General features: G+C 39.5%; 10 protein-coding genes and 1 long non-coding RNA gene across 13 annotated transcripts; 6 read left to right on the plus strand and 5 right to left on the minus strand.

The window, feature by feature from the left end:
- Window positions 1–8,908: 8,908 nt before the first annotated feature.
- LOC122641827 (protein NRT1/ PTR FAMILY 7.1-like) lies at window positions 8,909–14,119 on the plus strand. Its single transcript, XM_043835134.1, has 6 exons — window positions 8,909–9,028; window positions 11,378–11,428; window positions 11,801–11,954; window positions 12,056–12,273; window positions 12,367–12,914; window positions 13,153–14,119. Exons 2-6 carry the CDS (start codon window positions 11,390–11,392, stop codon window positions 14,015–14,017), a joined length of 1,824 nt encoding a protein of 607 aa, XP_043691069.1. The 5' UTR covers window positions 8,909–9,028; window positions 11,378–11,389; the 3' UTR covers window positions 14,018–14,119.
- A 3,321-nt stretch (window positions 14,120–17,440) lies between these two features.
- On the plus strand, window positions 17,441–27,329 carry LOC122642709 (zinc finger CCCH domain-containing protein 14-like). Its single transcript, XM_043836266.1, has 3 exons — window positions 17,441–17,714; window positions 18,843–18,897; window positions 26,380–27,329. Exons 1-3 carry the CDS (start codon window positions 17,633–17,635, stop codon window positions 27,146–27,148), a joined length of 906 nt encoding a protein of 301 aa, XP_043692201.1. The 5' UTR covers window positions 17,441–17,632; the 3' UTR covers window positions 27,149–27,329.
- A 7,847-nt stretch (window positions 27,330–35,176) lies between these two features.
- On the minus strand, window positions 35,177–37,429 carry LOC122642265 (GATA zinc finger domain-containing protein 16-like). Its single transcript, XM_043835707.1, has 3 exons — window positions 37,151–37,429; window positions 35,438–35,659; window positions 35,177–35,272 (listed from the first exon to the last, which is right to left on the minus strand). The coding sequence occupies exons 1-3, from the start codon at window positions 37,427–37,429 to the stop codon at window positions 35,177–35,179; spliced, it is 597 nt and encodes a 198-aa protein (XP_043691642.1).
- Window positions 37,430–40,730: 3,301 nt separating this feature from the next.
- On the minus strand, window positions 40,731–49,307 carry LOC122642266 (GATA zinc finger domain-containing protein 9-like). Its single transcript, XM_043835708.1, has 3 exons — window positions 49,233–49,307; window positions 40,913–41,278; window positions 40,731–40,826 (listed from the first exon to the last, which is right to left on the minus strand). The coding sequence occupies exons 1-3, from the start codon at window positions 49,305–49,307 to the stop codon at window positions 40,731–40,733; spliced, it is 537 nt and encodes a 178-aa protein (XP_043691643.1).
- A 4,436-nt stretch (window positions 49,308–53,743) lies between these two features.
- Window positions 53,744–57,612, minus strand: LOC122642267 (GATA transcription factor 15-like). The gene is made up of 3 exons (XM_043835709.1): window positions 57,424–57,612; window positions 53,930–54,295; window positions 53,744–53,839 (listed from the first exon to the last, which is right to left on the minus strand). Exons 1-3 carry the CDS (start codon window positions 57,610–57,612, stop codon window positions 53,744–53,746), a joined length of 651 nt encoding a protein of 216 aa, XP_043691644.1.
- Window positions 57,613–62,526: 4,914 nt separating this feature from the next.
- On the minus strand, window positions 62,527–70,453 carry LOC122642013 (protein N-terminal asparagine amidohydrolase). 2 transcript variants are annotated; one of them, XM_043835391.1, is made up of 9 exons: window positions 70,320–70,453; window positions 68,625–68,795; window positions 66,167–66,231; window positions 65,960–66,059; window positions 65,817–65,855; window positions 65,523–65,714; window positions 63,952–64,130; window positions 63,634–63,753; window positions 62,527–62,752 (listed from the first exon to the last, which is right to left on the minus strand). In XM_043835391.1, the coding sequence occupies exons 1-9, from the start codon at window positions 70,377–70,379 to the stop codon at window positions 62,647–62,649; spliced, it is 1,032 nt and encodes a 343-aa protein (XP_043691326.1). In that variant the 5' UTR covers window positions 70,380–70,453; the 3' UTR covers window positions 62,527–62,646. The 2 variants fall into 2 exon arrangements, with proteins under 2 accessions (XP_043691326.1, XP_043691327.1); XM_043835392.1 differs by lacking the exon at window positions 68,625–68,795 and having other exon boundaries at window positions 70,320–70,444.
- A 4,092-nt stretch (window positions 70,454–74,545) lies between these two features.
- On the plus strand, window positions 74,546–98,658 carry LOC122642012. 2 transcript variants are annotated; one of them, XM_043835390.1, is made up of 13 exons: window positions 74,546–75,024; window positions 78,770–78,847; window positions 82,503–82,657; window positions 85,954–86,029; window positions 88,970–89,037; window positions 89,250–89,508; window positions 89,810–89,938; window positions 90,053–90,159; window positions 90,253–90,306; window positions 90,446–90,529; window positions 91,195–91,358; window positions 97,643–97,792; window positions 98,337–98,654. In XM_043835390.1, exons 1-12 carry the CDS (start codon window positions 74,682–74,684, stop codon window positions 97,788–97,790), a joined length of 1,665 nt encoding a protein of 554 aa, XP_043691325.1. In that variant the 5' UTR covers window positions 74,546–74,681; the 3' UTR covers window positions 97,791–97,792; window positions 98,337–98,654. The 2 variants fall into 2 exon arrangements, with proteins under 2 accessions (XP_043691325.1, XP_043691324.1); XM_043835389.1 differs by having other exon boundaries at window positions 74,547–75,024; window positions 98,381–98,658.
- A 5,334-nt stretch (window positions 98,659–103,992) lies between these two features.
- Window positions 103,993–104,448, plus strand: LOC122642268 (11 kDa late embryogenesis abundant protein-like). The gene has a single exon (XM_043835710.1). The coding sequence runs from the start codon at window positions 103,993–103,995 to the stop codon at window positions 104,446–104,448; it is 456 nt and encodes a 151-aa protein (XP_043691645.1).
- A 2,999-nt stretch (window positions 104,449–107,447) lies between these two features.
- LOC122642269 (late embryogenesis abundant protein 46-like) lies at window positions 107,448–108,044 on the plus strand. The gene has a single exon (XM_043835711.1). It carries the CDS (start codon window positions 107,448–107,450, stop codon window positions 108,042–108,044), a length of 597 nt encoding a protein of 198 aa, XP_043691646.1.
- Window positions 108,045–109,895: 1,851 nt separating this feature from the next.
- Window positions 109,896–119,199, minus strand: LOC122642894. Its single transcript, XR_006330124.1, has 3 exons — window positions 119,187–119,199; window positions 110,474–110,476; window positions 109,896–110,019 (listed from the first exon to the last, which is right to left on the minus strand). It is a non-coding gene; the product is annotated as an uncharacterized LOC122642894 (long non-coding RNA).
- A 16,627-nt stretch (window positions 119,200–135,826) lies between these two features.
- LOC122642270 (18 kDa seed maturation protein-like) lies at window positions 135,827–136,186 on the plus strand. Its single transcript, XM_043835712.1, has one exon. The coding sequence runs from the start codon at window positions 135,827–135,829 to the stop codon at window positions 136,184–136,186; it is 360 nt and encodes a 119-aa protein (XP_043691647.1).
- Window positions 136,187–144,179: the final 7,993 nt, after the last annotated feature.

The raw sequence follows: 144,179 nt of genomic DNA on the forward strand, positions 1-144,179 counted from the left end.
ACAAGGCTTGTTGGACGAAGACACATCCAACCATCCATTTGAAATCAAAGGATGAAACTAGTTTTTTACTTATTCTATGGGCGCTGCTAAAGTAATTGAAGAGAAAAATGTTAACACTGAGAACACTAAACACCGAACATCAAATTTGAAAGAAAAACAAAAGAAAGAATGAGAAAGCATAACAAGGAAAGAGATAGCCAATATAATACCTCTTTATTCCTCACTTTATATGAGGATGTCACAGGTGAATTGTCTTTTGTGGACAACATCTTTTTGTATATAGCCCTCCAATCATATCAGTCCGATCCATCAATAAGCTATGGTGGAATTCACATACATTTTCTGGACTGGTGATCTCTATCTTAGGTTGGATTACTTAGATTATGTTGATGATGACACCTATAGGGCTGTTGTGTGTTGGATTTTAAACATTTCTTTAGGCATATTATGACATGATTGTTTTTGGAGGAATGACTCCGTGGTTGGCAAGAATATTCTAATAGTTTTTGAGCATCCCCAAAATTTGATGTGGTACTAACGTAGGCATAGGGGTCTCATGTAATTTAAAACTTGTAGTATTAAGTGTCAAACTTTCTTTTTTTTTACATTGATGTTTTTTTTTTTTGTGGTTGAAAATGAATTTAGTCAAAAAGACGTGAAAATCTCATGGATAAAGGATTACAGTGATCTGAATTCATGGATTGAAAACGGGCAAAACGGGCCAAACTGTCACAGACAAAGTCCTCATTGCCAGAGAGTCAGCTAGGCTATTAAACTCTCTTGGAACGAACAAGAAATTACATGATTCAAAGAAAGACTTTAAACATAAAATATCCTCAAGAATAGGTTTGCGGATAAGAGATGTTGTTGAAACCTCATGTTGCAAATAATTTATCACCTCCTTATTAATTATCTTCTTCCACCTCGAGTTGAACAAAGTCCTCTGATATAGCCTCCAACATCATCGAACGTATCGCCAATGCTTCTCCGACCACTGGTAAAGAGAAAGATGCTGGCTCAGAGATAATGAAACGTGGCTAACCATGAGGGTCCTGGCAAATAAAATCGATCCCTCTTTTTGACATTGATGTACTGTTAATTGTGAAATGGTTCTTCTTCTTCATTCTTAATATATATTTCAATTGTTTTTATGGAATGTTATGTATTTTAGTACTAAAATGTATGTAGAATACTTGTACCAAAAAAAAAAAATGTGTGTAGAATATGTTATAAGAGAATATACAATAGGTTATAATATACGATAACAATCATTGAAACCAAACTACTGATTTTTATGGGTTTTTTCTTAATATAATGGTTTAAATATAAATGTGTTTGCCCTAAAGTTTCAAGATATAATTCAAATGTTTGATCATCGAAATGGTCGTTTCAATTTTTGATCCAAATGGACCATATTTCAATCAAAACTTCAGAATTTCACAGTATATTTTGATTCAACCAGGATTGAAATAGTTGTCAAAGTTGGAAAATTGAATATTTCTTGTAAATATGTGCTAAATAGACAATATCTCTAGAAGCAAAATTTAAAAAACAATTGTGAGTCATCAAGGCATCCAAAAATCCTAAGGGTTCTCTGCTAGTGTAAACCCATTTTCACAACACATGAAAAATGAAAAAGAGAAAGCAAAAAATGGGACCACTGCATAGGTTGAGGTCCTTTGATTCTAATTAAGAAAGAGTTATTGAATTGAAAGTTCATGAGATTTCATGCTATTGTGGGTTCACAATGTCAGTTCTCAACAGCATTTTTTCTTTCTAACAAGAGTAATCTTCACTTCTTGAAATACGTTATTCATGCATCAAAATTCTATTATAAAGATTACTCTTGTTAGAAAGAAAAAAATGCGAGAGAGAGAGAGAGAGAGAGAGAGAGAGAGAGAGAGAGAGAGAGAGAGAGAGAGAGAGAGAGAGAGAGAGAGAGAGAGAGAGAGTAAAATTCTATTATAAAGAGTGATCTTTTTTTTTTTTTAAATAATTATATTAAATCCCAAAGAAAATGAGAACAAAAAATTTAAGCAAACATGCGACCAAGAGACATTAGGCTCCAGATAAACAAAGAGAAAAACTATAGAAACAAAACATCAAATTTTCAAAAGTGGATCAACCAAAAAAAAAAAAAAAAAAAAGAGCAATAATGAGCTCACACTACAACCTTTCAAAAGGTATCAGAATTTCCAAAGAGTGATCATTTACTTATTGTGATTGAAATGCATTATTCACATCTTAGTCGTGAAATGTTAACAATGATCATTTACTTGTTGAAATGCATTATTCACAGTCTTAGGCATGAACTGTTTCTTAAATAGAGAGAGAGAGAGAGAGAGAGAGAGAGAGCCCACGAAAATCAAATTCTGTTCTAAAGAGTGATCATTTTCTTCTTGAAATGCATTATTCACGTCTTAGGCATGAAATGTTTCTTAAATAGAGTGTGAGAGAGAGATCCCATGAGAATCAAATTATGTTCTAAAGAGTGATCATTTACTTCTTGAAATGCACTATTCACATCTTTTTTTTTTTGGTAGAACATTATTCATGTCTTAGGTATTAAATATTTCTTAGAGAGAGAGAAATCTCCTATGGAAAATTAAATTATGTCTAAAGAGTGATCTTATACTTCTCCTATGAAAAATTAAATTATGTCTAAAGAGTGATCTTTTACCTCCTGAACTACATCATTCGTGTCTTGGTGTGAAATGTTTCTTATATTGAGAGAGAGAGAGAGAGAGCTGTCTGTAACCCTCCCTTTAACCTCCATCAATACTATGAATTAAAACTCCAAACCCTAGTACTGTTGAAATGGAAAGGCAAGCCACTAGGGTAGGTGTCCCCATGATCAAGAGCAGTTCTTCTTTAGGGAGGCACCAACTGGTGGAAACCACTTCCATAAAAAGCTTCCCAAGCTAAGAATGATAAGACTCTACTTGGGTACAGTATAGCCCACCTTCAAGCCCAGCCCACTAGTTGGTGTTCCTCATCATTAGTTTAAACCACAAGAACTCTCAACCACTACTTTATTAGTAAACTGTACATGGCCCTACCATTTCATAAGTCATGTAGGAGATCATATTTGTCATTTCTTTGCTCGCAAAATCAAACAGAATGGATAAGTGGATCTGCAGGTCACTTTGATTCACTATTGTTCGGGTCAAAATCCTCCACTCATCTAGAACCATCTAAGACAATTCACCTGTGGTGGTCTATGTGTGAAATTTAATTGCTTGTCTTAATCATATGCTCAGCCGATGGTTGATTTTTATTCTCTTACATTTTCATTTTCAGCAATTACATGGATACATATAAGGCTGAGGAGATGTGGAGAATGGTATCATTCATTGTTGTGGGTACGATGGCTTGAATCTTGGGATGTAAATGGATCAGATTCGGCTCAGATAGTGCTATATCCGCATTCGCATTCGATTAGTTTTCGGACGGATTCAGATAATGCTAAACGGATACGGACATGGATACAGATCGGATATTTTATCCGTTTACATGTAATATAGCTTTTCGGATAGCTATAGCCTATCCGTATCCACATTCATTTAGCTTTCAGTCGGTTTCGGATAGTGCTAAACGGATACGGACACGGATTTCAACTATTCATTTACGTCCCTACTTGAATCCCATCGCTTGCATTAGTGGGTTGATTTTGAAGTGTCATTAAGAGGCCTGTTGGAATCGGCTCACTTGGCACGTCTATCTTAGTTACTGGGGTCTCGATGAGCTAGTAGGTCCATGGCAGGGGTTTAGGGGGTAGTTCTCGAGAAAATTTTTTAGGCTATATGGGTATTTCTGTAATTTAACTGTATAAGGTTTCGTTATATATTTTTAGCGAAGCTTCTTTCCCTATAGTCAATCTGAGAGAGGTATGAGGATGAGCCACTGTAACCTTACTATCCATTAATGGTAAAACAGATCTCATCTTACCGTGGATGTAAACAATCTTGTCAAACCACGTAAATCTTCTTGTGTGCATTGTGTGATTGTTTGTTCGTAATTTTGATTCATTTCTACATCATTATAGGTTCTATGTTTACCAAAGATTATGTGGATTGAACATCATATCTATTGGATTTTAAAGGCAAAACTAAATTATGTCCATTTTGAATTTGCCATGTACATTTTTCTCCTACACCTTATGGGGAATCTTCACATTTAAAAAATGTTCTATTTTTTTATACATAAAAATATTATGTGATAATTTCTATCATTGGATATATAAGATAAGGTGGAGCTAGGATTTTCCTTGAGTTGGCAAATAAAATTAAAGGATTTAATTTTTCTTCACCAATGGTAATTTGATATTATGATTGTTCTGGGAAAATTGAATGTCATCATTAACTCTCATTCTCTATCGTTGAAGATCTGAAATAACTTTTTTTTAGTCTAGTCAGAGGGTCAGATCGTGTGGTTGAAGAAATTCTCTTTTCAACATGTGTTAAGAGAAAATATGTCCAAACGTAAACATCTCACTTAATTGATGTTAGAGATGATAACAAATGGACTTTTACCCATAAAATTTGAGCCTCATTTGACATGTTACATGGCTAAAAATATGATAAGTTGTGCAACAATGCATGGCTCTCTCTATAAACACATAAAAATTAATCTATTCCGAATTAATTAAATTGGATATGCTTGTAAGTGTATGTCTGTTCCAATTAACGATATAAGGGAAAAGTATCTTTGAACCACCACGATACCTTACACCCCTCCCAGAGATTTTATATTTAATTTTGAAAAAAAGAACCCTTAAAGGTATCGTAGTCCTACGCCTAAATAAAGAGGGACACAAAATGATCACCACACCCCCATAGAAAGCAAAAATCCCACCCCTATTGATGTTTTCTCGCACACTCTCATTGACCTCGCACTAACACAAGAGTCACACTACTGTCAAGGAACCCTCTCCCTTATTCTTCTCTTTCCTATAAGGGAGTAGGGTTCATTAGGTGGGATATTGATGCATCTTAATCAAGTTGATCAATATTGGATCAACTGTTACTACAATTGGGACACTATATATATCTGACCCGTTGACTGTCTATCACCTCAAAGGCTCAATCCATAAAACATAAAAAACAAAAGTGAAAGAGATCAATGAGATATGCCTATGATCGGTCACACTTCGCGATGGAAGAGAGTGGATGACAGGTTATCTCCCACGATAAGGACACCATTCACGTTTGATAAGTTGCTAAAACAGTGTAATATGGACCTGTCCTTATTACTCTCTTCTTATTACTTTGATATTCACCATTGACCTGTTCGTAATTATCACCTTCATCTTAATGGTTGGCTACGTAAATATATAGTAACTAAGGAAAACAAATTTTTTTTCCATTATTTTCCTACAGTTCTCTCTGCCATAGCGTAGCCTACGCCCAAGCAGGTGGGGGTTTATTTATTTATTTATTTATAAATAAATAATAATAGAAAAAAAGAATGCCATCTGATTGTGCAACATATGCCACTCCTGCACCCAAATATAGGGGCACGTGAAATGACCGTTGCATGCACTAAAAAATGGAAATGATCAGGGGTGCAACGGTCATTTCATGTGCCCTTGTGTCTAGGTGCAAGGACGATGTGCATTGCAGGACTAGATGACGTTCTCTTTCCCATAATTATAATACGGAGGATCAAGTTTTCCTTCAGCTAAAGTCAAAAAGAGAATTCCTTGACAGAGGCCTTGAAATGGTGTTGTTAAGAGGATATCATGTAAAGGATTGAGGTATTATCAATCATTCACAGATACCTGAATAGAAAAGTACATTGATGGTTGTATGTTTCCTTCACCACATGATAAAGAAAACTTTTCCATTTCCTAACAAATATCTGTTTGATAAGGTGTAGGAAACGCCTCATCCTCTTAAATACTTTTCCCATGACCGAATAAGGAAACCTATGTCCCATTTAACAATTCCTCTCTCTCTCTCTCTCTCTCTCTCTCTCATGAAAAAAGCAAACAGAAAAGTGAAACTCTACTAAATGTAAGAAAACTTTGTGAACTTTATTTGGGTTTCAAGATGATGATGCTCTTTTTCAAATCTTACGTTAATAATTTTAGGGTAAATTACACACTACCCCTTGGTTTTCAAACAAAACTTAAATCATTCTCTGATTTTTAAAAACTCAAATCATCCCCTCAACAGTAATGGTGTTAGTGTGCTGTTAGTTATTGGTATAAAAAGATTATTTTACCCTTATACTAAAATATTATCACTTAACAGCATAAAACTAACGATAGTGACTAATTTATCATATTAGGGTCTAAACCAGGGGGTGATCTGAATTACGTTTGAAAACTAGGGGTGACATGTAATTGACCCTTTTTTTTTTTTATTGAAGGTAAAACATGTCATTTCATATTGTGTACCCGAAAAGATTGTGAAATAGTGAGAACTCTTGAAAATGACTTGTATATCATTTTATAAAAAATTGAAAATTCTCTTTTATCCCTAACTTAAAGAAGGTAACATGTTCTAACTTCACATATAGAGTTGTCATTTGATTCAAAACAGAGAAAAACTTCGTATGTTTAAACCAAGTCACTTGAAAATGAAACAACTTCTTGTAAAAAAACTTAAAAGGACATATATTTTGTAAAATTGGATAATAATTCAAGGCAAAAAAAGCCAAAGAGGATAGAGAGGCATTTGATGGTCATATATTGATCGATCCACAAAGGATTGGTCAAGTCTCAATCCAACCGCACCAATATTAAATTTGGTGACTTTTGCTTGTTGGACCAAGTAAAAGAAAGGCCTATAAATTTGGTATCAACACCAAAGTTGTCCACTAACCCTGAAGAGTTGTCATTAAGGATTTGGTCACATGTAGGCTGTAGGCTATATCTAAGGAGATTTTCCATTTCACAAATGATGAGAGTGACCTAATACATGTTCACGTGTCATAGATTTTACAATTGAAAAAATAATTTTTATTGAATCAAGTTGTTTATGATGAATATTTTTGCGAGTGTTATATGTTTTTAGGGAAGCAGTTTTCTATCCGGGAGTGTGGCCTACGCCAGCATTCCCATATGTCTCTCTCTCCCCTCCTTAAAACAAGGGGGAAGAGGTGTCTTTTCACATAGGGAGGAAAGAGATAGATTCATGGGAGTGTTGGCGTAGGCCACACTCCCGGATAGAGATCTTTTACCCATGTTTTTATAAAGAATTTTTTTTTCAATGATTAAAATATATTCGATGATATCGAATTCTTCCCTAAAATAAATAGGGGAAAGAATAAGAAAAAAAAATACATGAAGAAAATTCCACTACAAAAATCGAAGAGAATACAAAGCAGAACCAATCCAAAACAACCAGACACCTGAATCTACACAAGTGTACCTAAACAACTGAGAGGACTGGTCAAAGTACCTTACCCCTACCAAAACTTTATCATTTCTACTTCTTATTCTTTAACAAAAGAATTAGTCAGTCACTTGGTTGTATTCCTAGTAATTAACTCTGGTTGTTGGAGGAATGCAAGAGTTTGACTGGATCATTATCGTTTTTCTCACTTTGATTTTTGAAAGAAAATATCGAAAATACCCAAATTTAACGATGATTCTTTAAAACAATGGAAAGACTCACTCAATCCTCCAATTCCCTCCAATTCCTTCCAATTCCTCACATAGGAGTAGAAATGATCACCCTACCCCACCTTGGGCAGTGTGTTCGGGCAGGAGGTAGGGTGGTCATTTCTGCTCCCATGTGAGGAATTGGAGTGGGCAACGAATTGGAGGTGATAACGATTCTCAATCCACATGCACTATAAAGAGACCGTTAACTAGGGGAGAGAGAGAGAGAGGAGCTGCCCAAAATACAAAGAAAACCATGCATATAAATGTTGGGTCATGGGATAAAGTGGCTTTGGTTGGTCACATATAGCCTATCTAAGGGGGGATCTTTATCTTCTCCAGCTTCTTACCCGGTTAAGTTCCTCAATTCCTCTAACAAGGGGGGCTGAAATAACCACCGTACCCCTGCCCAAACACTTTGTCCGGGTGGAATCCACCACCCCCTATAAGAGGAACTGGGACTTGGACCGGGCAAGAAACTAGAAGAGATAATTTTCCATCTAAGGGATGTGATTGATTGATTCAAAATTTTTTTGATGAATCCTGCGAGTTGGGTTTTTTTTTTTTTAAATCTTTATAAAAAATAAAAATCCTGCAAGTTTTTTTTTTTTTTCAATAAAAATATAATCATATAAACCACACACCAATCCCAAAAGATTAACCGACTTTTAATCTAGAAAAGAGATCTTTACTTTACTGAGTTGGTAACGTTTACTTAAAACACTAATTAGATCCAGGTTTTTTTTTTTGATAAAAATTAGATCCAGGTGCCTTATGGAGTTATGGTGCTGACCCCATTTTTTCACATTTGGCACACAACACATTACACTTGTCAAGAAAAAAAATGGTTTTTCGGTTTTTCCCCTTGACGTGCAGCGATATTATATGATTTATATCCTTATATCTAACAGACCATCTTTCTCATCTTTTTTTCTGTTAAAGAGATCCCATTAAAACGGAGTTTCCAAAGGGTTTATTGCATGAAACCACAAACTGAAACCGTAAAAAATGGCAAAACACAATCCCATTAAAACGGAGATTTCAAAGACCTAGTTTCATGACTCAAGTGCAAGGCCACTCACTGTTTATAATAAATCTCTCTCTCCGGCAACACTCTCTGTAACTCATCTCACTCATTTCTCTTTCTCTCTCTGAATTGAAACAGTTTCCGCCAAAACAAAAAAGCTTTCATTCCTTGGTGGTTAGAGTTCATGCACTGTAGAAGAAGAAAAAACAGTGACATCTGCTGCTGTGAAATTCAAACCCAGTTTTAACCCTAAATGACAAAAAATTCCTCTGGTTCCTTTAGTTTTCCGGTGATTTCTTGGCCAAATCTTATACCTGATATCCGATCTTCACTAGTTTCCGGCATCAACTGGGAATACATCACCTTATCAGTCACCAAATCACGTAAAAAGGGTAAGTGGGTCACATACTTAATCTTTATAGCTCATCTTAGGTAGTAATGGATTTTAATTTCTTGGAGCAATATATAGGTTTTTTTTTTTAATTTTTTTTTTCTTTTGATTGATTTCTTGCATTAATGAAGTGAACTATTCCTTAATTAATTGTCCAATCAAGGGGACCCATTGGATCTAATTTTCAAATTTCAACTTCTCCTGCCATTGTATCTTCCCTCCTTTTTAATATGGGGAAAAGGGTTCCCTATGACCTAGGTTTAGGGGAATCTCCCACACCGCACCAATCAATCCATATGGAAACCGTATAGATAGTCAAGGTAAGAGAGAAAACAATAAATAGAACCCATGTGAGAGAATGATAGTAATTTGGGGTGGAATTTTTTTTTTCCTCATAAAATATTAATTTAAAAATTTAAATAACCAACCAAATTATTTTGTTAATTTGATTTATAAAGATACCCAATAATCAATTATGTGTAGTATTTGAATTAATTAATCTTGGTTTGATTTTAAGTTTCAATATATCTGTTCATCATTTCATGCATGGACAATTGAAGATGAGACAATTAGCTTAACGCAGTTATAGACAACTACCTTTGTATTTACTCTTGTTACACAAACTTGTAAGAACCAAGAAGGGCCAACAAAAAAAACAGAAAAAGTGAAAGAGCCTTCCGAGATAGAAACCAATTTCAAGTTTGATTTCAACTTTCAAAGTTCTTTGTTTTCCATTAACTTGAACTCTTTCTTGTTTGTTGGGGTTTTGGGTTATTTCACTTGACAAGTTAGGAGAAGTGATTGTTAGAAAAACAACGCCCAGAAATGAGGATTTGCAGAAGAAAATGAAAAGAGAAGAGAAGAATCAAACAAACAAACACACAACATAGAAATTTTACGTGGTTCACCCTCAAATATCACCTTAACCCGCTCAACGAGATAAGAACATTTTATAGAAAAGCCCTAACCCATAAAATGATAGAAATGCCCCTAGAAACCCAAAAATGACCACCTGATCAGGGTCGGACCAGAATTGAACATATGTCGAAATACATATCGATTCGAAGCTCTTGACGAGCTCTATTGGACACACTGCCTATGGTAGTGATGTATACACCTTTTTGGCCATCCGGACACGTTTTGAGGCCGAAACAGCCCTCCAAAGATCCCCACTGCACTTTCTGGACTGAGATTAGGCTTCACCAATAACAGTGATTACCCTTTGGTGTCCTCACTTTTTTCATATCTCAATCACATAAGCCCTCTTACAAAATAATCTCTCCCCCCCCCCCCCCCCCAAAACCAATCACTATCTCACTCATCTCACTCATCTCTTTCTAGTTTGATTGGGTTTTGGTTTTTTTTTTCCCACTAAACAGGTTAGAAGAAGAAATGGCACCCTTTTGAAGAATGGGTAAGGGGGCTACTTAGCAAGTCAATATGTTATATGTGTGATATACTATATAATCTATTAGAACTGTATTTGTTATCTCAAGAACAATTTTGATTGTTACACAACTAATCAAACATTATGTATTAACTCTGTAAATTTAAGTATACATTTTGTTAGATAGAATTGATTATAAGTTAGACAAAGCCATTAACCCAGCTAAGTTCCATAGTAGTTTAGAGAATTGGTGATATTGGACAAGTGGGTGCATGGGTCAGTTATCACATCTTAATAAATTAGACTTTTTGCAGTTTAGGTTCATTCAAATGATCACTGTTTTGTGTGTGCTCCTTATGGATAGTGATGTAATTACTAGTAGACCTTAGAAGAAGACAATATTAGAAGACAAGAGAAAGTTCAAAAGGAAAAAGAAACCCAAAAAGAATTTGGGAAAAGGGTCGAGAAACAGATATCATTTTCAAGGTGTAATGAAACAATTAATCCTCCTCCATTGATGAGAGAGAATTCATGGAAGACGAGACCCAGTTCTTGGCAGAGATTCTTCCAACAATCCAAACCACAGTTGTCCTCCTTTGCTATCCACCAATATTTTCTTCATTTCTTTTGAAACAAACAAATATAAGTATCTGAAAATGACACACACTCTGTCTCTCAGTTTTCTCTATATATTCTCATCCCTCCCTCACTTCTCTAAGTAACTCTCTTGATCATCACCACCAACTCTCTCTCCATTATTCAGTTTTCCTTAGGCCTCTCCTTCTCTTATCGCGTGAACAGTTCAGCTGTATTAGTAATGTTTTCCTTAGTGCTTTCTAAAGTTTTAATCTGATGGTGGCTTTGGAGCTCATAAAATTTCCTTTATATGGTTTTTTTTTGCTTCAAACCTGGAATCATTTCATTGCTAGATGCTAACCCAACATTTCCTATTGTGATGTGCAGAAGAAGAAATCAATGGCTGCTTCAGAGTGTAACAATGATATTCGTCTCAAGGTTTGAACTTTGCGAAAACTACCTATCAGAGATGTTTCCATTTGGATTGGGGATCAAAGCCCTGTCTATAGTTTGGTCTGAAGAGAGATTCCAAAGTAGTTTATAATTGAGCTTTAGGGCTTGGACTCATTGAGGAGAATTCCTCTGCACGTATGTTCACCTGCATGTACATGTTAGGTGCCAACATCTGTCCCACATCTTGTCATTTAAAAGGTGAAGAGGTATGTATATATGGAAGCAAAAGGGACAAATGTATGTGTAGGTGAAAGTACGAGCAGAGGATCCATTCTCGGACGCATAAGCCTGGTCCATTCAATATATCAAGACTTGTACCATTTTTTTTTATTAAGTAGTAATATTGAAAATGTACAGGTGATTGAGGAAGAATCCAGTGGAGATGCAGAAGTGATGAACAGAGACTCAATTGAGAGTGAACAAAGGGGATGTACTATTGATGAAGGGATTGAGAAAAAGAGACATCAGGAAAACCAAAAAGGAGGCTGGAAGATAGCATTTCTCTTATTGGGTAATAATAATTAATCAAATACCACCATAGACAGTATTTTCTCTCTTCATTGGTTCTAAGTTTTAGTCATTACTGAGTCTCTTTCAATTTTCATGTTACAGTGAATCAAGGTCTAGCAACTCTTGCCTTTTTCGGTGTGGGGGTGAACTTGGTTTTGTTTTTAACAAGGGTTCTTGGGCAAAAAAATGCAGACGCAGCAAATAATGTTAGCAAGTGGACTGGTACTGTGTACATTTTCTCTTTGGTGGGTGCATTTCTAAGCGATTCGTACTGGGGTAGATACTTGACCTGTGGAATATTCCAGATCATATATGTAGTGGTAATAACCTCAAACAATTTCAATATCTCATTATATACATTGTGAGAGTTTTGGATATCTGCCATTGCTAATCAAATTTTAACGTTTTTATAGGGTTTGGTGCTGTTATCACTTGCATCTTGGTTATTCCTTATCAAACCAGATGGATGTGGAGATGGAATATTACCCTGTACACCTAAATCTTCAGTTGGTGTCCCAATCTTTTACTTATCAATTTACCTAATTGCTTTTGGATATGGTGGACATCAACCTACTGTAGCCACTTTTGGATCTGATCAGCTAATTGGAGAGGAAGCAAAGGCAACATTCTTCTGCTATTTTTATTTTGCATTAAATGTTGGTTCTTTATTCTCCAACTCTATACTAGTCTATTTTGAAGATAAAGGCCAATGGACAATAGGGTTCTTTGCATCCACAGCATCAGCAATTTTAGGCCTTATCATCTATGGATTAGGGACACCTAAATACAAGTATTTTAAGCCATGTGGCAACCCATTGCCACGTGTTGCTCAGGTATTTGTCGCGACATTTAAGAAATGGAAGGTGATTGCCCCTGAAGATGGAGACAAACTCTATGAGGTGGAAGGTTCTGAATCAGCCATTAAAGGGAGTAGGAAGATTTTGCACAGTAATGAGATTCGGTAAGAAGCCTCAAAGATTGATGAGGTTAATCAAACTAGATTCAACTTTAGGTTGGTTTGGGGTATTTTTTGTAACCCACTCTGCACTTGGCCAGGTTCAATTCCTTAAAAATTTCAAGTTGGGTCAATCCCAAGTAGGGCTATTTTTTAGCCCTAAGTTCATGTGGTTTACATGTCTAGTGTTGGTTCCTAGCTAATTGAAACTGATTGTTTTGTATTCCTTGATTGTGATCACCAGGTTCTTAGATAAGGCAGCAACAGTGACAGAGAAAGATTTAAGTACTACAGAGAAAGACCCATGGAGGCTTTGCACAGTAACTCAAGTAGAAGAGGCAAAATGTGTATTAAAGATGTTACCCATCTGGGTATGCACCATCATCTACTCAGTTGTCTTCACTCAAATGGCATCTCTCTTTGTTGAGCAAGGAGCAGTTATGAACACCAACACCACTGGTGACTTTCACCTTCCAGCTGCAAGTATGTCTGTTTTTGATATATGTAGTGTCCTCATCTTCACTTGCATCTACCGCCAAATCCTCGTTCCTATCACCGGAAGATTAACAGGAAATCCAAAGGGACTCACCGAGCTTCAACGAATGGGAGTAGGACTCATTATTGGAATGTTATCAATGATAGCTGCTGGTATCACTGAGATTGAAAGACTTAAAAGGGTAAGCCCTGGACAAGAGATTAGCTCCTTGAGTATATTTTGGCAAACACCACAATACATGCTTGTGGGAGCATCTGAAGTGTTTATGTATGTGGGTCAGTTAGAGTTCTTTAATGGTCAGGCGCCGGACGGTATTAAAAGCTTCGGAAGCTCTCTTTGCATGGCTTCAATCTCTTTTGGGAACTATACTAGCAGCATACTTGTTAACATGGTTATGGTGATTACAACCAAGAACAAGAAGCCTGGTTGGATCCCTGGTGACCTTAACAATGGTCATATGGATCGCTTCTACTTTCTCCTTGCTGGGTTAACTGCTATTGATTTCTTTGTTTACTTGTTTTGTGCCAATTGGTATAAGTGTATCAACCTTGAAGACAATACCCAAGGGATTGAGATGGAAACACAAAGAAGTGATGTACTTAGAAGAGTCTAATTCTCAACTCAAAGTCATTTGGGTTGTCCATGACTGGTTTCATCGCCACTTGTTGATCTCTTGGTTGAAGAATCAAATAAAACTATTTTCGGATTTATGATCTCTATGTTGTATTCAAAGTTTCAGACTTTTGATAATAAAATGGTTTAATGGCTTTGAGAATTCATTTTAAAAGTCGAACTTTTGATAATAAAATGGTTTAATGGCTGAAAATAGTCAAAGGAAGAAATGAGATTTCATCAGTGGGACATACCAAGAGGATATTCACCAACGGATCCAGATCTTCTACGGCGGGGGCTGCCCATCCTGCCGTGCTGCGCAGACACAAGGTGGTGCGCATTGGCTGCCTTACCCCTGCCCGAGCGGGGTAAGGTGGTCATTGCGCATGACCCTGTGTCTACGCAGCACAGGCAGGATAGGGCAGCGCGTCATAGAAGATCTGTATTGATTCACCAACCCATTACATGAGCTAAATCAGGTTGTACGACAAGGTAAATTAGTGGAAATTATTGACTCTGTTTAATCTCTCTAGTTGGCATTGTCAATCTATCAGCCACTCTCACCCGTTTAGGAATTGTTTGATATTTGAATTGGGCAATTACTATCACTACCCTACACTTAGCCTATATTTATTAAAACTGTCCTATCTTAAACTTCTTTTCTAATACTCTTCTACTTTTAAACTTTTACATCTGCTTCTACCTTCATTTTTTAAATGCCCAGATTGCCCTTCCTTTTCACCTAGTAACCTACTAATCTATTTAACTTACCATTCTTCTTTTATGTTCTACTATTCTTGTCATTAAAATGGTAAAAAATCAAAGCACCCATCTGCTTCTTCTCCCTCCCATTTTTTACTCCATTCGTATTTTTTTTCTTCAATTTTATTATTTAATAATTTTTTTATTCAACATTTCATCCTCATCGTTCTTCTTCGAACAAATCGACCTGCTTCAGTTCTTCTTCTTCTTTTGCAGGATGTAACCCAACGAAGGACGCTGTGAAGAGGTTACTAGTGAATGGTTTGCCACGTGTGTCTTAACCATTGTATCAGGACAGTAGTTGATGATATTGGGGCACAAGGAATAGAAATTGTACAATGAATCTCAATGTCAACACAAATACAAGGGTGTACCCAGTGCACAAAACTACTGCCATTGCGAGGTCTGATCGAGGAGGGTCATAATGTATGCAATGCTTTGAGGAGAGATTGTTTCTCAATTAAACTAAAAAGTAAGGTCTTGGTGGTTCTCCTACGTGTCATGGTCCTACCATCTCCATGATATTATCTATTGGTCTATCGGTTTCAAAAGAAATAGTTTATAATTGCAAAGCAATACTGTGAACACCGAATCAAACTGAGAGGGGGGGTGAATCAGCTTCCCTTTTTCTTGTTTTCTGTAAACAACAAGATCGCTTACAGTCCCACCTCGCACCACCAGAATGTGGCCAGGTCTACCAAGACTGTAAACCCACTCGGCAAAACAGAGATTAGTCTTAAAAAATAAACAGCGAGACAAGATATACGTGGTTCACCTCACAGTATGTGAAGGCTACGTCCACGGAGTAATATCCCTTGGGGTTTCGTATATGCCCAATACTCAACTCAAATACAATAAGCTGCCCCTACGGCCTGGATACCCCTTACCCTGCTTCAACCTCTCACCTCAGTGAGGGCAAGGACCTCAATCCCAATACAATAATGGCCTCAGCCTTACAATCAATCAACCCAATAAACAGATTCAATTACAAACCCAACCCAAAACAAAGAAGTAATGGTTTATGATCACGTTTACCTCCTCAAAGGCAAACCTCCAACTCCAAACGAATGCTGTGAGATCTTCAATAGAATGAATCAAGCACTCAAATCCATCGCCAACACCAAATCGAGGTTTTCAGATGACTTCCTTCGCGCCTCTACTCTCGAACCATGCCAGAATGGTCGAAGACGAGTTCTCCACGATTTCCTTCTTCTCTAGGGCTCAGAAAAGTGCGTTTTCGGTCATACTAAGCGAATATATATACTTTCTAATAAATACCCTTTAGACCGATAATAAGAACCACGCAAGCCCAAAAATTAGACACACCTTGCTGACCAACAAAATACTGTACCCACAACCATTTGCTAATGACCACCACTGCCACGAGCACTAACAAATACTTAAAAATGGGCAAGAGATCGTTGCTTGGTTGCGTAGCCCTTGCACTAGCATGGGGGCCAATAAGAACGGGCACAAAGGTATCAACATGGTTGGGATTTTTTATTTCATGGGGGATGGGTTGGTTCGTGAGCTGGGAATGGAGCAAGAAGGCATGGTATTGCATTGTGATAGCCAAAGTGCAATTCATCTTTCCAATAACCAAGTGGTTCATGCAAGGACAAAACACATTGATGTGGGGTTTCATAAGATTAGGGAGCTTGTGATAGAATGATACATCCATTTTGAAGAAAATTCATACTGATTACAATCCAGCGGAGATGTTTACAAAAGCAGTCACAACAGAGAAGTTCGAGCACTGCTTTGACTTGATCAACATCATTTATTGCTAATAGAGTGAGGGGTACACCTCGGATATATGTGGGGTGTGGTGCCCACAATCAATTTTTGAGGGCTTTAGATTTAGTTTGTTCTAAACTACTAGATGCTCTACAACATCATTTTATTTATGTTGCTAATTCTCTCAAGTCTCGATTAATTTCTGTAGTTGTAGAAGAATGTGATTTTGTAGTTGCAGCGGTGGTGGGGTAGTGAGGTGCACATGGAGGGTTTGATGGGGTGTAATAGTGGTTGAAGAAGAAAAGAAGAAGAAGAAGTTGTCGTCCCACCTTATATATTAAACCAAACTATATCTAACAGACTAACAATAGACAAGAGTAAAATAGTCTCTTCCATACAATAACTAACAACAAATTAAAATTGTCAACCATAGAGGTCTAGGTGTAATTGAAAAAAAGTAAAGGAAAGAAATGTGTAATTAAGGCCAAGTACAAGGGAGGAGATGTAATTTATCATTATTATTATTATTCTTGTGGAACACCCTTAAATTATTGATAGTGTTTGGTAACATTGACTACGTAAAAACTTTTTCCCAAAGTTCAGTAACCAAACATTGAAACTGTATAGATTTAATTACAGCAATCATATTAGGTCAGCATAGTACCACGTGGAAATGTGAAGTGATAGTATGAGAGCCTCAGCCCACTCCACTGGATCCAGTGACTAGCGAGTGGAGTAGGTTGTAAGTTGTAACCTTGCAATCATCCGTCCTTGCGCGCGGGATCCAAACTCAAACATCAAATCCAATTTAAACCCTAATTTTGAAATCCTTTTTTCGCCAATAATTTCTTTACTTGTCTCGTTACAAATAGTATATCTTCACCCCCTCTTGTATCTGGTTTCCTCACCCCCTATCGTATCTGGTTTCCTCTTCTTTCGAGTTGAGCGCCCCCCCCCCCCGCCCTATCGTTTCCTCTCCTGCAAACCCTAGGGTTTTTCCTTTACGGCACAGGGTTCTTACTCTCTAGGGTTTAGCTTTCTTTTTTCCTTTTAGTGGTTTAAGTTCTTTTGCACTCCTCCTATTATTTCTTTGGATCTCTATCTGTGCTGGTAGATAATGGATTTTGGACATGCTCGTAAGAGGGGGAGGCCGGACTTTGCATTGAATGGCAATGGAGGACCTAAAAGATCCAAGCAAGGTTCGTGTTTCTTTCGTCTTGTATTGCTTGCTTGATTTGGTTGTAAGTTTATTGCTATATCTGTCTGCGGCTCCGATCTAGGTTGTGGTAGCATTTGTTTTTGAAGTTACTGTAGTTTGGTCTGAAAGTCTCTTCACTTCTGAAGAGTGCTCTATTAGCCATGGCGGAAGTAATTATGGTGTTTCGCAGGTCCATTAGGTGATTTTAGGTTTTTTTTTTAATACTAATTTTCTTAAGTAGGTTTAGATTTTTTTGGTGAGTGTAGCGTAGGTGTATTCAAGTTTTTAAAGTTATTATGGTTCTAGCGTTGATCTCTTCCTCCCTCTCTGTTGTTCTTTTTTTTTTTTAATTCTCTTCTACCGTGGATCTGTGTTTGCGGGTTCCAGAGTGTTGGCATTCTCTATTGTAATAGCTCCCTTCCCATGTTTTTTGTTTTCCCGTCTTCATTATTACTTTCGTTTAGTTAAATTTTGTGCATCTGTTGCAGATTTAATGTTTTGTCAGTTTCCCGTTGATACGTTTATTTTAACAATACGGAGACCTCTCCCGTTTTGTGTTTTTTTAGTTCTTTTCTCACCGCTTGTATGTTCAACACTCTAATTTGGTAAACGGAGAATAGAAGTGTTTGTTGTTGTGATTAGGCCTTGTCTTCGTGTTTGAAGCCGTAGCTTAAACCCTTGAAGGGCTTAAAACCCTGTTTATTCCACAAACCACGCATTAATTGAACTGTCCCCACTTTGAATAAGCTTCCAATCTTCAGGCCTGGAATTTGAAAATAATAATGTTAGATTTTCCATCCAACATGGGAAGAAAAAAAATGAACAAGGAATTCTTAAACTTCTAAATGATATGTCATCCGGGTATTTAATATGCACCTTTCCTTTCTATAACCGCATGCCACAATTTTTGGGGTCCTATATTCTGTGTCAATTTCATTATACGTACACAGTTCAATGGAAATTATATTTAGTGGGTAACTTGGTTAAAACATGATGGCCTTATGCATTCTAGAATAGTTGGTTACTGATGTTTTTCCTTTAAATTATGCGTCTTGGATATTGTTGAAGTTCACAGATTAAAAATTCACTGAAATTTAACTGAGAAAAAGTAGTTAATGTTCTGGAACAGAAATGGAGTCAACTGGTATAGGAAGCAAATCGAAGCCATGCACCAAGTTTTTCAGGTTATAATCTTAACTTGTCTAAAATAAATATTGTAAACGCAATTTTATCTCCCTTTAATGCATATTATATAATTCTAGTAATAATTCTGTTTTACCTTTCTCATAAGCAATTACAGTCATCTCAAGTCTAATGAATTGGGAATCTAAAGTTGTTACACAGGTTAATATTCATGCTCTCTAATCAGCTAAGAAGATGGTTGAACTCAGATAACATGTTGCTCAACACTTGCAGTTGTCGGATATAATTACAAGACACTGTCTGTAGCACAAGATGAATTCAATTGGGATGGAAGGATGTCTCTTTATATTGGTTATATTTTGTCGCATATGGCTTAAATAATTACTACATGCATTTAAGTGACATTGCATTTGGCTTTTGGCTTTTGGCTTTTGGCTTTTGGCTTTCAGATATAGTGGATTGGCACAAAATTTTTCTGTTTGTTTAAATTGATCCTCTGGTTATACAGATCTTGCTTGGTTTAGATAGGGGCGTTGATAAGTTCTGATCTTCAGATAACAAATGCCAATGAAGGTTAAAACACTTGATTTTATGCCATATTGGCTATTTGCACTTGTATTTCATTTTATGAAGGGTGACACTTGTTCAATGTAGTATCTGGTTTTCTTTTTGAAGCTCCATTCTTTATGCATTTAGTAAAGGAAGAGGGCGGACCTTGGTGAAATGGTAAAGGTTGCTCCATTGTGACCTAATGGTTGTGGGTTTGAGTCGGGAAAAAGCCTCTCTGCGAAACAGGGTGTAAGATTCCTTACATTATGATCCTCCCCAGACCCAGCAGTGGCGGGATCCTTGTGCACTGGGTACGTCCTAGAGGGTTTCATAGTTGTCCAGGCGTTGGAGGTGCCTAGAGTTGCAGAAGCCTAGGTGTCCAGGTGCCCTTTGCTGGGAGGGCGCCTTGGTCACCTAGGTGCCTTATTGGTGTGGTCTTGGACATAATTGTTACATCCATAATCTAGGGACCATCTGGGCTAGCTTCTTTGTTAGATCTTGAATCTAGACTTTTTCATATTTCCGTCATGTGTTAAGCCTTGTCCAAAGCATGGTTCAAAATTTTGACTGAAATGTTGAAATTTCAGCAAAATAACTGTTTTGATGTGAGTTGAAACTAAATCCTTTGTGAACCATAGAGAAGTCAAAATTTTGATTTGTTTTCTAGATTTTCCCCCTTTCTTGTAAGAGCTCCAGAATTGCTAGAAATCCTTCTTTTTTTCCCGTAAAATCTTTCATTTTGCTTTTGAATTGGCTTGGTGATCAATTTTGGAGTATCCATTTCAACATTCTGGTGGATTTGAAGTATCGTTTGTCCAAAATTTTTTCAAATTCTGTGATGGATTTTGGGAGAGTATTTAGGCAGAGTATGTCATGGCTGTCATATGTCATAGGATCTGAAGCTAAACTACCTCTTTGGTTTTTCCCCCCTTTCATCTAATGATTCAAACATGTGTAATCATGCTTAAATAGGCATTCTCTGAAGTTCTAGGGCAAAAATTCCATGGTTTGGCCACCAAAAATACCATTTCTCATTTTTCAACGAAATGGACCAAATTTTGACACCGAAAAATACCGAAATACTGAAATATTTCAGTTGGGGGTCAAAATCGCACCTAAATCTGAAATTCTTAACCTTGATCCGAATCATTGACAGTATTCACCAAGATGCCATGTGGTAGGTAAAATGTATGTTGTAGCGCATTGCTGAGATTTCTAGTTGATAGAATAGGGACAATTCTGTTAAGAGGAAACTGAAAAGATGTGGTCTTCCCACCTCCCTTCTTCTTAGTCAACCACAACATTACATTTGGTTGTGTCAGTTGTATTCTTTGAAATGTGGAGATTATACATGTTGCTGAACTCTTTTAGTCTATTTTTGGTGGACAATAACAAGGTTTTCTTTGACATAAGATGTGTACCAGAAAACAATGTGTGAACACAGTCCTTCACCATGGAGTGTAAGATGCGTAGAAAATATCTGATACTAGTTGTTTGGACAGTGCTTTAGTTGAGTACCATCTTCTGAAATTTATTTGACCTTTTGTGATTACATTTTCAATATTTTAAAATGTTGAGACATTGTTATCAATATATACATTAAATGATGGGATTTGCTTGCTGAACATTGGGAGGTGTCAGAATTGTTTTAACCTTACTCTCCTCCGCTCTCCATATTCAATATCCACTCTCTTGTACGTAAGGGGTAATAAAGTAATTTAAATCTCATCCTTTCAAATGTCTTCTTCTATGACTTGATCAGCAATTCTTGTGTCCACTCTCTTCTTCCTCATCTCTTTTCGTCTCAATTGCCACTCTCTCTCTGGCAATACTCTTTAGTGTCCTCCGATGTAATCCTGCAGCCCTCCCCTTTTTTTGATGACTCAATCAGCAACTCTTATGTCGCTCTCCTCTTTTGTTACGTGTTCAATAGCCATGCTCTGCACGCACGTAGCTGCTAGGGTTGGTTGCATGCTAAGTGATGGTTATTCTATGTTGTAGGAAGTTAGTAGTTATTGTATGCATCATTAGTGTTTGTGGTACTGGTAGAAGTTATTATAACTAATAGGGATGTGGAGTTGTGTAAGTAGTGGAGTCAAGTAAGGTGGTGGTAACCTATGCAAATGTAATTATTTAGCTTGCGTTGAAGAGGAATGAAATGACCTTGGAAAGTTCGTATATTTTCTATATTTGAGAAGGGAGCACGAATATCTCCATATAATTGATTGTTGCTTATTTCTCTCTCTTTCTTTTATCACTTAACAAGATAGGGAAGTTCCTGTATTTTCTCTAATTGGGGAGGAACGACTACCTCCATAAGGCCAATTGTTCATAGTTTCTCACTCTTTTCCTTATCACTTAAGAAGATAGGGAAGCATGGTTCAAAGTAAAACCAGCTTGGTATCCGAGCCAGATATGGATGGAAGGGCGGAGCAGCTTGAGGGTGATGTTGAATCTCTCTCAGAAGGGCAACGTCTCATCGTGAGCAAGTTGTGCTCGGGAGACTTGACTCACGGACAACTCATACGGCGGGAGGGAGATAATTCCATGACACCGCCACCAATCCATGATGAACAACTTGAGTACACATTGGAAGCTGATAGCTTGGTTCCCAACAGTTTTTCACCTCCAAATTACTCATACTCGACTTTTCGCACTTTAATGGCAACGAAGAACCACAAGTTAGGTTTGTCTAGTGGAGCTGCCTTTTCATTTCCACCAAACCCCGAGGAGGAAGTAGTGATGCTCGTCCATTCACTTGGAGGGGTATGCACAATTATGGTATCAACTGTTTCAAAAATAAGGGTGGGAGAGATGATTAGGCTACACTGCTGTGATGGGTTACATTTGAGGTATAGACCATCACAATTCCAAATTTTTTTTTGTAGAATTGACAAAACTACTAGTAGGATCTGTTTGAAGTTATCAAATGCAATTCGAGAAGTTGCTACAAAAGGTTGTCTCTCTACCACCTCATCAACAAGTCAGCTGCTTGCTTAGTGGCCTCAAGTACAGCATAAGGGCAGATGTAGTGGCTGGACGACCCATGTCCATATCTGCTGCCATTGTATTCGCTTGTCTATTTGAAGATTGTAATTTGATGCAATGACAGGTTGTTTCCATACCTAAAGCAAAAGGGAAAGTGGTTTCCCTGAAGGAAACCAGCCCTAGACGGCTCTTCTCTTCTGGTGAGGAGAATGACTTCTGCTGAATTGCAAGAAAGAGGTCGAAGGGGTTGTTAATTGTTATAACTATAGTGAACGGTTTGTGGCAGGACATCGCTCAAGAGGTTGTTTGTGATTGAGGGTCTTAATAACGAAGATGTTGATGGCATTGCAAAACTGTAGGAAGCTGCAACCGTCGAGGTGCAGGAGAAGCCAAAGATCTCCCTTCATGCTATGAGTTTCTTGAGTTAGGTCTTGAGGACAAAGTCCATTCTTTAGGGGGAAGGGTTGTTACGTGATCAAGAGCCATGGTCTTCACACACGTAGACTGCTAGGGTCGGTTGCATGTTAAGTGATGGTTATTCCATGTTGTTGGAAGTTGGTAGTTATTGTATGCGTCATTAATGTACGTGGTAATGGTAGAAGTTATTATAACTAATAGTGAAGTGGAGTTGTGTAAGTAGTGGAGTCAAGTATGGTGGTGGTTAGTTGTCAAATGTAACTATTTAGCTTGCGTTGAAGAGGAATGAAATGACCTTGGAAAGTTCCTACATTTTCTCTATTTGAGCAGGCACATCTACCTCCATATGACTGATTGTTCCTAATTTCTCTCTCCCTCTTTCCTTTATCACTTAACAAGATAGGGAAGCACAGTTCAAAGTACAGTATCTTCTTTCGTTTTTCCTTTCATCTCAATCACTGCTCTCTCTTTTTCTCTCTTTAGTTGCACTCTCAAGTGTCTTACGATGTAATCTGTGGCCGCTCTCCTCTTCCCGAAGGTGTGCCAATCCATATGTTGTCCGGAGCTTAGCATCTTCCATTTGCTGGGTTAATTCTTTTCCACTGCAGGGGCCTTGTGCAGTCAACCCTCTCTGTCATTTTAAAATAGTCCGGTGAATATTTTTGGAAGAAGGCTCGTTTCTTCTCTCTCTCTCTCTCTCTCTCCAATGTCCTCCAAAATATATTGGCGTTCACATTGTCGTTCAAAGGGATTTTAGAATCTAGATCTCCTACACATGATTTTGAATTTCCAGCCAGGTCTCCATAGTTTTAATGGTTCATAGTTTAAGGTTTCATGAAGATTCCAATGACATCTATTTATGCACAAGATTTGATGTTTCATGGCTCATATTCTAAGGTTTTATGTCCTTGCTGTTTCAAGTGGTTGGAAAAAATGACTGGAGACGACGGAGAGGAAGGAAGATCGAATTAATCCATTAAAGTTTCACTATGGAACGTAGAGATTGAGGAGTGAGAAGATTGTTTAGAGTTTTGGCCAAATGAGTATTTTGCCCTTAATTGAAAGTGTTGCTTTGAATAGATGATGGGCAAATAAAATCAGGTTACAATAACCAAAGTTAACCTATAAAGTCGTTTTTTTTTTGATAACCTATAGAGTTGTCATTCGGACAGACCCTTAGTAAATCGTTGATATCCAAAACAGTGTGAGGGTGTTGGGTAGTACATCTACTGCCTAGTTATTTGGATGCTTGTCACAAAGAAGTTTTATGTATACATATTGGTACTTTGAGATTGCTGGTCATTCCTGCTTATGTGAAAGTCCAGCATGGCTTGGTGTTGATGAGAAATCTGGTTGCTTTAAAACTTTGCTGTGAGTGCATTTATTTTTTAACTTGGAGATAACAATCTTATTCCATGGGAATGGAATACATCATTGTGACTATGGTAAAACATTGGCACAAAAATGTAGAAGAAATTGTTGAAGTAATTCAGAAGCTATGTTCTTTGTGAAAGATTTGTCCATTGCAACCTATGGGGTTGGATTTCTTCGTATGAGGGCACCTTGAGGACCTATAGGTTTTACAAAGTGTCTTTAGTTGGGTTGCTTCGTGTGAGGGCAACTTAAGGACCTATAGGTATTACGAAATGTCCTCCATATTTATCTGGATGCTTTTTACCCATTTAAAGTTATTTGGAAGTTGCTGCTTTATTTGGGAGTGGAATTTTGGAAGTTATGATTTGAAATCTTTCAGAGTAAATTTCATTCATAAGTCTCTTTTAAATTGGATAGAATGCTTTGTGGCTAGATTCATTAGTCTCTGTGGCTCAATGTGGATATCTGTGGACTAATCTTTAGAATCCTCTTAGAGGGAAATTGGTGCCTGCAATCTACTTTATATATCCTTATTGATTAAAGTCTGTCAAACTAATGTTTGTAATTATGGAAGGAAAGGGCAGTGATTCACTACATGTTGTAGTTTGGGGATTGATCTCTGTGATTTTGAAATTTATACATGGATACCATGGAACTCAAGTTTCTTTTGTTCATTATGAATTTATATGGTTCCTGAATCCTAGTCGGTAAAAGGGGTTGATGTTTTTTGGGTTCGTGAAAGACTCATTATGAATTTATATGGTTCCGGTTCTAAGTCGATAGACCTTTGGTGTTGTGCTGAGAGAATTTCTGAATGCATAAAGCTGAAATACACTGTGTTGGTCCTCTGAAGTATTCTAGAGCGAATAATATCACTGGATGCTTGTCTCAATATTAAGTGTTATGAAAATACGGTGGAGAGGTATGTTCAGTTGAGTTCATCAATAAATTGATTTGTATGAGTCTTTCATGGAGCCGCCAAATGTCTGTTGACTGCCAATGAATGGTTGACTACATTTTCTATTCTTTCCCCAATGATGCAATGATTGCAATCTGATGTTTTGAAAATGTTATGCAAATAACAATTGTGGAGTTTGAAGGGTGTTATGATAGATTCGCTTTTGGAGGAGAGCTGAACTCTAACCTTTAGCATAGATGGGCTGTACGAATTTTTATCCTATGCGGTTCCCTAGTGTCTCTCACAAGAGTAAGGTGGACCCCACCCGGGCAGAGTGTTTGGTCAGGTGCCCCTGGTGGGTCCCACCCCCCTCTTGTGAGAGGCACTAGGGAACCGCACCGGTCAGGAACCGTAGACGATAACAATTGTAGGCTGTACATTTTATTTTGTGAATCATTGATATAGGAGAGAAGTAAAGGATTGTATATAGATTATGATATCCATATATAGCATTCCTATACATGACAATGGTTAACAAGATTCAATTCAATGGACCTTCTCGTTCAATTAGACAGTGCACACGCTTACACAATTGCGATTTTTCCCCCTTTGGCAATCAACAACTTGATATGTATATTTTCTGTTGGTTTGATTTGAAATTTTAATCAATATTTTTTTATTTTATTCCATATAATCAAATTATTATGATGGTATAGTTTCTATGTTTTTTGATTTTCATGTGTTGAGCATTCATCTTGTTTTGAATAAGACGGGCAGTGTGGATTATGGGAGCTTGTCTTTTTAATGAATATAGAGGTGGTTTCATTGAACCAACTTCTATTTGGACCAATTGCATGGGCCCCAGTCAATGTTGTATCTTAGATATCTGAAGTGAAGCATTTTGCCTTACCTCTGTTTGTATGGACTTAAATTGGCTAGAAGTAAAATAAAAAATGTGTTATGCTTTTTCATATGAGATTTTTTTTTACTGCAAAAAACTTCTGCTCTTAAACTCTTTAGGTTGTGAAAATACTAACTTATGGTAACCTCTAAATTATAGCTTTTACCCTTTATGTGATTTGCTTCCTGCTGTGTCTTAAAAGTTGTTTCATAGGTTCTCCATTCATATTATTTTCCCCCACCTGTGTTTTTTTATAGTTTCTCCTTTTAGTATATCTGCTTTAAATAGTTTGTTTTATTTTTGTGTTAGCACGTTATTTTGCCAAGATTGACTACACCCCTAATTGTGTTTGGCTTTCGCAATGGTCTCTGAAATTGGATCATGGTTTGGATGCAGTACTGCTGGATGCCCGTTTGGCGAAGGCTGCCACTTCTTGCACTATGTTCCAGGTGGGATCAATGCTGTTGCTCAGATGACCAACTTGGGTGGCAACCCAACTCTACCTCCTACCTCTAGAAACCCAGTGGGCCCACCGCCAATGCCTGATGGTAATTCACCATCTACGAAGTCTCGTATGTGCAACAAGTTCAACACTGCAGAAGGTTGCAAGTTTGGTGACAAATGTCATTTTGCCCATGGTGAGAGGGAGCTCGGAAAACCAATTGCACATTCACATGAAGACCCCCGAATGATGGGAGGACCGATGGGAGGCCGGATGGGGGGACGGATGGAGCCGCCCCCACCTGGTCTTTCTGCTGCAGCAAGCTTTGGTGCATCTGCAACTGCCAAGATCAGCGTTGATGCATCCCTAGCAGGAGCAATAATTGGGAAGGGTGGTGTGAACTCGAAGCAGATCTGTCGCCTTACTGGTGCCAAGCTCTCTATTAGGGAGCATGAATCAGACCCTAACTTGAGAAATATTGAGCTTGAGGGAACCTTTGATCAGATCAAGCAAGCCAGTGCTATGGTAAGGGAGTTGATTGTGAACATCGGTTCAACAGGAGGTGGTGGTCCCATGAAGCCCACTGGAGCTGCGGCACTTACCCCTGCAGCAAACAATTTCAAAACAAAGATGTGTGAGAACTTTGCAAAGGGATCATGCACATTTGGTGACCGTTGTCACTTTGCTCATGGAGCAAATGAGCTTCGTAAACCAGCGGTGTGAGTGCTGTCCTTGTTGTTCACTCTTTTCTATTTCCCTACAAAGACAATTTCTTCAGATCTGTCTTGTAGATCTGAGAGGCCGGTTTTCGTACTGGTGGTGATGGTGGACCAACTTTTGAGGGAAGGAAAATTTGACAACATTAACGGTAGTTTTCTAGCCTTTTAGGTTTTGTTTCTTTTCAGTGAGAATTTAGCTTTATATTATTAGTAGTGTTCTTAAGTATCTCATGGTGCGTACTTCTAGAAACTAAATGCCCTATTAAACTGAGCCTTTGGGTATTCCAACCTTGGCCTGTTGTTGCAACTTCAAAATCAACCTACCTTGACCAGGTCTAATAGTGTGTCTATTTGACTTGGGGAAAATTTGTTTTCACGGCCTATTTTTTTTCAATTAAGGTACAGTCTATTTTGAGACATGGGATGGGATTCTTGGGCGGTTTTGATTGTTGAATAGGTTTAGATTTTATACTAATCAAATTTTGAAACCTAAGTCAATAAACTATCCTCCCATGTTGGTCATACATCTTGGTTTTTTATTGGGCCTGAAGCTTAACATGTAAGTAGAGGGCGGAATTGGATCCTCTGCGTCCGTCCTGGGGTTGAGTGGCCATCATTCAATGCTCAACTTATAGGTCGTACGTGGGTTTTATGCCAATTCAATGGTTGGTAGATGGTGGCTTGGTATTTTTGAATTTTGAGTGGTAACTGATATGCCGTCATCTACCAACCATTGGATTGGCATAAAATGCACGTGGCGGCCTTTGAGTTGAGCATAGCACGATGACTGCTCAACCCCAAACTGCTGAGGATCCAAATCTCGGACGAAATGATTGTACCTGCCCCCATTGAAATAAAAAATTCCACCATGTTTGATCTCCCTGCACATTTTTATTGGCTTTGGCGTGCATTTGTGTATGCATATAGGTCTAGACCATTTATCCATATAGGTATTTTTTTTCAGAGTAATTTGGAAGTGATTTATCGAGATGTTATTTCAAGAGTTATCATTGTCCATGTAAAATTATAGGATTTATTTTTTGGGTGAATAAGAATTCATTACCAAGAAGAAAGGACAATTATAGGGCCCCCTCAAAGGGGAGCAACCAAACAAAAAATAAGAAACCCCAGCATCAGCTTTGCTGGCTAGGGGAAGAAAAGGAAATAGAGGAGAGATCTCAGGAGATAACAATAAGTCTGTTCCTTGGTGTGTCAGTACAAAAAGAGGGAGGAGCAGTCGAAAGCTTCGCTCTAATATCAAAGGAGATGGAATCTCAAATATGTTGGTAAGATCTAGAATTGGAGGTCCATTTCTTGATATTGCGTTCCATCCAAATGTGGTTCAGGGTAGCATAAAAAGCAAGCTTTCCAGTAGTGTCACACAGCGATCGACCCCCAAAAGTCATATCAATCCAAATCCATTCCTGAGAGAAAGGGAGAATTCTTCTAATGGCAAGGCAACATTTTTGTAAGATGCCTTTCCAGATTGTTGTCGCAGTTGGGCAATTGAAGAATAGGTGGTCCGTGTCTTCCACATTGTTCCAGTAAAGGCAGCAAGAAGAGGAGACAGGAATGTGGCGATGTTGCAGGAAAGCCAGAGTAGGGAGACAGTTGTTGAAGATCCTCCAGGCCGTGAAGCAGTTCTTAGGGATGTGATGCTTGAACCAAAGCAGCTATCTCCAAGATTTACTTTCATTAAAAAAAGAATATTAAAGGGTTGAAAAATTAAGGTTACAAATTATTTTTTTTTAACCAATCTTAATTAGAACAAAGTTCTTCTATATTTAATTACTTGATTTTTAATTTGGTTATGTGCATTGAAAGGAAGTATAAATTCACTCTAAATGTAGATAACCCTCAGGAGGAAACTGGCAAAGACCTTTTACCAACGCTTGTTTGTTGCTTATGTTTAATTTACCTTCCCTTTTAGTCATTCGCTATCCTAATAAAGGAAGATGGAAATGGAAGCTTATCCAACCCTAATTGTTTGGGGTTTCAGATATCTCTAGGTTTTAGTATTTTCCAACATACCCTTTTTGGATTTCAACTATCCAGCTCCGATTGAGGGCATTAAGAACATTGATGCAACCCGGGCTGTAGCAATTTTCCCCCCTCAAATGGAAAATGAATACGTTTGTGATATCGGGTGTTTCTAACCTTCCCATAATGACCATCTTGGTTGTTGCTCATGGCCTATTTGAAAGGTCACTTTGGGTCCTCAACATGGAGTTCCTTAAAATTGGAAATTTTGAAATGTAATTATATTTTTTTGGTGCAAGGGCCCCCCAAACCCCCAAAAGGAGGGGGTATGGGGGAATTTTTGAAGTCTCAAAGGGCAAAACTGCATTACAATACTCAAAAGGTCATCCAGAATGGAAGACGACCAAAAAGCCCTGTCTAGGGTAATTTATAACCTACTTGGAAATAGAATGGGCAATCACGTTGACCGATCTACTAACATGTCGAAAGGTACAAAAAACTAATTCAATTTGCAATAATAAAATATCTTTGATTATAGTGGCAATCCCACGGAAGCAGCACGGAGTCAAATAAGAGGCACCCAACAAGGACTTGGCAATCTGAGCAAATAAAAATCTGAGACATTCCTATACCCTTTGCTGAACAAAGAGCCAAACGAACAGCCAATGCTTCCCTACCACAGCTGGCATCACCACATGATGGTTAGTAGCAATCAACTGAAGTTTAGAGAGAGAGATATTATAACCCAAAGTTGGGTTCGGTTGGATTAGGTTTAGGTTTTTGTAAAGAAAAATCAAAACCCAAGTTTGGGTTTGGGTTTGGGTTTTATGTGTTACTTCAGGAGATCAAAACCATCCAAGCATGAGCTTACAAAAGTCCTAAGAAAATCGGAGCCTTTCATTTATGTATATGTGTGTTTATGCAATTATATTAGCTCTTATACATGCCAAAAGATGGCGGAACTATTAGTTTGGATTTATTGTTTAGAGGGAAATTATGAAATTCCTCATTCAGGAAGAATAAGGAGAAAAGAAGAGGAAAATTTTACTAGTATCAATATTTAGTATTTATTAAATTAATCTTCTCATCTTGATGCTACAAAAAGGATCATCTCAAAGAAAAATAGGCGTAGTTTTTAAGTGTACTTAATACAAGGGTAAAGATCCGCATGGCGCCCTTCTGCGGATGCTTTCGTACGTTTCCATAAATCCACTATTTAGGATTTGTAACCTAGGGTTTCCATTCGAACAAATTAGTATTTGGGCATTGTGGGAAACCCTCTCCCTTAAAACAAAAGGACAGTTTCAAAAATTTTAGAAAGGTTTTGATTGTTGTCTCTCCCATAAGGTTTGAACTCGTATTCACTTCGAAATTGTTTTTAAGTAAAACACTTGTATGAGAAACTTTAATCCCACATTGAAAATGGAACGGAATGAAACGAGGATTATATATTGAAATGAGAACTATAACGGCAGAGTTTCATGAAAGGTAGACTTACTATGCTCTCGTCTCATTGAATTTCTATCCTGTAATTGGACTATTTCTCACATAATCTTTAAGGTTATAAAATAATAAAAGATAGAAAGTTTCCTTAAATAAAGGCAGCATGGCCCCTGTGCCAGCGTGGTGGCTCTACCATGCATGGAAGGATTGGAAGCATCAACAAAGGTGAGATTTTCGCCTTTCATGAGGCGGGGCGATCATTTCATGCTTCTTTGAATCTAGCACAAGAACCCCGCTGCCTTTTAGGGTTCTTTTTTCCATAATAAATTAAAATAGATGAGAATATTAAAGGTCCACGTGGTAATAGTGACACTCGGATTTGTTGTGGAAGATGTTTAAACGAATTTGGGGCCCTATACTAGTTACTAGAAGAGTTGGCCACTGGGGAGGGTTTTACTACAACTAGCCTGAGCCCATTCTGGAAAGGCCCCAAGGTTGAGCTAAATTCTTTGGGCCTTTAATTTGAGCTGGTGCTTAAAATCAAACCCAATTTTGGTTCATGTGTTCCCTCAGTAAATCAAAACCGTCCAAGGATGAGCTTGGAAAGGTCCTAAGAAACCAAAGCTTTTCATGTAGGTGTCATGTGTATTCGTGTATGTCGTTGTTGGAGGTATGATGTCTTGTATTCAGTCACTTGTATTAGTGAGTTGATCTAAGTTTCGTTTGAAAACCAGGGGGTGACGTGTAATTTACCCATGATTCTATTATGTTAGGGTTTAGGGTTTGAGCACAAGGTTATTTAAAACATTACACCCTGAGTATTGAGTTTGGAATACCCAGGTTGCTGCCTCTAGCTAGTATTTATAGGGAAACTAGGGTTTAGGTCAGATGGACTAATTACTAGATTGCCCCTCACAGCTTGAGCTTTAATACAAGTAGAATTATATTAGAACATATGAAGGGATATTACATAAATACCCTTACATATTATTATCCTTCCCACCACCTCTAAAAAAATTAGAAAAAAGAAAAAGAAGAAATGGAGAAAACTCTACAACAAAACCAACGGCCTATCTCAAAGTTGAATCATATTACAAGGGAAATATATTCAAAGAGGATACAAAATGATAGAGAGACCCATAACCTGTGAGCTCCTTGAATCAACTCCGAGTTGGGCTGTACGTGAGTGTACGAGAGAACAGCTCCCAGTTGTTCAGAAGGGATCCATTCATGTGGATCCCACAAAGTGGATTCCATCTTAACAGCTGAGAGCTGTTCTTGTACTCTCACATATGTGAACGTGAGCTGGACTCACCAGGGTCAACTCCAAGAAGATCAAAATTACTTATTAGACCTCGGTAATGATGGCTATATGGCAAGACTCCTGCGCCCTTGTCTATCCTTAGAAACAATGCAAATTGGAGAGCCACCCTGACTGGCAGCACCCATCTCTTAGAACTTCGGTTTGGGACTCAAGTAGGGCTCTGAGATCCTCAGAGCTTTCTTCTCTTGCTTCCTAAAACGAATAGCGCAGGCATTACAAAGGCTCTACAAAGTTAATTACAAGAAACAGAATATTATTACAAGTTATTGGATCTAAATCAGTCAATAAATTATCGTAACTGAAGGGATTCTTCCTCTCCTATGGAAGGAAGGGTAACTTTTGCCTAGAATTTATTAATTAGAAGTAAAAAATGAGGTTATAGAAGAGAGAGAGAGAGAGAGAGAGAGAGAGAGATATGTAACTGAAAAAACATCGATTACATAAAAAAGAAATAAACAGACCTTAGAATACTTTGGTAAATCGTTGATTCGATTTGTGCACACATCCTCTATAAGGTTGATTACCTAAGATGGAAAGATTATAATCACTTCCTTGCATGACACTATTTTACGACTAGATTGAGAAAGGATTTAAGATGGGTTATATTAGAGAAGCCAACACCTTGTAATAATAAAAGAGATGTGATCCTTCTATGGGAAACTCTGCATCAACGATAATAACAATGCACCAATTAATAGAATGGTCAGCCCCATAGCTATTTGGCTTTAAATTATCTGCAAGACAATAATTATAGGGTAACTCATTCTAGAAAATAAGATCTGAATCTTCCATTATATACATTTTTTGCCACAATTCCCTTCCTTCCAAGGAGGATGCCAACACACAATTGTTGTTTCCGATTCAGTGGACACTCTAATTTGGATTAAATGAAAATGGCCACGATGGTTTCCTCCTTCGCAGCTTCAATTATAGGATAGAGGGAGAAATGGATGCAAATACATGAAACTCAAATCAGTTTCTCAAGATCAACTGTTGAGCTTAAGTATGCATTTCACCTTAATGTAGATTTTGCCCCCTTCAATGGACTTCTTCCTCCAAGAACTGACAGCAACAACAATCTTTGTTTGGTACAAGGAGAAAATCAAATTTTAACATTCATACCTTGATGTTGCTAAAGCTTGATAATGAAGAAAGACTGAAGAAGAAAAACCAGACTAAAAACCCCAAAGTAATGAAGGAGTAGCAAGAAAGCTTCCTCTAGATAAAGCAAAGATGGTAGGGGCCGCCATAGGAGATGTAGATTGGAAACCCTCCCTCACTCCAAACCACTTTATATAGGCTAGGGTAGATGGAGGCATTCCCTTGCTTCAAAACAACATGGGAAAATTATTTGATTAGCCACTATTAGGTTTATATTTACAAAACTAGCTACACTATCTTTACTTCAACAAAATTGTTCAGTAGAAATTTGTGTAATACAAATCCACCGAGAACAGTGGTTGCCATATATCAACCAAGTATCCTCTTGCACGCTGGCCTTGGCTGGCATATCACATTCTTCAGATGTGATATGGCTGGCCTCACTCAATTCTCTCATTCCATTATTGTTTCTCAATCATCTCTTTCCATTATTATTTCAATCAATTTATCTTCTTTCCTTGTATAAAGATTGAGTGCCTCACTAAATCAGCTTTGTCACTTTTCCTTTTTGAAAGATGGAGTATCCATTCTCTAGGAGCTCAATCCCTCTCCATATATTGTAATCAGTTGAAGTGAATATCATGGAATCATAATTTTTAGTCTTAACATTGTATTAAGAGCCACCACATTAAGAACCCTCTTCTAAGTTTTTTTTCTTCTTCTTTCTTTCTCATTGTCGATCCCTCCTTGGCCGATGCTTCCCTCCTCTCTTAACCAACAACCTCCACCATGCCTATGTTAACTTGGAATCAACCCATGCTCTCCATATATAGAGCTCATTGTATTTATAGAGAATGATGAGGATTACAAGAGTTTGCTGACCTTTAACAAAAAAAAATGAGGATTACATGCGATCTCTCTGGTTTAGGAAACATTAGAGTTGATATGGAAATACAATGTACACAATGTAGAATAGGAAAGACAATATATATTGTCAATATTGGTAATTCCAAAATAGGAAGGTGCTGAGAAAGGAAAATGTGATCGTCGAGAATGCAGAGATTGCACACTAGTGACCTATACGATATCTTTTGTTGATACATCCCCTCAATTGGAAGATTTGAAACTTCGAATCTTCGACTTGTCCCTAATAAGCCGAACCCGATAGAGGAGAGGCTTTTTGTAAAATTGTCAGCAAGCTAGTCCTTTGTAGAAATAAACTGAACTACGATTTTTTTCTTGGCAACTTTATTGCAAACAAAGTATAAATCGATTTCCACGTGTTTGGTCCTTGCATGAAGACTGGGATAGATGATACATATATAGCACTGATGTTATCACACCCTAGGATGGGCAGCCTAGGAGTACCAATATCGAGTTCATTGAGTAGGGAAACTAGCCATGTGAGTTCAGAACACGCATCGGCAAGGGCCTTGTTTACATCCTCAAAGTGGCCCATTGAAGCTCTACGGCAGCATCGGTCTAAGGCCACTGGGTGGCCCACTGCCTTGGCAATCGACAACAAAAATATTCATGCTAACCAATACTCAAAAGGGAGATCAGGGAACAGCTTCTCCTCCAAATCAAGGCCAAATCGTTCTCCAAGCCAAACTGGTACCCCACGAAGCCCTCCCCCGAAGGTGTCATGGTCACCCAGCCAACATAAATAGATAAATAAGCCCACCATCACCATCTCTCGGAACTTTTTTTTTTTCTTCTTAGAATGAATAATATATTCAGTGAAATCCAAGAATTCTTTCCCTCCGACGCCGGATCATATTCTCTTATGAGAATGTGATCTCGTACACCCCATCCCAGCCAAATGGAATCCACTTCTCCTTGGGCTGAGAAGTGGATTCCATTTGACTGGGTTGAAGCGTATGAGAACCATTCTCCTACAAGAATGTGATCCTCGATCTTTCCCTCCCACCACCTCCAAAAAAAAATTAAAGAAAAGAATAATTAATAAAGATGAAAAAAGAAGAATAAATACAAAATAGATGAAGAAAACTCCACAACGAAATCAACGACTTATCTCAAAGCTGAATCATATTACAAGGGAAATTCGAAGAGGATACAAAAGGATAGAGAGAACCCATAACTGGAAGGCTCAAGGGTCAACTCCGAAAAGATCGAAATTACTTATTAGACCTCGGTGATGATGACCTGCAGAACACCCATCTCTTAGAACTTCGGTTTGGGACTCGGGTGGGGCTCTGAAATCCTCAAAGCTTTCTTCTCTTGCTTCTTAAAACGAATACCACAGGCATTACAAAGGGTCTACAAAGTTACAATAAACAAAATATTATTATTACAAGGTTTTTTTTTTTTTTATTTTTATTTTTATTTTTATTTTTATTAATCCGAACATTCTCTGGGACCCAAGCCGGCCCGTAGAATTTTATTAAAATAAAAAAAAGAGCAGAATACAATTAGGAGTTTTACCTTGCGACCATTTGGGCCATTACGCCACAATGGTGTATCAGTCTTCCCACAGTATGCACATCTCTTTACAATCTCAGAGCTGTCACCGGAGTACGTTTTGTTACCGTTGCCGTTGCCGTAGTCGGCGACATCTGCTGAGCATAGAAGGCCGTTCAAGCGATTGAGATTCCAAGAATGGAATGCACTTCTACCCGTCATGATCAAGCCATGGTTGTTACTGACCTATTTCAACATAAAAATTAAACTCTCAACTTGTTAGATTGCATTTGAATATTTAAAAATGAAAATAGAAAGTGTACAAACAAACTAGGATAACCTAAATCCTCCTCCACCTTCAACATGGCCATCAACAAGGAAAACAACTAGCGAACAAGCAAAAAGAAAGAAGCACTAAACATATTTGGTACACCCGGAACCTGGGTCTTCCTTGAGCATCAACCCTGACATCCTCTTGATCATGGTTTTTTTATTTTTTTATTTTTTTGGGCTAATGAAGAAACCCTTGAACCTGTCCTGGTTTCTGGTTTAGGGCCAAAAGGAAAACCCTAATTACACAAATCCTCCCTCCGCACCGTATAACAGTATACTTGTGGGGAGTTGAATATAGGACCCGTGTCCGAAGCATATCGTCTTAGACCACAACCCTTGATTACATGAGGGGGGTGAATGTTCACATACGTGAACAACTCACAGCCGTTCAGATGAAACATTCTCATAGAATAGATTCCATCTGAACGACAATGAGTTGTTCATGTACACTCATGTGTTGATTAGTTAGAGATGCTATAAACTCAATTCGGCAAATTTAGATGGGTTTTTAGATAATTAAGTGGCTATTAGTTAGATATACTTTAGTACCAAAGATGTTAAAATTTATTATTAATTAGAGGGTCTGCAGAGAAATTAAAAAAAAAATTTAAAAACTACGTAAAGCCTGAAGACTAGAATATTTGAATAGAAGTCAAAGCCACCTACGTGAGTTTATGAATCAAAGCAAATTCCGTGAATGACAAACATGTATATAAATTAAAGCTCCAGTGAAGACCGAAGCTATTATGATTTTCAAGATCTATGATTACGATCCTTATTCCTTTCGTGCATTATACATGGTTGTGTACGAAATCTTTTATCAAGAAATATTAAGTTAAAAAAACTTAAGTTTCTAAAACATGTAAGGCAACACTATCATAGTTGATGCGGATGACACCTTGGTCCGGCTCGATATCCGGGTATGTGGATTCCGTTTCTGGATCAGCTGGAAATGGCCGGGAATCTGTCAGATTCTGCCTGAACCCTAGAAAACCTTGTATGTATAGACCGCCTGCTCCAAAACGGCACGAATGGGGATCGAACTCTGCCAATTTATTGTATCCGATTCGATTGGACCATTTTACCCTCAAATTTGAAAAATAAATAAAAGTTGATTTTTTTGTTTAACCAATATCGACAATATCCCCAAATTTAATACCTATCACCGATTCACCTGATCCAATAATTCCGATTCATATTGGCCAATCCACTCCATCCATCCGCAATTGTGGGCCCCAAAACAAACTCATTAAATGTCATTTCACTCCTTTAGAGTAATTGTATCGGGAATACTCGAGAATATTAATCGATGGGTTCTCTCTCTGGAGAGTGGAGACCCCAAATGACATTTTCTGTTAGTGAAGCAGATTAATAGCTAGCTAGGGTTTGCTGCTTATACATTACCTGTTGATGAGGCGAAGAATGGACGAAGGTAATGGAGGAGCTGGGATGAGTTGTAGTGTTTTCATCATTGGGGAGACCGAGACCGAGACCGAGACCGAGACCGAGCTTAAGAGAACAATCTACGTGGAGGTCACCGTCATCACCACTTGGGTTTCCAAGCCTACTGAGGAGATCATATTCCCTCAACTCCTCCTCCTCCTCCTCCTCCTCCCTTAGCCTACTTAGATTCCTCCTCCTGATGATCGTCTCGTTCAGACTATCTGCTGTGTTGAACTCCATCTCTCTGGCTCTTTGCTTCCTTCAAAGTTCAAAGTACTACTACTCGTACTAGCTAGCTTGCTAGCTCAAATGTTTGACCCAAATAATTAAAAAAAAAATTAAGAGAGACGGAGAGGTTAACTGAGGTTTAAGGGATTTGAATTAAAAAGAGAGAGAGAGAGAGAGAGAGAGAGAGCTCTATGGACACAAATTAAGACAACCAAAAGAAGTAGCAATGAAAAATCGGATCCAGAAAGTAGACACTTCATGCATGGAAATCGATCGATATATAGCTTGGAAGATGAACCGACACAGAGAGAGAGAGAGAGAAGGGGAGATGGTGGTGAGGAAGAAATGAAACAACTCTAAATATATGCCCTTATTTATAGAGTGGTTTTAGAGAGAAGATTGGATGGATGGGAGCCATAGATTTTATGTAGATCGACCATCTTTGTACATTGATCATGTAAGACATACAAAATGCAATGGAGGAGGGGGCAAAAAAAAATTGGAAAAAAATAATAATAATAATAATAGCTTTGCAATAAGGGTTTTTTTTTTTTAATTTTTTATATGAAGAAGAGATTTATTAAAACATGGAATAACTCAAGGCATTGAGAGTAAACATAACTTTCGCAACCAAGGAATGGAAACTGGTCAAAATGGATCGGAATGAACATCCAATAGCTGGGTTGGCTGGGCACACGCTGAGATGTGTGCCAGCCAATCCAATGCCTTAATGGACACTCATTGGGCGATCTCCTCATTATGATCTTACCCCTCACCTCGGCTCCTTAGTATTAGCCAATAGCAGCTTACATACAAAGACTCGCCCAATCCACACCTCTCACCTGTCTTACCTCGGCTCCTCCATATTAGCCAATAGCAACAATACCAATCCGCACCTCCCACCTGTCCTCCCTTGGTCCCAATTCATCATCAATGGGAAATTCTTATTTTTCTTACTTATTAGAGAATCCGATCGATCATAAATCAATTACCAATTTTCCATCGAAAACCTATATTTATGACATGTAAAAATATAATAGATGAAAAAAATTTCAAAAACTGAGATCGCATGAGCTTAACTATCTAACTTTTATTTTTCTCGGAAATTTAAATTTCATTATTAAATTTAATCTACTCCCAAGTGATGCATCCCTCCCCTTGGTTATTAAGCTTTTTTATTTATTTATTGGGAGTAGGGTACTAAATATCGGTAAGATCAGTATTGGTATCGCCATGCCCGATATCAATAAATGACCAATTCGGTATCAGTGAAACGGTTCTTATTGGGGGTAAAATTGTCCAGAAAATGATTTGGTTATCGATTGAGAGATTTGAGGAATACCATCATCATCAATGGATTTTTCTTGTGTTACCATCAAATGGTGTCGAGCTCGAGAAGGGAAAAAAAAAAAAAAAAAGAAGTGTAATCGAGCTGACACCGTTTGATTGCACATCATTCACGTGTCGAGCTCCCAAAGCTGCACCGCCAAATTGGTGACTGCAGAGGATTTTAATCCACCAGTTTCCATTAGAAACCGACATCTCATAAAGGAATGAAACCAAAATGATGTCTGTTCTAATCAAAACCTGGATTGAATGAATATGCTCACTACAAGCAATGAGGGGTTAGAAAATGGTGTCATCCCTAGAGAGCCCACATGATCAAAATACTAGAGAGAAATGTCAATATGAACCACACTTTTTTTTTATGTGAGGAGGGTATAAAGGAATCTGTAAGAGTACCCAAGTGTTAAACATACATAATGTCCCAAGTGTTAAACATACTTAATGTAAGCAAAAGTACTAGGAGTCAAAGACTGTATGACATTGTAGGAAATTTGGCTCTCCTCTAGCCGTGGCGGGAGTTGGAGGATCTAGCACCCCTTCAGATTATGACATGTGGCATCAATAATATCCAACTGTCTAAAAGATATGGGCAATTTTAAGCCAAAAAACCTAATGATAGCCTTCCCTTCCACCCGACCCGATTTTATTTCTGAATATATTTTCCCCCTTTCGATCGACTGTACTCCTGCCCATGGAAATCAAACAAAAACCCAAAAGAGAATAAACCCAGAAGCATATGTTACTGCCAGTTGATGACGAACAAGATTCTTGTTAGTAGAATTTGATTGGTCCCTTGACCTGAGAGGTCCTTGTCATTGCAGTAATGCATCATAGATATTGGCGTACTAATTATAATGGGTGATGTTTCTCCATGACTATATATCGTTTTACTGGATTCATGGTGTTTGATCACAAAAGAGATAGTTGCTCAACATGAAATCCATTATCCTACTAGAGAATATCGAGGAGAGAGAATGTTTGTGTATGATTAGGCAGAAATCCAAATCCGTTAATGATTTTGTGAGTTCAAAAATTGTTTTTGAAAACTTTATTTATTAATAATTTTATTTTACTAAACATTTTGAAAATTATTTTCGTTCAATCACTCACACTAAATCTCTACACAAGTATGTTCGATGAACTAGAGTTTGGCAGTAATGAATTCACATACCTTATAGTCCATTATGTGATAATGGAGGGACCATATGAAAATAATTGGATTATTCTTTGTTTGTTTTGAGAAAGCAATTGGGCGGCTGATTACTTGGCTAATTTTGCTTCTATCTTTTTTACTTTCTCTACCTTCTTTGCAGATAAGGACATTCCTTGGGATCTTTGTCGTATTATTCAAGAGGACAAAGCTGGACTTCCAGTTTTTCGTATGTAATTTTGTTTTTTTAGTTTTGTGATGAGAAAGGGTGAGGTAATTTGGTTTGAGTTGAGAGTGATTATTTCTTCATGGGTTGGGGTAAGGTGGGTTATGTGACTTATGTCCCCCCCCCCCTCCTGCCTTATCATTATTGGCTTTATATTTTGATAAAATTCAGGGGCTTCCCCGGGTCCCAGATAATATTTGGACTAAAAAAAATTGGATTATACTATGAATATCTACTACTTTGGGGGAGTTAATAGTATTAAGTTATCTTGTATATATATATCATAATAATATATTAAATAGAATGAATTAGAGAAAAGAATAATAAAGAGGAAAGAAGAATAAAAAAAAATATTAAGAAATAGATGAAGCAAACTCCACAAAAAAACCAACGGCCTATCTCAAAGCTGAATCATGTTACAAGGGAAATTCAAACAGGATTCAAAATGATAGAGAGAACCCCATAAATGGTAGGCTCCAGGACCAACTCCGAGAAAAATCAAAATTACTTATTAGACCTCAGTGATGACGCGAATGTTCATTAGAAACAATGCAAGTTGGAGAGTCACCCTGAGTGGCAGAACCCATCTCTCAGAATTTCGGTTTGGGACTCAAGTAGGGCTCTGAGATCCTCTGAGCTTTCTTCTCTTGCTTCTTAAAACGAATGCCGCAAGCATTACAAAGGGTCTACAAAGTTACAAGAAACAGAATATTATTACAACTTAATTAATAGGATCTTAACATAATAATTAAAATGTAATTAGGAGTTTTACCTTGCGACCATTTGGGCCATTACGCCACAACGGTGTTTCAGTCTTCCCACAGAATGCACATCTCTTTACAATCTCAGAGCTATCACCGGAGTGCGGTTCAGTGAAGTTGGGTTGCTGGGAGGCTCTCATTGGGCTCACATTGACAATTGGTTTGGAGGGGGCAAGACATAATTTATTTCCATTATAGTACTGAGCTGACAAGATAGGAATGTTAGGAGGACGAAGATGAGGAGGTGCCAAAGAAGGTGATCCACCAAAGCAATCGATGAATCCATTAATAGTGTTGTTGTTGCCGTTGCCGTTGCCGTCGCCGGAGACATCTGCTGAGCACAAATGGCCATCGGAGCCATGGTTGTTACCGACCACCTGTTTCAACATAGAAATTAAACTCTCAATTTGTGAACTTGCATTTGAATATTTTATAAGAAAAAGTTGTGAGCCAGGTCGACTAGGATCACCACTAAGCCCCTAGCCCAGCCTTGAGGGTAAGTTAGTTTAGTACAATATGGAAACTACAAAACCCTAAACAATAGCCAGACAAAACTGATCTTGAGTCAGGTTTATCAACCCTAAACTTGAAATCACCTAGGGTTATTAAGTTGGGTCATGCTAGAACATAGCACCCACCACCCAAGTTACAATTTAGGGTTCTTTCATGTTTTATGAAAGAAATAGGGGAAAGATTTCATACACGGTCGTGTAAACCGTGTATGTGAGAGGGTGGGAATTTCAAGGTATTAATTAATGGGTGGGGATTTATGACTTTTTCAATTCTTTGTGAGAGACCCTCTCACATACACGGCTGTGTTACACAGCCGTGTATGAAAACTTTCCCCTATTTCAGTGAAACCATCTCTCAAATCCATCTCTATTTATAGCTCACTGGGAACATAGTACGACCGAGCACATTATACTATCACTCTTGCATTGGGTTGTGGATTGGCTTTACTAGATCGATAAGCCTTAGGAGTAAAGGTGGATCCGTCAAAGTGTATTCGTTAGGGCCTCACTATGCCCGGGATAAGAAGCTGGAAAAACAACGATATTGATATGGCGGATCAATCATTACTCGAGGTGGACAAGCTCTAAAGAAAGCATTTAGAAACAACCATAAAAAAACTATTCTTCGCCAATCCAAATAAATATAGTAGAGGGTTTCTCACGAAACCAGTATGAGAGGAATCGGTACACCATACTAATGGTGGAACGGAAAATAGTATCATTCATATGGGGTCCACATGATTAAAGTAAAAGATAGTGTAACAGTATGGGTATCAATCTCATTATGTGAGAGGACAAAAGATAGAATCTTCACTACGGCATCACATGATATTTTTCATATAAAATATAGGAGCAGAGGTTGGGCACGCCAGCTGCTCCACGAATACAAGCAACCTTGACCAATGGGTGGGGCGAGATGGGAGGGGCAGGGTGGTCCTTTCCATTGGGGAGGGGAGAGAGTTAGACATAGGGCGGGCACCCGGCAGCATTCCTACCCTTTTCCCAACAAATAGATACATTGTTTAAAAAGGCTGTTTTGTCGTCAACACTCTAGCCATTCCATAGGAACAAGAGAATCGAGTATTCTTGTTCAACGACTGATGTTTTAAAAATATATTAAATCTATCGCCTTATTTAAAAGAAAAATGTATAAAAATCTCCTTGATGATAAATTGGAGATTCCTTCCCACACCTTCTCACATAATGAGTCATGGGATCCACACTGATACTCTCCTTACAAAAATATAGGCCCTATTGAATAAAAAAACTATCTGCCATCCTCTCAATGGTGCAGTTGCCTATACTCTTGTGTTATGGAAACCTCAATACATAAGAAATAATCCACATTCGTAGTTTGGATCAAGCCAAAGTTGATAAAGCTAGTGTCAACAAGCCAAACAAAAGGGAGACACTTAAGTGCATGATACATCCAATATTCACCGGATCAATCAGCGGCCGCCACGTGTCACAGGGCGACCCGCTCCAGAACCAAGGGGAACGAACCGGGGTCCCAGCACCCAGGCGTGGCATCGTGGGCACAGACATGAGGTGGGGGCTACTCACCTATGACCCTATCGTATCGCTACAGACTCATGTCACCACCAGGACTCTAGGCCACCGCTTAGAAGTCACGTCACCCAGACGGATTCAAGCACCAATGACATTATCACCACACGCGGGTATCTATCCACCAAGGATCTTGATACCACTAGGACACTCCCTCCCGCGAGGAGATGGTCAATCAGGATAGAGCCCCGTTACCCAGGGCCTCTATCCACTCAACGGCACAATCGCCATCAAACTGGGACTCTCCACACCGCCATACACTATTATAAAAGGCAAGGTACACAACCCCATCAGGGGACATCTAAACTCATATTGAATAATCACTATTCATCTATTTGCGCCAGGAGATCTAACTTTGGCATCAGAGAGCCCTAGGCCGGAACCACACCGGTTCTCTCTGTTGACCCCTTGGTCCACTTGCAGGTGACGGCACTCGCAGGACCGCTCGACGATTTCTTGACGCAACAGTGCACATCTCAGTAATTCTAATATACCATATCCCCAAACCCTAGTTAAGCACATTAGCTTCTTGATTTTCTTCTTATATTAATTATATTCAAGAACAAAAATAAATTAGTTTTAATAAGAAAACTAATATCTTTATCCATGCTCTTTTTTTTTTAAAGCTTATCCGTGCTCTTAAAACTATAAGAATTTGTACATATTATTGATACTTAAATATTAAATTTGTTGATTAGTTCTACTATAAACTCACTTTGGAAATTTTAGATGTATACTTACCTAATTATTTAACTGGCTATTAGTATTAGTTAGAGAGTGATTATATGTATTACCAAGGAAAATTTATTAATTAGAGGATCTTAAAACAAAAAGAAAGGTAGGAAAAAACCCTAGACTCTACAAGAAGACTAGAATATTTGAATAGAAGTCAAAGCCAGCTCTGCAAGTTTATGAATGACAACAAGTAGATAAGCATAAGTGGAGATATGCTATGGTCCAGCAGATATATCCGTAACTCTATACATACGCGTGAGGACTAAGCTTTTATGATTTACGAGATCATGATTACTCCCTTCGTACACATTCACGAGGCGAATCCCTACGTCACCAACCCTGTCAATTAAAATTCTCTTAAAAAATTCTAAATTAGGAAATCAGTTTCTATGACATGCAAAGCAACACTATCATTGATGATGTGAATGACACCCTGGTCTAGCTCAAGGAATCGGTATCCAAATCCGGTCCAGCCGATTCCGACCATGGTTCTAAGTGTCGGTATCGTATCGCCTGTATTGGTTTTGCTAGTCATCGATACTGATATCGTATCAGTTGCACGGTACAGACAAGGGATAACATGGTCAGAAAACTCACTTATTAAGGAAATTCAGGGGTACTTTTGTATGATCCAAGCTGATACTGTATCGGTATCGTATCAATTTTGTCGGTTGTCGATACCAGTTCCTATACCGTGCACTAAACCCATGATTCCAACCTGTCGGGCTCTGTTGATTCTAGCTTAGGTTGGTTCAAGTTAGCTGATTTGATCTGATGTTTAAATCCCTAGGTAGAATCTGATCGATTCCGACCAAACCTGCCTAGAAATTTAAAATCAGATTGGATCGACCTATTTGGGTCGATCTAAATCAAAATCAGAAAAGGGTGGATCCGACCGATCGTTTTACCAAAATTAGATTTACAGTTCTAATCGAACTAGATGAATTTTGATCTAATCCAAATCCCGATTCCCTGATTCCCTCTAAAGTCTAAACCCTAGAAACCTTATATGGATCACCTACTCTGGAAGAACATGAATCAAGATCAAGCTTGATTGATTCCATTCAAATAAGTCTGGTATTCTTAGAAAATTATGACCATACCCTAGAGTTATATATCCTTAACTTTGATAGTGAACGGAGGTAGAAACTGGATAATTTTAATGATAAACCTCTCAACGACACTCTTTGAAAGGTTGATTTTCAGTTCTTATCATATCTAGTGAGAAAAAAACAAAAGAAGATAGACATCCTCGTCTGTACCATCGAGCATATCTAAGACTCAACAATTTCTTTCAAGATTAGAAATAAAATTCTTCATAATTATGTTTGCTTCATTTTTTTCTCCCAACTCCTTAATTTTGTTGTATCAGCATTTTGAAGGATATATGGATGTTTTGTCTCTTCCACTCCCCTCTTTCTTGGGCCTATTAAGTTGTAAGGTCATCTTCAACTTCCACTCGAAACGGTCAATCCGCTCTAGCACATTTGTGGGCCCCAAAACAGACTAGGTTAAACATCACCTCTTTAGTGTGGGTTATGCTAAATTAGATAAAAGTTTTCTATAGAGAGGTTGTAGGCTTTCATCAAAAAAAACAAAAAAGATAGCGTAGGCGAAGATCTATAAGATTAGATCTCACTGACGACTCTTCTTCCCAAAGAAGAACGATAGATCTTCCATCATGTGCAGCAAAAGCCATGCTTATGAGGAGTACAATATCAGTAGGTTAGACTGTTGTACGGGCGGGCAACATATTTCAGATTATGTTTTGGTCTCATGATTGGGATTGGGAATCGATCACCATCGACCGTTGCATCCAAGGCTTTCCAAAAATCTGGTCACCTTTTCGCCCTTTAAATTAAGTTTTTAAAGTATAATAATTCCCTGAAAAAACCCAGTCAAAATTCCTTCTCTGAACCCTAAAAAAATACTCCACAAAAGGAAACAGACTAATAAGGGTTGAATTCTTATACCTGTGGAGGAGGGTAAGGATGGCCTTGGGAGGTGATGGAGGGAAGACTAAGCCTAAGAGAACAATCTACGTCACTGTCATCACCATCAATTGGGTTTCCGAGCCTACTGAGGAGATCCAATTCCCTCAACTCTTCCTTCTCCCTTGGCCTCTTTAGATTCATCAGCACCTCCCTTGATTTCAGATTCCTTTTCCTGATCAGACTCTTATCTGCTGTGTTGAAGTTCATCTCTCTGGCTCTCTGCTTCCTTCAAATTTCAAAATACAAGCTTGGCTTCTTTGGTGAAGACAAACCCTACTGCTAGCTCAAATCTTTGTCCAATGCACCACACAAAAAATGGGGTGGGGGAATCTCATCAGATATTCTGTAAAAACTGCAATCAACCCACCAAAAAAAAAAAAAAAAGATAGAGAGAAGGAGAGGTTAACTGAGGTCTCAAGGACATTAATCGAGTGCGAAATCAGAAGTAGCAGGGAAATCTGAGGCAAATCTTGAGAGGGCTTAAAGCATCCATTTCCATTATCATGGAGTAGTACTATGGAATGGACCTTGTTCCATTACCTTCTTTGGAAAATGATCAACTCCCTTGTTTGAAACTTTCTCATGTAAAAATACCCATCTAGGTATGTCAAATAACACACAAAGAGAGAGAGAGAGAGAGAGAGAGAGCTCTAAGGATTCAAAAGAGTGTACTCAGTGTACAAGGTTCCCATCACTGTGGGCTGGGGAGGGTCATAATGTATGCAGTTTTACCCCTACTTTCGTAGAGAGGTTGTTTCCAGACTCGAACCCGTGATCACTTGATCACAATGGAGCAAACTTTACCATTTACACAAAGACAACCAAAAGAAGCACCAATAACAAATTGGATGAAATCACAGATATATAGATCAATCAACCTAGAAGAAAAGGAGGGTCTTGAGCTACACAGAAAAGTAGAGTGTGTGTGTGAGAGAGAGAGAGAGAGAGAGAGAGAGAGAGAGAGAGAGAGAGAGAGAGAGACTTACTACCTCTCTATAGAAGAACCAAATGTATAGGGAAAACTGACGTCCCCGGACTTGAGAGAGAAAGAGAGAGTTGAGGAAGAAATGAGACAGTTGCCTTTATAAGAGTGGTTTTAGAGAGAAGAAAGGAGAAGGGGTAAAAAAAAAAAGAAAAAAAGAAAGAAACCTTTGCTTCTCAGTATTAGCCAATAACAAACCTACATATAAAGACACGACCAATCCACACCTCCCACCTGTCCTTCTATGTCCCAATTGAAATCTGGTTTGATCATATGGTCCAAGCTAGCAACAAAATTTTGCTGCTACACTTGTAGCAGGGATGTTCCTACTACAAGTCTGGCAGCACGGAAATGGAATAATTCACTTCCCCTTTCCTTTGGGTTCATAAATATCCTCTTAGGTTTTAGTATTTTCTAAATACCATTTCAAGATCACAAGAAATTCCAAGTACAAGTGTAGCAAAAAAAATAATTCCGTGTAATGTACTGATTGAAGTGCATGTCTCTTGTTGGTTGAGACCTACAAGTTTAATAGAGGTAGAACATAAGGTCACCAGTTGTTAGCTTATGGTATTAGTTTTATTTAGTGATTTTACATTGTTATTAGACTCTTAGACTAGTTTACCATGAGAGGAAACTCTCTTTCTCTTCTTTTCTTTTTTCTTTTGTGATATAGAGCAGTGAATGTCATATGGTTTTATCATTGTAATTCTTTAAGAATTATTGGACAAATAGAAGACCTTTTCTCTACCCAAAAAATAATGAATATTGTGTATTTTTAATCCTTAAAGAATAGTTATTTATTATTTTATTAGGTAAATTATTTATGTTTGATTTCAATTCGAAAAAAGAAATATTCTATATAGAAGGATGACACAGCAATAGGGAAATGTAATAAATCATTACATATATGGATACAGTCTGGTATGCCTAATTTAGGAATTAAAGTCGAAATTAGTACAAAAGGTAATCATTTAAGATTTTTTACTCAAAAACATTGCACTTATAAAGATTCCTCTCATAGTATTGTTTTTCAATTTTATCGATTTTTTTTTTTATGTTGATACCAAAAATACTAAAGAGGTTATTTGTTTTTTAGTATACAAACCTTTACTGATAAAAACATGTAGTAAACATGGATTCTGAATTACCAGTTTAAAGAAACCATGGAATGAAAGTGGGTCAAACAACTTCAAACATCAAGAAACAGACCCTCCTGACAAAAGAGTCATCCACACTGTTTTCCTCCTTTGAAACAAAATCGAAAATACACGATTCCAAACTAGATGTCAAATGAGCTGTAACAGCCATATTCGTTTGGGCAATACTCATAAAGAGTCCTTGTAACATTGTAGCATTTAACATACCACTGGTCAGCTGTGCCATTACGGTTACTGCTACTTGATTGTTGAGAGAGGGCTATTATGATTCATGGTCGACTGAAGAAGCTCATTGCCACTAGGAAACTGCATGCTGCCTGTAACAAAAGTGTAACCAATCCTTACTTGTAAGGATTGATGAGCCCCATAATGATCCTTAAGTGCATGAAATTTTGTGGTGACTTATTCCTGCTAGGAGATGCTGAAACTGAAGGCATGTAACTATTGGTCAATTGTGAAGATTGATGAGCAATAACCATTGTAGCAAGCAATATGATGGTGTAATTGCTGGCTGCACCTTGAGCATTTAAATGTGTAACCGTTTTAAATATAGTTATGATCATTTAATGCAAAGGCTGGTTAAAGGGAGCAGCTGGTTAAAGAAAACAACCATGAGGAATCACTGTAACGGCATCGACGGCTAAGCCACCCTGCTGGCAACCAATATTCAAGGCATTGGCGGTTAAGATCGGTGGTGGAGTTGCAGCGGCTTTGGTGGCCCAAGCTCACGAATTCTCATACCATAGTGTAGCAACACTCTCTAAATTGAAAGATAGTAACTCACCTAGAATGTCATGAAATTGTATCCATATAACAATGCATTTGAAAACCCAAGCTCCATCATAACCCGCCTCCATCTTAGAAAACTCCATCTCTCCTTGAGCATGCCAAGACAAAACTGCTGAGGGGGGAAGCGTATTTTTTTTTATAAAGGAATATACTAGATAATGTGCTAATAGTGGACACATGTATATGGACATAGGTATTTGAGGATTGTTGTATCTTGATCGTTAACGAAAACGATATTGGAGCAACATCTAGGTGAGTGAGACTACATGATTCCCTTATATATTATTTTTATAAATCATCATGATTTACTATTTTATGTTGAGTTTATGTTTGAAAGGCATGTAAAATGTTTTAAATTGAAATTGCGAATGTGACTTTGTTTTATGATTTGATTTACAGTCATTAAAGTATATGATTATTTGAAAGCAGGATTTAGTTTGAAAACATGTTTTTAAATATAATGAGACCTTTGGTTTATGTGTTGTGGAAGGACTATCATTGTTGGACTGCGACCCATACTCCTAGGGTGGGTTTTGGGGCGTTACAGCTTTATTCTAGGCTACTACAACGCTGTCCTCCAATTCGTCCCCTACCACAAACTTTTCTTCGTCTTCATCGTCATCTTCATCTTTGTCTTCACCTTTGTTTGGACGACTTCCAACAGTCATTGTGATTCACTCACTAGGAGGAAAGAAAAAAAAGACGAATGAATTGACTTCCAAATTATAATTTGCCTTGAGGTTAAAAACAAAGATTTAAACAATTATAGTAAGTTGTACGAATCGTGCATATGCGCATATGCACTGTTGTCTATATGTGTTTATTTGTGTTATTTTTGGAGGGGGTAGATTTAAGGGTTTTAAAACAGCTAAATGCTTTCTTAAATCCACTAGTGTTTCTTGTTGCCGGTCCTTATTGTTGAATGTTTATTTATTGTGTCTGATTATTAACGAGTTATGGTTGTGCTTAGATATTCACTAAAATTGTTCTCGACTATGGAAAGGATTGGACATCCTATTCATATAGTCATCATACTATGTATTCTTAGGAATGGTGATTCCAAGACACAAGTGTGAGTGCGCATACTGTGTGTGCATTGAAATGGATCACATGAGAGTATTGCATATGTGAATGCCAGTTGATGAGGAACAAATCTCGTTAGTAGAATTTGATTGGTCCCTTGATCAGAGAGGTCCTTATCATTGCGGTAACGGATCATGGATTTTGGCACATTAATGGTTGATGTTTCCATGGCTATATATTGGTGTATTGGATTCAAGGTGTTTGATCATGAATGAAATATTACATGTAGAACAGGATTTATGAAAACCCCAAAATTAGGACACATTCCTTGTCTGAACTTTGTCTTGTTTTCTATCAATCTCTCACCTAACTGTGATTGATTATTCTCTAATTGGTTTCACTAATGGCCCAAATGAAATACACTCAAGCTGGTTTTTCCTAAAAAGACTCAGAGAAAAAGATATATCATGGGCTCATTTTCTTATATTATTCTACTTAGGTTAAAGACTTAGAGAAAAAGATAAATCAAAGACGGTCCATAATAACCGTTGCCAAATAGTGCCAAACAAAGACGGTTATATATTACTGCGCACTTATACTCAAATAAAAAGCAGTGATAATGTAGTATCACCATTAACTGTAATATATAGTGCGGTTAAAACATTACCGCTTTTAATTAGGATCAAACAAAGGCGATAATTTAATGTTGCTACTAACCCCTTACAAAATAACGGCGATAAAATATTACTGCAATTAAATATATAATAACACATTCTCTTCCATTGTGGTTAATGCTATTCCACTTTTAATTAGGATCAATCATAGGTGGTATATAATAACCACTGCCAGATAGTGATAAATGGAAGCGGTAATATATTACCACTACAAAATACTTATATATAGTGGCGGTAATATATTACTGCTCCTAAAATTTTCTATATAGTTATGCTATTTTTTAACTTCTGTTGAATGATGTGTATGGCAATAGTAAAAATTTATCGCCACTGTATACTCCACCTAAGTGCAAAGGCTGCCCCCTTTTCTTTTAGTGGATGTATCCTAAAAAAGTAATTGAAGGGATTCTCCCTCTCCTATGGAAGGAAGGGTAACTTTTGCCTAGAATTTATTAGAAGTAATAAATGAACTTATAGAATGTCATCTCAATGTTCCAACGCACGAGAGTACACACACACACACACACACACACACACACACACACACACACACACACACACACACACACACACACATATATATATATATATATATATATATATATATATATATATATATATAGAGAGAGAGAGAGAGAGAGAGAGAGAGAGAGAGTAAGTTGTAATTGAAAAAACATCGATTACATCAAATAGAAATAAACAAACCTTCTAATCCTTTGGTAAATCGTTGATCCGATTTGTGCACACATCTTCCATCGTTGATTAACTGAGATGGAAAAATTATAATCACTTCCATGCATGACACTATTTTATGACTAGATTGAGAAAGGATTTAGGATGGGTTAAATTAGAGAAGCCAATACCTTGTAATAATACAAGAGATGTGATCCTTTTATGGGAAACTCCGCATCAACGATAACAACAATGCACCAATTAATAGAATGGTTTGTCCCCATAGCTATTTGGCTTTAAATTATCTACAAGACAACAATTATAGGTAACTCATTCTAGAAAATAATATCTGAATCTTCCATGTACCATATACATTTTTTGCTACAATTCCCATCCTTCCGAGGAGGATGCCAACTCACAATCATTGTTTTCGATTCAATGGAAACTCTAATTTGGCTTAAATGAAAATGGCCCCACGATGGTTTCCTCCTTCGCAGCCTCAATTGTAGGATAAAGTTAGAAATGGATGCAAATACATGAAACTCAAACCAGTTTCTCAGGATGAACTGTTGAGCTTAAGCATGCATTTCACCTTAAGGTAGATTCTGCCCCCTTTAATGGACTTCTTCCTCCAAGAACGACAGCAGCAACAACCTTTCTTTGGTACAGTAACTCATTTTTATTGGGCAATGGAATAGTTTAGAATCAATCCCACCTTGTAATCTCCATGGTAAAAGGAGAAACATGGGAAAGACAAAATGCAAAAAGGGAAAACCAATACCCAAAAATGATTCAATATTTCCATCTCAATTCCATTTTCTTTTAGAAAACCAATAGGCACACTCAATTTTAACTGTTAAGGACAACAAGCTTTACTAAATAAACCCAGTTAGCTAACAATTGTAGAAAACTAAATGGCCTAGATGGATAACTCCAACACTTGGATTAAAGGAAATAGTAGAAGAGGTTATTTTGGTCCTTAGCAAATGAGGACATGTCTATTCCTTTTGCCTTGATTTATATGCATATAATAACTCCATCAAGCCAAATAATTTAATAGATTAGACTAACATGCTTTTTGTTATTTTGTTTTTTTTTTACTCCAAACACCTAAAAATTTAACATGCTTTTCCAAATAAAACTAATTAGCAGAAGAGAAAAAGGTTGCTCCAAAGTCACATGGATCAAAGTAAGACAGTAACGGGGGCAAAATTAAACCAAGGAGATGGATTCCCAATGATCAAGATCAATATATCGATTTATAATCCCAACCAAATTCCTTTCAATTTTCTTATGTTAATAAGAATCATGAAGCAAGGAGAGAGATAGAGGATTTAAAGAAACAACAAATTAAATTTAAAAATCATACCTTGGTGTTGCTACGGCTTGAAGATGAAGAGAGATTGAAGAAGAAAAACCAAACTAAAAGCCCCAAAATAATGGAAGAGTGGCAAGAGAGCTTCCTCCAGATAAAGTAAGGACGATAGGGGCCGTCATAGCAGATGTAGATTGGAGACTCTCCCTCACTCCGAACCACTTTATATAGGCTAGGGTAGACGGAGGCATTCCCTCGCCTCAAACAACATGGGAAAATTATTTGATTAGCCACCATTAGGTTTGTAATTACAAAACTAGCCACACTATCTTTATTTCAACAAAATTACACAAAAGAAGTTTGCGTACTACAAATCTAGCAAGAACAGTGGTTGCCATACATCAACCGAGTATCCTCTTCCAGGCGTTGGCCTTAGCTGGCATGTCATATTCTTCACATGTGATATGGCTGGCCTCACTCAATCATCTCTTTCCATTATTGTTTCAATCAGTTTTATCTTCTTTCCTTGTATAAAGATTGAGTCAATCACTAAATCAGCTTTGCCACCTTTCCTTGTATAAAGATGGAGTTTCTATTCTCTAGGATCTCAATCCCTCTTTATATAATATAATCAGTTGAAGTGAATATCATTGAATCATAATTTTTAGTCTCAACCTGGTATCAAGAGCCACCACGTTAACAACCCTCTTCTAAGTTTCCCTCTATTTTTTTCTCAATTATTGATCCCTCCTTGGCCGATGCTTCTCTCCTTTCTCAACTGGAGACCTCCACCATGCCTATGTTAACTTGGAATCAACCCATGCTCTCCATATAGATAGCTCATTGTATTTATAGAGAATGATGACTTGAACTAAGAAATAGACCCTATACGCTAAAAAAGGGTATCCTGAGCAATTGCAATAATTGGGGTCATTGATATTCTTGATATAGTAGATGCTATCACACATACAATCATACTCAATTCGATGGAATTGTTTGATCTTTAAGGAGATTACGCACTGGTGACCTGGACGATATCTTCTGTTGATACAGCCACTCAAGTGGAAGATTTGAAACTTCGAATCTTCAACTTGTCCCTAATAAAGCCAAACCAGGTAGAAAAGAGGCCTTTTGTAAAAATGTTAGCAAGCTGGTCCTTTGTAGAAATAAACTGAACTGCGATTTCCTTAGTTGAATTATGTTACAAGGGAAATTCAAAGAGGATACAAAATGATAGTGAGAACCCATAACCGGTAGGCTCCGGGACCAACTCCGAGAAGATCAAAATTACTTATTAGACCTCGGTGAAGATGACGCATCTTTATTAGTCAGTTCAAACTCAGCCCGTTCATCCTGGCCCCTGTCTATCCTTATAAACAATGCAAGTTGGAGAGCCACCCTGACTGGCAGAACCCATCTCTTAGAACTTCGGTTTGGGACTCAGGTAGGGCTCTGAGATCCTCAGAGCTTTCTTCTCTTGCTTCTTAAAACGAATACCGCAGGCATTACAAAGGGTCTACAAAGTTAATTACAAGAAACAGAATATTATTACAAGTTAATTAATAGGATCTTAACATAATAATTAAAATGTAATTAGGAGTTTTACCTTGCGACCATTTGGGCCATTACGCCACAACGGTGTTTCAGTCTTCCCACAGAATGCACATCTCTTTACAATCTCAGAGCTATCACCGGAATGCGGTTCAGTGAAGTTGGGTTGCTGGGAGGCTCTCATTGGGCTCACATTGACAATTGGTTTGGAGGGGGCAAGACATAATTTATTTCCATTATAGTACTGAGCTGACAAGATAGGAATGGTAGGAGGATGAAGATGAGGAGGTGCCAAAAACGGTGATCCACCAAAGCAATCGATGAATCCATTAATGGTGTTGTTGTTGCCGTTGCCGTTGCCGTCGCCGGAGATATCTGCTGAGCACAAAAGGCCATCGGAGCCATGGTTGTTACCGACCACCTGTTTCAACATAGAAATTAAACTCTCAATTTGTGAACTTGCATTTGAATATTTTATAAGAAAAAGTAATCTTGAGTCAGGTTAGAATAGTACAACACAGAAACTACAAACCCTAAATGATAAAAGTGATCTTGAAGACAGGTTTATTTAACCCTAAACTTGAAAACATATAGGGTTATTAAGTTGGTCATGCTAGCATGTGGCACCACCCAAGTTGCACTTTTAGGGTTTTTTCCAGGGTTTTATGAAAGAACTATAATAAAAATAAATATGTCTCAAGATTATAACAACATCGATTATCTACATGGGGTCCACATGATTAAGTAAACGTAGAGAGTGTAACACTGATGGCCTCAATCTCATTGTGTGAAAGAATGTCGGATAGAATCTTCACTATGGCATCACATGATATTTTTTCTTATAAAAAAAAATAGGGGCAGAGGTGGGTACGCCACCTGCTCCAGGTATACAGGCGGCCTTGACCAATGGGCAGGGTGAGATGGCAGGGGTAGAGTCATTCTTTCCATAGGGGGAGGGGAGAGAGAGACATAGGGTGGGCACCCGGCAGCATGTCTATCCTTTTCCCAACAAACAAATACTTTGTTTAAAAAGACCGTTTTATGATCAACACTCTAGCCAATCCATAGGAATAAAACAATCGAGTATTCCTTTTCAACGGCTGATGTCTTAACCGTATATTAAACCTATCACCTTATTTAAAATAAAAATGGATAAAAATCTCCTTGATGATAGAGTGGAGATTCCTTCCCACGTCTTCTCACATAATGAGTCATGGAACCCACACTGATACTTCCCTTAAAAAATATGAACCCCACTGGATGAAACCGTCTTCCATCCTCTCAATGATAGCAGTTTCTTACTCCCGTGTTATGGACACCTTAGTATATAAGAAATAATCCATATTTATAGTTTTTTTTTTTTTTTTTTGTAAATAGAATAGAAGTCAAAGCCACCTCAGCAAGTTTATGAAGAAATCGTATGCTCCAGCAGATATAAACCCTAACTCGATAAGCATGAGGACTAAGCTATTATGATTTACGATATCATGATTACTCCTTTCGTACAAATTCACGTTCACGAGACGAACCCCTACGTCACCGAAACATTGTCAATTTAAAATTCTCTGAAAAAACAAAAAATGGGAAATCAGTTTCTCTAACGCGCAAGCAACACTATCATTGATGATGCGGATGACACCCTGGTCTAGCTCAAAGAATCTGTACAAATCCGGTCCAGACAATTCCGATCTATCCGGTTTTGTTGATTCTGATTCAGGTTGGTTCAAATTGGCTGATTAGAGGCCGATTCCGATCAAGCCTGCCTAGAAATTTTAAATCAGATTCGATCGACCTATTTGGGTTGATCTAAATCAGAATCATCAAAGGGTGGATCAGGCCGATCCTTTTAACTGAAACTAGATTTACAGATCTAAATCGATCTAGACCAATTTTGATCTGATCCAAATCCTGATTCCATGATTCTCTCTGAAGTCTAAACCCTATATGGATCAACCACTCTGGAACATCATGAGTCAAGATCAAGCTTGATTGATTCCATTCAAATAAGTTGGTATTCTTAGAAAATTATGTCCCTGCCTAGAGTTATCTGTAATTTTGATTGTAAATGTAGGTGGATATTGGATAATTTTAATGGTAAATTTTCCTGTGACACTCTTAGAAAGTTGGTCTTTAGTGCGGTGATTTATTATTCTGATGAAAAAGAAACAAAAGAAGATGGACATTCTCCTTTATACCATTGAGCAAATCTTGGACCCAATCTCTTGCAAGATTAGAAATAAAATTCTTCATAATTGTGGCCTAATAAGTTGTAACTTCATCTTCAATTTCAACTCGAAATGGTCAATCTGCTCTAGCACATTTGTGGGCCCCAAAACAGACTAGGTTAAATATCACCTCTATACATGGTTCTAGTGCACGGTATCGGATCGGGTATCGGTTATTTATAAAACTGATACAATACTAATATGGAATTGGAACGGATCAATCGTATCGAACAAAATTACCCCTAAATCTTTTTTAAAATGGGTTTTCTAGACCATTTTACCCCTTGTCTGTACCATGGCATCGATACAGGATCGACACAGTATCAAGATCGGTTACATGCAAAATCGGTACATATCACCCAATACGAACGAAACGATATCGATCCTTAGAACCATGCCTCTATAGTGTGGGTTATTGCTAAATACCTAAAGGGAGAAAGTTCTCTGTCCAGGAGTGTGGCCTATGCCAACACTCCCATGAGTCTATCTCTCTCCTCTCCATTTGAAAAGACACCTCTGCCCCTTTATTTTGAGGAGGAGAGAGATGACACATGAGAGTGCTGGTGTAGGCCACACTCCCGAACAGAAAACTATTTCTCATACCTAAATTAGGTAAAGGTTTCTCTTTAGGGAGGGTGTAGGCTTTGACCAAAAAAGGTCAAAAAATGATAGCGTAGACGAAAATCCATAAGATTAGATCTCACTGGCGACCCTAGATTTCTCTCAGTCTCTCTCTACCCGAGGAAGAACGACAGAACTTCCATCATGTGCAGCAAATGCCATGCTTAACAGGAGTACAATATCAGTAGGTTAGACTGTTGTACGGGCAGCATATTTCAGTTCGTAGATTGAATGATTGAGTCCATTAACTAAAATGAGCAAAGCGAAGGAACCAAACAGGTTTTTGGGCTATCAATCAAGAGATCAGATTATGTTTTGCTCTCATGATTGGGATTGGAATTGGATCGGTCACCATCGGCCGTTGCATATATCCAAGGCTTTCCAAATTCTGGTCACCTTTTCCTCCTCTAAATCAAGTTAAAACTATAATATTTCCCAGACAAAATTCCTTTTCTAAACATTAAAAAAAATTGGGAAGCAGTTTTCTGTATGGAAGTGTGGCTTACGTCAGCACTTTCATGTGTCTATCTTTCTCTTCTTTAAAATAAAGGGGCAACGATGTTTTTTCACATGCAAAGAGAGAGATAGACTCATGGGAGTGCCAGCGTAAACCGCACTCCCGGACAGAATTTTTTCCCAAAAAAAATACTCCAAAAAGAGTCAAAGTGAAACAGGTTAATTAATAGGGTTTTGCTGCTTATACCTGTGGAGGGTAAGGATGGCCTTGCGAGGTGATGGGAAGACCAAGCCTAAGAGAACAATCTACGTCACTGTCATCACCATCACTTGGGTTTCCGAGCCTACTGAGGAGATCCACTTCCCTCAACTCATCCTTCTCCCTTGACATCAGATTCCTTTTCCTGATCAGACTACCTGCTGTGTTGAAGTCCATCTCGATCTTTTTGGTTCTCTGCTTCCTTCAAAGTTCAAAGTACAAGCTTGGCTTCTTTGCTGAAGACAAACCCTACTGCTACCTCAAATCTTTGTCCAATGCAACCAAAAAAAAAAAGGTGGGGGTGAGGGAATCTCATCATATATACTGTAAAAACTGCAATCAACCCAATAATAAAAAAGATAGAGAGACGAGAGCCCACATGAGCACTGTTTTTAGAAGAGAGGACTACTAGAAATGAAGGAGACAAATCTTGAGAGGGCTCAAAGCATCCATTTCCATTTACAAGTAACCCCATTGTTTCATGGATCCAGATCTTCTACGGCGCGGGCTGCCCATCCTATCGTGCTGCGCAGACACGACAAGGCGGCACACATTGACGGCCTTACCCGTGCCCGAGTGCTTTACCCAAGCGGAGGTAAGGTGGTCATTGCATGCGGCCCTGTGTCTGCGCAGCACAGGCAAGACAAGGCAACGCACCGTAGAAGATCTGTGTTGTTGTTTCCTTACCGTCTCTGGAAAATGATCAACTCCCTCGTTTAAAACTTTCTCATGTAAAAATACTCATCTGGGTCTGTCAAGTAACACACACACACACACACACACACACATAGCTCTAAGGACACAAAAGAGCGTATCCAATGCACAAGGCTCCCGCCACTTTGGGTTCTGCGGAGGGTCATAAAGTACGCAGCTTTACCTATGTTTTCGTAGAGAGACTGTTTTTACACTCGAACCCGTGACCACTTGGTCACAATGGAGCAACCTTGAAATTGGACGCTTCATGCATGGATATCGATATATAGCTTGGAAGATGAACTCACAAATAGATCAATCAATCCAGAAGAAAAGGAGGGTCTTGAGCTACACAGAAAAGTACAGTGTGTGTGTGTGAGAGAGACAGATAGAGAGAGAGACTTACTACCTCTCTATATATAGCAGAATCAAATGCATAGGGAAACCTGACGTCCCTGGACTTGAGAGAGAAAGAGAGAGGTGAGGAAGAAATGAGACAGTTGCCTTATTTATATAAGTGATTTGAGAGAGTACAATGGAGAAGGGGTAAAAAAAAGAAAGAAAATATCAATAAGGCTTATAAAAACCAGACAACTCTATATACAGCCTTGCCCCTTACCTCGACTTCTCAGTATTAGCTAGCCAATAGCAAGCCTATACACGAAGACACAACCAATCCACACCTTCCACCTGTCATCCGCTGGTCCCAATTCAAATCTGGTTTGATCATATGGTCCAAGCTGGTAATGAAATTTTGCTGCTACACTTGTAGCTACAAGGCTTGCAGCAAGGAAATGGAATAATTCATTTCTCCATTGGTTTCATAAATATCCTCCTAGGTTTTAGTATTTTCTAAAATACCCTTTAAGATTGTATTTCTTTGACTGCCAGCCTTGTAGCAGGAACATTCCAAGTACAAGTGTAGCAGCAAATTTTTTTCCGTGCAATGTAGTGATTGAAGTGTCTCTTGTTCATTGAAACCAACAAGTTTAATAGAGGTAGAACATAAGGTCATGACCAGTTGTTAGTTTATGGTGTTAGTTTTATTTAGCCATTTTACATTGTTATTAGACTGTTATACTACTCCACCTTGAGAGGAAACTCTCTTTCTCTTCTTTTCTTGTTTCCTTTTTGTGATATAGAGCAGTGAATGTGATATGGTTTTATAATTGCAACTCTTTAAGAATTATTGGACAAATAAAAGACCTTTTCTTTACCCGAAAAATAATGGATATTATAACTAGTTTTAATCCTTAAAGAATATTTATTTATTATTTTATTAGGTAAATTTTGTGTTTGATTTCCATTCGAAAAAAATAAATGTTCAAAATAGAATGATGACACAGCAATAGTCGCAAATTGTATTTTGGAAATATAATAAATCATTACATATATGGATACAGTCTGGTATGATTTAGGAATTAAAGTCGACATTATTATAAAAGATAATCATTCAAGAATTTTTACTTAAAACCATTGCATTTATAAAGATTCCTCTCATAAAAATAGTTTTTCAATTTTATCGATTTTTTTACGTTGTTACAAAAAATACTAAAGAGATTATTGTTATTTTTTTAGTATACCAAGCTTTACTGATAAAAACGTGTAGTATGCATGGAATTTGAATTACAAGTTTCTTGAAACCATGGAATGGAAGTAGGTCAAATAGTTCCACACATCAAGAACCTGGCCCTCTTGACAAGGGAGTCATCCACACTGTTTTCCTCACTTAAAATAAAAACGAAAATACATGATTCCAAACTAGATGCCAAATGCTATAACGGCCATATTCGTTGGAGAATTACTTGTAGAGAGTCCTTATAACGTTACAACATTTAACATAGCATTGGCCAGTTGTGCCATTATGATTACTGCTACTTGATTGTTGAGAAATTGAAGGTTATTATGATTCATAGTCAACTAAAGAAGCTCATTGCCACTAGGAAACTACATGCCGCCTGTAACGAAAGTGCAACCAATCCTTACTTGTAGGGATTGATGAGTCCCATAATGATCCTTAAGTGCATGAAACGAATGAAATTCTGTGGTAAGTTATTCCTGCGAGGAGATGCTGAAACTGATGAAATTGAAGATTGGTCAACTGTAGAGATTGATGAGCATTAACCATTGTAGCAGAGAATGTGGTGGTGTAATCGCTGGCTGCATCTTGATCATTTAAATGTGTATCCTTTTAAATAGAGTCATGATCATTTAATGCGAAGGCTGGTTAAAGGGAACACCTGGTTAAAGGGAACAACCATGAGGAATCACTGTAACGACAAAGGCCGCTAAGCCACCCTGTGGTCAACCAATATGCAGTGACATTTGGAGGCCCAAGCTCGCGAATTCTCATACCATAGTTTAGCAACGCTCTCTAAATTGAGAGATAGTAACTCACCAGGAACGCCATGAAACTGTATCCATATAGAAATGTATTTGAAAACCCAAGCTCCATCATAACCCGCCTCCATCTTAGAAACCTCCATCTCTCCTTGAGCATGCCAAGCTAAAACCGCTAGAGGGAGGAAGCGTATTTGTTTATATAGGAATATACTAAATAATGTGCTAATAGTGGATACATGTATATGGCCATCACACTATATATTCTTAGGGGTGTCAATGGGTCGGGTTGGGCCAGGTCTCCCCTAAACCCTGACCTGACCCTGCCTGGGTCGGGCCGGGTCGGGTTGGCCCTAATTTATGGCACCATCCACATGTCTCATTAGACTATGTTTTTGTAACATAGGATCTCAACCTGTGGGACAGCTAATAAATATGTTGAAAAAAAGGGCGTGTGTATATACTCTCTCTCTACAATTGTAACGATGTCCCCTCAATAGGCCTAAAAGCTTATAGGGGCTACAACTAAATAACAATCATGTCAGTGACTCTTTTTATGGCCCTGATCAAAATAGTAGATGATCTACTCTTTTTATAGGTTCCCACTTCATGATGATGACAAAGCTAGTAGTTATCTTTCTACAATTCTCTTCTGTTTTTTTTTTCCTGTTTTTTTTTTTTGTTAAGAAAATACTTATAATAAATATATATATATATATATAATATTATATACTTATAATTAATACAGGGTTGGGTCAGGCCGGGCCGGGCTAAGCCCAGGATCTAAACCCTGACCCGACCTGACCTGCCAGGGTCAGACTATAACTAAACCCAAACCTACCCTCAGGGTTGAAAAATCAAGGTCTGGCCCAGGCCGGGCTCAGGGCGGGTTCGGGCCAGCCGGGTTTTATTGACACCCCTATATATTCTTAGGAATGGTGATTCCAAGACACAAGTGTGAGTGCACATAGTGTGTGTGCATTGAACTGGATCACATGAGAGTATTGCATATGTGATTGCCAGTTGATGAGGAACAAGAATCTCGTTAGTAGAATTTGATTGGTCCCTTGACTTGAGAGGTCCTTATCATTGCAATAATGAATCGTGGATTTGGCACATTAATAGTTGATGTTTCCATAACTATATATTGGTGTACTAGATTCAAGGTGTTTGATCAAGAATGAGATAGTTGTTCAACATGAAATTCAACTACCCTACTAGAGACTATCAAGGAGAGAGAATGTATGTGTATTATCACACATAATTCAAATCCGGTAACGATTTTGTGAAGAGTTTACAAATTGTTTTCTATAATTAATATTATTTATTAATAATATTATTTTATTAAATATTTTGAAATAAAATATTTAATAAATTGGTGTATTAGCCACTACCCATGTCTCCAAACATAGTACAACCCCTCCACTTCCCAACTTTGGTTCGCCAACCACATCACCCCCTTCCTCCCTGCCACCTCCGTCGTTGGCATCATCATCTGCGGGGATGGGGAATAAGGAGGAGAAGAAGAAGAAGAAATAAAAAAAGGCAAGGAGGAAAAATTTGGGCAGGATTTTTTGTTTTTATTTGAATTGCACCTTTCGTGGCAATAATAAATAAACTGCTGCTAAATATAAAACATACGTGTCGAAAAAGATTCTGTTTTCGAGGGCAATCATTGGTGGAGAGACATTATTTTTAATAAAAAACAATAAAATATACAAGGCATAAAAACATGCTATCCAATACAAAACTTATTTCTTGGACTATGATAATAAGGTACCTTGAATCATGTCCTCTTGCCTCCTTCCCACCTACCAGTAAGAATGATTTGCCTAATCATCCTACATCCATAGTAGTCAATTTGCAAAGAGAAAATTAAAGAGAAGGCCACAGATCTTCCTATATACTATAAGATACAACATGTTGGGGGGGGGGGGGGGAGGGAGGGGAGGAGAACATAAACATCAGAAAAAGTAAAGCAATTTTATACATTATAAATGTTTTCACAGGAATACAACCATAATATTCTAAATAGGGCAATGCTCCAATTGAACTATATAACTTGCTTCTAATTGCAATTTCTACTTTTAGGCTCCATCCATTAATACAGAAAGAAAATTACTGTCAACATGGATCTTAGATATCCTAGAAGATGTGGGAGGATCTTCTTAATGCTATTCAGCATCTTAACCACTGTCCATCAGTAGTTCTCTCAAACACACGTGGTTTTGCCGTAGGAAATGTTTCTCTCCAATTTGGGTGCTGAATCAAATAGTCAAATAACCTGTAAGAACAAATAATTTATTAAACACTCTTCATATAATCACTTTAATTAGATTTCTGCCAAAACAAGGTCTGTATGGTCTGTATCAGGTTATCCCTTCAGAAATGCACATGCAATACAAGTAATTCAACATTTAGTGTATACTTGGTTAGAAGTGGAGCAGCATAACCAAAAGTGAAATAAAATCCATGATATTTACATCAGAACTTAAAATTCCACATTTCTAAAAATACAAATTTTCTTGTTTTCTTTGTATAATCAAGTGCAATTTCCTTCTGGGCCTCTGAAAATTTCTTCTATTTTTTCCCCATTCACCGCGCTTTCCCAAGAGGAAAATTCTTTCACTTCACATAACTTCTAACCAAATGGTGCTTAGGAACAGAAGCTTTCTACATCTTTTAGTAGACAAAACATTTCCTCTAATTCTTATTCTCAGATGATTTTTCCTATACCTAAAACATAAGAAGATGCAAAATACTATTATTTTACATTTTATACGTTTCGTCACTAAGTTCACTGTCTTCCTAAAGAGTGAGAAACTCAACTCATCGAAGATATGTCTTCATTGTTTTCAAGTAATTGCCCAATTTAGTTGGACCGCTGAATGGTACCTCAAGTTTGAACTGCCAATGAGCCATCAACTGTATTTAACCCAGTTGACATGAGCAATCAAAAGGCTATTTTTAACTGCTTAGGTTGCATCCTTAATTGATATTCTTTGATCCTTTCTAGAAACTTTCTTAGAGCTTCCACATGCCCCTGCCTAGTCTTTGACTTGACAATCATATCATCAACTTAGACTTCCACTTCCTTATGTATAAGGTCCTGGAGTACATGTTTTAGTGGCAAACTAATTTCAGCCTCTTGTTGGCAGCACTTACCTTCTTTCATTATCAACAAAATCTGGACCTTCAGCATAAGGTGAAGTTGAACATCTGAGGAGGATTTCTGGATCAGAAAGTTGCTGCAGTGAGAGGGCAAAATATTTCCAGCGTGGTGTCCTACAAATGAGGATATAAGAGAACATATCACCAAACCAGGTAAACACATGGGAATCCATCATCCTAAAAAAGACGAAGAAAAAGAAGAAACATATGACAAGCCGAGTCAAGTTTCCAGACCACATAATTATCATGATCTTCAGGAAGGTTTCTCAGGAGAAATGTGCATATCTAGAAATTTGGACATAATTACTTTACCAGGAGCATGGGGCAATTTGAAATTGATCAGTGTGTGTATCATATGTTTCAAGCAACTTGCCCCTCCAAGTAGGGTCTGCTGAGGATACAGTCACTCGGATTCTCCTGACAATTTCATCTGGACATCTCAAGCTTGTATCAAAGATGGCTGGCCTGACCAATCCAGTGGATGTCTCTACCTAAGAAAAGCAAAACGTCTAGAATGTATATTAATGCTAAGAACAGGAATACCTCATACTTGAAACTTGAAAGTACCATATAATGTTATATTTGTGAATGAACATCAGTGTCTATTGTTGGTGGCAATTAAAGCATTCACAAAGGTTGGTAAATTTCAAAAGTTTACTAATTGCCGTGTGGTAAGTAATTATAGACATGAATGGGTCCAGTTATAGAGGATCTCACACCCAATTTATTGATCAATTATGGGTATATAAAAGGGATCAAAACGTGGTTCAAAATTTCACCAAATTACAAACTGCCACTAATCTCTGACATATAATAATGGAGGTCAGTGACATCTTCATTGCTTTCCACAACTTTGGATGCACTTTTAACACACATAAAATGCCCATTTTGGGTTGCAATTTGACCGATTAAATTGGTGGTATGTACAAATGAGTTACAACCAGGTGAACTTTACAAAGTTCCCAAACCTTTGAGAACATTATCAAGATCCATTAGAATTTTGAATGCCAGAGTCAGATGGGAACAAAAGATTGCCGATGTAATCAAAACAACGAAAGAAATCATATATAGTTCATACAAGGCTACAACATTCCATTCATATTTTACATGACTTTTATTGTTTAAATAAGGGTTGATCATCTAAGTACCAACTTGGCAACCATTGTGAAACAATACCTACTCTGTCAACAAATTATTGGTCCACAACTTAAAGGTTGATGGAGGAATGATGTACACAGCCATTCCAACACCACTCTTAACTAACAGAATGCAAAACTTGCATAAACAGAAGAGCCTGCAGAACCAAATGGTGCATTATACAGAAAACCTATCTTATCCTATCCTAACGCTGTATAACAAAAAATCCACAAAACTAGCATCCAAATGTTTTATTTTATTGTTCTGCCCAATTTTACAATACACATTCAAATCAGAATAGAGAAGCTATACTGATGAAAACACTCATCATGTCAGAGTACGAAAGAAAAAGCAAGATAAGTGCAGTCAGTTTCACAGTTTAAGCTCAGTGAGGTCATCATCAAGGTAAATTAGTATATTCTCATTCTGGATTGTACTTAATAGGATCAAGTTTTCCTTCATCCATGGTGAATGAGGAATCCCCTCACCATTTCCTGATTTCCATCAGTCCTGTTTGATTGGACTAGGGAGGGGCATTTTCGACCTTGTGCAACAGGGGTGGGAGTTTACGATGACACAAGAGTCCAATCTCAAGGTCAAGTCACTAGTGGTGAGGGAATTTTTCCTTCTCCATTGGTGAAGGAAAACTTTCGCCATACTTAAATAACAACACAAACCCAGCCAAATTAACTCTTCATTTACATTATTAAGGTAGAGAAATCCGAAATTTTAAACAGTTAACTTACCACAAACCCAGTGAAAATGGGGTATGTATTTGCATCAGAATCTCTTCTAGTATTATGCTTAAGAACACAGACAGTTTGAATATGGAAATTTTCTTTGCTCCGCTGCAAAGCTTCAACTATTTTTGAACATAAAGGAAACGAATAACCATCTGATTCTGTACGGAACTCTGATTCAACTATTCCATGTGGACGCTGCATTCAAAGTTAATCAATCTATTTTAGTCATTCTACCTCTTAAAAAGGGAAATTACATCTCCAAAGAAGCAAAAACAAACATAAGACCTTGGGACAAACCTCATGTGAGGCATCTTCATAGCCACCAATTAGATGCACCTGCATTATATTTGCAGAAAGATTTCAATCCACGAAAAAATTACAAAAAAGGAAAGCAAAAACAACCATGATTACAGTAACAAATGTCCAAAGAAGAAACAGACATCCAGCTCGGCAGCTGAAACATGATCATTGACCAATGACAACATCTGTGTGAGACCCAAATCGACAACAGCAGGAGAATCCATATGTGCAACAGAAGTCCTGCAATAAAAAGGCATATACAACAGGAAGTCGGTTACCCCATAACTTGACAATAACTATGCTACAACTCTAGCAAGTTCATTTTTGGTTACTCAATTGATTCTTACATTCCAGTCTTCCTGTTGCAAATTACAAGGCCCACACATGTAGTTGCTTCATCAGTGCCAACTATCTTCAAATGAGAAGGGAAAAATGTAAAAAGGCTTGTCAGTATTAGATTATGGGAAGAATTTAAGAACTCGGTTAATTCAATACAGAGTATAGATTAGTAAGAGAGTATCATGAGATTTCACAGTAGAACATAAACTTCAAATGATGGTATGATGTCTTCATGAATTACCAACACATTTCAAAACTTTATCCTCCGGGAATATATTTATATAGTTACTTTGTGCTGCTTATTCAAGATTTTTCTGCTTCTGACTTGCCATTTTCTAAGCACAATTTCTGTGCAAAAGGAAAGAGGAGGGCAGACTCGAAAAGGATAAATCAATAAAGAAGAAGATATAAATTTCAGCACAGAAAGGTTCTTTGGTCAAAACAGAAACCAGTAAGTGAAGTCAATAACAAGAAAGGAAGTAGGAGGCATGAATTGACAACATTTATAGTGGAACAAACCACAGCTTTAGGGCTTGCAGCCACAGGTTCCACAGCCCATTCCAGACCCTTAAGTGGGCACCATTTAATGCATTTAGGATCCAATATGGTGTGGCGAGGCAATACCCCAGGAATGAAATCTCTAAGGTAAGGCAGCTCTAAAACCTTCTTTATTGGGTTTGTTTTGGGCTTCATTGTATAAAAGGACTATCCAGCAAACAAGTCCGACCACAGTCTCCACAAGCTATCTTAATTGTACATCGTTATTCAGGTAGTTGTACTATCCTTTAATTCTTGGAAGTGTCATCAAAGATGAAATAAAAGTGGCAAAGGTTTTGATATGTCTAGGTCAAAATAAAGTCCTGTACAGGGGTGGAGCCAGGATTTTACTTTCCTCAAGGGGGGGGGGGGGGATTTACCAAGTATATAACAGCATAGGTTTAGCAAAATAGACAGTACGCTGAGGCTTGGTGGACTAGTTACATCAATTCCACACGTTAGGTAGGGTGGGAACCCAAAAAAATACAGAAACAGTAGTGATGGAATCACCCAGAATCTAGAGGAAATGATAAGTCCACCCTTATTTATCTGTCTTTTTTTTTTAACTTCGAAGTTTTTAAAAAAAAATGATAGTAAATTCTTGGTCATGAATTCCTCTTTCTTTTTGTTTTTTTGTTGGGGGGCGGTTGTTAATTTCCATACAGAGGCAATGTTAATTTCAATCTCCAGGACACCACTTCTCCTCCTTGTTTCTTTTACCTACAGATATCCAGGTCAAAGATAACACGGTTACTGGGTGAGTATGAATTTTCTGCCAGACAGCTAAGCTATAGACATCTGATCAAGTTGGTTGCCCTACATAAAAAAAACGAATTGTATGCTGGGTTGTAGTAATCACTCCTCTCTGATATACAAAGGTCAAAACTGTGTTTGGAAAACTTGTTTGCAGTATCCAGACATCTCAAACCTTGCGATGGCTTGTAACAACAGATGCTAAGAATGATGGGATGAGATCAAGCATTCTTCTTTATATTTTCTGTGTCTTCTCATTTTCTTCATTCAAGGCTTATTTTTAAACATCATCATGCTGTATCTGAAGATCATGTATTATCTCGAGTAGCCTTAATGTTCTCTTTGGCCAAAGTTCGGAGACTGAAACCTCTTACCTTTCTTGTTCATGGCGTTGGTGTAATACATCCTCGTAGGATCTGTATTCATTACTTCAATCAATTCCTTTTGGAAGGGTGGGTGAAATTAAGACAGACCAGGGAAAACAAGTCCTAAACCTCAAAAGGAGGTTTGTAGAATTCATCCAAAATCTATTGTAATAACAGATGGATTTTAGTGAGTGGCTGTAGTTTAGTGGTTAGGGTTCTCCGTTATTCGCATGTGAATAAAAAAATAATAGATATGGTTTTTTTGTCTAATAGTTAATAGAACAAAATCTAAGAATCCAACAAGGCTATAGCAAAAACGTTCATAAAATAATGTGGTGAATGTCTAGTAAGTGCTACATAATAAACATTTGCATTAAAGATAAAAAAATAAAAAAAGTGAAAGAAACAGGACAGTAGTAAATAGAAATAAAAAGATCAAAGTAAAAGATCATGGAAATGGAGTGATCAACAGGTTCCATCAGCCATGATGCATGAGCTCTCACAGGAAAAACAGACACATTGATGCAGGTCACAAGTATACTGATTAAGTGGTGAAAAACTGAATCAAGTGATAAAAGCAAATGGAATAAAGCTTCAAGAACTCAGGATTAGTCACTTCCAAATCATATGTTCACATTTGTTGGGTTTCATGTAGACAAATTATGTTTTTCACCAAAAAAAAATGTAGACAAATTATGCTTCAGACTCTACAGGCCAAATATCCTGAACCCATCTATTGTATAAACTACACCCCAACAACTGCATCACATAGAGCTATAAGCACGAAAAATATTGCAAGAGATCAGCATACCTCAACAAGTGCAGGATCGACAGTTGCGTATTCTCTTTGGAACACATAAACATATTTAACTGGACCAGATTCTTCAGGGACTGAAATCTTCCTAGCTGGGATAGATTTGAACAAATTTGAAGCAGATACCAGTACAGGGTGTTCTAACAAGGCCTCCAGGATTTCACTTCCCTGATTACAGAGGTAAGGTTTGAGGGTTATCTTCTGCAAGATGAATAATAGGATAAACAGATCCATTATAAAAGACATCACAAGCCAAAAGAAGCCCATTACTATTTCCCTCATGAGATTACACATCCATCAGCCAGCTGGCCCAGCTCTCCTAAGATGCTCATCCACCCAACACTTGACCACTATTTGCGTCTCTCTCATAGTTCTCCCCTCCCCCCCATCCAAAAAAAAAGAACTCTGGACAAAGCATCTCCTGTAATCAACTTATTATATATTTCAAAATTTCAAGTCTAATGCTACACTTTGTTGTTTCCTTCAGACTCCGTTTGTTTCGACATAAAATGAGTGGAAGTAAGAAAACGAATGTAAAATTTCTAATGACAGTTTATTTCCTTGAACATAAAAACGAAGGACGCAAAATTTTACAGGGGCCATGCTAGTCTTCTGATTGACATTCTTATTTATTGGATGCAACATTGAATGCAGGCTTATTGTTTGCAAACCTAAACATGAACAGAGATAAATGAGAAGGCATTATAATAGCCATTACAAATGCTCAAGGGAGGCCTGAGGATGCTCTAGTACAGAGGAGTGATCTGATCCTGATTGAAGGAGCTAAAAGAGCTAGGGGCAGGCCTAAAATGACCATAGGAGAGGTTGTGAGGAATGACATGTATAGTTGGAGGGCAAAGATCCATGTTGCCGATCCCATATAGCTGAGATTCCTCTGAGTTCCTAGGCTGGGCCTCTTTCCTCTTACTTTCATTTCTCTTTCCGCACTACTCATCTCTTATGTCGTCATTTCTTCTTTTCTCTTACTTTGAGTTGCAATGATTCATGTAGCCAACCCCATTTAGATGGGATAAGGCTTAGTTTGTTGTTGTTGTTCTAGGCACAGTTACTGCAGTCCAGCTAAAGTATTGAATTATAAGAAGAAAATAAAGGGGCAAAGGTCATTGAGTACATTAACCAAACAAATAGTGGGACTGCTTGGTGATAACCAGTGGGGATCACATGTGATGGACGAGTTGTTAACAATGGCCTGTTTTCATTTCTTTGAATCAGCTCTGATGCAACTGGGTTATGTAGAAGATATGCCCAAATGTAAGAGGAATAAAGTAGCTGTTTAAAGTTCTTATATGGAAGATCTAAGGTAGGACTCATCAAAACTGCTCATGCAGCATACCAACCATGGAAATACCGGAGTTTGACAAGGAAAATAAGGAATCAAACAAAGAAAATTAGAAGAAGAAAAAAAATCAAATTCAATAAAAAAGATTGTACTGCTAGTAAGCTTCTGATGATTCTTTTAGCTGTTCAGTGTGAACTGAACAGTCATTTCAGAGTATTAATTTCAGGATCAAGAAAGAAATTGGTTGAATCAATGCCCCTGTGTTACATAAGCATGAAGTACTTTTGTGTCTTTAATATAAATTATCTGTTTGATCAGTGAAATAAAGAAGAACACAATAGTCACAGAAAGAACGTTTGGAGAAATAAAGGAAGAGTAAGGGTCTTAGCTACCTGAGATGCAGATGGAGATGGAGATGGGTTAGGAAAAGGAACTCCGTCAACCAATATCATGACTCCGTTGTTTCAATGATTTTGAGGCTGTCTGTGTATGTGTACGAGAGAGGGAAGTAAAGACTGATGAGAGCACTTAAATCTTAATTGACCAATCAAAGCCTACAGGAGAAAGGTATGCAAGCATGTTCTTTAAAAAAAGGGGAAAGTGGCAGCATGGACCAGTCGTATTAGATTCAAACCACCCCAGCACGGTAGCACCCCACCTACCAATGAGAAGAGTTTGTATCCTCTCCCCCATGTGGAGACCTCCCCACATGGTATCTCACCGTTCATGTGGGATCCTCTCTCCCTTTGAAATGACCTCCTTGCCCCTTTTGACACACATACTTTCCCATGGATGGTGAAATTCTATGTGGTAAGAGGATCCGGACTGCCAACCCCAACACGGCAACACCTCAACGGTCCTCTCCCTTGGGAAATATGAGCCTTTGAAATGACCTCCTTGCCCCTTTTGACACACATCCTTCTCCATTGATGGTGAGATTTTCATGTGGGGAGAGGATCCGGACTGCCAACCCCAACACGGCAACACCTCACTGGTCGTCTCCCTTGGGAAACATGGGCATATGTTAAAAGTTTTGACTAAACATATGCCCAAATATAAGCCTATAAGGGAGTATTCAAATTTTTTCCTATGCTATTACATAATTTTAAAAAAAAAAAAAACATGATATTACAAGATTACCTACAATTAGATTTAAGTTTGGCCAAATGTTCTCTAGGGGTTCAGGCTGCACCCGGACACATGGGGGTGGGCGAAATAACCACCCTGCCCCTTTGAATGGCAGGCCCATGTGTCTGGGCACGAGCTACGCTGCGACACAGAGAACATCAGCCCTTTAAGTTTACAAAATTAACACCCAAACTTAACTTGAACATATTTATTCAAAAATAAATATGCATATTACAAGAATACCCAAAACAATGTTCACTCCCTTACCATGTAACATTTTTTTTTGACAATTTTAACCGTTGACTTCCTCCTTTCTCCTCTCTCAACAGCATTCTACCGCTTCCACCTGCAACAGTGATGGCGGCGGTCGTAGAAACTCCGGTCATAGAAACTCCGATTAATGTCATATCCCCCTTTCGATCTTCCCATCGGAAAACAACTCTAGATGTGGAGGGGGGCTCTAGTTCAAGTGTCCAGGGATAGGGCCAAGATGATGGGAATGTATCAATATTGCTAGCAATCAATCTGATCCCCCATGCCATGATTTAAATCTAAATCATTGCCAATTAGGCAACGATAAAAAAAAAAAACGACTACAAAGGGCCCATGATTGAACACCACCCCCTCCCCTAATTAATGGGATGGGCATGACATTTTATACCATGCAATATACTGAATTTCTAGAATTTGGATCAACGCCAAAACACTCTTCCTTGAGTCACAATTCTCAACATAACCAAGTTTCTTTTTATGGCGGATATTCGAAAATTCGTATTCGATTCGTGTTTGTATATGTTTAGGAGAATCTAAATCCGTCTGAAACTAATCAGATACAAATATGATAATCCCCCTATCTGATCGATTATTACCCGATTCGTTTAGCAATCCGATGATAATAAAATATTTGAAACATATCTCTATGTCCGTCTATCCTTTTAAGTTACCTTATTGGATTTCGTTATCTTATTTTTTATAATTTTATAAATTAAGATATGTGATTCTTTTTCTATATTTTCTATTGATTTATATATATTGGTTTATGCAATGTGATACATGGAATCACATATCTATGTGAGAAAATCAAAGACTAAGAAGAGTAGAAGAAAGGGTAATTGTTGAATTCTCAAGTCTCAACCCTAACCCTTATTATAAAAATGATAAAGATGTCAACGGATAGTCAAAAATTCTTATTCGAACCGCGTTCATATCCATTTAGGAGAATCCGTATTCAAAAAATCAGTATTCATAAATTTTTCGAATTTGTCCGAAAACATATAGGATATTATTCAAATCCGTTCAAATATAAACGGATACGCATATGATAATGCCACTATCCAACCAAATTCGATCCATTTACATCTGGTGGTGATCAAAAGGGTTTGCGTTTCAAAAGACCCCTATAGTTGTCTCTCTGCCTCCCTTTTCTCCCCCCTCAATTAAAGATGTCATATTCGAAAATTCATATTCGATCCGTGTTCGTATATGTTTAGGAGAATTTGAATCCATTAAAAAAATAATCGGATACGAATATGATAATCCCTCATATCTGACTGATTAGTATGTGATTCGTTTAGCAATCCAATAGTAATACAAATGTTTAAAATATATCTTTGTATCCATCTATCTGATTAAGTTACCCTGTTGGATTTTGTTTTATAATTTTATACGTTAAGATAATGTGATTTTTTTTTAGATTTTTTATTAATTTATATATATATATTATTTATTTTATACATTGTGATATGATTTCATTTATTAAAATAAATACAATATAAGATCAAAAGTTAAAAAATATAAGAAAATCAAAAGCTAAGAAGAGTAGAAGAAATGGTAGTTAGTGAACTCTCAAGTCTCAACCTTAACTTCCATCAACAAAATGGTAAAGATGTCAACGGGTAGTCGAAGGTTCGTATTTGATCCGCGTTCATATTCATTTAGGAGAATCCATATTAAAAAATCACTATTTGAAAAACTATCCAAATCCGTTTGAAAACTAATAGAATATTATCCAAATCCGTCATCCGATGCGATCCGTTTACATCCTTACCTTCAATTTATTTATTTCTTTTTTTTATTTTTATTTTTGAATTTTAATCAGTTATTTGAGTAGGCAATCTTATAATTTTTACAAAAAACATAAATTATGAAAAGGTAAAGGGCAATACCGTAATCAAGAACCAACATCGGCACATGATCCAGACTCGCAGTTGATATCATGTCACGTTTGTTTCCGTGTGTATCGCGTGAGAGAGAGAGAGAGAGAGAGAGAGAGAGAGAGAGAGAGAGAGCGAGAGGGAAACCGCAGAACAACGAAGGAAGGTATAAGATGTTCCGCTCGCTTCAACGGTATTTTAATTTTCTCTCACATTGGGTCTCTATAATCTATATCATCATCCTTCTACAATTAGGGCAATACTCTCTGAATTCTCAATTGGTTCGCGCCTTTTTTTTCTCCCCTCATTTTCATCTCTCCGCAGAACGAATCTGGCTCAATTTTGAGTCTGATTTGATTCCCAATTGGTCTGGCTAACTTTATTAATTTGATTCTCAAATCGAATCATTGACTTCGGTTGGCGGGAGCTGGTTCTGATGCATTTCGTTCTTGTTATCATCTAAAGAATCGATCTCACCCAAGTTTGCAAAAACTTTTCATTTGGTGCGTGATTAATTGCTTACCTACATTTTGCAATCTTATTGTTTGCATTAGATTTAATTTTCTTCTTCATTTATATTTATAAATTGATAGTCTGAGACATGAACACGGAATGGCCCTCTCTGTCTCCAAGATATTCAGATCAATTAGTTAAGTGTTGCTACTTCTTTTACATATTTCTCCCCCATTGTTTTCTTTTATAATTTCCCACAACTGCTGTTTTGGTGCAACTCTTCTTAATTAGCTCGAAGTTGAAGTTGATTTGACTGTGTGGCTACTGTTGTCTTTGCTGTCGTTCTTGTTATTAGTATTTTTAGTTTTTTGATTTGATCCACTCAACATTATGCCATTGCTGTCAGGTTCTGTTGATTCACAACCAGTTCTTGAATGTTAGCCTTCTTTTCAAGCTCATGTACTACAGTTGGGGTGGTAGGACATTAACTTGAATGTAATTTGGAGCTATGGCAGTTATTTACTTTTGTGAGGTTTTTAGTGAATGTTTTAATGGCTCTTGTTTATACAGAAATTTCTGTAGAATGGTCTTGTGTTTTTTTTTGGTGTTAAAAATGTTACCATTTTCTAATTTATTGCTTGGTATCTTTGGTACTGTGCTGATATTATTGCATTACATGTTTTTGATGACAGGTATAAGAGTGTAATGTTCTAAATGCTACCTGCTTTGCTATGCAGTCTGCTTCTTATATCTGCATAGATTGTACCAATACTAAGGTCCCTGATGTTTTAGGCCATTAAAATATGGTGAGATCATGTTCAATGAGATGTTGATATTATTTGATGTCCTTTTACTTGTCACATTTATAGAAAATCAACACATATATCTCATTACGTGACTGGTGCAGGAAATACATATTGGGTCAATTCATCCAACCATTCATGCATTATGAAGGCTGATTATAGTTCTTCTTTTTCATACATATTTTAGTCATTTGGTTGAAAATTCTGTACTGAGGAAATGCTACCAAAGGTTTCTCGGGGATTCTCCTTCTTTGGGACTGGGGGTCCCTTCATGTTTGATGAGAAGAAGGTTGATGGATCTGCCCCTAGTTCCAAAAGTTCTCCATCTCTTAAACTACAAACAGATAGAGATGTGTATAGACCTGGTGAATCAGTTCTTGTGACTATTGAGATTTGTAACCCTGAGCCCACTTGTGAGAGAGCTGAAAGGGAGAACATGGCTAACAGCATATGTTCACTTCTGGTTGGAAGAATAGCTTTTGAACTGAAGGGAATCGAGAAGTTGGATACTCAGTGGTTTGCCACACAGAAACCATTTCCTGGGTCAAAGCAGAGGAGAGGTTTGTCTTGCTTTTCACTCTAAATTAACGGAGTATTTAAACTAAAATCCATTTGCATGCTTATTGCTATATGATGTTCTCCCTTTTCCTTCTTATGTAATTGCTATCAACATGTTCCAACAGTCCCATATGCGACACAGTGGTCAGTTGGACTGGAGGTTATTCTTTGCCTTTCTGAATCCTCCACTCTACAGGATGTATTTTTAGGGAGATGTCTCAATCATCATATTTGTAATCTTCACCAAGGAATTACTCTATGTTTTTGTCAATGCTATACATTGTATTGCTCTATTATGGGATGGATAAGTAATGGATATTGAATCATACCAGATTGTTGGTATTCTCAACTTGAGTTATATATTTATTTATTTGTTGTTGGTTTAACTCAATATATATTTTTCTAAATGGCAACTGAAAAGTGAATTTGCATGTCAGAACAACAAAGACAGACACTGGATTAGGCCCCTACTTGAGAACCAGGTTGAGCTGATCAATTGAACGTTGAACTGTTCAATTTTAGTTTGTGGAATGTGGACAACAGTTGAAAGTTGAGTGCAGCTTGACTGATGGAATACATGTCAGTTATGAACTAAGAGTTGACAATGAGTTTAGCCCAGAATTTTCTGTAACTGTATTAAGTACTAATTGATTCCTGTGTTGACTTATGAAATTCCATGAAGGATACGACCCTGAATAGAGTGGAATAGTGGATGCTTATTTGTTTGGTTGACCCTAATTATTAAGTTAAAGATTTGTTGAGTTATTTTGTGGCTAACAGATAAATTGATTAAATATATCAATCCATAAGAACCTTCTCTTCCTCCCTTTCCATCTTTTCTCTGACAAATAATGAAAAATTCATTAGGGCCCCATTTGTTTAGAGGGGAAGGTGGGGTGGGATTTTGAAGTGCCACATTAGCATTTTCTCACCCCAATTCTCCCACCTCACCTAAGTCCCCTCTAAACAAATGGAGCCTAGAGGAATACACAGTGAAGAGTTTCAAAAAAAACAACAGGCCCCAGAACCATTAAAGCAATTGTAGGTCTGCCAACTAAATAGGGTCAGCTACATGGATCCTTGCTCTCCAATCAGCTCTATTTGAGGTCATACTTGATACAAGGCCTAAGCTATGCTTGTCTTTCCTCACCACTTCTCCTAGGGTCATTTTAGGACTGCCACTGGCTCTTTTAGTTCCTTCAATCTTAATCAAATCACTTCTCCGTACTGGAGCATCCAAAGGCCTTTGTTGAACACCTCAAACGAATCTCTTAGCTTATAATGTATTAGAGCTACTCCCAAATCAGATGATCATTCCTTACTTTATCCTTCCTAGTTTTGCCACACATTCATCTCAACATCTCCGCTACACTGAGTTTATCTATATGATGCTTCTTAACTGCTCAACATTCCACTCCATACATCATAGCCGGTCGTATGACTGTCGTATAAAATTTTCTTGTAAGTTTTAAAGGAATACGTTGATCACACAACACTTCGGATGCGCTTCTCTACTTCATCCATCCTATTTTATTTCTCTTTTAAACACCATCCTCTATATCACCTTCTTTATTTATGATTGAGCCTAGATACCTAAGTAATCACTTTGTGGAATCTCGGTCTCATCAATTTTCACCACCTCATTATCTGACCTGGTGTAACTAAAGTTACACACCATATAATTTCTCTTCATTTTACTTATCTTAAAATCTTATGATTCCAAGGTTGATCTCCGTAACTCCAATTTGGCGTTAATCCCTGCTTTTCTCTCATCCACCAAAACAATATCATCAGCAAAAAACATACACCAAGGAACTTGATCTTGATTGTCTGTGGTTAAATCATCCATGATAAGTGCAAACAAATAAGGGCTTAAAGCTGATCCTTGATGTAAACCAACTGTACAAAGCAAATATAACAAACATAAAATCTACTCTACACAACTTGTGTTTACAAAGGATAGAAGGCACCAAAACAAACCCTAGGCCTCACCACTCTCTATGAAGAGAGACATAAGCTTAATTCTCTAGTAGTTTCCATTCCTAAACGGCCCCAAGTAAACATTCATGAGTCATGATCTCCCTATTTGTATCCTAAAGGAAACAACCTGTCCTTGACAGTCCATGTCATGCCCTGTTTGTTGGGGAATAGGTCAGAAACCACATTGTTAACTCTGGTAAACATTTTTTTTAGGGGAGCCGGGGTTGGGAGGGGGGGGGGGGGCCCTCCCCATTGTAAGATAATATTGATTTGGGGTCTTAGCGAATCAATTTCTTTAATGATAACATGGGCATCTGCCCCAATGCTAAGTATTTGGAAGACAATTTCATTTGTCGATGTATATTTGAAAGAATCATTCCTGCACAGTGCATACAATGCTTCAAGTTTGGAAAAAACATGCTTATGAACATGAGTATCAACTTTGTGCATCTTGATGTCACATTACTGTGCTTTTTAGTTCTAGACTGTAGGGGCACAAACTTGGTAATGAATTTGTAATGTTCCACAGTTATGTGGTATTTTGTTATGGGCTTTGATTTCCTACACAGTGCACATAGGAAGCCCTTCCTATATGGCCCCTATTATCTGCCATCTGGATTTCTAGGGGGTCCAAATTTTGGGGGTCCTGAGTGCCCTACTCACGTATCCAAGTTTCAGCCCTAATGGAAAAATAAAGCTTTTTGAAAAATAAGCAAAGTAGCTGTCCATGTGGCATAATAAGGCTTTAAAAGTTCGTTGAAAATCAAGCTTGTGCTTAAATAGTTGAAAATAAATGGACACTTGAAAATAGATGGGAAAGTGCTGATACAATGGGTAGTATGTGATTGAATTTGGATATGAAATTTGAAAAATGGCAAAATCTGGAACTTATCCTATCTATCCAACGGTTGGAATTGCCAAATTTCCTTTCCACATGTCAAAAAACAAGGTGGGCCAAGTAGAAAACCCTTCCTATGTGGGCCATGCAAAGAGCCTTTTGCCTTTAATTACCTATTACAGAGATGGTGTGTTTTGATTCTTTTTTTTTTTTTAGTTATTTACTGCTTTTCAGTTTTACGAAAAAGACAAATGATTACTTGTTGTATATTTGCAAATTATTTTGCCTTTTATATTAAAATATATAGTCTGTACAACCACTATAGGTGATAAAGTCACATGGTTGATTATTCATACTACCCTGCAGCCATCATTTTTGTATAGCCATATGTATGAGCTGCCAACTCACCTCTGGGATTTGCCATGCATAGTCTGGGTCTTGTGCCAAATATGACCTCAGATAGAGCCTATTGGAGGGCAAGGATCCATGTTGTCGACACCATGTAGCTGAGATTTTCCTAAAATCCTGGGCTATCCTCTTTCCTCTTATTTTCATTTTTCATTTTCCATTTCTCACTTTTCTTATCTCATTTCTTCATTCCTCTTACTTTACTTTCACTTTGTGAGGACCTCAGTTTTCCCTACTTTGTTTTAAAAGGTTCAATGTATTGTTGGGATAAGGCTGAGTTGTTGTTGTAGGTGGTCAGATTTCACAGTGTTTTTTAAACATTAGAATCCCTAGTTTGTTCTTTAAGACAAAATTTTCAGAGAAGACAAAGGCAAACAATATGCACCCAAACATTCATGAGCAATAAATTATCATTTTTGAGTAAGACATTCATCATTGCTTTTTTGGCCAAATACGTGCTAACATGGAGATCTTTCTTGTTATTAATTGATATGGCTTAATTTTGTTATTGATTTGTGCAGGTGAACAGGTTTTTCTAGACTGTTCTACACCTTCCATCATTTCAAATCAGATCATTTCCTCAGGCGGCACTAAAACATGTAAGCCACTCTGCACTCCTATAACTGAACTAAATTTAGTGCTAAAATCAGGACAAAATATTTTAGAATGTAGACTATTGTGCGGCCACCTTGTTCTGCCTTTGTAATAGTAGTATTTCACTTAAGGGGAGAAATTGAGAATCTTTACGTGGTGTAGGGAATATGTGTGATTTTGAAAAAACTAAAAGGGGTAATGCATGGGCATATGAGTAACAATAATGGAGACTTGGAGAGATAAAAAGGAGCATTGCTATTAATAATATTGTGCCAAATAAAAGGGGAAGAATAGGGATCTTGCTAGGGGTAGTATTACCCCTTCTTATTTTCCTTACAAGTTAAAAAAGGGAACTAACCCCACTATGCAGCCAGCTTCAGAAAGATCACACAGCTACAATGGTTTCTCTGCTCACTTAAACTCAAATTTTCTTCCTTTTTCATTTATTCGATGGGTACGTCCTGATTCTTGAATAGAGTTGAAATTGGGTCCTTTTAACTCCAGTAGCATGAGCTATCTGGAACAACACTTTGATAGACCCTATGCTCCTCATAATGGTAACTGGGTTTGTGCCCTTATTATCCTCTTAATGGTAACTGAGTTTGTCCTATTTTCTTTATTTCTAGTCTTCTATGAGTAAGCATGAGTAGTAATCCTCCATGACTGCATTGCAGTAAATCCATGGGCTATGGAAGTTCCTAATGCTAATCCAAGAAACATCTCAACTAGGTTTTGTAGTCTGCAACAAATGTTAAATCAGTGCTCAATATATTGCTATACATTGCTTGAGAATTGGCAAATGGGGAAGTAACCTACTGATTCCTGATTGGATTCACGAAGGCTGTGATAGTTGGCATAATTTCTTGTACTGGATGATTTATTGTTGAACGGAGTTTTACAAGCATGAGACTGTATTGTAGTCCTTTGAGGCAAGTGTTCAGTGAAATATCTCTGGGGCTTAAGGCTCATGATCAAGTGCAAGACTTTTTTTGTTTGGTTGTGAATCGATTAATTGTAATTATATTGAATCAACTCAAGAAAGCTGGCTGTATGTTTAGGAGGCTGTGCAATTGGCACGGGCCCAAACAGGGCCCACTACAAAAAGCGACTGAAACCCCTTTACTTATCAATTAACAAAATTATCTGATGCAGATCTGTTGAGAACCGTGGGATGGGAATATTCCCTCTTTGTTATTAGGGTTTTATTTATTTTTTCTTATTTTACCTTTTTGCCCTTGGGGTTGTAATTCTTATTATAAATAAAGAGGACCTCTGTCATTTATGACAAGTCACATCATTCCCAAAACCTCTGATTCTGTAATACTCCTCCATCGGATTTGGTCGATCTATCTAGTTGGGTCGAACCGTACCGAGGGGGCTTCGCCCTGCATCTCAGAAAAAAGTTCCATTCAGGTTGCCACAAAAAATGTCGGAGCGGGTTATTCTTCGAAACGGGTACAAGAATTCGAGACATACATAACAAAATGTAGAACCCTTAATGTAACATTGCCTATTCTATACATTGTTTGAATGCTATGAGACATAATTGGCAAGTAAAACAAGTAAATTATGCAATAATAGATGAAGACACGTAATATGAATAATTATTTAAGAAATAATTAAAGACTTAAAGTTTCTACTACAAAGTACAGTGAACAATGCGTATTTTTTTTGTCATATAAAACATCTACCCCCTTACAACAAGTATGGCATATTATTTTTTTCAAAAAATAGTTTTTGGGGATAGTAACTTTACCTGTAATGGTTGAATGTAGCCAAATCTTCCACAGTAAGTAGCAATTGATCTCTTCATAGTGATGTATCAACCCCCGGTAGTGTATCCCAATAGTATTGATTGATGATGTGGCAAAAAATATGATCCAAGCCTTTTCCCCCTTTTCTAGGTTTAAATCCATGAAATTGATGAGTTTTGTTCGAAATTTTGAACTAAGGGTCGAGACCCTGCCTATTTATAATGGGTTTCGTACCATTTCGGCGAGACGGTGCGAAGTGTACAGACATCTCGCCGAAATTTCAGTTGAGGTTTACCTAAATTGTGTAGAATAGAGATCTCATATGAGATCTTGTCTTGACCAGGTTGAGATCCTCGAGTTTCCCGAGATCTCGTCGAGTTTTAGAACTATGCATGAGATCAAAGGCTCAATACATATATAACCCAACTCAAGGCTTATTCCCAATAAGATAAGCCCCATAGATGACTTATCTGCATCAAAGCCAGTGGATATCCATATTCCGATCATTATGTCACTCTCTAATTGCTTCATGAAAGATTGTGTACACTTGGTTTATGGCTATGTGTGGTACAACTAATGCTATTATTACTACATCCATCAGAGAAGCTTCTCTAAGAGGGTCAGGAATCTGCCATATGGTAGACTAGTTGCCACTCTATTCATCATAGGTGTGAATCGTGTGATGCATCATGCATGTAGTATGTTTCAGCTGGAATGGAGTTCTCCATGTGCCAAAATAAACAGGAGGCTGTCTAGAGGGGAAAGAAATTCTTTTCTATTATACCAGCTACTGTGACTTGGAGTTTGTGGCGTGAAATGAATTAGATGGCATCCCAAAATCATGCTGAATCAGCATATAGAGTTTCTGCACTGGCTAAAGAGAAAATTATCCCTTGGGATTCTATCTGCAAATAGTTTTCTGAGATGTCCCCATCTAACACAAGAAGAGACAGGTGGTTTTTTATTCTTTTTTGTGTAATTTCCAGTCTGTTGAATTCTGTAAAGCTTCTGACTTTGGGGCTTTGTGAAGCGTAGTAGATCTTTATAAAATGTTAAACATGGTTGAAAAGTAAACTATTTGAAAAATGTTTTGATGGAAAATAGAAGGGAAAAGTGCTATACAGTATGGCCCTATGGGTTGGGGCGCGGCTATTCCAGAGGAACCCTATCTATCCAATGGTGAGAATAACCAGAGAATCCCTCAACGTGGCTCAATTAGGTAAATCCTGTAGAGAAGCTCTCTAAGTGACCCTTATCTTGTAGTAGTAGTTGTTGTTACTCAACTTGAAAAAGCTTTATCCCAACCGGTTGGAATCATTTTTTCGCTATTCTACTCTGTTTAAAGTCATATTTGCCCTATTTTGTTACTATTGTTATTTACCTTTTTTTTTTTTTTTTTTTTTGAAAACTCTTTATGAGTTATGTTTCTCCTTAATGTTAATAATAATCACCATCATTAGTGGTATTATTATTATTATTATTTGAATGAGTAGATTCCTGCCTCTAATGGATTTTGTGCTTGTATTGGACCTTAGATCAATCATGTGTGTGTGAGCTTGAGATGATGGCCTTAACGTGTAGATTCCTTCAGGTGACTGAGCCTTAGTCTTGAGTTCGAGCTCGAGTCAAGCTAACATACTATTGGCTCCACTCAGCTAATTAATGGCCTTATTCTGTGCATTTTTTTTAGCAAAAATGTTATTATCATTATTATTTTTGATAAATAGCAATTTATTAATATTTAGGTTAGTTGCTTTCATATATCAAATAATTCTTCTGTTATGTGCATGGTAGTTTTGATCTTTAATATTTCCATACTAATCAAAATTTTCTAGATTTGTAACAGTATTTTGATCAAATTTATTTGATTCTTACTTGTTGCTTGTTGAAAATTTTTCATCTGCAGACATAGTACGAACAGAGCTACCAAAGATCATACCTCCATCATACAGGGGTGCCACTATTCGTTATCTCTATTATGTTAGAACTACACTTTCTGGACAGTGGTTGATATTGGAGAATGGCCATTCCAGTATGGAGCGCAAGGATCTGATTCAGCTGGTTGGTATTTTAGCTTCTGTAGTAGATTTAAACAGTTTCTGAAATAAACTTCAGTTCTGTTGTTTTAGCTCTGTGCATTGCTTCATGGTGCACTCTTATTGACAGAGTTATCATTGTTCTTTTCTTCCCACTTTTCTATTTTCCTTTTCCATTTCCTTGAATGAATTTTGTGTTACAGAGCAAATTTTCTTATTAGAAGGTTATCTCCAGTTTGGTCCTCCTGAGTCCTGACCATTAGATTGGGTTGTTATCATCTAGATGGTCCTGTTGTCAAACTTAGTGATCTATTTAAACCGTATGGCTATCATCAATTGGATTCTCTGCTTCGTATTTTCAGCAGTCCATTCCACAACCCCCTCCCCCCCCCCCAAAAAAAATAACTTTTCAACCACTTTTCAAAACCTGTTGTGATGCATTGATCTCTGATTACCATAGTTGTCACGGCGTTTAGAGGCGGTGGAGAGGGTCAAAAGTAAGGCGACACCAAGTAGGTGGTCAAGGTGTCCAAGGTGCCTGGACGCCTTGACAACTATGCTGATTACACCATTTTTTTTTCCTTTCTTGAGCCTTCCTCCTTGAGGCTTCCTGCGTATTTGAAGGTTATCTCCAGTTTGGTCATCAATCTAGGGAAAAGTACCATTGTCAGAGTAAGGAAATGTGATGATAAGCTGGTATGAATGGGTGTCTGATATTTTCATTGCTTTGTAGTCTCTCTCTCCTTCCTCTGGGAAGTGAATTGATTGTTGAGATGCTCCAAGGAGAGCATGCCCTATGGAAACGAAACATCTTTGGATGTTACCCTTGTCCAAACTGCCCTTGCAAATCTTCAACTCACTATATTTCCCTTAGAATGTTGGCTGTGGTCGCTGAAAGGATTAAAAGACTACAAATGGATTTTTTTAATGGAAAGGAAAGGGAGAGAAACAAGGTTTAGAACTTTGGTGGATTAAGAATTCTAAAGGTCATAAATGAATCATGCTGTACTTAGGAAATGGGTATGAAGCTTTGATAGTGAGCAGGGGAACCTTTGGGGGATGATTATTGGTGTAGAATATGATGGTTCCAGTTGGAGACGGAAACCAAAGAAGATCAACTCTTGTTATGGGACTTCCTTGTACAAAGGAGTTATGAAAGCACATGAAGTTATCTTCCTGAGATCTATTATACTAGGACAGATTTGGGAGAAGGTGGGGATCTTTGGGGGGGGGGGGGGGGGCTGATTGATATGGTACAATTATATGACCTTTGCCCAAGGCTATATCACTTCTTCCATTAATAATTACTCCAGATCCATTCTTGCTTCAAAATTGTCGATGAAAGAATTATTTGCAACCCTCTCCCAATAAGGAAATTAAATAAAATAGAGTTGGAGGGATGCAACTTTTCTTCTAACATAGTGGCAGAGGCCCCTTGTGAAGGGGTGGGCTGAGTAGTGTGAAATGAAGGAATTAGGAAGATTCTTGAGGAAGGCACTTTATGAGTCCATTTTGTCAAGATGGGAGATTAGTTCACCTATTCATCAGATTTGCTGGAAGTCAGTTCTTAGTTCCTCCAATATTGGAAGCCTTCTTGTAGGTTCTTGCTCTTGACAAGGAGCTCAGTATTGATAAGCTCCAAGATGCCCACTGGAGATGGGGTGGGGGCATTCACTGTGGAGAACAAATTTTGGGTAATATATTTTTGATAGGGAGAGTAGACAGAGGATTATGGTTCAGCCCCTTGCCCTCTCCCTCCTACTATTCATGGGACCAAGTGATTAAGAGGTTGGAAGCATTGGCAGGAGACCAAAACTTCCCATGTCCTTCTCTTTCTCCTTTATCCATTTTTTTGTGGGATCTCTTTGCGCATCCTTGCACTCTCCTGGAAAGTCCCCTTCCTCATTCCTTTTATTCCCTCCATTTTCTACCATCCAAGAAATTAGAAGAATTCCTATGCTTTGTCTGTATAGTGGGAGTGTGTGTGGCTGAGCCAAAACCATAGTTGTCTAGGCAATGCCTAGGCATCCAGGCACCTTTTGCTGGAAGGGTGCCATGGTCTCCTAGGCGACACCTATTCAACGCCTTGACATCTTGTTGGTGTTGCCTTGATTTTTCCCTCCTCCAAAGCCTAGGATCACCTAGATGCCATGACAACTGTGGCCAAAACTGGGCTGAACTCACAGTCTTGGCCAGACTGATAATGGTATGTTGTGTGTTGGAGTATTGTCTCCACCACACTTATATTACTTCACTAATAATAAGAAAGAAATTACATACACCTCCCTAGGGAGGTAAAAGGTAAAAAAGGAAAATTACAACATAAGGTAACTTGGCAACAAACTAGTTCCTGAACTGCCCTTATTACATAAACTCTAACAGTGTGGACGACAACTTTTTCCTGGATTTAGTTGCTCAACCACCTGCCACATTCACTTTTGTAAGATAGGTTTCCTCTATTATCAAATTGGCAAATACATAATTTGCTAGTTAGAAGTGTTTTTCGATCAATCATGTTATGCCTTAACTTTTGTAGAGTCGGTTCTGTTTATTGATTTAATGTATGTGTATGGAGTTTCAATTCTCATTATTATTTTTTTTTGGGATAGAAAGCTCTCATTATTTTATCATTTTTTGTATCTGCTGCTGGGTTTCCATATTTCTGATACTATTTTTTTAAAGGAATTTACATGTAGTTTCTTGTGAATTTTCTCAATCAGACTGCCCTGTCAAGAGTTTGGTGATTATACGTATGGTTAGGGACTCTGTTATCATGCTAGGTTGGTCAAACTAGTGGATCTCTCTTGCTAGTCTCCATAAATATCTTCTTTCGTCCATTGTGTCTAGATATCTAGGAATAATTCCTAATGTTTTCTGTGATGATGAAGTTGATTCTGATATATCACTATATGAAACATGTGTTCTTTGTGGTAATTGTTTTTTCGGCTTGTATGCTTGGTGAATAGATTCAATTTCATATGCAATTGCTTAAGTTTCTGTTAGGTTTGATATTTTTCGCCTCTGCTAGTCTACGCTGCCACCCTTGGAAAAATTGTATGCATAGTTAACAGTTGTCACAGACTCACAGCGTCTAGGCGACCTAATGCATTGGAGGGGGCCTGGACGTAAGGCTATACCAATAAGGCGACCAATTTGACCAAGGCGACCAATTTGACCAAGGCGCCTGGACGCTTAGGTGTCTCCTAGGATGCACCTTGACAACTATGATTGTACGGCTGTATAGGGTTTTTTTTAAAAAAAAAAATAAAAATAAATGTATCCTTCATGTTTAGTTGTGTTAATAATCAGCAAACTCTGCAGGAAGCTCGTGCTCCATTGCAAATATGGATCACACAGAAGACCAGTAGCTTGCTAAATGAAGAAGGTCAATATGATGGTATACTCCTCATTTATATAAGCTGTGAAGATGTAATTTATGTTCTTGAAATTGCCTTGTGCTATTAACAGTTAAAAGAATTTTGGGTGTTTGTTTTGTCATTAGTCATGATTTCAAATGTCTATGCATCTCAATTTGCAGAATCAGCTGGACATGGTTGAAGTTTCCTCCAACAGTAACATGCTAAACTTTATTTGCCACTAGTTACTTGCTATAACTAAAGCTTTTGGGTAGCACAATTCAACACTCTTACAGTGCTTCAAATAGAGGATAACTTGCAGGAGCAGAACAAAACTTGATGCCAAACAAGTTCAAGTGTTTATCCCATTCTTCAAAACCCTACCAAATGATCCAAGGGCTGTTTGATTCTTTGATCGTCTGATTACTACATTTCCCATGGAGCTTATGCAACGATCATTGCCAAGACAGTCTCCCCTTGGTGCCACGTATGGTGTTTCCACGTGAGTGCGTGTCACGTGCAGGGCGGTGTGTGTACAGACATGATGTGAGGGAGGGTTGATACACATTGTTGTTTCCCTTACAGTTCAAGCTTTTAAGATAAGTGGTTGTAACACAAAATAGGCTGCAATATATGAAAAATTGATAGAGGAAGACTATTCTGTTGATTAGTTCGATACGACGATACATCCTTTTATTGACTCAAACCCTACAGAACAGTGATGAGAAATAACTGTATTAACTACTACCAATCATTGACAAATAGGATTTTAGTAAAAGAAACAAAGTAACACTTAAAATTGGAAAATTGATAGCTGAAACTCAAAATAGAAACTTCCAGCTAGACTTCCTTGCAGCAGTAGAACTCTTTCTTCCAATGATATGTTGGTATCGATATTGTGGGCCCTATAAGGCTACAACTACTCCCATAGGGCTCCAATTAGTTAACTAAGTATGAAAGCAAAAGAGATAGAGAAGTGAGGGAAATATTAGCATCGAAAGATGCTGCTGGCAGAACCTCCTGTTCTGGTGTTTCTCTTGCTCTGTGACACCCAGTCTGAAATAATCATCTACTGTTGGACCTCCTACATGATATCATCAGTGGATCTCAACTCTTGGAAGTATGGGAACATGGAAATCAGCCACTGTATACAAGGATTTAAGTATCGGAATCAGGTATCGTATCAAAGGGGTGATTTTAAGAGACGTATTGTATGGAGAGACTCAAGATGCGCTAAAGGTATGCATGGAACTGGTCAGGAAATCCATGGATGTGCATATGTACATATAAAATACAATTTTGAAGCATACAACACCTTATTATGCAATATGTAAGTCTATATCAGCTTGATGCACGGATTTGAGTAATTTTTACTTAATCTAGTGAAGGGAAGGAGGGTGAAAGCTTTCTGTTTGGGTACAGAAAAATGAAAAGCAAATGTAGAAATAGTTTGAAATGAAATTAGGGTGAAGGATGGAATGGTATTGTATGATTGGGATTGGCTAGCGATAAAAGGAATTAGGGTTCTGTGTAGTTGGATGAGAGTTTTAAGGATGAATGGGTTGGACATTGATGGACAGAAAATAGAAAGGGAGAAAACTCTCTTACGCTCAGATTTGATGGTAATTGATGGTACTGGTTCACAGTTTGAATGAAGTAGGTTATGAGGATGGTATGTTGGTGACTTTCGAATTAAGATAATGGTGAAAGAGGACTGACATTTTGGTTGGACTAGGCTGCCAAATCAGTAAACATTGAGGCGAATTTTTTTCTCGGACAGGCTAGGATGCGAGTAGAGGCTATCAATATAATTTCGTAACTATTTGGTGGTTCTCAATAATTAAAAGAAGTTCTGTTTATGTACCTGTATTCTGCCAATTAAATACAAACAAGTGATTCTGCACCCAAAAAAAAAAAAGAAAAAAGAATTAAACGGAATACGAGTCCAAAAATAAAAGTAGAAGGTAGAATAAGAGGATAGATATAATAACGAGGAATTCACCCTGGGTTTGAGGAAATCCACCTTCAAAAGTGTGTGTAGATCCGCAAAGAAATAGCATAAAGCTTGAGAGAAAATCATTTCATTGATTGTAAAATTCTTGCCAAGGGTATATATACTTAAGTAAGCCTAAGGCCTAAAAGCCCACAAACAATTTATTATGATATGGTCACTGCAAAACAAAACTATCTTTGACCGGACATGTTGCCTAACCTATCCAACCTATTAAAAACTGTACATACTACGGACAAACCTTAATTATACAAGAACCAGGCCTAAGAGTACCTTACATGGATGCAACAAGCAAATAACCCTTATCTGGCCTGCAACATTATTCATCTTAAGATGGTCCCAGCCCCCTTCTTTCTTTCTTCTTGCCTTTCTTAAACTTTCAATCATCCCTGTGACTCCAAATTGTTATCCTTGTGTATGTGTTTGAACAGTCAAGGAGCCCTCTATCATGATGAGAGAAATTTGAGATGTTTCTGTGGCTTATATTCTATGGATGTTGTTGCCACGCCGCTCACATTATATTGAAGTTGTTAATCAAACTATAGTTTATTTTTGGGGGTTATAGTCTGGGACCGAGGGTACCATCCCCTGACTGGAACCCGTTAGGACTCGAACTGAACTATATAGAAGCATCCTGAATCTGGTCTATTGACACACACAATCATAGTTGAAAAAAAAAATAAAGGTGATCTGATTTTGTAAATTGTTTGGCGAACCCAGAGGAAGCCTTAAATGGTTGCTTAGAGTAGCAAGATCTCATATGATTTTCTGCTTATACTTGGCCCTTTGTTCCTGTGCTTTAAGATGAACACAATTGTCAAGCTCCAACTTGTGTGCTTCATTTCAATATTCATCCATTTGAACCACTACATTTTGATAGATAGTATCCATCTGCATTTTGATGCTTTTCAGTATTCATATTGAAAGAATAGCATGTGAGGAACTTAACTGTGCTGGTCAATGTTTGCAGGGATTTTGCCTGCTATGACCATCCAAACAGATATTTATTGGAAAGAGAAGGATGCAGATTCTGAATGGGTAGGCATTTGACCATATTGGGTGGCACTTATTTATTCTATTCCATGTGGCTTGTTGGAAATCCTTTCAGTGTTCTGTTTATGCTTTTGAACGTACGGACAACCACATTAAGAATATTTTGAAGTTTCAATGATGCATGTACAAGTTGTAATTGAATATTTGTCACAACTAACCAGTTCTTTGAATTAAAAGCATTTATACTGTATTTACAGGCTAGAGCCAATGAAACATTTGATGGAGTTGAAGAAGGCTATGAAAGCTCAAGGGATGAGATCTCATCTGTTTCTTCTTACAATCCTGCAAAGGGAAATCTAGAGCGGGCTTTTGGAAGTTCTTTATCCTTGCAATCATCTGCAGCAAGGTCTTCAAACAAAGATCTGTCATATCCCCAAGGAGAACATTCCAGTTTGTCTTCATATGTGGCACTTCCCCAGCTCTCTGTAACTGAGGTCTTATATGATCCTGTTGGGGGTAAGCTTCTTTCCCCCCCCCCCTATTCTGGAATCTAGAACTATTTTCTCCTTAGCTTCTCTATAGAAAAGAGTTTTTTTTTTTTCTGGTGAAGTTTACTACGTCTTTAACATATTGTTCAGTTCTGTAATAGTTATCTTGTCAGTTTGTGGTTGCGTTTGTCTCACTTTGAGTTCATAATGCACAAGTTCTTATGCATTGTATTTTGCATGGTTTCTTAGCTATTGAGAAAGCCATATTAATTTCGTACAGTTTTACTTTGAAGTTTGATTCCAGAATGATGGTTTATTCTTGCAAACAGATGTACCCTCTCCTACGAAGCCTTCAGCTATTATCTCTCCTAGTCAGCAGAGAAAGCTTACAAATCCCTTTTCCCCTGACGATGATGTTGGAACACCCTCTGTACTTGGATCTATTGAGCCTGTAGCATGTAAATAATCGTACTTTCTTCACCATATAGCATCTGTTTTTCTCTAATTGCTGGGATCTCAAGATTTTCTGTATTAATATCGGTAAGCTTATTTGTGGCAAACATTTTCTGCAGCAGAAGGCTTTATTCGTGGACGATCTTACAATATCCGGTTGGATGATCAAGTTTTGCTCCGATACACCCCCAAGAACTCCGACTCAACCTATTACTTCAGTGATATGGTAAAGATACGGCAATAACTTTGTATTCACTTTCTGCATTTCTCCAATGACTGCAGCAGCTTTGCATTTATTTCTTTAATATCTTGGCAACAGATTGGTGGCACTCTCACTTTCTTTCATGAAGAAGGAGCAAGGAGATGCCTTGAGGTAATTGTATACTTGATTAAGTAGGACAGTCTGAAGAATCTGATATGTGCACACACACATGCACACACATACATTACATTGAAGGTCAACTGATGCTCGTTCTTTAGTCATAATGACTAGAACTATTAATGTCTCCCAGGTTTCAGTAACCCTAGAGACTTCAGAAACTATAGCTCAGCGTTTTGTCCATCCTTCACGAAGGAATTCCCCAACAAATACAAAGGTACATTGCTTTTCTTCTTCATGTATTCATAGGTACCAGACTCATTTTGATATGAGTTCATACTAAATCATTCTTTTGAGGGAGATCAATCTCTTTCCCCTTCTCCTCTCCCTATGGATGGTACCAGTACTGTGGATGGGTTGCCCTGTATCCACCACATTGCAGCTCAGTTTGTACTTGGTACCCAAAGATGGCCCAGATGTTGCTTGCGCCCTCCCTTACTCATGGTAAATTTCAGTCTAAAAGCAGTCTGTTTTGTCATGATAATGAAACCTTCCTTTTTTGGCTGGTGTTGGGACCTAAAAGGTCAATATTTTGACAGCTGAAACTATAAGGCCCTTTTACAATGTTGGCTTAGGGTCTTTAGCTCATGTAATCAGACCTAGGTGATCATTCTCCTTTCATACTTTTTTGTCATCAATTCTTAAAATTTAAAATAAATTTGTATCGGACCCACATGTGTACCTTGCTCTATGCTCTTTTGGGGTACCGTATAACATGCCTTATATTTACTTAAGAGACCGATATGCATATGGTCAGAACCACACAGATTATTTCTTTTTTATTTTCTGTTATGTTAGTTGTTTTCTCTTCTTATGTTTTGCTGCTTGGACTTATGATTCAGTTTCATTGAGTTTGTCAGACCAATTTGTGTCCCCTTGTAGGTACAGAGCGATTACCATGAAGTTGTATCTGATTTGGTTCAGACAAGCTTTCTTTTCTCCATTCCCATGGATGGACCTATGTCTTTTTCCACGCCTCATGTTTCAGTGCAGTGGGCTCTCCGCTTTGAGTTTTTTACAACACCCAAAAATGTGGATTGGACCAGGTACATCTGCGACATGTATATTGTTTAAGTAGTTGTCATTTTAGTGTCTAGTATTTCTTATTAGTTTTTTGTTATAGTTTCTCACTGCAAGGGTGCAGCCACAGCGGAAAATGCTGAATAGCTTCTCTAAAGCACATATTTACAGATTGGGAATGGCTGGGTTCTGGTGACACAGGCCCTGTGCTGCACAATGAGTTTGCTGCACTAATAATTTGCCATCCCCCACCATTTAGTAGTTCCTATTTTAAAGAATGGATGGGTAAAAATTCAACACAATCAATTTATTATCCATCATATGTTATGCAGTTTAATTTATATAATTATCTTCCTGACGTGTAAACAACATAGATTAGTAGTGCTGGCCTACTGGGATGAGTATGTTGAGAACTTGAGATGGATGAATGCTAAAACTCGAAAAGATAAAATAAGAATGAACACCTCAGAGGTAATTTACAAATACTTCTGTTACATCAAAAGTTGAGAGTAAGTTGTTTAAGGTGGCATTGACACGTGAAAGAAGACATGTGAATGCATTGTAGGGAGGATCGGTATGATTCAGATTGGAGTGGTTAAAAACGCAAGGGGCAAGCCTGATATGACTTTGGGAGAAGTGGTGAGAAACGAGTTGAATGGTGAAACAGGATACATGGAGCCAACTCTATTAGTTGGGTTGAGTACTAAATTTTTTTCCCTTCTAAAAAAATAAAGTTAAATAAATGATTCTAATCACTTGTTTCAGGTTGATTTTCCTCATAGAAAAGGTTTTCTATCTGTGATGCATAAAATGGTGAGTCTTGATTTCTTTTTATCAAGATACAAGGAAAATTATTAGTGCCTAAAACCACTCCATGGGTCTTGTGACTTGATATTGTAGTATTTTTGTATTTGTTTAAGATGGAGATGATTGTGTGATCCTTTGTGTTAATTTTGTTGACGTTTACATGCTGTAAAAGATTAAGATATCTGAATCCAAGGAGGATTTTAATTCAGGTCCTAGAGCATCCGTTATTCAATCTCTTTGTAAACAATAAAGAAGAGAAAGAAATACAGGAGAAGAGGGAGGAAGAAGAGAAAGAGAGGCTGCTGTAACTCTGGGAGTCACAATCATGAGGTTTAGACTCCCTAATCTATTCAATGTATCATAACCCCTAACAAGGGCATAATGGGTACCAAATAAGAAAAGAAAAAGAAAATAAAAGAGAGGCAGCAAAGAGGAGTCGGTGATTTGCCACCAACCGAGCAAGAGAACCATCAGGGTTGACTTAACAACATACACCCAGCAATAACCAATAGTAGACTTACTTCTAGGTAAGGGGAACAAGATCCCATGTGTGATTTTCTTCCAAGGCTAACAGTTCCTCCTCCATAGCGGTGCTCCAACCAGGACTTGACAACGCCTCTGCAATAGACTTAGGAATAGGATGATGAACAATAGTAGAAAACAAGAATAAAAAGAAGAAGATAAACCAGAATAAGATACAAAATTTGAGAGGGGATGTTGGGTACAACTCCAAACACCCTTACGCTGAGCAATAGGAAGGTCAAGATCAGGAAGGGGAATACTTAGCTCCGGATCTGTAGACAAAGATGATGAGGCGGGTGAGGTAGAGATTGAGGGTGCAGGATCAACCCAAGGATGACGAGTAAACACCTGTCGTACGATTGGTGGAGGAGGCGGCGGTGGTGCTGGAACTGACGGAATTTGTGAAATAGAGTGCTGAACAATATGTATGGGAAGATCATCATCCAACTCAGACAAAACAAATGACCCATCTGGATAAGATGTGGACTCGAAGAAAGAAACATCGGCCGTGACAAAATATTTTGCAACTCATGGGAATAACATCTATAGCCTTTTTGGGTATGAGAATAACGAAGAAAAGACATTTGAGAGCTTTGGGATCCAACTTTGACAAACCAGGACGATGATTACGAATAAAACGAACTCACCCAAAGACTCATGGAGGTAGAACAAATAAAGGTTCAGAAGGATACAACAATGAATGACAAATACCACCACATAGAATGGAAGAAGGCATGATTATTAAAATAGCACTATAGCATGCTACCAACACAGCATTAGCCCAAAAAGACTTAGCCACCTTCATCTAAAAAAGAAGGGACCGAGTAACTTCCATTAAATGGCTATTTCTTTAGTTAAAAAACACCAAACAGTAAGGTGTGTCGAAACAAGAAGACTAATGAAACATACCACGTTCAACCATAAATTAAGAAAATGGGCCAGAAAAATATTCTTTGGCATTGTCACCGCATAGAATATGAATAGATGTATGCAATTGAGTCTGAATTTCAGCAATAAATACACAAAAAATAGAAAATAATTTAGAATGATTTTTCATTAAATAAAGCCAAGTGGCTCCAGAATAGTCGTCAACAAAAGTAACAAAATTTTTGAACCCCAACTTAGACACAATTGGACAAGGACCCCACACATCCGAATGAACTAAAGCAAAAGGGGGCACAGACCGTTTATTGACTTGAGGGGAATAACTTACACGATGGAGCTTCCCAAATTGACACGACTCACATTCTAAACTAGAAAGGGAATTAAAGCGAGAATCAATTTTCTTTAAACTTTGCAAAGTTGGATGACCCAGGCGGCAGTGAACTTGATGAGGAGACAGAAAACTCAAGCATGCAACTAAAGGAGAATCTTCAATTAGATACATCCCCCCCCCTTCATGGATTCATGGCCCCTACCAATCATCTTCTTCGTTGTAAGATCTTGAAAAACACACGAATTGGGATAAAAGGTTACTAAACTGTTGTATGCATTAGTAAGGTTACTGACAGACAAAAGATTAAAAGGAAAACCTGAAAGAAGAATTGGGATGAACAGTCCCAGTGCCATTGATCTTTGCCAAAGAACCATCAACCAAAGTGACACTGGAAGAGGAATTGTGGAAGGAGGAAAAGAATACCTGAAACACCAGACATGTGATTGGATGCACTTGAATTAATGATCCAGGGACGAGAAGAAGATGAGAGACATGCAGTGACATTACCTGTCTAGACAAAAGTAGCAGTGGAGAGCGGGGAAGACTGAGAAATATGAAACTGGTTATACCGTGCATATTCGTCATCTGTCATCATAACCATCTTACTCTCAGGCTGTCCATCTTGGGTGGTAGACTCAATACTAGCAGCTGAATTAGCAAACTGCTGTTGAGGTGGTTAGCCATGAAGTTTCCAACAAAAAACGTTGGATATGTCTTGGCTTGCCACAATGATTGCACATTGGTGCTGTCCCTGAACCGTTTGAAGTGTTATGAGTACCAGAAGTTTGCCCTTTGCCATTGCCATTGCCACTACCAGTCCCACGACCTCCTTCACGATTAGTGTTTTGTAATACAAGAGCTGAATTGTCCACTGGTGTAGTGTCACGAGAGACCACCTTATCACTGCCAAGAATCTGAGAATGAACAGAGTCATATTCTGTTTCAAGACCACCCAAAAAACCCATAACTGCTAGTTGTTCCCTCTGGCCCTGCATCCGTTGCACATCAGTATTGATAGGAAGTAAAGAATTCCACTTTTCATGAGTTTGAGGTTGACTCTTCCGATCAACCCGATAAAATTCCTGTGACAACTCATAAATACGAGAAAGATTATTTTGTCTAGAATAGAAAGTATTCAAGTACTCCCACAACTCCTTCAAAGTATCGATGTGAGTAACAAGATCAACAATATGATTCTGCATAGAATTCAGCAGCTGTCCCAAGATCCGTGCATCAATGGTATCCATGTAGTATCCGCGGCAGGTTTAATCTGTGTCAAGTGACTCTGTTGATCATGACTTATCAAAACTAATTTTCAATCTTCTTCCATTGCTGGAAATTAGTAGCCCCTTCTAGTTTCTTCTCTGTGATCCGATTTGAGGATGAAGACTCATTCTCAGCCACTACATTCTTTGTATCTGCCATCAATCCAAATAACTCAGGAACCGAACGAAAGGATCACAAGGTAAGTCAGCAACTCACATACCAGCAACCCAAGCACAAATCAATTGATTCAAAATCGATCCCCCCCCCCCCCCCCCGAAAATAAATAAATAAAAAAAAATCCCAAAACTAATTGATCCCAAGAAAATCGATTCCAACAACAGATTGATCACCTCCAAGATTTCGAACCAAACACATCGCTCCACAACATTGATCGATCACCTTCTAAAAATCAATCGATCAGTCTTCATGATGCTCTATACGAAAACAGGGGGTGTTCAACCCCCCCCCCCCCCGGGCAGATGTAGCAGTACCGAACTTGATCAGATGTGTGGTAGTGCTAAGGATCAAGCTCTGATACCATGTAAATAATAAAGAAGAGAAAGAAATAAAGGAGAAGGGAAGAAGAGAAAGAGAGGGTAACTCCAGAGTTACAACCGTGAGGTTTAGACTCCCTATTCTATTCAATATATAATGCATAACCCTAACAACGGCATAAAGGTGATGTAAACAAGTCACTTAGGGCTTATTTTAGTGGAAATAAGCTTTGGATTGGGACATATATGTATTGGAACTTTGATCCTATGGGTTTATTTTGGAATTAGCCAATTTAATGAGCCTAAAATATGGGTAGAAAGTAGGAAAACGGGATTTGCTTCATTAGTTTAGTTAGAGTCTTATTTTGAGTCTGTTTTCTTTATTATTTCACTTTCTTAGTCAATTTAGGTTACTTATTAGTTAAGGATAGGTTTAGGCCTTTCCTTTTTAGCGTTTAAGTCTATTTTTGAGTCTTCTATATAAGTTCGCATGGGAGGCCAGCATTGAACAAGAATTTGATTAATGAAATATTGGCTTTAGTCTTTGTGAAAATCCTGAGATAGGTTGGGTGAGATGCCTAGGGTGAGATAGCCAATTCCCTTCCCTCATCTCCATCCATTGGTTATTGAATCCAAACCCTAATTTTGTTCAAATCGAGTTCAAGAGTGCTACAAGCTGCTGGGATTTCTTTCAATTGATTGTCACATCGATTTCTTGAAGATTTTCACATCAAGATCATTGTTGCTTCAACAGATTACAAATTTGTGGTTTTTTTTTCATTTGTTACTTCAACCAAGGAAATTGTTCCCTCATTTGAGTTTCTATTGTTCTCTTGTTTCCTTTATTTTTAGTTCCCATTGTTCTCTTAGTTCCATCATATGATTTTAGTTCCCATTGCTCTCTTTCTTGTTCTTTGGAGTTTTTCTATTTGATCCTGCATGGGATTAGACCTATTCAGGTTCTAGTCTTGCATTAAAAGGGAAAAGCACCAAAATAAGAAAATAAAAAAGCAAATAAAAGAGAGGCAGCGAGGAGGAGTCGGTGATTGGTGCCACGAGTCCTCCCCCTCAACTGACAACTCCTAACACTCTTATGTACCTATTTATTGCGTGGTTTGTCTTCTATGTAAGTTTCTTTAATAGGTATCAATAGGAGAAAAAAAAAGTGGGGCAGAATTGTTCATGTTTATGCTGGGTTTTACCTTTAATAAACATGTTGGCCTAGTGTTGAAATTCATTGTTACCCATCTAGGTTTGGCACTTAGTTGTTTTCACTCCTCCAATTTTGGGTCATTTGTAGTTTCAGTTGATAGGAAAAATGTTAAGGATAGGCAATAACTAGACACTGTCTAGTTTCATTGTTATCTGTATGTTAGAGATAAGGTTTGTGACTCAGCCTTACCTAACATACCTTATTTGTATTTGTCATCCTCTCTATAAATAAACAATGACCTCTGTCATTCTAGACAAGTCAATCCAATCTCTCAATCTCTTCTTCGGTACTGAATGAGGGCAAGGGAAGAGCATTTATTGTAGTGCTTTAAGTGGTCTTCTGATGTACATTAACGTCCTTTCAGTGGATTCTTTGTATTTCATTAGAGGGGTTACTTCTGGTGCCTGCTTATGCAAAACATTGATTTTTTTGGCATAACACCTGAATGTGTCACATGTTTGGTGATCCAGGAACCTCCAATGAGTGATGATCTGATAGTTTTTGATAATCGTAGCTGTAGAATAGAATATGATAGATGATGTTTAAAAAGTCCAATCCTAGAGATCTACAGAGCCAATATTCAATTGACTGATGGTCTCTGTTTAAAGTTCTTGAGTTAATGTCTGCATTCTATCAGTACACAACAGTATACATGGCCGCATCCTATGAGGATGATGATTTTTTAAGATAACTATATATGTGAACCATGTGATTATGTGTATTCACTTATATGCATTTAACTTTCCATATTTGCATTTTACCATCTGTTACTGATTGTTTCTCTTAAGCCAGATATGAGCATCCTCTTCTTATCGAGGGAAGAGATAAAGGTGAGTGGGTTCTCCCAATAAGAGTCCATGCACCTCCACTGCGTAGTCAGGCTGCTCACTCAAGAACTGAGAGGCCCTCGTCTCTAGGACCATTGTGGGTTCGTGGTTGAAGGTCAGTTTTTCTCTGTCAAAGTCCACACTTGTTCCACTAATTTCTTCAAAGCTCAACCAAAAGAGTAGGTGTTTGATGTGGATAATCTTCTGTGTGTGTGTGTGTGAATTATTTGTGTTTCTTTGGAAGTGTTACACATTGTTGTCTCATGAGCATGATCTAGCTTTCGGAGAAATTGTGCTTTATTTGTAAGAAATGCCTCACTTTTAGAGGAAAGACCTTGGTATGCCCCAAGTAGTTCTTTGAGTAAATTTGACATCTATATCATTGGCATCATATCCAACAGTTGACCACCGAAGACATAACCACCATTCTTTCCTGAGAACCCTAACAAGCGACTCGACTCAACTCAATTAACTCTTATCCCCAACTGAATGAGTTTGGCTACATGGATCCTGTTTTGTTCATCAACTAATTACTCAAACTAAATACTTTCTGATTGTTATCCAGCACTTTTGCTTATGCTATGCTGTTTTCCCATTGTTCTTTCTTTTCTTTTTTTCTTCTTCTGATTAATTTGATTAAACCATTTCAGTGAGGTCAGGAATGGTATGGTAATGAAGGTATTCTTCTTGGTTTTTGTTGTAGTTTCCAGTCTTGTTGAGTGAAAGCTTTATGAAGGTAGGAATCAGATTGATCTCTACTGCAGTACAATGGTGTAAGGGGAATTTTATCAACTGTGAATGTAGTCTGCAAGTGCAGTGTAAAATGCCAATAGAGGCAACAGTGAAGGGAGGACATCATCAAATTTGCGTTCAGTCTGCAAGTACAGTGTAGTATGCCTATAGAGGACACAACCTATGTTACAGTCGGTGAAGCATATTCTCTGGATCATTGAGCATCAAGACTTGTGCCCCCCACCCCCACGTTTTTGTTTCAATTTTTTTATTTCCTTTTCAATACAGAATCCCCTCCCCTTTCGAAGAAATTGATGGTGGCCGACTATGGTGCCTTTGATAATTTTTTGGGTTTTAAGAAATGAGGTAACTGTTGCGGTACCGTTTCCATCACACACCATTCCTGAGAGCTCACAGGGTCTGTCCTGCAAATAATTCCATATGCCCCTTACATTGCCTGGGTGTATACTATATTACCAGTCAATGGTGCACACAATCTCTCTTTTTGATGGTTAGATCTGGGCATAATTTTGATGTTGGTATTACTTAACACATGTATGTCTGTATGACGTTTAATAGTAGAAAGGAAGTTTTAATGGTTACCTGCAGTAAATAAACGAAACATTTTTTTTTGGGGGTCAAGAATCATATTTTGGTAATAGACTTTTGTTATAAGTTGGTAAGCTGGTGGTGAATTTAAATTTAATGCATGTAATAAGATTCTTTCCCTTAATAATTTTTTCCCTTATACTGAGAGTCAGTTATCGTGAACAAGATATTGCACTGTAGTTTAGTCCACACTGTAGGTCTGTAGTTGCTGGGTCAAGAACGTGGTTCAGCACCGTGTAGTAAAAGTAACTCTTTTAAGTGTCTTGATGGATGCTTCTAAACGGCTGTGTAGAAAAAACGAGAACCAAAATGATGCAAAAAAGAATGGAAATTGCAAACAATTGCACAATGCACACAAGGATTTACATCGTTTAGTAAGATTGTATACGTCCATGGTGAGATGGGATCTGTTTCACTATCAATGGAGAATAGGTTATAGCCGTTTGTTTTACAGTTCTCTCATATCACAAAGAAAACTATCTCAGTACAAATATATGATGAACCTCTTACATAGGGGCATATTACCGAAAACCCATGTAGGCTTAAAATTTTTTCCTTTGGGTCTTATGGCCTCTTAATGGTCCTTCGAAATTAGCTCATAAGTGTATGCGATGGAATAAAAGGCATTTTACTCCCAACACTCAGCCCTATGTAGCCTTAAATTTTTTTTTCCTTTGGGTCCTAATAGGCTCTTAACAGTCCGTTGAAATCAGCTCACAAATGCAAGCAAGGGAATGCAAAGTATTGAAACTCAAACAAACATGCATAATGTAAAAAATTAGGAAGAAAGAACACTACTTGGTTGTGTATGGTGTGTGGCCCCTGCGCCCAAACATAGGGCTGCACAAAATGACCGCCGCACCCCATGGAAATGTGACAATCCCTAGGTGTGCAATGGTTATTTTGTGCGGCACTGCATCTAGGCGTAGGGGCTACGCACTGCAGACAACCAGGTAACGTTCTCTTTCCCCAAAAATTATTACCTAAATGCATGCACACAAGGTCAAAACCAAGTTATTCTAGTGTCAAAAAGATAGAGGAGGTAGGATGGTCAGTTGGTCAGATCTAGTATGGATCGTACATGCACGATAGTTGAGTCGGCGGCTCTCCTTTCCTCATTTGGGATCCCTGGGGAAGAGGATCAAGTTGGCCCTTACGAACAATTTGATGCACTATCTCCCTTTTCCTTGTTGGGTAAGTTCTGACCTGCATGAAAGGTGTAGCAATCTGGGCATACCTTATATCAAATCACTAAAATCAAATAGAGGCCAAAGATGCTAGAGCAATGCCCTATTAGACTACTTGTCTCCTTGTAATTGAACCCCCAAGTTTTTTGGAATGCTCCAAATTTTACTTGAGCATCCAAAAAAATCTTTCAACATGGTTCTAGGACCATGCCAAATATGTTTGAAAAAGAAGGGCAAAGCAAAAAAAACATTAAATTAAAGGTATTAAACATTTTAAATAAATTAAGAAATGTCTTTTTACGCACTTGCATTGTATTTTCTGTACATAAATAGTGCAACCTCGTTTTCAAAAAAAAAATTAAGGGCAAGAGTTCTCAGTGGAGGAGTGTGGCCCCTATGTGCGCGTAGGGGCCAATGGGAGAGTGCAACGGCATTATTAGGGCGGTCATTACTGTCTTTTATGGGAGGCAGGGTGGTCATTTTGACCACCATGTGTTTGACAGACGGGGTACACTCCCCTAAAGAGAACATTTCTCCAAAATTTAGTGGATGTTAAAAACCTACCCACATAATATTTTTTAATCTAAATCGTTTGTTCCCACTCAGAGTTGAGAGAGTGCATAGTAATGTCTAGAGTACCAGTACACATGCATAGACATACATGGGATGTGTGCTAATACAAAAGGGGTATTTGATTGAATTAGACTATGAAATTGGACACATGGCTAATCTAGACAAGGTTCTTTGTATCCAATGGTCAAGATTGACACATCATATGTCCACATGGTAGAATATATACTTTGTGATATTTGGAAAAAATTCAAAGCTTTGAGACAATAATAATTCACCTTATTTATTATAAAAATGAATTCGCAAATTAAACGAGTTTTGAACGGGTTTTCGAGTCGACCTCGTTTTTTACTCTTCGTTTGAGTGGAGTTCTGGATTTCATGTATTATAAGGAAAATACAGTACCACGGTATTAAATGCGTTTGAACTAACATAGGTTTGGATGGACTCTGGACGAAAAATTATCTCCTACAATTCCCTGGCCGGTCTAGTTCTCAAGTGCCTGCAATAAGAAGGGGGAGGGGGGTGGACCCCACCCGGGCAGAGTGTTCGGGCAGGGATGGAATGGTCATCGCGCCCCTTGTTAGGGGCACTAGGGGAACTGGACCGGACAGGGAGTTGCAGGGGATAAAGGTCCACTATGGACTGGGCCAAGCCTCTATCCCTATCCGAACTAGTGGTCGGGTGATTCTTGTGAAAAACTCCCATTTTTGGTTAGAAACATAGTGAAATCATACTTCCTATTCTTTCCTTGGAACTCTCCCTCCGTTGTTTAAAAAATCGAATTGGATTGGAATCGACCATGATCGATCTTGATTCTAGATGTTCCAATCTAGCCAATTTTAGGGCTTTCCTCACAGGATCATTGGATTTTCAAATTTGAGGAGTCAGTTCTAGGATTTTTGAGATCGATTCCAGCCAATGGTTTGGAGTAAACATTGACCAATTAGATCCAATTTTCATAACCTTGACTAAATGTGTCAAAACCTAAATCGAACCGGTCAAAACAGCCTAGTCCGACATGATTGAGCCCGATCCAAACCGGAAGACTAGGTTATAACTCGGGCAAGTCTTCTGACTATGATATACATAGGTGAAATAATGTAGATTCTCTTGTCACCCTGTTTGAAGGAAAACTCAATTCCTTAAAATATCCCTTATACATAAGTGGTAGCATTCAAAGAGTTAATATTCCAACGGAAGCAAGAGTAATCATACAATCTATATCGCTACAACGACAGGTATAATAAACAAAGGGAGAGGGATGAGAATGATAGTGGTATACCGTAAGCTAGCACCCAATGTGTCTATCCTCTCTTCCCTACTTTGAAAATTTTCCCTTATCTCTCAAAGGGAGGAAGAAAGAGAAAGACACATAGGGTGGTAACTTACGATATACCGCTAGCATACCCAGCCTTTTTCCATAAACAAAATAATATTAGAGTTGATATAAAATTACCATAATAGATACATTAGATGGACACAAAATACTTGAGATTATAAGGGTCTGGGAATTTCCTTACATGGATGTCACTCATTGCAGTTATTCATTGTTGTCTTTTCATTAGATTTTAAGAATGCCATGAAGTGTGTTCATTTCCTGGTGCAGTTTCCAAATCAGATTCTTGATTGTCTCACTTGGTTTCCAGGATCTCTCTGTTGGCTGTGTTAAACCAGCCTAACAAGTAGATGTGTCAAATTGTAATTGGTACCGAACTCAAAACTGCAATTGAACCAAATAAGTCAAACCGAACCAATTAAATTGGATTATGGAATGTAGGTTATAAATTTGGTTTCTGTTCCTAAGCTGAAACTGCCGGTTCGAACCTTATTATTCATTTTAGACCTACCCCTGGATCTCTTAGCTTCCTCCAATCTGAATCATATTCATGAAATACGAAAATTAATTCCAAGTTCAGCCCAATTATTTATACTAGTCTTAGGAAAGCAAGCCTGAACTAGTATGGGTGTCAATTTCCAACCCGAACCAGTTAGACTGGCCAGAAAAATCAGAGCGAACTAAAACTTATTGGTTTGGTTTCAGTTTGGGTTTTTATGAAATGGGCAGAAGTCAAATTGGACCAGACTGAGATGGGAATTTTTTTCCTCTCCTATCCGCTGCTCAGACAGGACCGTGCTGTCCCATCACATGGGGGCACGAAATGGTGACCTAACCTCGCCCGGGCAATGTGTTCGAGCAGGGGGTTAGGTCGTCATTTCGCACCCCCATGTGAGGGGATAGTACGGTCCTGTCCGGGCAATGGACAGGAGAGAATAAAGATTCATCGGGGGAAGAATGGCTGAAACTGAAAACCGAACCAAAACTAGAAAACCCGATAAAAACATTATAAAAAAAACTTGTTTTCTTATTATTTTAATATATATTTTATGGGAGAAAGTTCTTTGTCCGGGAGTGTGGCCTAAGCCAGCACTCCCATGTGTCTATCTCTCTCCTCCTTAAAACAAGGGGGCAGAGATGTCTTTTCACATGAGTAGGAGAGAGATAGACTCATGGGAGTGCTAGCGTAGGCCACACTCCCGGACAGAAAACTTTTTCCCATATTTTATGTATAAAAGATTTGATGAAGAGTGTAGTAATCGATACCAAGCTGGTTAATAAATGGTTCCATTTAGCGATTGGTTTAACTGTTTGTAAACGGTTTGAAATCAAACCGAACCGCTTATTAAAACGATTATACTTTTTTCAAACAATTAAGAAATTGTTTAGTTTCGATTCAGTCTTTTATGAGGTTCTCTTAACCATCTTAATTGTTTGGTTTCAATTTGGTCTAATACCAGACCAAAACCGGACTAAACCGATCAATTGACACCTCTACGGCCAACAAAATTCGCCATAAAGATCCAAAACATATGCGACGACTAGACCATAAACCTACATATGTACTTAATATTTCGACACGTGTTACCACGTGTCCTCATGAAACTGCTATATACACCCAGTCACCAACCCTAGCTAACAGCCACGTACCAGGAAACAGTTAAAATAACTTATCTCTACCGAAATAACTAATCAACAACCGTGTCTGAAACACACGTGTCACCTATTTCCACGTGTCAATCTCTCCATTGCTCTACTTCGTCTATATATTTGAAGCAGTAACGGTTTCATGTCCAACCAAGCAATTCTATTAATCTCAGTCTCACTCGCTTATCTATTTCTCTCTTTAAGTCATATAGTCTCGTTTAATTGGAGAAGATGCAATCGGCGAAGGAAGCAGCGTCAAACATAGCAGCGTCGGCAAAGGCCGGCATGGACAAGACGAAAGCAACGGTCGAAGAGAAGGTGGAGAAGATGGCGACCCATAACCCAATAGAGAAAGACATGGCTACCCATCGTAAGCAGGAGAAGATCGACCAAGCCGAGTTGAACAAGCAAGCGGTGCGTGATCATAACGCGGCGTCGAGACAACAACAAACCACCACCACCACCACCGGTCACACGACAACAACCGGACTCAACCCAATGTCTGGAATGCACGGACACGGCACCACTGGGCATACACACGAATCAGTGATGATGGGGTCTCATCCGCCTGGGATGACCACCACCACCACCAATACCAACCCAGCTGCTAATTATGACCCTCGCCTGGGTGGTGGCTACACCCACACCGGAACCGGAACTGGCACTGGCGGTGCTTATACTACTTGAAAGAGACATATTATTAGGGTTTGATGGAATAAAATGTTTTGTCTCGTCTGCTGCTTCGTTTGTTTAGGTTATGTTTAGTAGGTTGGTTGTGGTGGGTAGTCACAGTTTTATGTTCAGTTTGTTGTGCTTGAAGGTTGTTTTTGTGTTTAAAATTATATGATGCTTATATAGACAGGATTTGGTCGTTATTTTTAATTGGTTGTCCAGAAGAGTAAATCGAGTTGATCAGTTTATGCATTTTTGGAATGTATTTTAAGTTGATTTAATAAATTATTTGATCATCCCGAATGTGAATTCGACCTAGAATGCATTTCAAATACTGCCTAGTCTTTACAGAGGTTTCCATGGAATAACGATCTTATTACTTGGAATTTCGTTGAGAAACTAAAATCTATCCTTTTCCATCAATCTGGTTTCTGTTTTTTCTCTGCTTCATATGAGAGGGAGAGGGAGAGGAAGAGAGATGAAAAATTGCATTTAGGATGAAAATTTTGTTGGGCTTACAGTTAAAACACAAACTATTTTACTGTAGAATGATGTGTACTTCTTGTTTTCAACTAAACTGCAGAGAAGGGTATTTAACAATTCTACAGTAAAATGATGTGTACTTGATTTTAATTAAACTGCAAAGAATGCCACCACACCCTGGTCCTCGCCACGAACCCTCTGGTGTAAATAAGGCCATCCTTTGCTTTTGGTTTTGGTTTTGGTTTTGATTTTTGAAAAGGGGATATTTCATTTAATTTTAGATAGTTTGAAAAATCGAATTTGATTTGTATAAATCGAAATCCAATCGAATTTATTAAAATTATGGAAAAAAGAACATTACATGGTGTCAGTGGCCCCGTGTGCTTAGACACGGATCGTGACATGATATGATAGTCCTCTGGTGATGTATACGATGGTTTGGTCTAATTCCATTTCATGGATTGAGGAGATGAATCGGTCCAATTTCATTCCATGGATCACAATCATAGACAAGCCATCTTTTATAATACTTGGACATCATTGAAGTTGCATCAAATCAAACATCATCACAAAAGAAAAAGTAATCTTGGACTTACTTGCATCCACATATAAAAAAAAAATGGTCATCTTATCTTCTAGGTCAACTTGCACATTATGATACAACATTTAACCATCTAAATGTTTATATATTCCAATACAAATTGAATATTTTCCTCTTTAAACTTCCCAGTACGCTTGATACACAATATTTGTAGTCATCTTTTGTAAATCCAAAATTTTCATATTCTTCCAACTTTGACACATAAACAATCAATCCTTGTATAGGTGATATCGCTGAATTATCCAGTAAGATCGAGGATGTTAGTGCTCACATTCACTTTCAATAACCAACCATATCTAATCTTTTGTTAGTTTTACCACCATTTGTGCATAACAACCAGTTCTTGTAATTGGCCAAACTCTTTCTCACATTACGGGTACCACTATCCACTTGTCAATGACCATTTTTTGGGCATATAAATGTTTTTAGTTGTATATATAATACTTTTTTCGTGTTTTTTCTATTCGCTGTTTTCAGATGTTAAACCCATTTTCTCGCGTACAAATTATAAAAATCATATACTTGGTCAGCAAAGCCAAACACTTTTCCAATTAAAGGAACCTCATTTCCCGAATTCTCGAGTCCTTCTAAAAAAACATCCATTTCTCTTTGTTTCCTCTTCAAGACTCACCTCAAAAGTATTAAAGACATAGAATCAATAACATTGCATTATTCATTAGAGCTACTTTCACTAATAGTATCCATAGTAATATCCATCGCTATCAAATTATGCCATTATAAAGATTGTTGGAATTATAGGGATCTATAAGCATCACAGATACCTTGGATAAGCAACTACTTTTACTACTACTCTCCATGGTAATATTTGTCCTCCCATTTGCCTCGAAAAAGAAATCCACAAAAAAAAAAAAAAAAAAAAAAAAAACCGAGATGGTCGTAGGAAAGAAAGAACAAGATATCGCTGAATTTTAAAAAAAGACCAAGAACAACTTACCCATGGGTATATATAGATTCATAGAAATGTGCCATTCAGACTGACACATTTCTATGAATTCTATAGTTATTATATTTTTCCCAAGGCAAAAGTTTTCATGCACGATCGTTTATGTACATGACCTGCATTAAAGGCAGTCAGATTACCATTTATGCCAACCTGAAATGTCATAAAAATACCTAGGACCCCTATTTGATGGAGTTGATGGGAGAATCTCCCATGTACGAATACTTTCCCCTTTTCCTATTGTATATATGAAAAATGGAGACTGGAAAAATAATAAACCGATAAGAGATCATTAAAGAAACCGATAAATAATACCAAAAGGTATTGTATCAGTCCGGTTTAAGTCTGATCCAATATATACAAAACCCAAAAACTGATTAAAACCAAATCAAATCGATCGTTTAACAGCTCTAATTGATACCCTAAACGTACCAAAAAAATGATACCCTAAAAGCAGCCCAGCCCAGCCCAGCCTAGCCCACTTATTCAATCAAAGCACCAAAGGCCCAAGTTTTGTCAACTAGTTTCACTTTCAAGCCTCACCCAAATTGAATTCACCGTAAACCCACACATGTACTCACCACTCAATCATAAACCTAGACGTGTATTACTGTATTCACCATTCAATCATAAATCCACACGTGTACTCACCATTCAACCTATACTACACGTGTCCCCCAGAAACTTCAAAGCCCACCATAGCGAATAGCCAAGTACCAAGGCGGTAAATTAAAGAACCTTATCCACAAAATTACAAATCGTCAACCATGTCGGTGGCCGAGAACATCATCAGAAGCCAACACGTGTAAAAACATCCACGTGTCAAGCCCTCTAGAGCTCCGTATCTTCTATATATACATACAGTACCATTTGCTTGTCCTATCAAGTATCATCGTTACAGATTGAAACAGAAACAGAAACAGAAATTCAAATTAATTTTAAGAGTCTCTCTTAATTTCTATCTCGAAGATGGAGTCGGCGAAGGCAACAGCATCAAACATTGCAGCGTCGGCGAAGTCCGGTATGGACAAGACGAAAGCCACAGTCCAAGAGAAGGTGGAGAAGATGACTGTCCATACCCCAGTGGAGAAGGACATGGCTACTCAGCGTAAGCAAGAGAAGATAGAGCAGGCCGAGTTGAACAAACAGGTGGTGTTTCAGCATAACGCGGCGGCGAAGCAACAGTCCACTACCACTACCACCACCGGTCAAACCACAACAGTCCCATTGCACAAACATGGCATGACCGGACATCCACATGGACGGGTGGACGAAGCTGCGGTTGGGTCTCACCAGATTGGAACCACCACCACTAACATGGCTCCTAATGACCCTCGCCTGGGCGGTGACCATACTCAGACTGGCTATGGCACCGGGACTGGCACCACCAACATGGTTCGTAATGACCCTCGCCTGGGCGGTGGCCACACTCAGACCGGCAATGGCACTGGGACCGGTACCGGCACCACCAACATGGCTCCCAATGACCTTCGCCTGGGCGGTGGTCATACTCAGACCGACTATGGCACCGGGACCGGGACTGGGACTGGCGATGGTTACAGTTGAAAGGGACATCAGGGATCGATGGAACAAGTGTTGAGTTCCTTTTTTTTTTTTAACAATGAAATGTTGTCCTTTGCTTAGTTTCCTTGGGTTGTGTGTCGTTGTTGTTGTTGATAGTTGTGGTAGTCACAGTCAGTTGTTTTGCGTTGTGATGATTGTGCTTTTTCCGTTGTGTATTTGAAAGTTTAGACGGACGGAATTGAATTGAATTATCAGAAAAAGGACGGAACGGAATTGTCTGTGATGGCGGCTATTTGACTATACTAAAAATCGGTTATACAGTAGAAATGGGAGTGGGGGTGGTCCAGGAGAGACCGATGTGGCCAGGCCACGTCTAGGAGCAAATGTGTCCAATCCTAGGCAGGCTGGGAAAAAAAAACAAAGGCATGAGTTGTATTTACTCCACTTCAAACTTTTAATTTAGGCAATCTGATCTTAAAAAATTGACAGGGTGAGTATTGACGTGTAAAACTAAACGGTAGTTAATTTTTGTTTTTGATGAGTAAAACAAAATAAACAACTACATATCACCAATATGGCAGAGACAGTATTCTTAGCCATATTCCTAGCGAGAGTGATATAAAATTGGTTACCATCTTTTACAAAAGTCATATTCTGAGTACGGTCAGACATATATAAACAGTCTATAAATAAGGGCCACGGTCATAAGCATTTGGTAGGAGATGGAAGCGTATTGGCAACGAAATTGTTGTTACTCCAAACAGCTTTAATCTTCAATCCAATATTGGCAGCGTAGTCGATACTTCTACGGATCGCAAAAAAGACAGTAATTAACTCGTCAGCAGGTTTCACAGTTTCTGCGTCAAAAAACTTAAGTCTGCCATCTATCAAAAAGAAATAGGACCATCCTACTAGGTTTAACCCCGTCGGGTAGTATTCTGCATAGATCAGAACAGTGAAATTGAGCACTGGCAACTTAAAGTCATAAGAAGTAAGAGAGAAAGAGTCAATATCATCTATTTTTCCCAAGGCAAAAGTTTTCATGCACGATCGTTTATGTACATGACCTGCATTAAAGGCAGTCAGATTACCATTTATGCCAACCTGAAATGTCATAAAAATACCTAGGACCCCTATTTGATGGAGTTGATGGGAGAATCTCCCATGTACGAATACTTTCCCCTTTTCCTATTGTATATATGAAAAATGGAGACTGGAAAAATAATAAACCGATAAGAGATCATTAAAGAAACCGATAAATAAAACCAAAAGGTATTGTATCAGTCCGGTTTAAGTCTGATCCAATATATACAAAACCCAAAAACTGATTAAAACCAAATCAAATCGATCGTTTAACAGCTCTAATTGATACCCTAAACGTACCAAAAAAATGATACCCTAAAAGCAGCCCAGCCCAGCCCAGCCTAGCCCACTTATTCAATCAAAGAAGCACCAAAGGCCCAAGTTTTGTCAACTAGTTTCACTTTCAAGCCTCACCCAAATTGAATTCACCGTAAACCCACACATGTACTCACCACTCAATCATAAATCTAGACGTGTATTACTGTATTCACCATTCAATCATAAACCCACACGTGTACTCACCATTCAACCTATACTACACGTGTCCCCCAGAAACTTCAAAGCCCACCATAGCGAATAGCCAAGTACCAAGGCGGTAAATTAAAGAACCTTATCCACAAAATTACAAATCATCAACCATGTCGGTGGCCGAGAACATCATCAGAAGCCAACACGTGTAAAAACATCCACGTGTCAAGCCCTCTAGAGCTCCGTATCTTCTATATATACATACAGTACCATTTGCTTGTCCTATCAAGTATCATCGTTACAGATTGAAACAGAAACAGAAATTCAAATTAATTTTAAGAGTCTCTCTTAATTTCTATCTCGAAGATGGAGTCGGCGAAGGCAACAGCATCAAACATTGCAGCGTCGGCGAAGTCCGGTATGGACAAGACGAAAGCCACAGTCCAAGAGAAGGTGGAGAAGATGACTGTCCATACCCCAGTGGAGAAGGACATGGCTACTCAGCGTAAGCAAGAGAAGATAGAGCAGGCCGAGTTGAACAAACAGGCGGTGTTTCAGCATAACGCGGCGGCGAAGCAACAGTCCACTACCACTACCACCACCGGTCAAACCACAACAGTCCCATTGCACAAACATGGCATGACCGGACATCCACATGGACGGGTGGACGAAGCTGCGGTTGGGTCTCACCCGATTGGAACCACCACCACTAACATGGCTCCTAATGACCCTCGCCTGGGCGGTGACCATACTCAGACCGGCTATGGCACCGGGACTGGCACCACCAACATGGTTCCTAATGACCCTCGCCTGGGCGGTGGCCACACTCAGACCTGCTATGGCACTGGGACCGGTACCGGCACCGGCACCACCAACATGGCTCCCAATGACCCTCGCCTGGGCGATGGTCATACTCAGACCGGCTATGGCACCGGGACCGGGACCGGCGGTGGTTACAGTTGAAAGGGACATCAGGGATCGATGGAACAACTGTTGAGTTCTTTTTTTTTTTTTTAACAATGAAATGTTGTCCTTTGCTTAGTTTCCTTGGGTTGTGTGTCGTTGTTGTTGTTGATAGTTGTGGTAGTCACAGTTAGGGGTGTCAATTCCAGGCCCGGCCCGACAGGCCCGATCGAGCCCGCCCGGTTAAAGCCCGACACGGACCGGATCGATTCTTAAATGTGTCGGGCTTAAGCCCGACACATTTAATAATAGGGCGGTCCCGGTGTGGGGTCCTAGCCCGTCGGGTGTCCGACCGGACCGACCGTTTTCAAGCTCGACCTAGCCCGCCCAGCTACAGCCCGACCTAGCCCGACCCTTTAAGCAAACCACCCTCCATTAATCCATTTTGCCCACCTGATAACCCTCTCTCTTTTCCTATTTAACTCCTTAAAATGATTAGCTCATTAAACCCAAATTAAATGGGCAATTCAATTGATGGGTTTCCTTAACTCAAAAAAATGTTTATATTCTTCTCCATTAAGCTTCTCATTTCATAGAATCAGAATCAGACATATACAAAAAGGGCTGGGGGTGTTCTTGCTCCAAAGAGAAAACAAATAGCAGGACGAACCCAGTACCGTCAATGATGATTGAGCTGATAAGCATAAGCACTTCATAAATTTAAGTTAATTATAATTACAAAAAGAAACAAATCAGTAAATAAAAACTAATAAACATAAGTTCTTCCTTTTTATTGGTAGAAACTAATAAACATAAGTTCAGGAAAAGATTATGGTTTGAAAAATTGGGTTTGGATTTGGGTCTTGAATGTGTTTTGGTGGAAACCCATTTCTTTTCGCTTTATTTTTTGAAGTAGGAATTTAATTCTGTAAAGGCCCGATTAAGAACCGGGTAAGGCCCGATGAAGAGTTAAACAGGCCCACAACCCGGTTAAGACCCGATTAAAGCACGATTTTAGTACCCGATTAAAGACCGACACCGACCGAACCCCGATCAAGCCTGACATGGCCCGGATCGAATACTTAAATGGTCAGACACGGTGCAGCCTGCACAATTGGTGAGGCCCGGCTAGGCCCGACCGAACCCGACCGAGCCCGACCGGTTGACACCCCTAATCACAGTCACTTGTTTTGCGTTGTGATGATTGTGCTTTTTCCGTTGTGTATTTGAAAGTTTAGACGGACGGAACTGAATTGAATTATCAGAAAAAGGACGGAACGGAATTGTCTATGATGGCGGCTATTTGACTCTATCTCTCTATTTTTCCAATACTAAAAATCGGAAACTGGTGAATTTTAGGGTATGTTTTTCAATTTATACAGTAGAAATGGGAGTGGGGGTGGTCCAGGAGAGACCGATGTGGCCAGGCCACGTCTAGGAGCAAATGTGTCCAACCCTAGGCAGGCTAGGAAAAAAAAACAAAGGCGTGAGTTGTATTTACCCCTCCTCTTCAAGCTTTTAATTTGGGCAATCTGATCTTAAAAAATTGACTGGGTGAGTATTGACGTGTAAAACTAAACGGTAGTTAATTTTTTTTTGATGAGTAAAACAAAATAAAACAACTACACATCACCAATATGGCCAGAGACAATATTCTTAGTCATATTCTTAGCGAGACTGATACAAAATTGGTTACCATCTTTTACAAAAGTCATATCCTAAGTACGGTCAGATATATATAAACAGTCTATAAATAAGGGCTACGGTCATAAGCATTTGGTAGGAGATGGAAGCGTATCGGCAACGAAATTGTTGTTACTCCAAATAGCTTTAATCTTCAATCCAATGTTGGCAGTGTGGTCGATACCTCTACGGATCGCAAAGGACAGTAATTAACTCGTCATCAGCTTTCACAGTTTCTGTGTCAAAAAATTTAAGTCTGCCATCTATCAAAAAGAAATAGGACCATCCTGCTAGGTTTAACCATGTCGGGCAGTATTCTGCATAGATCAGAACAGTGAAATTGAGCACTGGCAACTTAAAGTCATAAGAAGTAAGAGAGAAAGAGTCAATATCATCTATTACAGCTGGGGAAGAAAGAGGGGGTGGTGGTGTAAATTGTGATCTATGATCCAGTTTTGCGTGCATTGAAGCACCCAACGAGGGTCAGGGGGATGAGTACCGTAGACACAGCGATTCCTTACCATCCAAATAAAATAATAGGTCACTAAAATGACACCAAAAACCCATGATACCAAGTGTTTATCCAACCGGAAAAGAGAATAAAAAAACAAAGAAAAAGCCTTAAGATAGTCAAACCCCAGTGAGTCGGTTCTTAATCTCAGAGGTCCTGCAGCCCAGATGCATTTGACCCAATCAGAAAATATGAAAAGGTGCCATGAAGATTCAACACCAATTCCACAAAAAGCACATGAGGAGTCAATCTGGATCCATTTCGAAAGAGTGGCCTTTGTAGGCATTCCTGACAAGGTAGTTAATTTGATAGACTAATTTACATGCCCTCAATAGATGAGGGGGTGTACATGAAAATGGGCCATAGTTGAGGGGGGTGTCCCTATATTTTTCTCTTTTAAAAAATGACTATACTAACTAAGTTTGTCATGACTCGTATGGTTTATAATCCAATCTCGTCATTTTTTACCCTAACCTGGGTATTCACCTTATCACTATCCCAAATCAATGATGGGTTCTATTGGTGCCTAAATGGGCACTCGAGTCCAACCTTCCCTTGTAACGGGGCTTTTCCGTTGCTTGTTTACTTGTAAGGTAGGTCTACTACTGCTTGACTGGAGTTAGCAAAGCCGTAACAAGGTGCAGTAGGGGAACCTGTTGCTGGAAGTCTACACGATTTTTTATCAGGTTTACCAAATTCTGACTCGACTCAGGCGACTCGTCCTAGTCAAAACCCGATTTTCCAAATATGCCTCATAATGCATTATGAACCTCAAATAGATCTATTCCAAGAATACATATCGAACTCAATTTCTCTCTCCCTCTCTCTAAAAAAAACTAAAATAAAATAAAGAAATGGTAGCATTACAAATGGATAATTTTACATACTCTACAGTGCAGTACTAACCCTCCCCCTTCCCCCCCCACCCCCACCAAAAAAAAAAAAAAAAAAATTTTTGCTGTCACCCAGGTTGCAGGAATGTTCCTGCTACCTAGGTTCACACAATCAAAGAAATAGAATGATTCACTTCCACCCTAGGGTTCACAAATACCCTCCTAGTTATAGTATTTTCCAAAATACCTTTTATTTATTCTACCATTTTTTTTGGTGCTGAACCGGGTAGCAGGAACATTCCTACAACCCTAATAGCAACAATGTTTCGTCCTATCCACCCTTGTGGGTTAAAAAATTAAAAGAAAATAAAGTTTAGTTGTCACAGTATACTAAGTTCGCTAGAAATGGATTTTGTCTAGCCATGGCGGGAGCTAGAAAATCCAGTCCTGCTAAACGACAATAAAAAAAGTGGTGGGGTGGTCATTTTACATGTGGGGCCCAGGTAGGACCCACCTATGAAATGACCACCCCACCCCTGTTTTTGCTGTCGTTTAGAGGGGTTGGACGGTCTAGCTCCCGCCATGGTTGGACAGGAGCTAGCCAGGTCCGAGTTTACTAGACCTCAGTTTTTTCAATTAAGCCAAAGTAAGTTTTATGCTTATTACGACAAAAAGAATAAACACTTTACAAAAGCAATGAGGGATGAAAATATGAGTCCAGATCCTCTCCAGCGTCGTTGAAGAGGATTTCTCTCCAATAACGCTCTCCTAAGGCCACGTTTCATAGCCATTCTCAAAGACTTAATTCCATTTCCTCAATCTTTTTTTTTTTTTTTTTTTTTTCTATTTTTCTTTTTCCTCTCTCCCTCTTTTTAAGGAATCCATAAAACGTGATTGAAGAGGACATAGGTAATTAAATCCAGATTAATCTATTCTCAAATCTCTCTCTCTCTCTCTCTCTCTCTCTCTCTCTCTCTCTCTCTCTCTCCTTATGTGAAACAATCCTGCAACTCACATTGGTTCTGATGAACACTACGTATTGGGTATCGATCTCCTGTAAAATAGATACGATATCGCTATGGCATCGACACTGATCGGTTGTATCAAATAAGTTTACCCCCTGATTTTCTTTTAAAAAAATAGGTTTTTTACTACTATACCCTTTGTCTATACCATTTCACCAATACAGTATTGACACAATATCAAGATCATAGTTTGAAGAATTAGTATCGGATCGACTGATTCCCATCAATATCGGTTGAGACCAATATTGATTCCTTGTCGATCCAATCTTAGTGGACCAACACAGACAAGGGTAAAATTTTAAATTAAATTAAAAAATCTACTTTTTTTTGAAGGAAACAGGGGTGAACCTAACCGATTTGGATCGGTAGAAACCGTTATCGATCACTAGAACCCATGGTTTTACTGCATGGTATTGGATCATGTATCAATCACTTGCAAAACCAATATAATACCGCTATGATAACGACAAGGATCGGTCGTATCTGACAAAATTACCCGTGATCTCCCTTTAAAAAAAGATATTTGACTGTTTTACCCCTTGTTCGTAACGTATCACCGATACAATATTGGCACAATATCAAGATCGGCCACAACTAAAACCATTACATATTGCCCCGATATGAGTGATATGATATCGATACCTCACGATGTGATAATACCTCTGCCCATGAACTGAGTTACCGGATTATTTCACATAAGATATGAGAGAGAGAGAGAGATTTGAGATTAGACTCTAGATTTAATTACTTATTTCCTTTTTAATCACGTTTTATGGATTCCTATAAAAGAGGGAGGGGAAAAAGAAAAATATAAACTAAGAAAAAAGAATAAGAAACATGGAGTTAAATCAGCTAGAATGAATATGAAACATGATCTTAGGAGAACGTTAGAGAGAAATCCTCTTCAATGACACTGGAGAGGATCCGGACTCTGAAAATATAACCTATTCAAGGAAACACATGTCCTACCCAAAAAATGAAACACACCTCCCACCAAAAAAGGAAACACATCAATGAATAGTTATGATATAAACAAAAGGGTTTTAAAATAATAATTCATGATGGTTCAAAAGCTTCCTCTTTTGTAAGGCTTCTAATCTTTCCCATCAACTGCGTGGTGAGTTCATGAACGAATCTTTTGGTTCTCCAATTCATTAAAGTGTCAATACTATTCGGCCTCGATAAGCCTGCTTTTCCAATTGAAACTTTATGAAGAATAATTAAGACTCCAATGAACTGTCTAAGAACGTCTAGGAATAGAATACTTATTATTTGTCTGTGTATTTGTAAAAGTACCGTTCAAGGCCTTTCAGTTCCACTCACATGGAATCCATGGATCCACAGGAGTGGTTAGATTCCATGTGATCAGTGGAACTAGAAGACCTTGGAAGGTACTTGTATGAGATTGGATCATGTCCTTGTACAAATATCATTCAAGGCTCTGCAAGGACACTCACATAAAATCCGTTGTGAGACCTACAGGAGGAATGGATTCCATGTGAGTGGACTCACGACCTCTCAAATTTACGGTAATCATGATGCCCTAAGTTTCTTGTGACACTAGCAAAAGCTAGCTTTAAAAAGGAGTAGGTCCAAAGAAAAACTAAAATAGAAGGCAAAAGGTATCTAATACCTTACTTTAAAAAAATAATATATTCCGAAAAGGACTCTGCTTTGTTTTCAACTTATGAGGTATTTACTAATACCTCAAATGGAATTGTCATCCTCTCCTGTTACAGCATGGTGCTATAGCACATCGTGCGATGCTACAGAGGTCACGTGACACAGTGTGCCCCACATGATGCACATGGTCTCTCCAGCCGTCATACGATGCGTTACAACACTGTGCTGTAACAGGAGAGGATAAAAATTCCCTCGAATGAATGACGACCCGGTCGTGGCATGGATCCATCTTCGCATCGGTCAAAGCTTGTGCTTCACTGCTCTTAACTTTGGAACTTTCTGGCTATCCCATGTAAATCTCTTCCTCCAAATTACCATGGAGAAATATTGTATTTACATCAAGGTGCTGAATTTGCAGCCAGACTCAACACAACCCAAATGGATGACACCTTCATTATGGGTGAGAAAATCTCATCAAAGCCAGGGTGAAGGAGGTTTTCCCAGGCCGAATCTTTCGATATGGGGATATTTATGACATTTTATTATTCAGGTTGAACAGTGAAATGTGAGAGGACATGCAATTTGGTTCCTTGAAATGTAAAAATAAGTGGAATTTAATTGATTATGCACATTGTCCGTGTGCAGAACCTTTTCCTTACTGCATTTTCCATTTATAGAGATTCTTCTAGTTTCAGTTTCTTATCTATACTACTTATTAAAAAGGATAAATTATACGTCACCCCCTGGTTTTCAAACAAACCTCAGATCACCCCTTGGTTTTTGGAAAACTTAAAATCACCCCCTCTACAGTAACGGTGTTAGTCTGCTATTAGTTATTGATGTGAAAGGATTATTTTATCCTTGTACTAAAACATTAGAATTAAATTTACAATACTACCTGTTGCGTGTGAAAACCTCCGGTGCTTGGTTCGCCCGTGGATGAACCTGCAAAAACCAAGCAATGAGCGCGAGAGGGCCGGTGTGGCTCCGGCCTAGGACTCTCCGATGCTCAAGTCAGGTCTTCAACGCGACAGCGTAACTGCGTAGTCAAAGCAAGATGTGGAATAGAGCTCCATACCTGGGTATTTATAGAATAAGGAGGAGATGAGACGGTTGGGAGAGTCCTAGTATGGTAGGAGTCCTTGTTTCGGAAGGTTCTCCGCAGAGAGCGGAGTGGAGAGTTATTTTCGGGTCGGACTCTTATTAAGGTAAGAGTCCATGTAGAGTGTGATTCTGTGTTGTGCTGGGATCGTGGTTCGACCCTCCTCCCGTGACTCTCGGGATGTGCTGACGTGGCCCGGAGATCCCCGGGGGGGGTGTTATGGGAGCCTCGATGGAGGAGGGCTCGGCCTACGAGGTCGGCCAGTGGGGTCGGCCATGGAGATCGGCCCGTGGGGTCGGCCATGGAGGTCGGCCCGAGAGGAGGTTGGTCTCGGCCATGAGGTCGGCTAGGAATCCGTGGCTGACCCGTATAATCTCGGCCTCGGCCACCGGCCAGCTCGCTCAAAACAGGCCAGGTCGGGTAACTTCTCAGATATTGGGTCGGCCCAACTTCCTTCTCGGCCAAACTCGGTTCTCGGATTGAGGTCGGGTCGACCACGTGGCAGCCTCTGACAGGTGGGGTGTTTTATGCCTCATCACAGGCCCCCCCACTCATCAGGTGTCGGGTCGGCGCCGATGAGTGAAATTTCCTGGGTGCTTGTCGGGAAGATTATTGCGGTTGGGCCGAGATTATTTATTGCCGCGGATTTCACGCTGCACGATCGCGGTTGGCGTCGGTGTCACGTCGGCCAGATCATTATGGCGGGCTCGGGAATTCAAACGTCCTTTGATCGGGCCGTTGGATCATGTTTAGCTCTGGTCGACCGTTGGATCAGTAGGACCCAACGATTATAAATAGGTGACTCCTAACTATTCATTCTTCACTGCTTTAAGTTATTGACTTCTCGGCAAGTTTGAATCCTTCACCTCGGTTGATCTCGTCGCTTGTCTGCTCAGACTTCTCGGCAAGTTTGGGTCCGTCAACTCGGTAGATCTCGTTAGGCTTCTCGGCAAGTTTTCCGCGATCGTCTCGGCCGAAGCTTCGTTCGTGATCAACTCGGCTGTCGTTTCATTCCCGCTCAGCTCTTCCTCAACCAGTAAGTCTTCTCCGCCCAGCATGTCAGTTTGTAGTAGTCCTATGGGCGAACTGCTCGACAGGGCGGCAGAGGGCACGAGTCCGACCCGAGAGCTCCCCATTCACTCTCCCACCATAGACCTGTTGGGCTCCACATCAGATGAGCCCGACGTAGTGGAGCTTCGTCAGGCCGAGGTGGCCGAGCCCCCGTTACCCATGGGGTCTGATCACGCGGCCCAATCCACGGCTGCAGTCCGGGCCGAGAACTCCGGGTCGTCCTCATCCGATGAAGAGTCAAGTGAGGAAGATTCGTCCGAGGTGGGGGCTGGCTCGGTCAGCTCGTCTACCGACGCCCCTGAGCCCGAGGAGGGTAGTGTCGGCACTGTTCCGAGCACGATGACGGAGGCCGACCTCGACTATCTGAGGACGACCTACGGCATCCCCGAGGACATTCACTCGAGTTCCTAACCTGGGAGATGGCACTGCTTCATCGGGCCCGGCGAGGTGGCTCTTTACGAGACGCCCTTCAAGTACGGGTTTCGGCTCCCCGTTCTCAGCCTGGTGGAACAGATCTTGGACCACTTCCACCTATCTCCTGGTCAGCTGGTGCCGAACTCCTGGCTGGCCGTCTACGGCTTCTACGCCCTGTTCTGTGAGATGGGCCGAGGTGCTAGCGTGGCACTTTTCTCTCGGCTCTTCTTCCTGAAGAAGTCTCCCGAGAAGGGGTGGTATTACTTCTGCCGCCGATCAGGGAAGAGCGCGGCTCTAGGCGGTCACAAATTTCTGGTCGGCACGCCGACATTCAACAAATACTGGAAGCCCCGTTTCTTCTTTGCTTCCATTCCCAACAGTCCTCTCCGAACCGAGTGGAAGGAGATGAATCTTAATTATGTCAATAGAGTATTACCCCTGACCGAGAACGAGATGACCTCGCTCGACCTTATCACCCAGCGTCCGCCCTTCGATGTTCTCCAGCTTCAGGACGAGGGGTTTCTCCAGAGTTGGCATATGACCCCGGTAGGAGCCTTTGCCGAGCCTGTCTTTGTGGTCCGAGCCGACCCCTTCACTTAACTTGGTTTTCTTTCCTTTTCTGACTCGTTTCCTATGTTTTCGGTTTCTCTTGCAGTGGTCGGCCACATTCCACCAATGGACACAGCTCGGCTACGGGCCGAGATCATCGCAGACAGGAAGAAAAAGAATTCCGAAAAGAAACCCCGGGGCGAGTCTTCCAAGGCCTCCAAGGGAAAGGGGGTGATGCCGGGACCCTCGGATGCGGTGGTCGGCCTGGAGGCCGAGAAGAACACGGGTCAGGCCGTGTCTCCGAGAAAGGGGAAAGGCCGAAAAGGCGAGAGGAGCCCGCCGAGAGACATTAAACGCCAGAAGCTCTCGGTTAACCTGACAAGTGGCGGCCTTCCGCCCGTGGCCTCCCCCACCAACATCTCCCGATACGTGCTGGGGAGGGCTTCGGCCAACAACATCCCGGTGAGGCCGACCTGGCGCCTCTTCCGGGGACTCGGCCCACAGCGTCGGCCGCTCACGCCAAGGAGTGGCTGGATGCCGATCGGCTCCCTGCCGACAAGGAGAAGCTGGAGGCGCTGTCCGACCCCGAGCTCCTCTCAACCCTATTTCAAGACTTCAATATGGTAAGTTTCCTTGTCGGCTCTTGCCTATGATCTGATATGTGTAGCTTATCCTGATCCTTTGTTCTCATGCTTTTTTGTAGGGGTTCGCCAAAGCAGTAGAGACCATGCTCCGCTTCGAGCGGCTTCTGACCGAGAACTATTCCTTGGACGTCCAGTGCAAGAAGGCTTATCAGGACGCCCAGGATGCCGTTCAGAGGCGTCGGGAGACCCAAGAGAAGCTCACCGCTGCTGAGGCCGAGGTGGAGAGCTCCCAGGCAGAGGTGGCCAGGCAGAGAGAGAGAGTCCGGGCCCTGCAGGCTCGGCTCGCCGAGGTGAAGGAGAAGGCCAAGGAAAATCTGGCCACGGCTCGGAGCGCGGCGATTAGCGACTATCTCCACTCGGAGGAGTACGCCAATATCTGCCACGAGATCAGGAAGCCTCCCTTCGCCGAAGGTTTTGAAGCAGGCCGAGCTGAGCTCTTGGCCGAGATCAAGGCCGCGTATCCTGATCTCAATCTCTCCCGCTTTGACGACGATGCGACTACCTTTGCAGGGGAGGTGGGAGATGAGGAGGGGGCCGAGGTCACCCAAGCTCAACCCCTGGGGGCACCTGCTTCGGCCGATGTCGTCCCTCTGGTAGCTGAACCTCAAGACCCTGCCGCCGAGCCCAACACCGCGGACGCTTCCGAGGCTGCCTCCAAGTCCCACGCCGAGGAGGCGGAGATGTAAAAATTTTTGTTTTTGTTTTTTTTTTTTGTGGGGCCGAGCTGCCTCTTTTGTAACCGTGCCGATCCGTCGGCTTTCAATGAATAAACAATTTATCTTTGTCGAAATTTATCTAAGTATTTGAACTCGGCGCCCTCAATATATATATATATATATACGAGTTGTTTCCCTAGCCGAGCTTATGAACTCGTCTCTTTTTTATCCATGTTCCCCGTTGTCGGCGGTATCGACCATGCCACGCCGAGATCACTGTGATCCTCACCTTAGTTGCTTTAATTCGCCCCATACGCGGACGCATGGCCAAATATCCTTCCTGGCCGAGCCCAATGCCTTGGCTTAGTTTTTGTACTTTGTTAGGCTCGGCCAAATAAGAATGGCGGCCCTTGAGATGTCGGCCATGCCTATTTGTACAGATCTTACGACCCGACTGACAACCTGTGATGGTCGGTCCTTGATGTCGGCCTGGTCTATGGGGACCGGTCTTATGATTTGGCTGCCGACTGTGAGGGTCGGTCTATGATGTCGAAATATGAGGACCGGTCTTGTGACCGGGCTGCCGACCTATGAGGGTCGGTCTTTGATGTCAGCCTGGTCTATGAGGACCGGTCTTATGACTTGGCTGCCGACCTATGAGGGTCGGTCTATGATGTCGGCCTGGTCTATGAGGACCGGTCTTATGACTTGGCTGCCGACATATGAGGGTCGGTCTTTAATGTCGGCCTGGTCTATGAGGACCGGTCTTATGACTCGGCTGCCGACCTATGAGGGTCGGTCTTTGATGTCGGCCTGGTCTATGAGGACCGGACTTATGACTTGGCTGCCGACATATGAGGGTCGGTCTTTAATGTCGGCCTGGTCTATGAGGACCGGTCTTATGACTCGGCTGCCGACCTATGAGGGTCGGTCTTTGATGTCGGCCTGGTCTATGAGACCGGACTTATGACCGACTTAGGAGCTTGACAATACGTTGTTTCTTTGGAGAAAAGGCTTTATTGAATCAAATGTCGGAACTGAAACCGAATACAATCATGTTGAATTATTGAAAAAACTTCTTCAAATTTTCCGAGTTCCAAGGTCTCGGTACCTTCTTGCCCCCCGGAGTCTGCAAGCGATATGCGCCAGGGCGAATTTGCTTGGAGACTATGTACGGGCCTTCCCAGTTTGGCGCTAATTTTCCTTGTTGCTTCGGCTGAGATGCACTGAGTTTTCTGAGAACAAGGTCCCCTTGGCGGAAATGCCGCTCCTTGACTCTTGAGTCATAATAGCTTGCCGTCTTCTGTTGGTACGCCGCGTTTCGGAGTAGGGCATTTTCTCGGACTTCATCGAGGAAGTCCAAATTGGCTCGCAGCCCATCTTCATAGGTCTTCTCATCGAAGTTGAGCACTCGGTATGATGAAGCCATAACTTCAACCGGTGCGAGGGCTTCGGTCCCATAAGCGAGGCGAAATGGACTCTCCCCGGTTGGAGTTCTCACAGTCGTCCGATATGCCCATAGGACGCTTGGGAGTTCTTCCACCCATCTCCCCTTGGCCTCATCCAACCTCCTCTTAATGCCGGCGAGTAATGTTCGGTTGGACACTTCTACTTGTCCATTTGCTTGTGGGTGAGCGACCGAGATGGGTCGGAAGTCAATGTGGAAGTGTTCGCAGAATTCTCGGAAGGCAGGGTTATTGAATTGCGCGCCATTATCAGTGATGAGAACCTTCGGTAGCCCGAACCGGTAGATGACCTTATCTCGAAAAAATTTTTCCATGTTCTTCTCGGTGATGGTGGCAAGGGGCTCGGCCTCGACCCACTTGGTGAAGTAATCGATGGCCACTACTACGTATTTTCTATTTCCCGATGCTGGGGTGAAATCCCCGAGAATGTCCATTCCCCACATAGCGAATGGGATTGGGCTCAGCATTGAGGTTAATTTTGTTGCTGGTCGGCTTGGGATTGGCGCGAACAGTTGGCACTTTTCACAGGTCTTCACGTATTTCATGGCCTCTTCCTACATTCTCGGCCAATAGAATCCTTGCCGAAGTATCTTGTATGCAAGAGCTCGGCCGCCCATGTGACTCCCGCATATTCCCTCATGCACCTCGGCTAGTGCATACTCGGCCCCCTTCGGTCCCAGACATCGGAGAAGAGGGGCCGAGATTGCCCTTTTGTAGAGTACTCCATCGATCATCGAGTACTTGGAAGATCGGATCTTGACCTTTCTTGCTTCGTCTCGATTCCCCGGGAGCAGGTCGTTTTCCAAGTAGTTGACAATGGGGTCCAACCAGGTCGGCCCATCTTCTTCAATGTGCTTTATGCTTTCGTCTTGTAAGGATGGCTTCTCCAATATTTCTATGTATACTGATCGGCTAAGATATTGGAGGTCGGCCTCGGCCAACCTAGATAAGGAGTCCGCCGCGGCATTCTCTTCTCTCGGTATTCGAGTCATCTCGAAGTGTTCGAGCTCGGAGATCAGATCTCGGACTCGACCTAAGTATGCTATCATCCTTTCGTCTTTTGCCTCGTAGTCTCCGTTGACCTGGTTGACCACGAGTTGGGAGTCTCCTCGCACCTTCAGCCGCTTTATGCCCATAGCTTTGCTGACTCGAAGTCCAGCTAGAAGGGCTTCATACTCGGCCTCATTGTTTGAGGCGGGAAACTTGAACCTTAGGGCATATTGGACAAGAAAGCCTTCGGGGCTTACAAGAATTAGGCCGGCCCCGCTTCCTCCGGAATTGCTCGAGCCGTCAACATTCATTGTCCAAATTGGGTCGGCCGTAGCCCCGACCTCTTGGACTGTCTTTTCTTCTCTATCCTCATGTTCGGGCCCCGTGCATTCGCAATGAAGTCGGCCAGGGCTTGTCCTTTTATCGCCGTCCTCGGTCGATAGCTTATATCGTATTCACTTAGCTCCACTGCCGGAAATCAGCCGTCCCAAACGTCGGGTTTGTGTAATATCTTTTTCAGTGGCTGGTCGGTCAGTACCACAATCGGATGGGCTTGGAAGTACGGCCTTAGTTTCCTTGCAGCCGTGATTAGGGCGAATGCAACTTTCTCGAACCTGGAATACCTTGTCTCGGCATCAACAAGAACATGGCTGATATAGTATATCGGCCTTTGAGTTCGACTCTCTTCCCTGATCAACACCGCACTGACCGCTACGGGAGTGGCGGCTAAGTATACTTGAAGTTCCTCTTTTGGTTCAGGTCGGCTGAGAAGAGGCGGGTTCTCCAAATATTTCTTCAGCTCTTCAAAAGCTTCTTGACATTCGGATGACCAGATAAAATCTTTTGGGTTCCGGATGTTCTTTAGGGCCTTAAAGAATGGTAAGCACCTGTCGCCCGATCTCGACATGAATCGCGCCAACGCCGCCACGCGTCCGTTTAGCCTTTGTACTTCTCGGATCGTCCTTGGAGGACTCATCTCTTGGATGGCTCTGATTTTTGCCGGATTGGCCTCGATGCCTCTGACAGAGACCATGAAGCCGAGGAACTTTCCCGAGGTTAAGCCGAATGCACACTTGGCGGGATTCAGCTTCATCTGGTTCTTCCTCAATACGCTGAAGGTTTCCTCCAGGTCGGCCAAGTGGTGCTCGGCCTTCAAGCTTTTCACCAACATGTCGTCTACGTAGACTTCCATGTTCTTTCCGATCTGCTCGCGGAATATATAGTTCACGAGGCGCTGGTATGTCGCTCCGGCATTCTTCAATCCGAACGGCATGACCTTGTAGCAGAAATTCTCTTGGTCAGTTCGGAAGGCCGTGTACGACTCGTCCTCCTCATGCATCATGATTTGGTTGTAGCCGGAGTACGCATCCATGAAGCTCAGCATCTCGTGACCTGCCGTGGCGTCGATCAAGAGGTCGATCCGAGGTAGTGGGTACTCGTCTTTTGGGCAGGCCTTGTTGAGGTCGGTGTAGTCGACACACATTCTCCACTTCCCGTTCGGTTTAGGGACCATGACGACGTTAGCCAACCAGGTCGGGAATTTCTCTTCTCGGATGAATCCTGATCGGCGAAGCTTCTCCACCTCTTCTTTGATTGCCGTCTGCCGATCAAGTGCGTAGTTCCTTCTCTTCTGCCGGATTGGTTTTCGACCCGGGTCCACATGGAGTTGGTGTTCAGCTATATGTCGGGGTATGCCCGACATGTCCGCAGCCGACCAGGCGAAGACATCGGCGTTCGCTTTTAAGAAAACTCCGAGCTGCCTCCTTTGATCTTTATTCAGTAGTGATCCGAGCTGGACCACTTTGGCTGGGTCATCTTCGCTGAGATGAAGTGGGGTCAGGTCTTCTACGGGTCGCCCTCTTCTCTCTATAAGCTCATCCCGCTGATCTTCGGGGAGATGGTCGACGCACATGGCCATTCCTCGAACATTACCCTTGTTTTGCTTAACGAAGGTAGCGTAGCACTCTCGTGCTTTCTTTTGGTCGCCTCGGACCTCGCCGACACCGTTCTCGGTGGGGAACTTCATCTTCAAGTGAGTCGGGGAGATGATGGCTTGGAGGGCGGTCAATGACGGGCGGCCGAGTATGGCGTTGAAAGCCACCACCGAACGTACCACCATGAATTTGACGGGGATAATCGCCTGGCAGGGAGCTTGCCCAATTGTGACAAGTAGATCGATCGAGCCCTTGATAGTCGCGGCGGCTCCCGAGAACCCGTGAAGCGAGGTTCCTTCGGGCTTGAGCGCTTCGTCACCGAAGCCAAATTGTCGGTACGCTTCCAATGACATAAGGTCCACGGATGCGCCGGTATCGATCAATACGCGGTGTACGGGTCTGTTCGCGATTTCTACCTGCACTACTAAAGCATCGTCATGAGGTAAACTTATACCTTCGAGGTCGGCTTCCGTGAAGGAAATCTCTCGCCGGCTTGAGTTTCTTGGCGGGCATCTCGGCTACTCCGACGAAGCGGCGTTTGCCTTAGCCTTTCGAGTACCTTCTTGCCGGGCCCCGAGGATAGTGTATATAGGGGCTCCCTTGTCATTGCTCGGTCCGGATCCGTCCTCCTTCTTCTCGGCTCGGACCTTGTCATCGTCTCTTTCAACTCGCCTGGTTTCGGCCTTAGGCTCGGCTCTTCTCTCGATCTCGGTCATCCGGCCGCCGACCTGCACGATCTTCTCGGCCTCCTTTGACATATCTCTTCAAGTGGCCCGCTTTTATCAGCTCTTCGATTTCTCTTTTCAGCTGATAACAATCTTCGGTGTCGTGACCGATGTCCTTATGGAATTGGCAATACTTGTTGGGATTCCGAGATGACCCCGCTTGCATCGGTCGGGGTCGGCGGATGTACCCCCCATCTTGTATTTGCATCAGGATCTCCTTGCGAGATGCATTCAATGGCGTGTAGTCGGGGCTCCGAGCTCGATCCGACCTGTCGGCTCGGCGATCCGTCCTCGGTCTTTTGTCTTCTCTTCGGTCGTCTGTTGTCGGCCTTTTCTTGTCGGTACGACCTTCGTTGCCCTTCCGGGCTTGGAGGACCTCGGCCATGTTTGCAAACTCGTTGCACCTCTCCAAGAGCTCGGCCAGGTTTCTTGTCGGCTTCCGGGCCAAGTCTTTGATAAGGTCCATGTCGGCCAATCCGTTGCTCATAGCCGTATGGGCCGTGGCCTCATCCAAATCCTTGATATCTAAGGATTCCTTGTTGAAGCGAGAGACGAATGCTCGGATCGACTCGTCGGGCCTTTGCTTCACGCTAAGGAGGTTGACCGTGGTCTTCTTATGTTTCATACTACTCTGGAAGCGCGTGACAAAGGCTCGACAGAGTTGGGCGAAGCTCTTTATGGAATTCGGCGGCAACCAGGAAAACCATGAGGTCGCCGCGCCCTTGAGGGATGCAGGGAAGGCTCGGCAAGAAACGATCTCGGTTCCCCCGTACATGGTCATCATCGCATTAAAGTAGTTAATGTGATCTGTCGGGTCGGTCGTCCCGTCATACCTGTCGAACGGGGGAGGTTTGAAACCGTGTGGTAGCGGCGCGGTCATGATCTCAGGAGGATAAGGGTGACGCCCGACTAAAGAGTAGGCGTCCGGGGTCGCCTGTTTCTTCAACCCCTCCACCTGCTCGGCCAAGTCTCGTAGCCGCTTCTCCAGCTCGGTTTCAGGTGCTTGGCCAACTGGCTCCTCGGCCCGAGGTTGATAGGATCGGTCATCCCCCTGTAGTCGGCCATTCTGGTCAGCCCGGTCCTCACCGTCCTTCTTTGTTCTTTTTTCTTCTTGGAAGTTGGACCCTCGGGGACTCCCCTGTTGTTCTTCTCGGGGAGATGAGCCCGGACGTCGGGGAGTATGACGCGTTCCTTCTCCGTGTCTCGGTGCGCGCCTTTCAACCGGGTCTTTCCTTTGTTCTCGGAATATCCTTGGCGGTTCGTCCTCTCCGATCCGTCCCGAAAATACCGACCTCCTTGCTACAGAGCCGGCTGGTTCAATTTCACGCCCTGTTCGCGGGCTTTGGCGATGTTCTTGTTCACCCCGTCGAGCGCCTCTACTGGGGCGCGGAGGTGGAGTCTTCTGACGAGACGGATGCGAGGACGCAGCCCGACTCGGCTCGGCCCTACGCCGACCCTCATTTTGCTGCAAGTTTCTTTCAGCGCGGGCCGGAGCTGGAGGGATCGCGGCCGGCAGCTGACCCATCAGCCCGCCTCGGGCCATCTGGTTCATGAAGGTGCGCAGCATCTCATTGGTGTGGAGCATCTGCAGCTGCAAATCCATAACCTGTCGATTATTGGCCGGGGCTTCTGGGTCCAAACTCTCCGGCAAGGGTGGCGGTGCAGGTAAGACATTCCCGTCCAAACTTGGCTCGGCCTGTACCCGGCTAGCCGCGGCCGTGGTTAGTGCACCTCCTCCATTCCCGCTTTCTGGAGGTGGAATGGTGCCCGTGATGGGCTGCGCACCACCTGCTCTGGGGGGTCTTCTGCTTATCCCCTGCCGAGAGGCTTCGGGGGGCGGCGATCTCCTCGCCTGCACAATGGGTTGCGGCTCTTCTGTGCGGGAAGTCGAGCCATGCTGCCCTGACCTCGTGTGCACCATTGTTATTGCTCTTGGAATTGGTAGAAACGACAAGGCTGGCTGATGTCGTTCCCACAGACGGCGCCAAATCTGTTGCGTGTGAAAACCTCCGGTGCTTGGTTCGCCCGTGGATGAACCTGCAAAAACCAAGCAATGAGCGCGAGAGGGCCGGTGTGGCTCCGGCCTAGGACTCTCCGATGCTCAAGTCAGGTCTTCAACGCGACAGCGTAACTGCGTAGTCAAAGCAAGATGTGGAATAGAGCTCCATACCTGGGTATTTATAGAATAAGGAGGAGATGAGACGGTTGGGAGAGTCCTAGTATGGTAGGAGTCCTTGTTTCGGAAGGTTCTCCGCGTAGAGCGGAGTGGAGAGTTATTTTGGGTCGGACTCTTATTAAGGTAAGAGTCCATGTAGAGTGTGATTCTGTGTTGTGCTGGGATCGTGGTTCGACCCTCCTCCCGTGACTCTCGGGATGTGCTGACGTGGCCCGGAGATCCCCGGGGGGTGTTATGGGAGCCTCGATGGAGGAGGGCTCGGCCTACGAGGTCGGCCAGTGGGGTCGGCCATGGAGATCGGCCCGTGGGGTCGGCCATGGAGGTCGGCCCGAGAGGAGGTTGGTCTCGGCCATGAGGTCGGCTAGGAATCCGTGGCTGACCCGTATAATCTCGGCCTCGGCCACCGGCCAGCTCGCTCAAAACAGGCCAGGTCGGGTAACTTCTCAGATATTGGGTCGGCCCAACTTCCTTCTCGGCCAAACTCGGTTCTCGGATTGAGGTCGGGTCGACCACGTGGCAGCCTCTGACAGGTGGGGTGTTTTATGCCTCATCACTACCCTTCCTTCATCTTCAACATTGGTCAAGGGTAGTTTAGAAATTTAAATTTATTTAACTGGCTGACATCATCACTTAAAATAAAACTAACAGTAGGAACTAATTTGTCATATTGGGATCTAAACTAGGGGATGATTTGAGTTTTTTCAAAAACCAAAGGATGACGTGTAATTTACCCTATAAAAAACCTTTGAAGAAGTGAATGACTAAATAAAGAAGGCCAGTCTTTCTAGTTACCATATAAGTGTTTGGTTCAAGTGGAAAGGAGAGAAGGGGGTCACTGTTAGTACTGTCTATGATGGATCAAAAATTGATTGAAGTTGCTCAGAATGGAGATATAGATGCTCTGTATGAACTACTCGGCAGATTTCCATTTATTCTCGACGAAGTCGATAGAATTCGATTCATTCACACTCCATTACACTGGGCTGTGTTAGCTGATCATAAATCCTTTGTGGTGGAAATTGCCAATCTAATGCCTTCATTCACTATGAAGCTAAACCAAGATGGATTTACTCCTCTACACTTGGCTTCTGCAAATGGGAATCTAGAGATTGTGAAGGAGCTCTTGAAACTTAACAGAGATCTTGGTAATCTAAAGGGTAGAGAGAGAAAAACTCCTCTTCATTGCGCTGCCATCGCTGGACATATTGATATTTTGAAAGAATTGCTCTCCAATTGCTGTGAATCTATCGAAGATCTAACTCTTAGGAAGGAGACTTCACTTCATCTGGCCTTGAAATATGAACATTTTGAAGCCTTTAAAGTATTGGTGAATTGGCTTCGACATCATTGGTTGTATGACCTTCTAAGTTGGCAAGACCAAGAAGGTAACACTGTCTTGCATCTCGCAGTTTTAAGAGGACATAACGAGGTAATTAAAAGTACTACTTCATTTAATTCTTTTTTGTGTTGTAGTGCAATTTGTGTTACTGACACATGCTTATGTGGCTATGTAGTTACACTATGCAGGCAGCTGTGCCCAGACACATGAGGTGGGTGAAATGATCACCGTGCCCGCCTGAATAGCAGGAATAACCTAACCCTTGTACGTGTTCGGGCACAGGCTGTGCTGTGGCACAGAGAACATCAGCCCATTATTAGTTATTATGTAAGTTGTAGTAGTGTGGTCAGTTCGATGAAGTAGTAGAGTTATTGCAATATTATAATGGTTGATGTGTAAGGTAGAGATCGTAGACAAAAATTAGTGGGGAGTTAACGGTGTTAGTGATGATAACCACTTGTAACTCTATTTAAGGAGTGACGAAAGGAATGAAAATTGAATTCTCTAAATTATCTCTTAAGTTTATCTTGAGATTGAAAAGGATTAACGGCTTCCCAATTGCGCTAAAACCCCAAAATCCCTTATTATATATCTCTCTTTCTCTTTCTATTAATTTTTTTTTTTTTTTTTTGATTATCTTGCACGTATACTGATTCAAAGATATTCCATCATACCTTGTACAGATGGTGGAGTTATTGCTACATCATTTCGGATTCCTTGTTAGAAAAGCTGTGCAGATCAACTCGAAGAACAAAGATGGATTGACAGCCTTAGATCTTTTATTAATGGAGGAACCAGTTAGGGGACATAATAAAGAAAGAATGGAAAGTATCCTTCTTGGTGTTGGAGCTAAGAGAGGCCATGATATTGATCAGTGCAAAATAAGAAGATTAATTTCTGTTATGCTGAAATGGGTATTCAATAATTGTGTGAAACCAGTGGTTAAGTACTTCAGTTTTAGGGTAGACTTAAGTACTCCAAATGATATAAGGAATGCACTATTTGTAGTAGTTGCTCTAATAGCAACAGAAACCTATGATGCAGGGTTCAACCCTCCCGGTGGTTTTTGGAAGGACAACCACACCAACAAGGGCGCCGACGATCCGTTACCGACACACACTGCTATAAATCCGATTTGGCATAGTTTTCATCCACAGAGTTACACCATATTCATGGTTTGTAATTTTCTTGGGTTCATTCTATCTGTAATCCTGCTTTTCAACCTAACAGCAGGATACCCTCAGCGTGGTGCACTTCAAATTGCTCTAATCTTTTTGCTAATTACTTACATTTGGTGGACACTTACACTTAGTCTTTATTTGACTGATCTGGTAACAGTGGGTGCCTTGGTTGTGGTACTGATCGCTTGGGTTCTCAGTGGGAATTGGATGAGTGTGGTATGGAGGCAACTTTCATTACTATTGTAATTTTATTATTTTCGAGGATTTCGCAAGTTGAATGATAAAAACAACTATTTTTTCTTATTTGAGAATACTGAATCGACCTAGAATGCATACCAAATGCAGTCTTGATATTGGTTCTGTTCCATGATTATTTTTTGTAGTGTGCATGGAGTCCTCTTTGGATTCTAAAAATAAACAATGATGCTATATATTCTGTATGATGTAGTTCAAGTGTATATGAAATGTTAGATCAGTTTAAACTAGTCTTTTTTACTAGATGCTAGATTTCAAGCATTCTCACTTAGTAACATTGAAAATTATCTCCCCCAGTACTATTGGGGTGCTGTGCGCATTGTGCGGCGCAGCATCGCCCATGTGTGTATAGTAGGCCCCACCGTGCACACATGGGCGGTGATGTGCCGCACGATGCGCACAGCACCCCCAGTAGTACTGGGAGCGATAAAGGTCCTAGTAACATGTCTTATAACAACATGTAAGGCTAAATTATGATGCATCATCCATAAGGAAAGGAAGATAATTAAATATACTATTTTATAAGTTAAAAATTAATTACCATGTACACTAAAATGAACTACTTCAATGGTCTACATTTTTTTTCAAATAAGGAAAAAGTGGAAATATATACTTGCGCATAAAATTGATAAAATAAGGGAAGTGTGGGAAATGTGAAATGAGAGATGTCTCCCGGTTTAGGTGGAAACGAACGATCGACTTGCCTCACTTTTATCGGATAGAGTAGCAACTATATCAGAGGGGTTTGAGTTACTTAGACTTTGAGCAAATTAACGATTGTAAAAAAGGCTTTTGCTACTTAGACTTCGAGCACAATAATGGCGTCACGGGTTTGGAGGGAAAAAATTGAACAGGGCTTCGGAGAGAACTCGAAAAAAAGGCTCTTATAGGTTGGATGCACAAGCTTGATCAAACACCATATTAATGATCCGGTTTAAGTTCGATCCAATAAATATATGGTGTAGTGGTCAGAAGAATTATGTACAAGCTTGATAGAGTTCTTATTAATGATCCGGTTTAAGTTCGATCCAATAAGTATACAAAACTTAAAAAACCGACTAAAACCAAATCAAATCGACCATTTCCCAGCCCAGCCCAGCCCAGCGTAGTGTACTGTTCAAAACTATTTCCCTCAATCATAAACCCACCGTGTACTCACCATTCAAATTATGCCCCACGTGTCCTCCAGAAACTTCGAGGCCCACTTAGCGAATAGCCACGTACCAAGGCGGTAAATTAAAGAACCTTATCCAGAAAATGTCAAGAATCCAATAAACGTGTCCGTAGCAAAGAACCTGTCCACCTTGAAGATCTTCAGAGGCCAACACGTATAAAACACATCCACGTGGCAATCCCTCAAGAGCTCTGTAGCTTCTATATATATATACATGCAGTGCCATTTAGTTGTCCTATCATCGTTACACATCGAAACAGAAATTCAAATCAATCTTCAGAGTCTCTCTTTTATTTTCTATATCGAAAGTCATAATCTGATCGGAGAAGATGGAGTCGGCAAAGGAAACAGCGTCAAACATTGCAGCGTCAGCGAAGTCCGGCATGGACAAGTCGAAAGCCACAGCCCAAGAGAAGGTGGAGAGGATGACTGCCCATACCCCAGTGGAGAAAGACATGGCCACTCACCGTAAGCAAGAGAAGATAGACTAGGCCGAGTTGAACAAGCAGGCGATGCATCAACAAAACGCGGCGGCGAAGCAACAGTCCACTACCACCACCACCGGTCACACCACAGCAGTCCCATTGAACAAACATGGCGTGACCGGACATCCACACTGACGGGTGGAAGAAGCTGCGGTTGGGTTGCACCCTGTTGGAACCACCACCACCACCAACATGGCTCTTAATGACCCTCGCCTGGGCGGTGGTTACAGTTAAAGGGGACATTAGGGTTAGATGGAACAACTGTTTTTTTTTTTTTTCTTTTAACAATAAAATGTATGTTGTTCTTATGCTTTGTTTCTTTGGGATGTGTGTAGTTGTTGTTACCTGTAGTAGTCACAGTTATTTGCGTTGCGATGTTGTCTTTTGTTCTTATGCTTTAACGTTCTCTATTTGAGAGTATAGATAGATTGTTTTTTCTTATATCAAAATCGAATCAGCCTTGATTGACCTTAATTTGCACAGTCTATTGCTTCTCTGCTTTTATTTTTGTTTCAACACTGAAATATTAGTTGAAAGTATAAAGTAAAGAGCGGTTACTGGGGCCAATGAGAGTGTGTGAGTTGGCATCATGGATTATGGGGGTGGGGTTTCCGACTTTCACGGAAGCGGGGCAGTCATTCTCCTCTTAGGTTTCCTGCCCGGTCAGGTTCGTAGGTTCCTTTCATAGGGGGTCGAAAATGATGATCTCACCCCTTGCCCGAATACACTGACAGGGTGGGGTGAAGTCATCATTTCAGCCCTTCCTATGAGAGAGGAGAAAAATTCGTCAAACGGCTCTTATGTCTGGGTATGGGCAGTACATTTAGGATCTTGATTCTCTATGGCGTGGGTAGTTTGAGCGGCGCAGACTGAGTTGCACGTGCAAAGACTGCTTTATCCCTGCCCAAATGCCTTGCCCGAGCAAGGGTAGGGCAGTCATTGTGCGCGTGGCTCAGTTTGAGCCCACAAGCCGCTACGGGCAACTGGGTCGTAGACAATCTGCATTGGTACATGCATCCACAAAGAACTTTTCTTCATATTTTATTTTTCCCAAAGAGAACACTATATGGGCTAGGCGTGAAAGATCACATCTGGAGACAATTATTATCCTCTCCAATTTCTAAAGTATGACAATGTTGTAGTGCTAGGGGAGATGTTGACATTTGGCAGCTGTCGCATCTAACGGTTCAAGCTCATTGATACGGACAGTTAGATGCGATAGTTATTAGCTAGGTATCAACATCTCCACCTCGCACTACCGCACTACCATACTTTAAGGAATTAGAGAGGATAATTTTCCTCTGGACACATAACCTTGGGGCATTTGAAAAATGATCCCCCATGTAAAGGCAGAAGCGAGCTTCCCAAGACGGTTGTGTGCTAGGCGTGGTTGGTGCCTTGCCCCATGTAAAGGCAGAAGCAGGCGTCCCAAGACGGTTGTGTGCTAGGCGTGGCAACCACGCCTAGGCTGCGGCCCTGATAATCTCAGTCCTGGCTCAGTCCATGGGCTCAAAAACCCAGCCCAGGCCCTATCAGGTTCAGGACAGGCTTGGGCTTGGACTTGTAATGCAAACTTGCACCCTAATTTCAAGAGTCCTATCCAATCACCAGAATCCATAAATTAGAAAAATCCTAACTCCAAGAGTCCTATCCAACCACCAGAATCCATAAATTAGAAAAATTCTCTTCTCACCAGTGAAGGAAAAGTCGATATATTTTACATTCAACAATTCTTTTGCAATTTTTTTAGGACCGAGTGTCCTTCCACCCATTCTATTATCAAAAAAAATGGTTTTCCTTTCATTCATCACGGGTGTGGGATGGGCAGGAGCTCTTCAAGTGGAGAAAAACTTTCTTCATTTCTTTATATGTCTTATTTTATTTTTCACGTCACGCAAAAACTAAACATAACTTAATGGGCTGGGCTATATTTTCAGGTTGTAAACCATTGGGAGTGGGCTTTAGATTTTGTATAGAGCTAGGCCCAACATGCTCCTAGCTCGTTGATATTTATATTTGGGCCTTACTTGAATAGTTCATATGAGCTGAGCTGAATCATTACAATAACATTTTGTCTTGAATTATCATACTTAGCATTTGGAGGTCATCTCCAATTTATCTTCTCTCATACAGGGTGGTTACATTTGTTGGTCAGGGCTTTTCAGATTTCCTAATTTATTCGTGACTGAGTTGGAGTCTATGGTCTCTCGCTTTCTTTGTTTGGGGTCTGCAATGGGGAGAAGAGTCCACTACACTTCTTGAGATTAGACCCTCTAAACCTAAGGTTGAAGAGAGGAGAGGGGGGGGGGGGATCCTTAAGGATAAAGGAAATCAAGGATAAGGGAATTGTTGTTCTCAAAGACAAGTAATCATCGCGCGTTTGTCCTAGGATTTTACAGTGATACATACGATTGCACGAGTTGGGCTCACGTTCATGTATGTGAAAGTATGAGAATGGTTCATAGCCGTTCAGATGGAATCCACTTCATGTGGGTCCAACATAATGGATTCCATCTGAATGGATCACAGCCATTCTCATACGTTCACGTACGTGAAAGTGATCTTGGATCCAATTTCACTGTCCTGATACTAGGGGGTGTCATTAGTCACTGACCCAAGTGAATTGAACAAAATCAATTAAACTGAATCAAAATTGACTAACCAAATTTTATTGGTTTGACATTGATTTTGATTTTTATAAATTGTTGAAGAAACTGAAATCAATAGGATTGACTGATAAGATCAATTGGATCGAAATCAGAAAAACTCGATAAAATTGGTAAATTCTGTTTTTGTAATCTTATTTTAAACAGTTTTCCTATTTTATATATGAAAATTTGAAACCATTTAAATGATAGATTGATAAGAGATTGATAAACAAAACTGATAACGGACCAAATACAACTAAACCGATAGGCATTGTATCGGTCCGGTTTAAGTCTGATCCAATTTATACAAAACCAAAATAAAAAACCTTTTTGGTTTGGTTTGGTTTGGTTTGGTTTTAGTAGATTAAACACCGTATTGATCCGGTTTAAGTTCAATCCAATATATACAAAACCAAAAAACCGACTAAAACCAAATCAAATCCACCATTTAACATCCCTCTACATGATACCCTGAAACCAGCCCAAACCAGTGTACTGTTCAAGCAAACTGTGGCACTCAATCATAAATCCACACGTGTACTCACCACTCAAGCCCACGCTTGTACCCCGAAACTTCAAGGCCCCCCTTAGGGAATAGCCACGTACCAAGGCGGTAAATAAAAGAACCTTATCCACAAAATGACGAATCTGACAAACTTGTCGGTAAGCAAAGAACCTTGGAGATCCTCAAAAGCCAACACGTGTAAAAACATCTACGTGTCAATCCATCCAAGGCTCTGTAACTTATATATATATATATACATGCAGTACCATTTGATCGTCCTATCATCGTTACATATCGAAACAGAGAAATTCAAATTAATCTTCAGTCTCTCTCTCTTGTTTTCTATATCGATTTTCGAAAGTCACAATCAGATCGGAGAAGATGGAGTCGGCGAAGGAAACAGCATCAAACGTTGCAGCGTCAGCGAAGTCCGGCATGGACAAGACGAAAGCCACAGTCCAAGAGAAGGTGGAGAGGATGACGACCCATACCCCAGTGGAGAAGGACATGGCCACTCAGCGTAAGCAAGAGAAGATAGATCAGGCCGAGTTGAACAAGCAGGCGGCGCGTCAGCATAACGCGGCGGCAAAGCAACAGTCCACTACCACCACCACCTCCACCACCGGTGATACGACTAACACCACAACAGTACCATTGCAAAGACATGGCATGGCCGGACATCTACACGGACGGGTGGACGAAGCTGCGGTTGGGTCCCACCCCCACCAACATGGCTCCTAATGACCCTCGCCTGGGTGGTGGACACACCCAGACCGGCTACGGCACCGGGACAGGCGGTGGTTACAGTTGAAAGCGACATTAGGGTTCAATGCAAAAACTTTTTTTTTCTTATGCTTTGTTTTTTTGGGTTGTGCGTAGTTATTGTTAATTGTGGTAGTCACAGACAGTTGCTTTGCTTAGTGATGTTGTCCTGTGTTCTTGTGCTTTAGCGTTCTGTATTTGAGAGAATAGATATACTGAATTGACCGTTGTTTTTTCTTATCAAAATCGAATAACCCTATTTGAACTTGATTTGTGTTTTTTCTCTCTAAAATATTAGTTGGAAGTATAAAGGGGGGTTGCACGTGCACGGGCCAATGCGAGTGCACGAATTGGTATAACGGATTATCGGGTGAGATTTCGGACTTTCAGGAGTGGGGCAATCATTCAGGCCTATCTGTTATGTGTGGGCAGTACACACCGGGAGTGGGCTGCCTGCCCGCGATTCTCTTATTCTTATCAACCTAACTCAAAGGGGAATCCAGTAGCTAAAGGAGCTGAGTTATCCTGCCCGCAAATTTCAATAAGGAATTGGATAAGGGCAGCCTATTGAATGTTGAATGCACGAACCAGCTGGTCTTCCTGCCCTAAGTTCCTTGTTAAAAGCAGGAACTGGGAAAAGGCAACCATACTCTGAGTTATGAGCTAGTGAGCTAACCTGCCTGCCATGACCGATAGGGAATGGAGTAAGGGTAGCCATATTCTGAGGTATGAGGCCTCAGCCTAAGGACCGAGTGTCCTTCACTTATTTTATTAAAAAATAAATCAAAAGTTTCTTTCCATTCACGACGGGTGTGGGATAGGCAAGAGAGGGCATCACAAGGGGGTTTTGGGAAAATATTAAAATTCTAAAAGGGTTTGTGAACCTTAGGATGATGGGTGAACCATCGTTTACGAATTTTTATCCTCTCAATTACACTACCTGTACTTGACGTCAAATACATCTAATAGAGGGAGATGGACCCCACATGGATCTCACCTCAAGCAGGGGGTAAGATAATCATTTTTGCCTCCTCTGTTAGATGTTCTCGACATCAAGTACGGGCAGTGTAATTGAGAGGATAAAGATACATCCTCTATACGGAGGAAAACTTTCTCCTTTTCTTTATATATCATTTTATTTTTCACCTCAGGCAATAACTAAACAGGACTTGATGGGCTGAGCTATATTTTCCAGGTTGGAAACCACTGGATGTGGGCTATAAGACTTTGTATAGAACTAGGCCCAACATGCTCCTAGCTGATTGATATTTATATGTGGGCCTTACTTGAATAATTCATATGAGCTGAGCTGAATCATTACAATAACATCTCGTCTTGATTTATCATTAGCACTTACACCCCCATTTTAAAAAAGGGAGTGTCAGAATGACACCTTTATAGATGTATTTTGAACTTGATGGATTCTTTTAATTGCTGTTCTTATTCTCAAAAGTTCTTTAAATTTTATAAGAGTTCTTTAAATTTGAAAAATAAAATAATTTTTTAAAATAATTTGAAAGTGACAATAATATCATATCGGACCGAGTTTCCTTTCACCTATGTTGAATGTGATCTCATTCACCAAGGGTCAGGAATGGGTATTGAGAGGGTATTTTGGAACATACTAAAACCCTATGAGGGGTTTGTGAAACCTAGGATGGTGGGTGAACCATCCTCATTGTCATATACAATATTGAGGACTCATGTGAAATGACAATATTTACTCTCATTGTGTGTAATACTAAAAAGGTTAAAAAAACGAGGTTACAAATTATTTGACACTTAAAGTGTCACACCTCTCTCTCTCTCTCTCTACTTACAAAAATGGTCTTTAAATGCTTATCTGCTCATTGGACTGACCCTTTAGAGGGACACAATGGTTTGAAAACGGAAGGGGGGGGGGGGGGGACGAAAATGTAAAGTAGACTATAGGGTCCATTATCTATAGGACCCCATACCTAATTGGATGTATTGGTTGTATAGGTATATGCCTTCAATAAGATGGACGCTGGGAAAATGATGGCCACACAAACGGTGTTCCCAGTCCTCTCACTCTTTCTTTTCTTTTGGTATTCTCTCTCTTCTGTCATCTGGCTTCTTGTATGCAAAACCTTGCAAAAGTCTCTCCCCGTACAACCATTGGCTTGGCGTGGGGGTATCTAGTCTATATATATATTTTTTTTGGTAGAATGTTTCTAGTCTATATTGGTGGTGTTTAAAGTCTCTTTTGTGGCTTAAAGCAGTCAAGATTGATGATATTAAAAACCCAAAGGGTAGCCTATGTCAAAGCCCAACACCTCATAATTAAGAAGTCATGACTTTAATTCTCTCAGACCTATCTATCAATAAAATAAAGAAAAGTTCTCTATGGGGGTGTTATGATCATAGGTAGATGGGTTATTGTATTGGGTTAGTCTGTTAAAGGTAGATGGGTAATTTGTGTTGGGTTAGTCTGTTAGGGGCAGTTGGGTAATTAGAAGGTAAATGGTTGCTATAAATTGAGGAACGAAGGTCATGTAGAGGTATCCAAGAATTAATCAAAATCTCTTCTCTTATTTCTGTTCTAGGAGGTCACCACCCTCAAAGTGGTATTTTTCCTTTTTCTATTATTGGGTTCGTATCAGGGGGAGTGTATTGCCTCGCCCAGATACAGTGGGAGGCAAATTGACCACCCTACCCTTATGAAAGACGAAAATCTCACACCCCCCCCCATGATGCTTCTACATGTGCTCTCATTGGTCTGTATGAACGCGTGCAGGAGCCATACTCCACCACAGATATTTAAGTATTATTGATTTGACAAAAGTTTTCATGCACGGCTATGCATGTGTACAATTGGTATTAAATATAATTAGATTAGCATAAATACCCATCTTGTATTGGTTAACCAATTATCCTGTTTTTTAAAGTAAGGTATTAGGTACGTTTTGCCATCTTTTACTTAATTATTCTTTTGGCTTTTATCTTTTTAAAGGCTTTTGCCACTTGCAGCTTCACATGTCATGGTTGAAAGGTATTTGCTAGTCGATCTCACAAGAAACTTTAAGGAAGGAACTCACTGATGAACTCACCAATTAGTTGATGGAAAAGATTACAACTTTAGCAAATAAGGCTTAAGATAATTTGCATTGTAGGTATCTTAAGTTAGTTTGGTAATTAATTTGGCACCTGAGGTGATTTATTTCTTGTTTTCGTACCCACCTTGTCCAAACATTAACCATGTCAAGAGGGTTAACATGAGTGATTTCACTACTAATCGAAAAGTTATGATTCAATCATCATGATTTAGGATCCGAAAATTCCTCTCCCTCCATATATGGTCAATGCTGTAGCAGAATGCAAGCTTAGTAATATTAAGCCTCCTCGGTTAATTTTAAACAAAATAACAAAAGCCCATAAATAAATAAGAAGAAGAAAATAGAATAAATATCTCAACCCAGAGTTGGAAAATTATGCATTTTTTTTAATTTGATTCGTTCTTTTCAAAATTTGGTGAATCGAGCAAGTCAAACCTGATGAACACGAATCATTTTTTTTAAAATATTTTTCTTCTTGTCTTTCTTTGAGTAAGGAGGGATTGAGGTTATGGTTGCTTCACATGTATGAAGGAAAAAGACTAATATTGAAGACAACAAAAAGAATAATTCTAAAGTTTGTTTGGTTGTAGATCAAGCTTATGGTCTAAGAATAGTATATGGCCAAATAAAAGAAGAAAACCCGGACTCGATGAGTTTTACATGATTTAGGCGAAAATACAGAGTCAATAAAAACTCGAACTGATTCGGACATGGTTTGATCATTTCTTAAACTAAACTATAGTGAATTTTCATGATTCCATACCAAGTTTCATGTTTTTTGTTACTCTACTCAGGTGACTAGCCCGAGTTAAAACTTGATTTTCCAACTATGATTTCCAGCCATTCAAATGTACTAAACCTTATATATTTTCTTTTTCTAATATTAGTTTTTTTTATGAAAAAAGATTCTCTAAGACATCAGAGCAAAGTACACTAGAACTTTTGAATCTATCTCTCTCCTCCTCGCATGAAATGATCTTGATGTCCTCCAATGTACAATATCATTTTGTTAACCTTTTGGGATTGGTGTGTGGTTTGTGTGATTACAATTTCATCAAAAAAAAATATCATTTCATCACACCTCATTGATGTGCGCGCTCCCTATGTTGTTTGCTTAGAGAATTGTATATTTAATAGTCCTTCGGAATTCATAATTTGTTTCCAAGAAAGAAAATGCCACCCGGTTGGGCAACACACATCGCCCTTGTGCCCTCACACATGGGTGCCCAAAATGAGCAGGGATGTGGTGATCATTTCGTAGGATCTTTATCACCTCCAAGTCACTGCCTGGCCCAATTCCCCAGTTCCTCTAACAAAGGGGGACTGGAATGACCACCCTACCCCTGTCCAAACACTCTACCCTGGTGGAGTCCTCCATCCCCTATTAGAGGAACTGGGCCGGACAGAAAACTGGAGGAGATAATTTTCCTGTTTCGCACACTTCTATCAGGGCGCAGTGGTGGCGTGTCTAGCACGACCAGGTGGTGCTCTTTCTCCCTTTATTTCCATACAAAATTGTATATTTAAATTATTGGGAGAGGGTTATCTGAGCAAGCACGATATTTTATACCTCTCGTATTAATTTTTTAATCATTATTTTTTCCTCTTTAAAAAATTAATAAAACAAACTCATGTGAGTAAGCGTAGTGTACTCCTTAGGCTCAGACGAATGCAAGGAATGTTCACGTACGTGAGCGTATGTGAACAACTCACAGCTATTTAGATGGAATCTATTCTATGGCAATGTTCCATCTAAACGATTGTGAGATATTCACCTACGTTCACGTACGTGAACATTCACCCCCTCGGCTCAGGCAGCCTTTCCCCTAATTTCTCTTTTTTCCCATTTCAGATAGTTTTCATGATAGTGGGCTTGATAAGCTTTGATCGGCTAAGTGGTTTGATTATGCCACTTGAAGGGTTAATGGACTAATCAAGAACTTAGGCTGTAGGGAAGATCCTCTGTATGGTCACATACTGCATTTTAGGCCACCCTCGATCACCAAATCTTGAAGTTCTTAGTTAAAATTTCACTCAAAGACAATACCTACTTCTATTTTCTTTTTGCCATACATTGCGTCAAGCTTGATGGGATTTCCCATCTCACAGGACCACACCTTTTTATAGAAATTAGTGGAGTTTGGACTTTCCTATTTGGAGATGAATCTTGCATTGCCCTCTATTGTTAGACAAAAAGTTTTAGGGAGTTGAAATACAGCTTCTTTTTTTTTTTTTTTTGCCCTTTATGAAAGCTTAGATAAAATATAAGGATCACATTTATCTTTACCAACATAAAGAAAAGAAAGAATCTCTTAATCCACAGGTCTGGTGGTTGGATGAGACTCTTGAATGGTATTAAGAGTATTTTCGAATATCATATAATAGAGGTGTAAAGGGAATAATGACACCCAAATAGTTAAAATCTCTTTACTCATGATGAAGAAAAAGTTTGCAAACCTATATTTCGATTTCAGTTCAAAATTTTGGGTTTTAGGGCTTTCCTACTGATGACAATGTTGACGGTGGGATTTTTCCAAATCTTTGTTCTTGCATTCGTTTGAAGATGTCTGAACATTGATTTCATACCTTTTTCTTTTTTTATTTTATTTTTAATATATACTTCATCTGATATTCTAAAAATAAAAACAAAATATAAATATATGGGAAACAATTTTTTGGTCATTGCACGGCTTAAAAAAGTAGAAGTCATAATGGCTATTGATGTTAGTAAAGGGGCATTATCGTTCAGTAAAGGATTAGAGTATTAATGTTGTTTTCACAATGGATGACTCCAAACCATGATGTCTCATTTCTTACCAATTCTTCTAAAAGAATAATTCAAATACCTATATCCCCCTCCCCCGTACTATCTAGATAATTTACTTTACATATATGCTCCAGTTTGGAATTCAAATTGTGACATATTACTACTTAGGTGGTATTAGGAAAAGGTCAACAACAACAAAAGTTTCTTCTTTGAAAATCAGGAAGTGCTTTGTTTAACTAAATAAGCCCTCTTTTTTTCTGTAGAATTGATCTGTCAATCCAATGAAGTCAATAATTTTATAATTTTTAAGAAGTAAAAGTTCATAAAGTGATCCCAACAATTGTAATAGGAAAGTCAAATATATGAGGGTATATACAATTAAAATGAACTACTAAATTTGATAATGTTAGATATATTCTAAAGATATTTATTAATTTTTTTGACTCAAGAGACATAAATCAGAGACTAATGTAACTTCTCTAAACAAAATATTTCTTCATATGATTCATGCCAAAATCAATATTTCATCTTTTTCATATTTGAAAGAAACACCCTCCAAGCAAGATACGTAAAGAATTTGTAAATTTTCAAACTTCTTTCTAGAGTCTTCGTGCTCATTCAAATACCGTGAACTCTTCTAGTCACGCCCCTTATTTTGCAATGCAGTGAATTGATGATTTGGTAAGTTAACAATTGGATAATCGATCGACTTTAGTGGATTCTGTGTGAAACATGTTGTTTATATATAGATCGTTCTTCTTTTGTTTTTTCAATGGTTCCTAGTTTTCTTATCTTTCATGCAAATTTTAGAATCAGGTATTCGACAAGACACGTGGATCTATCAGATTTTAATGTAATACTGTTCATGGTTCGATGATTACATAGACAATATGATCACCAAATATTTCTCACTAATCAATTTGCCAAGTGGATTTTTTTTATTTATTTTCTCAATATACCACGTGGTAATTATTGGTGTGATGAAAGAGAATAAAGTCTAAAGATACTGTGGAAAGAGATTTGAGGTCATGGAATGAATTTTCTTTCTTCCAAAAAAAAAAAAAAAAAGTCATGGAATGACAAAATCTGACCCCTTCAAAGTAAACTAGTCAACACTCCATTAATGAGGATGAAAATTTCGTTCTCTCTTGGGTGTTGGCGGCTTCAAAGTTCAAACCAATGAATAATAAGGAACAAGAAGAGGAGGAATAGTCGCTGCCACGTAGGGTCAAAAGTAGGCTTAAAGCATGAACGATTTTATGGTAACACTGTCTAATAAAATTAGACCAATGGACTATATTACCCTTCTATCTTTGCCCCCAAGCCATGAGTGGGAGGGGCATATCCTGTGTTTTCAATACCCATAGGGCGATAAATGATTCTCCCCTCCTCGGTAGATTGATACTGATTACTGACCAAAGGTAAGAATAAAAAAAATAAAAATCTGATTTTTTTTTTTAGATTTTTTTTTTAAGGAAAAGGGGGTAAATTTGTCCGATCCGAACCGATAGAGGCTGGTTTTGATTGATATCAGTCAAGATCGATACCGATTACTAAAACCTTGCTTGGAATCGAACCACTAAAAGTAGGAATCAATCTCTTTCATTACTAAATGATATGATTTTGAGAATTGACTTTGGAACCGATATTAAATGAGGTGTGACGCGATTCTAGGACCAGTTTTCTAATGGATCCAAAATCGAAAGCCCAATAAGAAATCGACTAGACCTAGAGCCGCTAAGACCCGTTTAACATGCATAAATTATTTATTTAGGGTTAACCAATACAAGATATTTATGATTTATATAGAAAATTATGGGTCCTTTTATGTGTCATTATACCTAGTAAAATATAACTCTTCACTATTTGCCACTTTGCAGTACATGGGTTAGTCCATGTGATTGAAGACTCAACATAGGCCTGATTTAATATGATTTCTATTTCAATTTCAGGGGGTGATTTCTTATTTCAGTGAAATAAAAATCAAGCGGAATAGAATTTCTAAAATAGCTGAGGAGCTGTTTCAGAATTTCTATTTCATTTGATTTAATACTCTTGCTCTTGAATGAGCACATGGTTAATTTCATGGACAAAGTAGTAATTTCATGTTAAAAATAAAACACCACCC

The sequence above is a fragment of the Telopea speciosissima genome, chromosome 10, assembly GCF_018873765.1.
Source record: "Telopea speciosissima isolate NSW1024214 ecotype Mountain lineage chromosome 10, Tspe_v1, whole genome shotgun sequence".
NCBI classification, from domain to species: Eukaryota; Viridiplantae; Streptophyta; class Magnoliopsida; order Proteales; family Proteaceae; genus Telopea; species Telopea speciosissima.

Coding starts and splice junctions, on each gene's coding strand:
- LOC122642267 (XM_043835709.1), bottom strand. CDS start 57,612: ATGGACTTCAACACAGCAGGTAGTCTGATCAGGAAAAGGAATCTGATG. Junction 54,296..57,423: donor GCCATCCTTACCCTCCACAG/GTATAAGCAGCA, acceptor ATGTTGAAACAG/GTGGTCGGTAACAACCATGG. Junction 53,840..53,929: donor ATGGCCCAAATGGTCGCAAG/GTAAAACTCCTA, acceptor TTAACTTTGTAG/ACCCTTTGTAATGCCTGCGG.
- LOC122641827 (XM_043835134.1), top strand. CDS start 11,390: ATGGCTGCTTCAGAGTGTAACAATGATATTCGTCTCAAG. Junction 11,429..11,800: donor ACAATGATATTCGTCTCAAG/GTTTGAACTTTG, acceptor GAAAATGTACAG/GTGATTGAGGAAGAATCCAG. Junction 11,955..12,055: donor GATAGCATTTCTCTTATTGG/GTAATAATAATT, acceptor TTCATGTTACAG/TGAATCAAGGTCTAGCAACT.
- LOC122642013 (XM_043835391.1), bottom strand. CDS start 70,379: ATGATATTGGTTGACGGAGTTCCTTTTCCTAACCCATCTCCATCTCCA. Junction 65,856..65,959: donor TTTCAGCTGCCGAGCTGGAT/GTCTGTTTCTTC, acceptor AATATAATGCAG/GTGCATCTAATTGGTGGCTA. Junction 64,131..65,522: donor CCATTTTCACTGGGTTTGTG/GTAAGTTAACTG, acceptor TGCTTTTCTTAG/GTAGAGACATCCACTGGATT.
- LOC122642268 (XM_043835710.1), top strand. CDS start 103,993: ATGCAATCGGCGAAGGAAGCAGCGTCAAACATAGCAGCGTCGGCAAAG.
- LOC122642266 (XM_043835708.1), bottom strand. CDS start 49,307: ATGACTGTTGGAAGTCGTCCAAACAAAGGTGAAGACAAAGATGAAGAT. Junction 41,279..49,232: donor AAGACGAAGAAAAGTTTGTG/GTAGGGGACGAA, acceptor ATGTTGAAACAG/GTGGTCGGTAACAACCATGG. Junction 40,827..40,912: donor ATGGCCCAAATGGTCGCAAG/GTAAAACTCCTA, acceptor GTAACTTTGTAG/ACCCTTTGTAATGCTTGCGG.
- LOC122642270 (XM_043835712.1), top strand. CDS start 135,827: ATGGAGTCGGCGAAGGAAACAGCATCAAACGTTGCAGCGTCAGCGAAG.
- LOC122642012 (XM_043835390.1), top strand. CDS start 74,682: ATGCTACCAAAGGTTTCTCGGGGATTCTCCTTCTTTGGGACTGGGGGT. Junction 90,530..91,194: donor ATTCCCCAACAAATACAAAG/GTACATTGCTTT, acceptor GTCCCCTTGTAG/GTACAGAGCGATTACCATGA. Junction 91,359..97,642: donor AAAAATGTGGATTGGACCAG/GTACATCTGCGA, acceptor CTCTTAAGCCAG/ATATGAGCATCCTCTTCTTA.
- LOC122642265 (XM_043835707.1), bottom strand. CDS start 37,429: ATGGAGTTCAACACAGCAGATAGTCTGAACGAGACGATCATCAGGAGG. Junction 35,660..37,150: donor ATTCTTCGCCTCATCAACAG/GTAATGTATAAG, acceptor ATGTTGAAATAG/GTCAGTAACAACCATGGCTT. Junction 35,273..35,437: donor ATGGCCCAAATGGTCGCAAG/GTAAAACTCCTA, acceptor GTAACTTTGTAG/ACCCTTTGTAATGCCTGTGG.
- LOC122642709 (XM_043836266.1), top strand. CDS start 17,633: ATGGATTTTGGACATGCTCGTAAGAGGGGGAGGCCGGACTTTGCATTG. Junction 17,715..18,842: donor ACCTAAAAGATCCAAGCAAG/GTTCGTGTTTCT, acceptor GTTCTGGAACAG/AAATGGAGTCAACTGGTATA. Junction 18,898..26,379: donor CCATGCACCAAGTTTTTCAG/GTTATAATCTTA, acceptor GTTTGGATGCAG/TACTGCTGGATGCCCGTTTG.
- LOC122642269 (XM_043835711.1), top strand. CDS start 107,448: ATGGAGTCGGCGAAGGCAACAGCATCAAACATTGCAGCGTCGGCGAAG.